Source organism: Lampris incognitus, chromosome 18, assembly GCF_029633865.1.
Source record: "Lampris incognitus isolate fLamInc1 chromosome 18, fLamInc1.hap2, whole genome shotgun sequence".
NCBI classification, from domain to species: domain Eukaryota; kingdom Metazoa; phylum Chordata; class Actinopteri; order Lampriformes; family Lampridae; genus Lampris; species Lampris incognitus.
In genome coordinates, this window is record NC_079228.1 from 4,781,358 (window position 1) to 4,921,469 (window position 140,112).

General features: G+C 48.3%; 3 protein-coding genes across 4 annotated transcripts; all 3 read left to right on the top strand.

The window, feature by feature from the left end:
- Positions 1-28,811: 28,811 nt before the first annotated feature.
- On the top strand, positions 28,812-34,877 carry polr1h (RNA polymerase I subunit H). Of its 2 annotated transcripts, none has more exons than XM_056298726.1 (5): positions 28,812-28,921; positions 29,165-29,286; positions 29,414-29,517; positions 29,608-29,717; positions 34,638-34,877. In XM_056298726.1, exons 2-5 carry the CDS (start codon positions 29,169-29,171, stop codon positions 34,660-34,662), a joined length of 357 nt encoding a protein of 118 aa, XP_056154701.1. In that variant the 5' UTR covers positions 28,812-28,921; positions 29,165-29,168; the 3' UTR covers positions 34,663-34,877. The 2 variants fall into 2 exon arrangements, with proteins under 2 accessions (XP_056154701.1, XP_056154702.1); XM_056298727.1 differs by having other exon boundaries at positions 28,849-28,904.
- Positions 34,878-53,896: 19,019 nt separating this feature from the next.
- On the top strand, positions 53,897-70,370 carry gtf2h4 (general transcription factor IIH, polypeptide 4). The gene is made up of 13 exons (XM_056298579.1): positions 53,897-54,174; positions 57,451-57,555; positions 57,789-57,920; positions 61,313-61,498; positions 61,602-61,710; positions 62,214-62,282; positions 64,267-64,350; positions 64,471-64,630; positions 64,727-64,857; positions 67,588-67,635; positions 68,726-68,804; positions 69,265-69,326; positions 70,034-70,370. Exons 1-13 carry the CDS (start codon positions 54,059-54,061, stop codon positions 70,142-70,144), a joined length of 1,392 nt encoding a protein of 463 aa, XP_056154554.1. The 5' UTR covers positions 53,897-54,058; the 3' UTR covers positions 70,145-70,370.
- Positions 70,371-76,657: 6,287 nt separating this feature from the next.
- On the top strand, positions 76,658-121,531 carry sh3bp5lb (SH3-binding domain protein 5-like, b). The gene is made up of 6 exons (XM_056298808.1): positions 76,658-76,951; positions 77,771-77,833; positions 78,045-78,173; positions 114,669-114,830; positions 120,082-120,255; positions 120,689-121,531. Exons 1-6 carry the CDS (start codon positions 76,658-76,660, stop codon positions 121,349-121,351), a joined length of 1,485 nt encoding a protein of 494 aa, XP_056154783.1. The 3' UTR covers positions 121,352-121,531.
- Positions 121,532-140,112: the final 18,581 nt, after the last annotated feature.

Below are 140,112 nucleotides of genomic sequence, written 5' to 3' on the forward strand. Positions count from 1 at the left end.
CAAATAGCCGGTTCCGGGGTCCATTGCCTGGGTCGGGCTGGGCCCTTCTCATCACTGATTCGATGGCCCAGGTGACGACACCCACCATCCGGGCCGGGGGAAGGATGGTGTCTGGGGCGTCAGGGGACCCCTCGGGAAACAGACGGGAGAGGGCGTCTGCCCTGACGTTCTTGGTGCCCGGGCGGTAGGTGAGGGTGAAGTCGAACCGGCTGAAGAAGAGAGCCCAGCGCGCCTGCCTGGGGTTGAGCCTCTTAGCCGTCCGCACGTAGGTCAGGTTCTTGTGATCGGACCATACGATGAACGGCTGCCCTGCTCCCTCCAGCCAGTGTCTCCACTCCTCTAGGGCGGCGTGGACAGCCAGCAACTCCCTGTTGCCGATGTCATAGTTCTTCTCCGCAGGACTGAAACGCCGGGAGAAGGCAGCGCACGGGTGGATCTTCTGGTCCTCCTCCGACCGCTGGAAGAGGACGGCTCCGATGCCCGTGTCCGATGCGTCCACCTCCACGATGAACTGCCTGGACGGGTCCGGGTGGGCGAGCACCGGAGCCGTTGTGAACAGCCTCTTCAGGACCGAGAAGGCGGCCTCTGCCTCCGAGGTCCAGGAGAAGGGGCGGAGGTGAGTGCAGTGAGGGGGGCGGCCACACGGCTGAATGCCGTGATGAAGCGCCTGTAGAAGTTTGCAAACCCCAGGAAGCGCTGGAGTTGCGTCCTGTTGGTGGGCCGTGCCCACTCCTCCACCGCTCGGGTCTTCCTGGGGTCGGTGCGGACGAGCCCCTTCTCCACGATGTGGCCAAGGAACTCCACGGAGGCGGAGTGAAACACGCACTTCTCGGCCTTCACGAAGAGGCTGTTCTCCAGCAGCCATTGGAGGACCAGGCGGACATGCTGGTGGTGTTCCTCCTCAGTCCTGGAGAACACGAGGATGTCATCCAGGTACACCACCGCGAACGTGTTCAGCATGTCCCGGAGCACATCGTTGACCAACGCCTGGAAGACGGCCGGGGTGTTGGTGAGGCCGAAGGGCATAACGAGGTACTCGAAATGCCCTAGGTGGGTGTTGAAGGCTGTCTTCCATTCATCCCCTTCCCGGATGCGCACCAGGTAGTACGTGCTGCGCAGGTCTAGCTTGGTGAACACCGTGGCGTGAGTGAGTGGCTCGAACGTGGAACTCATAAGGGGGAGTGGATATTTATTTTTCACCGTGATGTCATTTAACATTCGATAATCTATGCAAGGCCTCAGGCTGCCCTCCTCCTTTGCCACAAAAAAGAAGCCCACTGCCACCGGGGAAGACGAGGGCCTTATGATTCCTGAGGCCAGGGACTCTGATATAATTGCGCATAGGCTCCTTCTCCGGGACGAAGAGGTTATACAACCGACCGGTGGGAAGGGCGGCCCCGGGAAGGAGATCTATGGCACAATCATAGGGACGGTGAGGGGGGAGGGAAAGTGCACTGTCCTTACTAAATACAGGGGCTAAATGGTGATAAATGGGAGGAACACCAGTGAGATCCGTGGGAGGAGGCACGGGTCTGAGGCCGCTGGATGGGGAGTGGGCAGAGCGAAGGTAGTTGGCATGATACGCAACGCTCCAACCCAAAATCCGCCCAGTAGACCAAGAGATGTGGGGATCGTGCCGTTCCAACCACGGTCTTCCTAACACCAGGGGCGCTGTGGGGGCGTGCAAAAACAAAAAACGCATAGTTTCCACGTGATTACCCGAAAGAGTGAGGGTGAGGGAAGCAGTGCTGTGTGTGATCTTACCAAGTGAACGACATCTAGGGCTTGGGCTGTGAGGGGTGTGTCTAGGGGGACGAGTGGAATGCCGGCCTGCCGGGCCAGCGAGGTGTCCATCAAACACTCGTCCGCCCCCGAATCCAGGAGTGCACCAATAGAGAGTGAGTCATTACCCCTGTTGAGAGTGACCGGGAACAGCTGGTTGTGCTTCTTCTTGGGCTGGGGCTGAGGAAGGGTCGTCAGGCTCACTAGGGACACCCCTCGCTAGTGAGCCGGGTCTTTTGGGCGAGTCGGGAAGGCCTTGATGTAGTGGCCCGACCTCCCGCAGTAGAGACAGAGGTGGTCACGCATCCTCTGCTCCCTAACCTCCAGCGGGAGCCGTGACCGACCCAACTGCATGGACTCCTCCTCCGGCCTGGATGCAGAAGTCACCCAGAGTTGCGAGGGGGAGTGTGAGGGTGGAGAGAGCCCGCGGGACGCTGACCCAGGGAAGGCACCGGTAGAACGGACGGGGGTTGGTCTATGGGAGGGGTCAGTGTGCGGGGCGCGTTCCTGGCGCCGCTCCTGCAGCCATTCGTCCATCAGGAGGGCGAGGATGACGAGCTCGTTGAAGGAGGCAGGGCGGTCCCGAACGATGAGGTCTTTGATGGGCTCGCTCAGCCCCCTCCTGTACGCGCTCTTGAGCGCAGTGTCATCCCACCCACTGTCTGCCGCGAGTATCCTCACCTCCAAGGAATAATCTGCCATCGACCTGGCTCCCTGCTGGATGGAATGGAGGCGGCTGGCAGCGTCCTGCCCGTCAGCTGGGTGGTCGAACACCAGACGGAACTCGCGGCGGAAGGCACCATAGTCCGAGGCGAGCTGCTCGGCATGGCCAACCGCCGCTATGGCCCAGCTGAGGGCTTTGCCGGTGAGGAGGGACATAACAAGGGCTACCTTAGTCTCTCTTGTCCTATACCTGGCTGGCTGGTGTTTGAACAGGAGCTCACACTGACCAAGGAAACCCCTTCACAGCTCGAACTCCCCACCGAAGGCCTTGGGGCAGGGAAGGTTAGGCTCGAACCGGGGGTCCAGTGGGGGTTGACTCGGAGGGGGAACGTCGGGACCAGGAACGGGGAATCCGGAGGCCGAGCTGGGGGCAGGGACCGGGGCCAGAGCAGGGTGGTCGCTCATCCTGGAGACTGCTGTTGTGAGTACAGTGATCTGGGCGGAGAGGGTATCTAACGCGCTCGTCGCGGCCTGGGAGCCAGACTGAAGATCGCTGACCTCTCCGGTGACATGGGTGAAGGCAGTAGTAAGCTCTGAGTGGAGAGAGGCAAGTTGGCAGCTGTGACTTCTTACTACTGCCTCTAGGGCAGGGGTTCTCAAACTTTTTCACACCAAGGACCACTTGATCATAAAATTTCTTTCCGTGGACCACCTAACCAGCCGGCCAACACCCCCCCTCCCCCGCCCAAAAAAAAAAAACCTTTTAAAACAGTCTATATTAGGCTTACAATAGCATATTATGTTTTATATTACAAATTATGTCTGCAGAATATTACAATACAAAATATGTAATAAATAGGCTACTAGCAAATTTAGGCTAGGCTTCTACCATATACCTTGACCTTGATTTTTGTGAGATCTATTTGTAATTACTGTTTCATATTAATTTTGTTCAGAGCTATTGCCTTTGGTTGTGATGTGATGAATAAAACATGGGAATTTATTTGAAATACCACTGTCAGGGTGAACTCAATGTGAATTTATCATTAAAAGAGTGAACTATTAATGTTAATTTAACAAAAATTCGTTTTAATAGGAATCAAATCTTTGTACTGGCTCTTGTGAAGCTATGAAATTACACATTTCAAATAAGCATAACAGCTTTACAGGTAGCAGCAGTCAACAACTAATGGGAGGAATGTTGTTGCATCACTGACTCAATGTCTGGCTCCACACTAGAGAGTTTCAGTCTCATACAGGGGCTACATCGATTTTGTTCCTCTGCTTGGTTTTCAAACCAACCAGTGTGGAGAACCCAACTTCACAGTTGTAGGTGGTTGAAAACGGCATTAACACTTGCAAAGCAGACTCAGCCAGCTCAGGATGTTCAGGTTGGACGAGAACCCAGAAGTCTGTCAAGCATTTTTCCCTGAATGCCATTCTCAGTGTTCCATCTGATGCAATGTCCACAAGACTATCCACCTTCCGTGCTGATAGTTTGGAACTGACGCGCTCAATGGGAGGTTGGTCTCCAAATGGATTTCTGATCCATTCAAGGTCCACATTCAATTCGGGAAAGTATCTTCCCAATTGCGTGTGAATGCCTTGCAAATGTTCCTTGAAGGCTGCAAGTGTGTTGCTATCCAGAACCTCTTCAGCTTCGAGGACAAAATCGGCTAGAGTTGGGAAACAGTCAAACTCCTGGCGATCAAGACGCGCGCACCACAGATCCATTTTGATGCGAGTGGCTTTAACTTTGTCCTGCACTGTAAAAACCGTGACTGCTTTTCCTTGCAGTGCTAAATTCAAGTTATTAAGCGTGCTGAACACATCAGCAAGAAAGGCTAGTTTTGCGAGCCATTGAAAGTCATGCATTCTGCCATAAAGTTCATCAGTTTGATGCAAAAACAGCTTGACTTCATCGCGCAGTTCAAAGAGGCGGGTGAGAACTTTACCACGCGATAGCCAGGCAGCCAACTTCTGTGTGGACAAGAAGTCTTGTGTGCTCACTGCCCATTTCTTCACACAGAACTTTAAAAAGACGTGAGTTCAGTGCCTTTCTTTTAATTAAGTTGACCATTTTTACGGCCTCGTCCAAAACCTATTTAAGACAGGGTGGCATTTTTTTTTACTGCCAACTGCTCTGTGCGGATACAGCAGTGCGTCGATGCGGCAGAGGGAGCGACAGCGCGGTCACGCGTCACCAGCAGGCCCTTGTGTTTGGCTGTCATCGCCGTGGCACCGTCAGTGCACACGCCAGCACACCTCTTCCAATCAATGTTATTCTGCACAATGAAGTTATTTAGGGACTCAAATATCGCCTCTCCTGTGGTGTTGGTTGGGAGGGATTGACAGAAAAGAAAATCCTCGTGAACAGCACCCGCATGTATGTACCGCACAAAGCAGAGGAGAATAGCCTCGTGACCGATGTCCGTGGCCTCGTTCAGTTGGAGAGAGAAAAAAAGACTCTGACGCAGACGCGTCACCAGCTGATCTTGGACTTTTGCAGCCATGGATGTTATTCGCCGCTTGACTGTATCATTGGACAGAGGTGCTTTGTAAAGTTCCTCACTCGCTTTCTCCCCTAGCATTATGTTGGCCATAACCTTTGCAGCTGGCTTAACCAAGGTCTCGCCGATTGAGTGAGGTTTGCCAGCTTTCGCAATGAGTGGGGAGACCTTGTATGAGGCTTCGGTAGCTTTCGCGTTTTCCCCTGCGGCATAAAAACCTGCGTGGCTTCCTTTCTCGTGCGTCGCTCGAGCTCTTCACGTTTTCTCTCTAAACATTGCGCAGGTTTCCAGGTATATTCCTTGTGTTTTGACTCGAAGTGACGCTTGAGTTTGGCAGGTTTCATTGCTTCATTAGCTAATATGTCATAGCACACAACACAATGAGGTTTTGGATCCTCAGCATCTCCAGTCCAGAAAAATCCAAATTGAATGTAATCGCTACTGTATTTACGTTTCACTTTTGCAGTGGCTTTTTCAGAGTGTTGTGCTAGCTAGCTCCTGCTGCTGCAAACTGTTAGCACTATGGGACTCCATGCTAACACTGACGTGCTCAATGTGAGAAGGAAGTCTTTGTGCAACACTTGATAAGAATGACACTTACAAGGGCTGGTGTTTTTGTTGTTTTACTCCATCTGTCAAATAGACATTACAGAGGACACGTTTTCAGAGCATGGCTCACTATACGAACGGCAACACTCATCTGACGACTCTATGTCCCAGAGTGCACGGCGAGAGCCAGCACTACGTCACACAGGCTAGAAGCAATTAACCTGCAGTGCCCTCCTGTGGCGAGAACCGGCTATCACAACAACACAGCAGACAATTCTCCTCTTTACTATTAGTGAGTGGTCAATGAAGGTAAGTATATAAAATAAAAAATAGATGGGGGGCTACTAAATCCCAAGTACCCCACACTCTCCCCTCAAAAAGATAATGGCGTCCCGACATAACAAATCTACCAGTCCACATTGCATAACTTTTCATTGAAAAGATAGGTTATTACTAAGCAGGAGTCAATCTGGATACTGTACTGTAATCAGTCATAACATATAACACACATCTCCTATTAATGGTATATGTTTGCAGTAAATAATGTGCACTTGAATCCACTGCTTCGTCCGTCTTGAGGCCGGGGAGCTATAGTATCTGACTAAAAGCAAATAACTTTGTAATAGTAATATCCCTGGTGGTAACAGGTGTGTTCTAAAACCCCAATGCTACAGTAACTCTGTGTCTGGTGATCACAGGACAACTAAAATCACATAGCTATAACAATTGTAACATGTCAAAAGTTTTTTTTTTTTTTCATTTATTTATTTATACTGAGTTGTCTGATTTGCTTATCTACCAGACACACTAGGCTGCCCTAGTCTGTGATAAGTAAACACTGGTGTAGGTTTTCTATTTCTCAAAGGATATGCTTTTTCTCTGGCAGGCTGCACAGCTTCCCCTGGAGGAGGCTGCAAGGCATCTTCTGGTGGAGGCTGCAAGGCATCTTCCAGGCTCTTGTCGTCATCGGGCTCATCCTCTTCTTCAGCTCCAGATGTCTCGCCATTCTCTGACACTGTCCCATTGTCCTCTATTGTTGCAGGCTGCTCCGCAAAATCCTCTTCATCTTGACCGTCTCTTTCCTCCGGATAGAACTCCAAGGCATCTGGGCTCAGCTGACTCTGGATCCGCTCACTGGCTCTGACTGTTGGTCGTCCCACGATGCATCTCCAGTTATCCTCATCATCTGAGTCACTGTCCTGTTCCTGGTTCCACTGCATTTGTCTGTCTGTCTTCTTTCTCTCCCGTCTAGGTTTCACAGGTAAGTCCTCTTCTCTTGGTTCCACCGGCAGGAAGTCGCATGGCAGAAGAAGGTTCCTATGCATGATTCTGGTTCGTCCTTTTCCATTCTCCGGCTTCAGCTCATACACAGGGCTGTCGGCGTGCTTCCTCTGTGTTACTACATGCACCTGGTCCTCCCAGAATGGTCTTAATTTCCCCGGTCCTCCTTTCTCGTTCAGGTTGCGGATGAGAACCCTGCATCCGGGATACAGCTCTGTCCCGTGGGCCTTTTTGTCGTATAGTGTTTTGTTTCTGGCCCCCTCCTTCCGTGCTGTCTCTGATGCTAGGCGATAGGCGTCATTCATGCGGGCCTTCCACTTCTCTGCATATTCTTGAGGGGATAGTGCCTGGTCCTTTGCTCTAAGGCCAAACATCAGGTCAATGGGAAGTCTTGGATTTCTGCCGAACAACAGATAGTAAGGTGCAAATCCGGTCGCTTCATTTCGGGTGCAGTTGTATGCATGTATCACCTTTGGGAGTGACGCTTTCCAATCCGTTTTCGCAACCGCTGGCAGGTTTCTCAGCATCGCCAGAACCGTTCTGTTGAAACGCTCGACCTGACCATTTCCTTGCGGGTGATACGGTGTTGTGTGAGAACCCCTGACTCCACTGTACTCCTGCAGCTTGGCGAAGAGCTTATTGTCAAACTCCTTCCCTTGGTCATGGTGCAGCGTCGCCGGGAAACCAAATCTCAGCACAAAGTCCCCGAATACCTTCTCTGCGGCGGTCTTGGCAGCTTTGTTTCTGCATGCATAGGCTTGAACAAAACGGGTAAAGTGGTCCATAACCACCAGTATATACTCGTACCCTCCCTTACACTTCTCTAAGTGTAAGAAGTCAATGGAGACCATCTCAAATGGGTGTGTGGTCACGATGTTGGTGAGAGGGGCTCTGGTTGGTTTGTTGGGGTGCTTGGTCTTCAGGCAGCTACACACCTGTGTGATGTAATGTTCCACATCTTTCTGCATGTGAGGCCAATAGAAACGGTCCCTCAACAGGTGCAACACCCTCTCCACGCCTAGATGGCCCAGGTCTCTGTGCAGTTCTTTATATACCAGCTCATGGAACTTTTTCGGCAGGACTAGCTGAGTTCGGGTAGCTGTTTTCCGGCGCAGGATGCCATCATCATCAAGGCACAGCCGATGCTTCTCTCTCATGAGTGTCGCAACACCCCTGCTCGCACACTGTGTTTTTCCCCGAGGCCACTGATTGGAGGTTATGTACTTCAGCACCTCTCCAATGACAGCATCCTCCCTCTGGGCGTCTCTCACCGTCTGACTGGGTATCTCTGCCACAGGTGATGTATGTTCCTTCTCAAACTCGGCTAGTGCTGTGGCTATGGTTACCGGACACATCCAAGGCTCAGCTCTCTCCAGCTGTACTGACAGCGCCTGGGTCACACTGTTCATGACCTCGGGGTGTACTTCTTGTGAACAGGTCTGCATGTACTGCTCCATCGGCATGCGTGAGAGGCCATCTGCGTCCCCATTGGCTCGTCCAGGCCGGTACTTGATAGAGAACTGGAAATCGGCTAACTCTGCTACCCACCTGTGGGTGGTCGCATTCAGTTTGGCTGTCGTGAGCACATAGGTGAGGGGATTATTGTCTGTGTAGACAGTGAATGATGGAGCGTGGTAGAGGTAATCTCTAAATCTCTCACATATGGCCCATTTCATCGCGAGGAACTCCAACTTCCCTGAGTGGAGATGGTAGTTCTTCTCAGGAGTTGTCAGTGTCCTAGACCCATACGCGATGACTGCCAGCCCACCCTGTGACTGTCTTTGATACAATACTGCCCCGAGGCCCTCTCGTGACGCGTCGCAGTGAAGGATAAAGGGCTGTTCAAAGTCTGGGTAGCCCAACACTGGTGGCTGGATGAGGAATTCAATCAACTGACAGAGGACCTGTTGGTGTTCAGCTGTCCACTTAACTGGGTGAGAGGAGGGCAGATGGTCTCGGGAGCCCTTCCTCCCCTTGTCCTTTCTCTTTTGTTTGAGCTTCCCCGCTGCTGTCTTCTCTGGGGTGAGGAGGTCATAGAGAGGCCTTGCGATTCGGGAGAAGTTAGGTATGTAGGGCCGGTAATACGAGATGAATCCCAGCATCTTCCTGAGCTCTCCGATGGTCGTAGGTTCTCTCTCCTTCAGTGCCTGGACCGGGGCCACATCAGCGGGGTCCATTGTGTATCCATCCTTGGTCACAAGCCTTCCCAGGAACCTTACTTGGTTTTTGAAGAGTTCACATTTTCTTGCCGTCAGCTTGATTCCATGGCTTCTGTAGCGGTGCAGTACTCTTCTCAGGTGCTGGAGGTGTTCGTCGAATGTGGTTGAGTGGACCAGGTTGTCATCTAAATACGGCTGACAAATGTTGTCCCTCAGCCCAATCAAACATTCCTCCATGGACCTCTGGAACTCTGCTGGTGCTGAGGACAGTCCGAAGGGAATTCTCACCCATTCATATAATCCCCACGGGGTGATGAATGCAGTCAGTGGACGGCTGGACTCCTCAAGAAACCCCTGGTGATATGCCTTCCCCTGATCCAAGACAGAAAACCAGGCACTCCCCTTCAGGCTGTCGAGCATATCCTGGATGCGTGGTATTGGATGGCGGTCTGGGATGGACCTCTTGTTCAACTCACGGTAGTCACAGCAGAGGCGGAGGCTCCCATCCTTTTTCCGCACACACACGATTGGGCTTGAGTAGGGTGATTTTGACTTAGTTATCCAGCCTCTGTTCAGTAAATCCTCGAGGTATTCCTTCACTTCTTTATGAAGAGGCTTTGGGACTGATGTGTATGTCCGCTTCACCGGTGTGGTGTCACTCAGGCGGATCTTGAGCTGGAGTGATGGAATAGTCCCCACATCATGGTCATCGCGTGCGAACACACTACTCTCCTCCCGCAGTAGCTCTCTCACCTGCAGTTGTTGTTCAGGTGTCAGGTGGTTCAGAGGGACAGGCGGGTCCCATAGATCTTCCTCCTGGTGTTCCGTCTTGACATCACCTGGCCCTTTCAGCTTTGTTGTGTCTCTAATCACAGGTCTTCGTTCTGTACCTGTTGTGGAGGTCCCTGGGATGACTGGGTTCACTGTACTAGTCCCATCCACATCCAACGGCTTCACGGCGGCAGGGTAGATGGCTCTAGTTCTTTGGGTCTGCCCCAGGGGAGTCCGTGGCGGCAGTGTGATGTCATGAGCTGTGACGTTAGTCACTGGGACAGCGATGCGTGACCAGGTTCCCTTCTGTAAACATACAATGTTTTCATCCACCTTCAGGCCCTCTGGCCACTTTGGGTTCACATTAGGCTCAAAGAGGACGTTCTGGTCTGCTTGGAGGGGCCCTGCTCTAACACCACACTTAACAATCTTTGTCTGGCCCGCCGGAATAGTCATGCTTTCTCGGCCCACTTTAACCATCCCCTCACCTTCCATATCATCTTGGCTGTTTATCAGCTTCACGAGGACTTCAGCCTTCTTGTAGTCAACCGCGAACGCAATGCTTAGTGCCTTTGTGATTACACTTGATGGCTGTCCAGCTCCAGACTCTAACAGGTGTTCAATTACATTGTAACCGATGATCGGTTCTTCTGCGGTGCCCTGGTGTGTGGTTACTAGTATTGGCACAGTGAGTTCCATTGGTGGAGTCTGAGTGGTGCTATTCGGTGCTAACTGGACAGTCACTTCCACCCATCCAGAGAAAGGAATGGTTGTCTGGTTTGCTGCTTTACCAGTCAGGGTGCCAGGGCCAAGGATCTCTTCTGTGCTTCTCACCTTGGTGTGTGGGAGATGTTTTCTCCTCCATTCTTCACTGATTAGGCAGACCTGCGACCCGGTATCCCACAATGCCTGTGTGGCTACACCATCAATGTAACAGTTTATCATGTATTTCTTTCCAATTAGGTTCAGCAGCTGTGACTGGCGTTTTGAGGAGATATGACTCACTGTGGGTGCTTGCTGTTCCCGCCCTGCCTCGTCTCGCTGTCGGGCAGACACTCTGGCTTCTAGTAGCTGAATACTGTCGTCGATGAGCTTGCTGGTGACAGTACAGCTAGACGTGTCTACCTGCTCCGATTTTTCAGGCCTCTGAGCTCTACACCCTCTTGAAAGATGGCCACTCTGTCCGCATTTGAAACAGTGGTTGCACTGGTCGCCCCTTTCACTGTCTTGACAGGCTTTGCATCCGCGCTTCCTCACAGGCTGCTGCTGACGAGAAGGTCTTTGGCCAGAGGAGTGGTTCATGGCTTTTCTCATCTGTTCCATTTCTCCTTTCAGCTGTTGGATTATCTCGTAGAACGCAGACTCCTTTTGGTTCCCTGCCTGTGTCTTAAGGGCATTCACACTCGCGGATGTTGATGGCGACGACTCCTGACCCCCGACCACTGCAGCTTCCGCTCCTCGATACTGATGTGCCTCAGCTCGCACTTCCCGCACTCTGGTTTCCTTACTGTGGGAGCTCTTCTTGAATTTCCGCTGTCTCTCTGACTCGAAACTTGCGGCCTCTATCATCTTAACAATGAGAACATCATCAGTAGTTGCTTGATCATCGAGATAGCTCTTGAGCTGATATTTTACCTGGTCACTCACTAGCCCAGTTCCCACAGCTCTTAGGAACTTCTTCTGTATCAGTTCAGGGCTGTATTGTTCATCAGAGCCAGGCTCTCTCGCTGCTGCTAAGAGTCTCTCTTTACATGCTATGGCTCGGAACAGGAAGTTCTGTGGTGACTCCTGACTGTCCTGTGTGATGTTGATTAGTCGGTGATATAGGTCCACAGAGCTATCCTCTTTGAAATAGCCGTTCAGAATGGTCCTCAGCTGAGGGAGGGTGAGTTCGGTTTTGATCTCTAACAAGTCACGGAGAGTCAGCCCAGGGCTGATGGCTCGGATTACAGCCTCTATTATCTCCAACTCGCTGTGGCCTTTTCTCACCCCCATATCAATCTGATGCGTAAGATTTATATAAGACAACTTGTCTATCTGCCCCCGTTCTCCTATTTGGCCATTTATCTTAAAGTCTCTGCGTATGGTCACTTCAGGGGGTTGGATTACTGACGGAATTGGGTTTGAAGGTTGACTAGGTCTACTGGGTTCTTTAAGACTTAGTTTCTCACTGAGGCGTGATATCTCTTCCTCAAGCGCTTTTGTGGATGCAGTAAAGCTGGACTGTAAGGCCTGATATTGTTCATGTAAGCTTGCCAATTCAGCAGCATCCTTGTTAGTACTGTCTGCACCTGCACCAGTATGTGACTCCGCCCCTCTCTGCTTCATTTCACTAGAGAGGTCCACTAGTCTGGACAGAAACTGACGTGCTACCTCTTCATCCTCCTTCTCAATTGCTTCATCCACAGTTTCACTAATAAGTCTGATCAGCGCATGCCTCTTTGTCTGGTTTTCAGTGGGGACTTTAGCAATAACACACACCTCTTTTAACTGGTCCAGCCCTAACTGCAGGAGGGTCTCACTCAGCCTGTCTTGCAGTTGCTCAAGCTCCAATTCCATTGTTGGTCACGTGTTCTCACTCCGCTCCCCACTTCTTCTCCTGACAATGGTGGCAATGGCGCTGATCCCGGGTTTCGGCACCAATATTTGTAGCACACTTGATAAGAATGACACTTACAAGGGCTGGTGTTTTTGTTGTTTTACTCCATCTGTCAAATAGACATTACAGAGGACACGTTTTCAGAGCATGGCTCACTATACGAACGGCAACACTCATCTGACGACTCTATGTCCCAGAGTGCACGGCGAGAGCCAGCACTACGTCACACAGGCTAGAAGCAATTAACCTGCAGTGCCCTCCTGTAGCGAGAACCGGCTATCACAACAACACAGCAGACAATTCTCCTCTTTACTATTAGTGAGTGGTCAATGAAGGTAAGTATATAAAATAAAAAATAGATGGGGGGCTACTAAATCCCAAGTACCCCACATCTTTGCACCTTGTTGCTTACATTGTTTGTCGTTTCTCCGGATTTTCTCTTCAGCCACCGATCCATGATGTTTGTATTTTGAACGGTTCACTTCACTCTTTGTTAGATTCTACTTAATTTTCACAATAGTCAGGAGGTCTTTGATATGAAAATCCTGTTATTGGAATGGAAGCTAACCTAGGTAACACAGGCTAACTGAAGAGACATGACTCAAAACGCGGGTTTGCATTAGACAAATTGAACAAAATTCTTAGGCTTATTTAGGCTACATTTTGATTCACTTTTAATTTAGAAAACATTTAGAAAACAGCTGTACTCGTAACTTTGTAATGGAACGCAGATGGTGATTTGAGAAACACGATTTTTTCGCAATTCTCCCGCGGACCACTTGGGGGCGCTCGCGAGCCACTGGTGGTTCACGTATAGCGTGTCTATCTTTTGGAGGTACAGGCATCTCCATCACCTGTAGCTTTGTTGTCATTCGTCGACCATGGAGCAGTTCTGAAGGGGATACTCCAGTCGTAGAATGAGGCGTTGCTCTGTAATCCATCAGGTAAATTCTCAGGAATGATTTCCAGGGTTCTCTTTAGATTGTTGCGGTCTGTAGGCAGTCTTTAAGGCTTCCGTTGAATCTCTCAACTTCTCCATTGGCTCTCGGATAATAAACTGAAGATCTCAGGTGTCTGATTTCCCTCTTTTTGAGAAAGTCAGAGAACTCAAAGGAGAGGAATTGAGGTCCATTATCACTGACCAGTTCTTTTGGATTCCCTTCTCGAGAGAAAACAGTGGTTAGGAACTTGATGACAGCAGCTGTGTCAGCACGGGGAGCAAAGGCTATCAGGCCATTTACTATAGTAGTCTACCAGTGTTATGGCATATCTGCAATCAGCAGGTGCTATCTCAAATGGACCTACGATGTCCACGGAAACCTTTTCCCAGGCAGCAGCTGGTAGGGGAACGGTTTGGAGTGGAGCATCATGGGTTACAGTCGACTTATCATGCTGTCTGCAGGTTGTACAGTTCTTAATCACTGTCTCTATCTGGGAGTCCATTTTGGGCCACCAATACAGTTCTCTGAGGCGTTGTTTAGTGCGCACAATGCCTTGGTGGGTTTCATGAGTGATATTAATGAGTCTTTTCTGCACTGACTCAGGCACCAGCAACCGATGAGTACCTCTGACAATAGTCATCCATGACTGCAAGCTCATGGGGGTCAGGAAGAATGGCTGTAAGTCAGGCTCAGTTGCTTTCTTTCGTGAGGGCCAGTCCTTCCTTATCTGTGCACGGAGCTTTGTGAGCACTGGGCAAGCACAGCACTCAGACTGGAAGTCATCCACAGACACAGCACTCAGGTCAGTGAGAATGGTTGCAATGGATTCCACATTCTCTGCACATGCACTGTCTGTCTCGGGAAGTGGGAGTCTAGATAGACATTCAACAACATAGTTCAAAGATCCAGTTCTGTATTCAACATCATAGTCAAACTCCATCAGGCGAGCAGACCATCTGGCTATCCGGAGACCAGCGCGGTTATTGCCTTTGGTAGTCAGGAGTGTTTTAAGTGCTTGATGATCGGTGCGTAACAGGAATTTCCTTCCCCAGAGCCATGTACGCCATTTCTCAGCAGACCAGACGCAGGCCAGTGCTTCCTTCTCAACAATGGAATATTTTCTCTCAGCGTCCGACAGACTGCGAGATGCAAAAACAACAGTCTGTTCCTCACCAGTACTGTCCAGCTGAGTCAAGACGGCACCTAGCCCATAGTCTGAAGCGTCTGCAGAGACTATGGTAGGCTTGTTGGGGTCAAACAGCACTAGAGCAGGGCTATTCACGATCATCTTCTTGACTTGGTCAAATGCTGCTTGAGCTGCATCATTCGACTAGAATGAACTGTCCTTTCGCAGCAGAGCTCTCATAGGTTCAACAACAGTTGTGTAGTTGGTCACAAATTTGCTGTACCATGCACTCAGACCAAGAAATGAGCGCAGGGTTGCAGGATCAGTAGGGGGCGGGGCATTCAGGATAGCAGTGACATGAGAGTCATCTGGCTGCAGACCTTCTGTACTGATCTTTTGGCCAAGAAAGCTCAGAGTAATTTGACGGAACTGACATTTGTCAACATTGAGTTTCAGCCCCGCTTCATTGATTTTGTGCAGCACAGCACAGAGATTGACCTCATGTTCAGCTTCTGAGGATCCGTAGATGATTACATCATCGAGGTAACATTTCACCCCTTTGAGGCCACTGAGGATCATTGTCATCATCTTCTGAAATGTAGCAGGGGCAGAACTTAGTCCATAAGGAACTCTGCAGTATTGGTACAGGCCTTAATGCGTAATGAAAGTGGTGAGCCCTCTGCTCTCTTCATGCAGCTTCAGTTGATGGTATGCAGATTTGAGATCCAGCGTAGAGAACATGACAGATCCACGCAGCTCAGACAGTATGTCCTCAATCAGTGGTAAGGGATGGCTGTCAACGACTACTGCTTTGTTAGGTTCCCTCAAATCGATGCACATGCGTATGCCACCTGTCTTCTTCTTAGTGACTACAATTGGGGATACCCATTCAGCTGCATCAACTTTCTCAATAATCCCATTTTCTTCCAGATTCTTTAGTTCATCGGAAACGGCATCACGAACTGAAAGTGGTAAGCGTCGAAGCTTTTGTTGTACCGGTTTCACTTCTGGTCGTACCTTCACTTTGTGTATAAAGTCCTTTGCACATCCAAACGCAGCTGGACTCTCACTTTTCTGTTTGCTGGTAGTGGGCGGAGCTTCGGTTTGGTGGAGTGTCGCACAGACATTGGCTTCTCAGGTATTAACTGTCCTCCTTTGATCTGTAGCTGGAGAGCAGTCACCAGGTCCATACCTAGTATAGGTGTCCCTGTTTTCACTATGTAAAAGTCTGTGGAGGCACTCTTGTCATTTTAAGTAATGTCAGCTTTAAGACATCCTAGCACATTAAACTTCTTTCTGGAATATGTAACAAGCTGCATTCTAGGTTCACTTAGCTTACTTGAACCAAAATATTCACTGTAAACATTCTCAGGCAGTATAGAAACACCAGACCCTGTATCAACAAGTAACTCAACAGTGCATGCCTGTGCAGTAGTAGGTACAGTAATAGTAGCAGTACACATTAGCTTAGCAGCTGTTTCAGTAGTAGAACTAACAGTTAAGACAGTAATATCAGGCACAGTCACTTCATAAACAGACTTTTGGGAGGATTTGCACACTCTAGAAAAATGTCCCATCTTACCACATGTTTTACATTTGCAGTCCTTCGCAGGGCAGGATTTATTGTTGGCTAGGTGGTCAGCTGAACCACAACGATAGCATGTGTGGGTTGCATCCGTTTTCTGAACGGTCTTGTACTTAGGCTTGCGTGCCTTCTTTTGCACTTGAACGGCGGCGACATGCTTTGTGTCACCATCAGCAATGACTTTTGCATCAGCTATAGCAGCTTCAGTACGCCTAGCTACTTCCAAAGCTCTATCAAGTGTCAGGTCCTCCTCCATTAACAGTCTCTCACGTATACAAGGATTATTTGTCTTCTCTACGATCTGATCACGCAGCATTTCACTTTCCCTGTTGCCAAACTTACATTTCTTCACGAGCTCTGCCACGTAGTGATCCGTTGATTCACCCACAGCTTGAGTTCGGTGCCTAAAGCGGTACCTCTCGGCGACAACGTTCAGTTTCGGGGTGAAATACGTCTCCAAAGCCTGCACAGATCCATCGTAGGTATCAGCTGTGAGCGGCAAGGTGCTGTAGATTCTTTGTCCCTCTGTTCCTAAGCAGTGAACAAGCAAGGCTCTCTTTCTCTCGGCAGGAAAGTCACTTCCCCTGATAGCAAGCAGGTAATTGTCGAACAACTTTTTCCACGCAGCAACTGTGGTTTTCGGTTCACCTGGGCACTCCAGGAACACGGCAGGAGGTTGCAGGGAGAGCAAAGCCATCTCTTCGTCACTACTACTCTCGTCGCCACTTTGTTGTGTAGTTGGTTCAGTATCAGACATCCACACACGAAGCAGAGGAACAGGGGAGCATGTACTTTACTTAGAAGTTTTTCAACTACACGTTTTCTTCTTCTACTCCTTCTACACATGCGTAACTCACAGTACCTGGAACATATAAACCATAGTAGTGCCACCTAGCGGTCTCCAACGTAAATAGCATTAATAGAACACAATGCATCACTATGTATGTGTATGGACACAACAGCAAGATCGATAATAAAGTCTCAGCAAAATAGCACAACCTCGAGCCACGTAGCTAGCAGGAGGGGGTGAAAGAACGGCTTCTCCGTGGTTTTATAGCATCTCGCTACAGACACAGCCTATATGCAAATTGACTGGTGTCTACGTATCCACCGGCACAATTTGTAATTGGACATCATCTACAGTCAATCACAGATCTCTCTCGAGTGACCGCAGACGCCCTGTTTTGGCCACTGAATTTCTCTGTGTCAAAATTCCAACTCGGAACACAGCCTATCAATAGGAACCTTTATGTCAGTATCACTTCAACAATGTTTAATATTGTAGCGAATTTGGGGGGCAGCGCGGGAACCGTCGCCACAGCCGGGACGCGATCCTATATCTCCCGCACCGTGGGCGACAACGTTAACCAGTCGACTAAAGGGTCCGACCCGTTAGCCCAGGGCTAACGTGTCTACTTATCCATGCACGCTACACTACCCCCCTCTTTCGGGAAGCGCGTCCCCGCGTTTCAGCATATCCTCCCTCACGCCTCTGGGCGCACGCGCTTCCGATGACCTCACGGTCTCACCATCCCACTTCTGACACTGTTAAGATTCACAGATGGAAGTCACCGACTTCTCTGTACTAAACTTTAAGTATGTAATAAAACAACAGGCGCGAAGCGGACCTTCCTTGTGCTGTGATCCGACTTTATTCCAGAGAGGGAGTGCAGAATAAGACAACCCGGAAACTGTGATGCCCAATATAATGTGGCGAATTCTACTAGAGTGTTCCTGCTCCAAGTTCATTGCATATTATCCACGATGCAACTGAAGTGTCGATGTTTTGGTTATGTTGTGGGATATTGAACATGTTAAAAACGGGCATTACTGTTACAGATAGCGGGGATGTGGTGGAAGGTAATGGGGACGTTATAAGAGAAGTTGTATTAGACAACGTGCTATTTCCTACCATGAGGGTAAAGAGTAGGTAAATAGATAAGGTCGCTTCTGTGGCCAAGAAAAGGATTAAGTTGAGACCAATACGAACTTGTGTCTGTTATGACTAGCTTGGCTTGCGGTCATTAAAAACTTGCTTGTTAACGTTGAAAGGTTTGCTGAGAAGTCCATTATTTGACCACGTCACATTGGTGTCAGAAGTGGGATGGTGAGACCGTGAGGTCACCGGAAGCGCGTGTGCCCAGAGGCGTGAGGGAGGTGATATGCTGAAGCGCGGGGACGCGCTTCCCGAAGGAGGGGGATAGTGTAATGTGCATGGATAAGTAGATAGTTGGTCCTTGACTAACGGGCCGGCCCCTTTAGACGACTGGTTAACGTCGTCGCTTGCGGATTGGGAGACACGGGTTCGCGTCCCGGCTGTGGCGACGGTTCCCGGACTGCCCCCCGAATTCGCTACAATGGTGTCAGAAGTGGGACGGACTTCTCTAGACAACAAACGTTGGCCGGTGAGCGTATGAAAATCGCTGCTCCCAAAAAGGAGATCAGAGGTTTGCTCTCTCTGCCAGATGGGAGCAGCGCAGCGCAGTGCGGCCTCAGGAAGGGGGAGACCTGTACCCACCCCTGAGTGCGGTAGACGCGCTGGGTAATGTCCGAGGGGCGGAGTCCAAAGGAAATGGAAAATTTCTTCTCTTTCACAGCGAGTCCAATGGGGAGTACCCGCCGCGCCCTGCCCCGACCGTGCAAAGAAAAACAGCCGGCGATTCAAGCCATGGGGAAGCCACCAGAAGCAAGTTGGACATGATCCGTGGAGAGAGATCCACCAGCGGCGGCCATCAGGAGCAAGTTGGGCACGACTGGAGAGTATGTCACCAGGGGGAAACATCAGCAGCAAGATGGACACGATCTACAGAGAGGGAACTTCAACCCAAGTTACTCACTGCCCCATTTGCCACTACTGGAGAGTTGAACACACCTTGCTGATATGGTTCCAGTTCAAGACTCACCCACTGTACCGACCCCTGGCCAAGCCCAAACACTCCCTCTGTGAAGCTGGGGCGCTATGACGGGAGCTCCAGCTGGGAAGGATTCCTTGCTCAGTTCAACCTGGTTGCTAGGGTGATGAGATGGACAGAAAACCAACAAGTAGTCATAGCAGCAGCCCTGGAGGGAGAAGCAAGGCAGGCACTCCTTGACCTGGCGGCTGGAGAGATATCACTGGGGGCGCTAACCACTGCCCTGGGTCGGCGGTTTGGCAACACCCAATCGCTGATTAGCCTCCGGGATCAACTCCATTCAAGACAGAGACACGGCCAGGAGAAATTGGGTACCCTGGTGGCTGACATTCAACGCCTGGTGAGCCGTGCGTATCCTGATATGCCCCAATCTGCCATCCAATGCCTGGCCCTGGATTCCTTCCTACGGGCTTTACAGCCACCTCACCTCAGGCAACAGGTGCGACTGGCAAAGCCACTCACCACTGAAGAGGCGCCGCATAGGGCAGAGGAGGTGGAGGCTATTATGGCGGAAAAAGGAGCGGCCCCAACACTGCCCCATCATGTGTGGGCACTGCAGGAAAGTGAGGAGGAGCCACGCACATCCGTCCAGGCAGCACGACGAGCAGAGCCATTTCTGTGCCGGGGCTGTGGGAAACCAGGGTACCAAAGAAAGGAGTGTCAGAAAACAAACAGACGCTTCTACCAACGAGTACGGAGGCCTGTCACTCAAGTAGCCGCCTATTCTGAACCGGGAAACGACCAAGGGTTGGCCTAGAGGGGGACTGGTCGGCCCACACAACCTCCCCCCGGAGTAACAGTCTCAGAGTAGTTGGGCGGATTGGCGCTGGCTTCAGCCTCCATGTCTCCTGTCAGCTGAATGGCAATACCTGCATTGCCCTGGTCAACACCGGATCCACCATCAGCTTGGTGAGATCAGGGGTCCTAGGAGAAGAAGTACAGTGGATGCTGACAGAAGTGAAGATGGAGACAGTTACAGGTCAGCGTGCTAGAATGGAGGGGAGAAGTAAACTGACCCTTAAGATGGGAGAAATGGAGGTACAGCATGACTTTTGGCTTGCAAACATACGAGAGGGCTGTATCCTTGGACTGGATGCCTTAAGAGCAATTGGTGCGGTGGTACGGGCGGCCGGTCCACAGCTGGAGGTGGGCAACCAAGTGCAGAATGCCATTACCGTACGCAGCAATCCGAGGGGCAATAAAGGTGGACCACGAATCTTGTGCTTTGCTTCAGGGCCATGGGAAGGTACATCACCCGAAACGGCCTCTGCACTGGAAGAAATGGCCCAAAAGTGCATGGAGGGTTTGAGCCAAGAAGAGGGGGAGCAGGTACGGAGCCTGCTGATAGAGAACAGACACCTCTTCGCTTCGAGTGATCTAGAGTGTGGCCGCACCAATCTTGTACAGCACCATATTGACACTGGTAATGCAGACCCAGTCCGCCAGAGAGCTCGCTGTCTCCCGCTTATGAAATTTCAAGAGGCAGAAGCAAAGATCCAGGAGATGGCAGCTGCAGGAATCATTGAACCCTCTGATAGCCCGTGGGCGTCCCCTGCTGTGCTGGTTACCAAGAAGGATGGTTCCCTCCGATTTTGTGTGGACTATCGGCGACTAAACAACCTGACCCGGAAAGACTCATACCCACTCCCCCGCATCGACGAAGCTCTGGACTGTGTGGCAGGTTCCCAAGTGGGTACTGGCAGGTAGAGATGGCCCAAGAATCCCGGGCAAAGACTGCCTTCACCATTGGCTGAGGACTCTGGTAGTTCACAGTCATGCCATTTGGCTTATGTAATAGCCCGGCCACATTTGAACGCCTCATGGAGTGTTTCCTTGGCCCCGTCCCTCGCTCTGCCTGCATGGTGTACCTGGATGACCTCCTGGTGCATGCAGCTACGTTTAATGAGGCCCTCTCCAACCTCCGACTGGTGCTCGAATGCATCAAGGCAGCCAACCTACGACTGAATCCGAGAAAATGCAATCTATTGCAGCGGGAGACAAGGTTCCTTGGACATGTGGTGGGACCCGGAGGTGTGTCAACTGGCATCATATTACCATCGGATCGTGCACGCCTTTGCAGACAAAGCCCGTCCGCTCCTCCAGCTCACCGAGAAGGGACGACGGTTCCACTGGACTGAAGCATGTGAGAGCTCCTTTCAGATACTCCGGAATGCATTGACCCAAGCACCAGTGCTAGCCCTGCCAGACAGGCAGCGGCCATTCATACTTGACACTGACGCCAGTGATGTAGATGTGGGAGCAGTCCTGTCGCAGCCCAGTGGGGAAGGGGAAAGAGTGGTGGCCTATTACAGTAGAGCCTTGAGTAAGGAAGAAAGGAGCTACTGTGTGACTCGGAGAGAACTCCTGGCAGTAGTACAGGCCGTAAGGCATTTTAAGCCTTACCTGTATGGAAAGGACTTCCTACTGAGGACGGACCATGCATCGCTCCGCTGGCTGCTTAGCTTCAAAGAACCAGAAGCGCAGGTGGCCAGATGAATAGAAGCCTTGCAGGGATTTACCTTCACCACGGAGCACCGAAGAGGCAGCCGACACAACAATGCTGATGCTCTCTCTGGACGCCCCTGTTCTGATCAGGCCTGCCGCCATTGTAGCCGATCGTGTTACAGTGCGGACACTTGTGGTCCCAAGTGCGCCACTGGAGGAGATGTCACCAACCAAGATAGGGGAACTCCAACGTCGGGATAGGCACCTGGGACCCGTGATACGTTGGCTAGCACATAAAGAGGTCCCAAGTAGAAAGATGGCAGGTCCCCACTCCCCCACCACCAAGGTGTTGCTGGGACAGTGGAATTCACTCATGCTTCATGAGGGTTGCCTCTATTGCGTGTGGGAAGAACCAAGCAGGGGATGCAGTACCTGGCAACTAGTTGTTCCCCACGCACTACAATAAGTGTTAAGCACAGTTCCTGGCCCCCCTGGAGTGGGACACTTCGGCATTAACAAAACTCTGCGGCGGCTGCAGGAAATATTCCACCGGGGGAGGTGCCGGCGAGACATGGAGCGGTTCTGCCATAACTGCAACACCTGCAATGCAAAGAAGGGTCCAGCTGGGCAATCCCACGCCCCCTGCAGCAATACAGGGTGGGGGCGCCCATGGAAAGAATTGGAGTGGATGTGGTTGGGCCATTCCCCATGACAAAGGATGGTAATCATTACATTCTCACAGTGATGGATTATTTTACCAAGTGGCCCGAGGCCTATGCCATCCCTGACCAATCTACAGCCACGGTGGTAGACTGCCTCATTGAGGGGATGTTTACCCGGTTTGGGGTGCCAGAGGAGTTGCACAGTGATCAGGGGCGCAATTTTGAATCCCAGGTGTTTGGAGGGATGTGTCGGCACCTTGGGGTGCGGAAGACCAGGACCACTCCCCTACATCCTCAAAGTGATGGCCTGGTTGAGCGGTTCAATCGGACCTTGGTCACGCAACTAGCCATGCTCACGGCGAGGCATCAAAGGGATTGGGACCGCCATCTGCCCCTGGTACTCATGGCATACCGGTCGGCCATTCAGGAGTCTACGGGGTGCACCCCAGCTGCACTAATGTTTGGTCGGGAGCTACGGACGCCTGTGGATCTGGTCTTTGGCAAGCCGCCAAACCCACCAGTATGAGGGCTGCCGGGCCAGGACTATGTAGACGCACTACAGGACCGGATGGAGGCTACTCATCAGCTGGCTCGAGAGAATATGGCTTCTGCAGGGGAAAGGCAGAAGAGAGCCTATGATGTAGTACGTTGCCACCGCAAAGGGTACCAGTAGGGGGACAACGTATGGGTGTATAACCCACGGCGAAAGAAGGGACGGTCCCCAAAGCTGGACAGTAACTGGGAGGGGCCCTGCCTTGTCCTGAAGAGGTTCTCAGAGATTACCTATAGAGTGAAGCTCCACAGCCGCCCTCGGATAGTCATCCTTCACCAAGATCGCCTCGCACCTTACTTAAGCCGGGACGGCGACCAAGCCGGGAGTGAAAGTGCGGTGGGAGGAGGTGGGGTGCCAGACTCCTCTTCCTCTGTAGACCAGGCTACCGGGGTCCAGGGAGGGGGTAAGGACACTGCTGGATTAGAGCCAACCTCCCTGGATGTCAGCAAGGAGCTACCATTAGAGCACCTTGTTTTGGGCCAGGGAGGGGGCAGGGACACTGGGTTTACAGAGCTGCCCTCCCTGGCCACGAATAGAAACAGCGGTGACGTTGAAGGTGGGGGCTCAGACCCAGCGGATGTAGAGCCGCCCCCGTCATCCATCAGCAGCCCGCAGCAAGGAGCAGCCCAAGATGGGGCAGGTGCTCGGCGGAAGAAACCCTCATGGTGGATGGACCCATCCACATGGGATTTGGGTTAGGCCAACGGGACGTTGGTCTTTCAAGGAAGGGGGCAGTGTGGCGAATTCTACTACAGTGTTCCTGCTCCAAGTTCATTTGCATGTTACCCACGATGCAACTGAAGTGTCAATGTTTTGGTTATGTTGTGGGATATTGAACATGTTAAAAACGGGCATATCTGTTACAGATAGCGGGGATGTGGTGGAAGGTAATGGGGACGTTATGAGAGAAGTTGTATTAGACAACATGCTATTTCCCACCATGAGGGTAAAGAGTAGGCAAATAGATAAGGTTGCTTCTGTGTCCAAGAAAAGGATTAAGCTGAGACCAATACGAACTTGTGTCTGTAATGACTACCTTGGCTTGCGGTCATTAAAAGCTTGCTTGTTAACTCTGAAAGGTTTGCTGAGAAGTCCATTATTTGACCACGTCACAATATAAACACTGGCGCCCTCTCAGGGCACCCTAGGGAAGTGTCCAAAGCAGACAAACACAAAATATGTCACATCTCCTCCCCACTTATTTAGCTCGGAGTTCCCCAAAAAACCTGGATGCCTATAGTATATCTCCTAATAACACTCGAATATTCCTGCACAACAACACGGAATACTTTAAACAGATAACATAACTCAAAACATCCTACTATCACTTGCTTTAAAAAAACAGGACTTGCACATGTTACACAATCTGGGTGAGCGGTAGTAAACTGCCCAACTCACTAACTAACCTAGTGTGGTGAGTGCCCCTTTAACCCAAAATCCATTACAGATTGAGGTGGCCTGGGGGTTTTCTTTCCCGTTTGGGGTACCTCCTAACAGTCTCTGAGGGAACAGTCTCTGGGGGAGCATCAGCCTCAACCGATACTTCTGTTGACCCTGAGTTTACTGGCTCCGTTTGTGGGACTGAGTGACTTTTCGGGGGGGGGGGGATCCTACCTACCCGCTGGGGGAATTGGCACTGGATCTTTCGTGGGGGCAGTAGCTGTTTGCTCCAATGAGGCGGGTTGTGGTGGCTCTCCAGGTGTGAACATTTCCGGGTTGCAGGCCCTCATCTGATCTGTGTGGCGTTTCCAGTGTAGCCCTGACCCCATATCTACCATGTAGGACACTGGCCCCGCCTGAGACACCTGGCATCCACTTCTCCTCCCCCCGTCTATAATCATGCACCAGAACAGAGTCCCCAAGCGTGAAGTCTTTGTCTCTGGCGAATGGGGCCCTGCGACCCTCCTGGCCTGTCTGTGCCTGACCCACCACGGCCGCCACCCTTGGCTTGAAGCGGGAGCAGAGCTGACGGCAAAGGAAGAGCATGGCCGGAGACTCATTCGTTGTGGCATGGGGAGCATTTCTATAGCTGAGCAGGAACGAATCCAGTCGATGTCGCATCATGGTCTGCCCCCTGGAAGCTTTCAACGACCGCTTAAGTGTCTGCACAAGACGTTCCGCCAATCCGTTTGTGGCTGGATGAAAGGGTGCAGAGCGCATGTGTTTCACCCCATTTGCTTTGAGAAAATTCGCAAAATCACTCGAGGTGAACTGTGGACTATTGTCGCTGACCAAAACCTCAGGCAGGCCAAGACGGCTGAACAACCCCTTTAAAGCTTGAACAGTCTTTGAGCTTGTGGTGGAATCCATCAGTTCCACTTCTGGCCACTTTGAGTGAGCATCAACCACCACTAGCAACATATGCCCCTCCACCGGCCCAGCAAAATCCACATGTACCCTCTGCCACAGCATGCCTAGCCTGCGCCACGAGTGCAGCGGGGAGAGGGCGGGAGACTTCTGGTTGTGCTGGCACGAATGACACACTTTGCCAGCTGTTCAATCTGAGCGTCAATCCCCAGCCACCAGAAGTAGCTGCGAGCAACGGCTTTCATTTTAACCACTCCCGGGTGCCCCACATGCAGCTCTTTCAGCAGCTGTGGTCTCAACTTTGGGGGTACAATAACCCAGTTGCCCCACAGAAGGCACCCTAGAACCACGGTGAGCTCCTCTCTCCTTGAGCAATAGGGCATCAGTACATCGTCCCATTCCTTGACTACTGGAAACTGCCCTGACAAGACCATGTCCATCACGTGAGAGAGCATTGGATCATACCTTGTTTCTTTGCGAATATCTGTGCTGCACACAGGCAGGGAGTCCAGGTGGTGTAACAGCACAGTATCCACACAACCTGGTTTGTCCTTGTGATCCACCTGCAATGGCAGGCGTGAGAGGCCATCCGCATTTCCATGTTCAGCTGCACTCCTGTATTGGATAGTGTAGTTGTAGGCCACCAATACAAGGGCCCATTGCTGCAGACTCACAGCTGCCATTGGCGGGATGGCTTTACTGGGGCTCAATAATGTCATCAGTGGCCGGTGGCCCGTGAGAAGGGTGAAATGGCTCCCATACAGATATGCAACAAATTTGCTTACGCCGAATATGATCCCCAAGGCCTCCCGTTCAATTTGAGCATAATTTTGCCCAGCTTTGCTCAAGGTTCTGGAGGCAAATGCTATGGGCCTCTCTTGACCACCAGGCATCACATGAGAAATCACCACGCCCACTCCGTACAGCGAGGCATCACATGCCAGTACGATTGGCAGTTGGGGATCATAATGAGTTAACACTCTCTCAGAGAGGAGCTGTTCTTTTGTCGAGCAGAACGCTTTTTCATGCTCTGGGAACCACCCCCACTGTGCCTCTGCATGCAGTAGTTTGTGCAGGGGGCTGAGTGTTGTTGCCATGTTTGGGACGAATTTGCCATAATAATTTATCAGTCCTAGAAGGAGCGGAGTTGGCTTACATTCGTTGGGGCAGGGGCCTCGGCAATAGCCCTGAGTTTTTCTGGGGATTTGTGGAGGCCTGTGGCGTCGATGGTGTGTTCCAGATATTCCAGTGAGTTCCTGAAAAACTCACACTTTTTGTTCTGCACCCGGAGGCCAAAGTTATCCAAGCGACTCAGCACTGTCTCCAAATTTTTTAGATGATGAGCATCGACCCGTCCAGTCACTAAAATGTCATCCAGACAACAGTGCACATTGAGAAGCCCTTGAAGAACTTGGTCCATTACTCTTTGGAAGATCAGATGGCGCTGACGTTATTCCAAATGGCAGCCGGTTGTAGTGGAACATTCCCTTATGTGTGGTGATGGTAAGGTAACTGCGAGAGCCCTCCTGAACTGGCACCTGCAGGTAAGCATGGGAGAGATCCAGTTTGCTGAAATGCTGCCCCCCCCCCCCCCCGCTAGGGAAGCGAATAGATCTTCTATCCGGGGAATAGGATAATGTTCAATACAAATGGCGGGGTTGAGCGTTACCTTAAAATCCCCGCAGATGCGTACATCCCCCTTTTTCTTCATGATCGGCACAATGGGGGTGGCCCACTCACTGAATTGCACTGGGGAAGTAACACCTAGTTGTTGCAGGCGCTCCAGTTCTGCTTCCACTTTGGGCCTGAGTGCATATGGGACCACACGAGCCTGACAGAACTTCGGTTAATGTTCTGGCTTCAGTGTCAGTGCTACTTCACAGCCTTTCAGAGTTCCCAGTTCATCTTTGAATACATCTGCATGTCGGTGTAGCACGGCTTCCAACGTGTCTCCCCGTATGTGATGTATGGATCTGACAGTTTTTATGGCTCTCCAGTTCAGTCTCAATCTTCTCAGCCACTCCCACCCACCCACCGCATTGTGTTACCTGCCTTATTTCCCTGCTTGCTCTCTCTGCATGTGCGCGAAATGTGGCCTTTCTTACGGCAGCGGTGGCAGAGCTGATCTTTGTAGAAACAGTCACTTTCGGTATGATTTGTCCTGCCACATCGAGTGCATCTCCTCCCCGGAGTGACTGGAAGAGACATGGCATTCACTTTCAAGGAGCCGCTGAGCTGCTGGGACTCCCTTGCCACCGTCTCCACAGAGACTGCTCTCTGGTAGGTGAGGGCAGGCTCCGTTAACAGCTTCTTCTGAATGGACTCGTGTAAATAAGCCCCAAACCCACAGTGCTCCAACAGTTTTTTTAGATCAGCAATATACTGTGCTATTGCTTCCCCCTCCGCTTGGTTCCTTTTGTGAAAGCGATATCTTTCGGCGATCACAATGGGCTTCGGGGAGAAACGGGCCTGCAATACAGCCACAGTCTGATCATATGTTTTCCCTTCTGGCTTGTCTGGGGCAATTAAGCTGCACAATAGTCCGTAAGCTGTCGGCCCGATCACACTTAAAAAACTGACAGCTTCTTCTCCCCCTCAATCCCATTTGCCAGCACAAAATGCTCAAACCTCTCCACATATGTTGACCACTGCTCCGCAGCCTCGTCAAAGGCATCCATATGCCCGATGATCCCCGCCATCTCTTCTTAAAGTGATACCGGCACTGCTAACTAGCAACTAGCACTGTTAACCTAGCCACACGTTGCTAAGTTGCTAACGCGGATTCTTCGTTACCACAGCGTTGTAGGGAACGCCAGGTGGACCGTTAGATTCACAGATGGAAGTCACCGACTTCTCTGTACTGAACTTGAAGTACGTAATAAAATAACAGGAGCGAAGCGGACTTTCATTGTGCTGTGATCCGACTTTATTCCAGAGAGAGAGTGCAGAATAAGACAACCCGGAAACAGTGATGCCCAATATATAAACACTGGCGCCCTCTACCGGCACCCTAGGGAAGTGTCCAGAGCAGACAAACACAAAATACATCACAGATACCAATGTAGTGAATTTGGGGGTGCAGCCCGGGAACCGTCGCTACAGCCGGGACGCGAACCCGTATCTCCCGCACCGCGGGCGACAACATTAACCAGTCGACAAAAGGGTCTGACCCGTTAAGTGTCTACTTATCCATGAAGCCTACAGTATTGTTTGCGTAGCCTATCTGACGGGACGTGCGTGCCCCGGGCCCCCCTGGTGGGTTAATCCGGCCATGCATGTGGCCATGCATGTGGGTATATTGGGAGAAGGATGCTAAATATGGCGCTACCAGGGAAGAGGAAAAGAAGAAGACCAAAGAGGAGGTTTATGGATGTGTTGAGGGTGGCTGGTGTGACAAAGGAAGATGCAGAGGACAGGAAGAGATGGAAACGGATGATCCGCTGTGGTGCCCCCTAACGGGAGCAGCCGTAAGTAGTAGTAGTAGTACTAGTAGTAGTAGAAGAAGTAGTAGTAGTAGTAGTAGTAGTAGTTAAATTCTACCCATCAACCTTGTGTCACTTAAGAAAGTAAAGCGTGCCTTCCTGTTGATTTTAATCCCCTCCCCCTGTCCTTCTGTTCCCAGTATCCCCATCAGGTCCCAGCCCCGTCCCGTCCCGCCCCTCGGACTTTATCCTGGAACCTTTCGCTTTCCACTTCATACGTGTTACAATGTAATAAGTGTTACATGTTCAGCGTTTTCTGGAACTCCACGGTTCTCACACACATCACCGTCCCCTTTCTCCATTGTAAACCAGGTGCCATTTAATCCTGTGTGATCCAGTCTCAGCCTTGTTACGGCGATTCCCTCCCTTCTGTTCCGGTCTTTATACTTCTCTGTTATGATGACAGACTTTTGTATTTTGTAATATCCCCTTCCTTTCACCCCCCCCCCACCTTTTCTAGTCAAGCGTGAGCGTGCGTCTCTGACGTCACGGGATCGCGCTCGTGCGGAGACGAAGGACCCCTGAGCGACTGGCGCAGTGCCTGTGTGATTTCGGGGGTGGAGGAGACGCAAAGCCGGTGTGTAACAGCTACAGGTGGAGTTTACGCACTAAAACAAGGACACCGCCCTTCATCTTTGCCAATATATTGGCTTAGCGAGCAAACGCTGCATAATGTTTGTCACGTCGTTGTTGTTGTTGTTGTTGTTGTTAGAACTAGCTTGAACGCGCGGTATGTCAACACAGTTAGCCTGACGCCGTGTTGCTGAGGTGACACGTTGCTGACGAGGCGCCCCCCGTGGCTGTCTGCTAATGTGCCTCGTGTGTGTGTGTGTTCAGCGCCATGTCGTCGTTCACCGGGGATCCCAACTTCTGCCCCGAGTGCGGGAACGTACTGCCTCTGCCAGGGAGGCAAGACACCGTCACCTGCCCTCGCTGCGGCTACTGCATCCCCGTAGTAGGTGAGACAGGTCTCCCTCTCACGGCTTCTTGCCACCACCGGCAGCACCACCACCACCGGCAGCAGCAGCAGCAGCCACGTGACCAGCTGACTCTGCCTAATGCCATTTCTAATGTATTATTTGACAGAAATCGCAGCTCAGGAAATCAAGGCTACGGTCGTCTTTAACCAACTGGAGCAGTCCTCAATAGCTATGCAGGACGAAGGAGACTCAGACCTCAAGGGACCTGTGGTAGGTTTGACCGCCTCCTTCTATTGATGACCAAGCTCGGGTTGTGTGTGCTGCATATTAATGTCAGAAACTGTTGATTGATCATTTCAGATTGACAGGCGGTGCTCTCGCTGCAACAAAGAAGGGATGGTTTACCACACCAGGCAGATGAGATCTGCAGATGAGGGACAAACGGTTTTTTTCACATGTGTACACTGCAGGTAATATATATATTAACACGTGTCTTGAACCAAAAGGCGACAGGCTATGCCTAGTTTGTGTTCAACACTTAGCACACAACTTGAGCAAGTTGCCAGTTTATAAGGTACACCTAGCTAGTAGTGTCTTGATGCATCCTCAATAATCCAGGTAAGGAAATCACAGGAAGATGAATCACTTCATCTGGACATGGCGTTTATTGAGAGAGGCGTTTCATCATCATCTAAGTGACCTCTTCAGCCTCACCTGACTGCAGGTGTCCCCACCCTTATAAAGAGCACACTGACATAATGACCGAAAACAACGGTCGGTTTCATATGCAAATTACAGTGACCATTAACTAAAGTTACAGTGGCCATGTATGGCCTTCTTAGATGGTGAAATTGCAGTTGGTGATGGGGGACATTTGATTGTTGATGCTTACTGTAAACCAGCACATACTGATCAGTACTTAAGGTTTGGTTCTCATCATCCACTGGAGCACAAACTAGGAGTCATCAGGACGCTGCACCACTGAGCTGACAACGTCCCCACCGACACAGCGGCCGGGGAAGGGGAGAAATCCTACACTAAACAGGCCCTGGTTAAGTGTGGTTATCCTAACTGGGCGTTTGTCAAAGCCATGAAGACCCTGAACTGCACTAGTCGATCAGAGAGGAGAAGGACAACAGCTGTCTAAGCATAAACCAGTGGTGATTCCCTATGTGGCGGGCGTGGCGGAGCAGTTGAGATACTTAGTTTCCAAACACTGCGTCTCAGTTGCCTTCAAACCCCAAAATATGCTGCGCCAGAAATTAGTCCACCTCAAGGATCGGATCCCCTGGCACAAACAGAGCAATATAGTGCAGCTGTTAAGTGTCGGGAGGATTGCTGTGAATCATACACTGGGGAAACCAAACAAATGCTGGTGAAGAGGATGGCACAATACAGAAGAGCTAACGCGTCAGGCCAGGACTCCACAGTCTACACCATGTACAGACCAGGACTCTACAGTCTACACCATCTACAGACCAGGACTCCACAGTCTACACCATGTACAGACCAGGACTCCACAGTCTACACCATGTACAGACCAGGACTCCACAGTCTACACCATCTACAGACCAGGACTCCACAGTCTACACCATCTACAGACCAGGGGCCACTATTTCAAAGATGAGGATGTGTGCATCCTTGATAGGGAGGAAAGCTGGTTTGAACAGGGAGACAAAGAGGCCATCTGTGTTAAGAGGGAATGACCATCCTTGAACCGGGGGGGGGGGGGGGTTAAAGAGTACATCTATCGCCATCTTGCAATGCTATGATTGCAGCTATTCCCCAATCCTCTGTGAACAGTCCACATGGCCATTGTAACTTTAATTAATGGTCACAGTAATTTGCATATGAGACCAATAATTTTCAGTCGTTATGCCACTGTGTTGTTTATAAGGGTGGGTACCTGCAGTCAGTCGAGACTAAAGAGATCTCTTGGATGAGTGATGAAACATTTCTCCCAATAACCGTTGTGTCCAGATGAACCGATTCAACTTACTGTGATACCTAGTAGTGTGTTGCACCTCCTTTGGCCTTCAGCACACCATAAATTCATCTTGGCATGGATTCTACAAGATGCCGGATGTGTTGAACCACATGGAAATGATTGTGTTGTGCAGTTCCTGCAAATTGGATGGCTGCACAGTTTTGCTGCGAACAGACCCTTCCTACCTCACCCTGGGGACTTCAGGTCACTGCAGCAATGAAAACTTGCTGTTATGGATGCACCGATACCACTTTTTTTCAGACCAAGTGTACAAGTACAAGTACTTACATTTGAGTACTTGCCGATACTGAGTACTGATATGAGTACTTAATAATGCCATTACACTTCTTACAATTACTTTGAAAATGTGTTTTATTTTCATCAGACGTTGTTCATTCTCTGACTGTAACAAACTGTCGTTACTGACATGTGAACATTCAGCTATAAGCTTTTCTTAAGCATGGCGTTGCCACACATTTCACTAAAATATACTAACCACACTTAAGTGTAACAACATTGTCATACTGACATTTTAACATTCAATACTTTTCTTCAACATGGCGTTGCCACACATTTCACTAAAATACAACCACACTTTTTAGTGTAACAAATTGTCGTTACTGACATTCTAACATCCAGCTGCATGTTCCAGCTGTTCTGTCCCCCGCCCGCGGGTTGTCTCTGGACATGTCCTCTCGCTTCCCCAGCGTTTGCTGCAAAGCTGGTTGTTGCTGTTTCCCGCTGCTATTAGCAAAAACGCCTTGAACTCGATGTCGTGTTGTTTTATCGAATTGTTTGTGTTGAAAGAGCTAGTTTTTTTTTTTTAAGTCCACGGTGGTGTAGCGGTCTAAGCATCGGCTTTGTGTCGATGCAGTTGCCCACTGGGGACCGGGGTTCACGCCCCGGTCTCGTCAGATCCGACTATGGCCGGACTCGATGAAGCAGCAATAATTGGCAACGCTGTCTTGGGGAGGGGGGCGGAGTTGGCTTGTGTTCATCACGTGAATGCGTCTCTGTGTGTGTGTGTGTGTGGTGGTGGTGGTGGTGGTGGTGGTGGTGGTGGGGGGGGGGGGCGCAGTGGTTCGGCCTGGATTCGCCTTGTCACGGAAGTGGCGAGGCGTCTCCTTCGAGACTGCCGGCAGGAGAGGTGCGGCTGGCGAACGCATGCAGTACGAGGGTGGGAGTTTGAACTAGAATAGGGAGCGATTGGCCGCTAAATTTTGCTGAGCATAATTTGCAGTCGGCTTTACTTTTGTCACCGTCGTTTACTTGGAAATATCTCCACACGGCTGACATTGCTCCTCCTCCACCGCCTCCCTGCTCAACTGAGAGGTGCATGTAACGCTGCTGTAAAGTGGTATCGGGTGTTGTTGTATCAGAGCAGTTGTATGATTACGAGTACGAGTACACGCACACAGTATCGGACCGATACCCGATGCTGGTATCGGTATCGGTGCGTCCTTACTTGCTGTCATGTTCCTGGAACTATTGAGTAATGACATGTGCCTTGTGACATTGGTGCCTTGTAGTGCTTGAAGTGTCCATCTGAGTATGGACAAACTTGCCGTGAAGGGATTAACTTGGTCAGCAACAATGTTCAGATACACCATGCTGTTCAGACATTCTTCAGTGGATATTAGCTAATGCCCTAATGTGTGCTTTAAAAACATTCCCCACACCATCACACTCCCACCACCAGCCTGTACTGTTGACACCAAACAGGATGCTCCATCGAGCCATGTTGCTTGTGGCCCAATTCTGATCCTTCCATCAACATGGTGCAAAAGGAACCTGGATTTGTCAGACCAGGCAACTTTTTCCCACCTCTCAACAGTCTAGTTTTTATGCTACTGTGCCCATTGGAGACACACTTTCTTGGTCTTTGGTTACAACATTGGCACCCGACACAGTCTTCAGATGTTGTGGCCCATTTGAGACCAAGTCTGACAAGTGGTGCATTCTGAGATTACTTTCTGCTCACCAATTTTGAATTTGGATGTGATTTGTCTGGTTGTGTCCCGTCCGTTCTCTTGCATGATTCCCACCATTCTCCTTTGACCCTTCTGATCCACAAGCTGTTTTCCTCTACAAGATTGCTAATCACTGGTAGTTTAATGTCATTTCGCACCATTCTTGATAAACCCTTTATGTGTGAAAAGCCCAGGAAGCCAGCCATTTGGGAGCTGCTAGAACCAGCACATCTAGTGCCAACTACCATGCCATGTTCACAGTCACTAAGGTCACTCATTTTACCCATTCTTACAGTCAGTTAAACACTAACTGATGCTAGAAATGCTGGTCTGCCTGACTTATACCACATACCGCAGTCTGGTATGGCATGGTGGCCCAGTGGTTGTCGAAGGTGTCTGGCTGGGAGAGCTGGCGTTGGATCGGCTGGGAGACCCTGGTCTGCTGCGTCCGGTAGGCCCAGGGTTCACGGCCCTGCCAGAGCTGCGTCTGAGGAGGAAACACCGAGGGCGGTCTGGCAGGACGCGGAAGCGGGGTAGGCTAAGCTAACTGCTAGCTCATGCAGACCAGCAGTTCCGATAACATCGAGGGCGGTCTGGCAGGACGCGGAAGCGGGGTAGGCTAAGCTAACTGCTAGCTCATGCAGACCGGCAGTTCCGACAGTCATCCTGGCTGGCGTTCGTTCTCTAGACAGTGGAATTTTTCAACTGTGTTGCACTGAGTGGACTGTGTTGTTAACTGTTGTTGTTGTCTTGTTTTTGGTGGTGTTGTTTTTAGGAAATTTGGGATATGTGTTTTTGTCTTTTGTGTTGCACTGCTGCGGGCTGGGGGAAACGGAATTTCGTTTATTTTGTGTGCGCACGTACATGAAAGAAATGACAATAAATCGTTTGTGAGTCCTGATTCCTGGTTATCACTGCTGCCTCACAGCAAGAAGGTCCAGGGTTCAAACCCCAGGTCGGTCCAGGGTTCAAAGCCCAGGTCGGTCCAGGGTTCAAACCCCAGGTCGTCCCAGGTCCTTTCTGTGTGGAGTTTGCATGTTCTCCCCGTGTCTCTGTGGGTTTCCTCCGAGTGCTCCATTTCCTCCCACAAACAAAAAGACATGCATGCACAGGTTAATACTCCTGTCTGTGCCCTTGAGCAAGGCAATGGAAAGAAGAACTGGAGTTGGTCCCCAGGTGCTGCAGCTGCCCACTGCTGCTATACGGTAGGATGGCTTAAATGCGGAAAACACATTTCATTATAACCTGTAAAATGACAAAATAAACTGGCTTTCTTCTGCTTCGACGTATGACGTGTTAGAATGTGTGCCACTTGTGTGAAGGAGGGGGTGCACCTAATAAACTGGCAACCGGGTGTACTTGATATCAGTCGTTTGTGGCAAGACTGATGAACAGTATGGGATTATTCCTCATCATGTTGATGTGCATTGCAGGTATCAAGAGAAAGAGGACTCATAAGAAAACAGACGAGCAGAAAACAGTCCGTGGAGCTCAGTGTATTCATTCAGCATGACATGACATTGCCTGACATGACATTACTAAGCTATTTGACATCCTCAGTTTCTTATTCTGTTTTGTGGCTGTGATGGTGCAGGTAATTTGCTAGGTTTTATATAGATGTTTTTTACATAATGCTGTCATAACATGTAAATAAAGATGCCATAATAAAGAGATCTCATTATCTGTGGGCCTGCTTTGCTTGTGCTCTAGTATGAATGAATGAATGAATGAATGAATGAATGAATGATGAGTTATGTCGGCCATGTAATAAGCAGGATATAACATGCAGAGAAGCCACTGGCAGTAATGTGAAGTGATCAGCACATCCACACATCTAACTCAGGTATTTGTTACATGTTGGAAGAGCAGTAGGAGGAAGTGTACACTTATTTGTTCCTACCCTTCCCACCTACTCTGAAGTTAATTCAGCTACTCTACATTACAAACTCACTCCCCACTGTACTGTGTAGGCCACATCCAATGCAAGGTGTGCTGCACAACACAAACTCACTGCTGGCAACAAGAAGAGAAAAAACAAACTACTGTTGCAAGTTGCAAGTACAGTAGTACGGCTGCAAGTTCCCATAACACAACACACTTGTTCTAATGATTTAGCGCCGTGTCTCATGCCATGAGCATCCTCAGAGCTCTGAGGATGCTCATGGCATGAGACAGGCTTGTACCGTCTCACAAAGAATTTACTGCACTCACTGCCTTGTGTTCTCCTCATTTGTTGAGCACTTTCCCTACCGCTGAGTGTTTCTTTTAAAGTTATGTATATATATATATATATGCATATATACACACACATACATACATACATATAATATATGGGATATAGGTATATATAATATACCTATATATGTGTGTGTGTGCATATATATATACATATATATATATATAGATAGATAGATAGATAGATGGATAGATAGATTGATAGATAGCGATTTTTTCTGAAACCGTCAATGGTGATGATGAAGGTGCTGAACTAATGAGGAGCGGAATATCAAGATAGATGGAGGGAAACACTGGTAATACATAGCAGTACACACACGAAACACGCGTGTACTGCTATGTATTACACGTCCCCCCCCCCCACATCTACATCTGCATCTACACATATATGTGTGTGTGTGTACATTTTTTGTACCTTCCACTTATTCAGTTCACTTCTGTACAAGTAATGTAAGTGGATGTGATTCTTGATTTTGCTAAATAAAAGCGGAATGACAGAAAACATCTTCTATAATATGTATGTATATTGTGTGTATAACCAGTTATTTTCTTGCCCGGTGCGGGATTCGATACGTGGTGTACTGCACCGCAAGGCGACGTCACTAACCGCTCGGCTAAAGGATCACACCTGTTAGCTAGGGGCTAACGGGTCTTATTACTAGTTTACAGTTATGTATGTATATTGTTGTATACACCATTACAAAGTACTTTTGTACATGGCACTGTAGGCCGCCCTACACATTATTGTTCACGGTTTAATAAGCAGCACAGTTTTATACGGTAGCGTCCCTCCGTCCTCTGTCAGCCAAGGGTCCTTGGCCTGCAGACCGCGGAAGACCTCAGCGTTATTCATTTGATTCTGCCGACGGCTTGAAATAAAGAATTACGTCCCGGCGCCTCCGCGGCTGACCGGCTCCGGCACCGTGTTTATTCCCGCCGTGTTTCGCGAAGACCCGCCCTACTCTGCATCTGATTGGCTAGCACCCCTTACCTCCGTTGGTACAATTGGTTAAGGTTAGGGTTAAGCTTAAAGTTAGCCAATCAGAGGTGTAGACAGGGGCGGGTTCTCCCGGGTGCAGGTTGCACGTCATTCCTCTGTCCCACGTCTTCACTCTCCACGTCATACCTCTGTCCCACGTCTCCACTCTCCACGTCATTCCTCTGTCCCACGTCTTCACTCTCCACGTCATACCTCTGTCCCACGTCTTCACTCTCCACGTCATACCTCTCTGTCCCACGTCTCCACTCTCCACGTCATTCCTCTGTCCCACGTCTTCACTCTCCACGTCATACCTCTGTCCCACGTCTTCACTCTCCACGTCATACCTCTCTGTCCCACGTCTCCACTCTCCACGTCATTCCTCTGTCCCACGTCTTCACTCTCCACGTCATACCTCTGTCCCACGTCTCCACTCTCCACGTCATTCCTCTGTCCCACGTCTTCACTCTCCACGTCATACCTCTGTCCCACGTCTTCACTCTCCACGTCATACCTCTGTCCCACGTCTTCACTCTCCACGTCATACCTCTCTGTCCCACGTCTTCACTCTCCACGTCATACCTCTGTCCCACGTCTTCACTCTCCACGTCATACCTCTCTGTCCCACGTCTCCACTCTCCACGTCATACCTCTCTGTCCCACGTCTTCACTCTCCACGTCATACCTCTCTGTCCCACGTCTTCACTCTCCACGTCATACCTCTCTGTCCCACGTCTTCACTCTCCACGTCATACCTCTCTGTCCCACGTCTTCACTCTAACGTCATTCCTCTGTCCCACGTCTTCACTCTCCACGTCATACCTCTCTGTCCCACGTCTTCACTCTCCACGTCATTCCTCTGTCCCACGTCTTCACTCTCCACGTCATACCTCTGTCCCACGTCTTCACTCTCAACGTCATACCTCTGTCCCACGTCTTCACTCTCCACGTCATACCTTTCTGTCCCACGTCTTCACTCTCCACGTCATACCGCTGTTCCACGTCTTCACTGTCCACGTCATTCCTCTGTCCCACGTCTTCACTCTCCACGTCATTCCTCTGTCCCACGTCTTCACTCTCCACGTCATACCTCTCTGTCTCACGTCTTCACTCTCCACGTCGTTCCTCTGTCCCACGTCTTCACTCTCCACGTCATTCCTCTGTCCCACGTCTTCACTCTCCACGTCATACCTCTGTCCCACGTCTCCACTCTCCACATCATTCCTCTGTCCCACGTCTTCACTCTCCACGTCATACCTTTCTGTCCCACGTCTTCACTCTCCACGTCATACCTCTGTCCCACGTCTTCACTCTCCACGTCATACCTCTCTGTCCCACGTCTTCACTCTAACGTCATTCCTCTGTCCCACGTCTTCACTCTCCACGTCATACCTCTGTCCCACGTCTTCACTCTCCACGTCATACCTCTGTCCCACGTCTTCACTCTCCACGTCATACCTTTCTGTCCCCCGTCTTCACTCTCCACGTCATACCTCTGTCCCACGTCTTCACTCTCCACGTCATTCCTCTGTCCCACGTCCTCACTCTCCACGTCATTCCTCTGTCCCACGTCTTCACTCTCCACGTCATTCCTCTGTCCCACGTCTTCACTCTCCACGTCATACCTCTCTGTCCCACGTTTTCACTCTCCACGTCATTCTTCTCTGTCCCACGTCTTCACTCTCCACGTCATACCTCTCTGTCCCACGTCTTCACTCTCCACGTCATACCTCTGTCCCACGCCTCACTCTCCACGTCATACCTCTCTGTCCCACGTCTTCACTCTCCACGTCATACCTCTGTCCCACGTCTTCACTCTCCACGTCATTCCTTTGTCCCACGTCTTCACTCTCCATGTCATACCTCTGTCCCACGTCTTCACTCTCCACGTCATACCTCTCTGTCCCACGTCTCCACTCTCCACGTCATTCCTCTGTCCCACGTCTTCACTCTCCACGTCATACCTCTGTCCCACGTCTCCACTCTCCACGTCATTCCTCTGTCCCACGTCTTCACTCTCCACGTCATACCTCTGTCCCACGTCTTCACTCTCCACGTCATACCTCTGTCCCACGTCTTCACTCTCCACGTCATACCTCTCTGTCCCACGTCTTCACTCTCCACGTCATACCTCTGTCCCACGTCTTCACTCTCCACGTCATACCTCTCTGTCCCACGTCTTCACTCTCCACGTCATACCTCTCTGTCCCACGTCTTCACTCTCCACGTCATACCTCTCTGTCCCACGTCTTCACTCTAACGTCATTCCTCTGTCCCACGTCTTCACTCTCCACGTCATACCTCTCTGTCCCACGTCTCCACTCTCCACGTCATTCCTCTGTCCCACGTCTTCACTCTCCACGTCATACCTCTGTCCCACGTCTTCACTCTCAACGTCATACCTCTGTCCCACGTCTTCACTCTCCACGTCATACCTTTCTGTCCCACGTCTTCACTCTCCACGTCATACCGCTGTTCCACGTCTTCACTGTCCACGTCATTCCTCTGTCCCACGTCTTCACTCTCCACGTCATTCCTCTGTCCCACGTCTTCACTCTCCACGTCATACCTCTCTGTCTCACGTCTTCACTCTCCACGTCGTTCCTCTGTCCCACGTCTTCACTCTCCACGTCATACCTCTGTCCCACGTCTCCACTCTCCACATCATTCCTCTGTCCCACGTCTTCACTCTCCACGTCATACCTCTCTGTCCCACGTCTTCACTCTAACGTCATTCCTCTGTCCCACGTCTTCACTCTCCACGTCATACCTCTGTCCCACGTCTTCACTCTCCACGTCATACCTCTGTCCCACGTCTTCACTCTCCACGTCATACCTTTCTGTCCCACGTCTTCACTCTCCACGTCATACCTCTGTCCCACGTCTTCACTCTCCACGTCATTCCTCTGTCCCACGTCTTCACTCTCCACGTCATTCCTCTGTCCCACGTCTTCACTCTCCACGTCATACCTCTCTGTCTCACGTCTTCACTCTCCACGTCATTCCTCTGTCCCACGTCTTCACTCTCCACGTCATTCCTCTGTCCCACGTCTTCACTCTCCACGTCATTCCTCTGTCCCACGTCTTCACTCTCCACGTCATACCTCTCTGTCCCACGTTTTCACTCTCCACGTCATTCTTCTCTGTCCCACGTCTTCACTCTCCACGTCATACCTCTCTGTCCCACGTCTTCACTCTCCACGTCATACCTCTGTCCCACGCCTCACTCTCCACGTCATACCTCTCTGTCCCACGTCTTCACTCTCCACGTCATACCTCTGTCCCACGTCTTCACTCTCCACGTCATTCCTTTGTCCCACGTCTTCACTCTCCATGTCATACCTCTGTCCCACGTCTTCACTCTCCACGTCATTCCTCTGTCCCACGTCTTCATTCTCTACGTCATACCTCTGTCCCACGTCTTCACTCTCCACGTCATACCTCTCTGTCCCACGTCTCCACTCTCCACGTCATACCTCTCTGTCCCACGTCTTCACTCTCCACGTCATTCCTCTGTCCCACGTCTTCACTCTCCACGTCATACCTCTGTCCCACGTCTCCACTCTCCACATCATTCCTCTGTCCCACGTCTTCACTCTCCACGTCATACCTCTCTGTCCCACGTCTTCACTCTAACGTCATTCCTCTGTCCCACGTCTTCACTCTCCACGTCATACCTCTGTCCCACGTCTTCACTCTCCACGTCATACCTCTGTCCCACGTCTTCACTCTCCACGTCATACCTTTCTGTCCCACGTCTTCACTCTCCACGTCATACCTCTGTCCCACGTCTTCACTCTCCACGTCATTCCTCTGTCCCACGTCTTCACTCTCCACGTCATTCCTCTGTCCCACGTCTTCACTCTCCACGTCATACCTCTCTGTCTCACGTCTTCACTCTCCACGTCATTCCTCTGTCCCACGTCTTCACTCTCCACGTCATTCCTCTGTCCCACGTCTTCACTCTCCACGTCATTCCTCTGTCCCACGTCTTCACTCTCCACGTCATACCTCTCTGTCCCACGTTTTCACTCTCCACGTCATTCTTCTCTGTCCCACGTCTTCACTCTCCACGTCATACCTCTCTGTCCCACGTCTTCACTCTCCACGTCATACCTCTGTCCCACGCCTCACTCTCCACGTCATACCTCTCTGTCCCACGTCTTCACTCTCCACGTCATACCTCTGTCCCACGTCTTCACTCTCCACGTCATTCCTTTGTCCCACGTCTTCACTCTCCATGTCATACCTCTGTCCCACGTCTTCACTCTCCACGTCATTCCTCTGTCCCACGTCTTCATTCTCTACGTCATACCTCTGTCCCACGTCTTCACTCTCCACGTCATACCTCTCTGTCCCACGTCTCCACTCTCCACGTCATACCTCTCTGTCCCACGTCTTCACTCTCCACGTCATACCTCTCTGTCCCACGTCTTCACTCTCCACGTCATACCTCTGTCCCACGTCTTCACTCCCCACGTCATTCCTTTGTCCCACGTCTTCACTCTCCACGTCATTCCTCTGTCCCACGTCTTCACTCTCCACGTCATACCTCTGTCCCACGTCTTCACTCTCCACGTCATTCCTCTCTGTCCCACGTCTTCACTCTCCACGTCATACCTCTCTGTCCCACGTCTTCACTCTCCACGTCATACCTCTCTCCCACGTCTTCACTCTCCACGTCATACCTCTCTGTCCCACGTCTTCACTCTCCACGTCATTCCTCTGTCCCACGTCTTCACTCTCCACGTCATTCCTCTGTCCCACGTCTTCACTCTCCACGTCATACCTTTCTGTCCCACGTCTTCACTCTCCACGTCATACCTCTGTCCCACGTCTTCACTCTCCACGTCATACCTCTGTCCCACGTCTTCACTCTCCACGTCATACCTCTGTCCCACGTCTTCACTCTCCACGTCATACCTCTCTGTCCCACGTCTTCACTCTCCACGTCATTCCTCTGTCCCACGTCTTCACTCTCCACGTCATACCTCTGTCCCACGTCTTCACTCTCCACGTCATACCTCTCTGTCCCACGTCTTCACTCTCCACGTCATTCCTCTGTCCCACGTCTTCACTCTCCACGTCATTCCTCTGTCCCACGTCTTCACTCTCCACGTCATTCCTCTGTCCCAAGTCTTCACTCTCCACGTCATACCTCTCTGTCCCACGTCTTCACTCTCCACGTCATACCTCTGTCCCACGTCTTCACTCTCCACGTCATATCCTCTGTCCCACGTCTCCACTCTCCACGTCATTCCTCTGTCCCACGTCTTCACTCTCCACGTCATTCCTCTGTCCCACGTCTTCACTCTCCACGTCATACCTCTGTCCCACGTCTTCACTCTCCACGTCATACCTCTGTCCCACGTCTTCACTCTCCACGTCATACCTCTGTCCCACGTCTTCACTCTCCACGTCATACCTCTCTGTCCCACGTCTTCACTCTCCACGTCATTCCTCTGTCCCACGTCTTCACTCTCCACGTCATACCTCTGTCCCACGTCTTCACTCTCCACGTCATACCTCTCTGTCCCACGTCTTCACTCTCCACGTCATTCCTCTGTCCCACGTCTTCACTCTCCACGTCATTCCTCTCTCCCACGTCTTCACTCTCCACGTCATTCCTCTGTCCCAAGTCTTCACTCTCCACGTCATACCTCTCTGTCCCACGTCTTCACTCTCCACGTCATTCCTCTGTCCCACGTCTTCACTCTCCACGTCATACCTCTGTCCCACGTCTCCACTCTCCACGTCATTCCTCTGTCCCACGTCTTCACTCTAACGTCATTCCTCTGTCCCACGTCTTCACTCTCCACGTCATACCTCTCTGTCCCACGTCTTCACTCTCCACGTCATACCTCTGTCCCACGTCTTCACTCTCCACGTCATACCTCTGTCCCACGTCTTCACTCTCCACGTCATACCTTTCTGTCCCACGTCTTCACTCTCCACGTCATACCGCTGTCCCACGTCTTCACTCTCCACGTCATTCCTTTGTCCCACGTCTTCACTCTCCATGTCATACCTCTGTCCCACGTCTTCACTCTCCACGTCATTCCTCTGTCCCACGTCTTCACTCTCCACGTCATTCCTCTCTCCCACGTCTTCACTCTCCACGTCATTCCTCTGTCCCACGTCTTCACTCTCCACGTCATACCTCTCTGTCCCACGTCTTCACTCTCCACGTCATACCTCTGTCCCACGTCTTCACTCTCCACGTCATACCTCTCTGTCCCACGTCTTCACTCTCCACGTCATTCCTCTGTCCCACGTCTTCACTCTCCACGTCATTCCTCTGTCCCACGTCTTCACTCTCCACGTCATACCTCTCTGTCCCACGTCTTCACTCTCCACGTCACACCTTTCTGTCCCACGTCTTCACTCTCCACGTCATACCTCTGTCCCACGTCTCCACTCTCCACGTCATTCCTCTGTCCCACGTCTTCACTCTCCACGTCATACCTCTCTGTCTCACGTCTTCACTCTCCACGTCATACCTCTGTCCCACGTCTTCACTCTCCACGTCATACCTCTCTGTCTCACGTCTTCACTCTCCACGTCGTTCCTTTGTCCCACGTCTCCACTCTCCACGTCATTCCTCTGTCCCACGTCTTCACTCTCCACGTCATTCCTCTGTCCCACGTCTTCACTCTCCACGTCATACCTCTCTGTCCCACGTCTCCACTCTCCACGTCATTCCTCTGTCCCACGTCTTCACTCTCCACGTCATACCTCTCTGTCTCACGTCTTCACTCTCCACGTCATTCCTCTGTCCCACGTCTTCACTCTCCACGTCATACCTCTGTCCCACGTCTCCACTCTCCACATCATTCCTCTGTCCCACGTCTTCACTCTCCACGTCATACCTCTCTGTCCCACGTCTTCACTCTAACGTCATTCCTCTGTCCCACGTCTTCACTCTCCACGTCATACCTCTGTCCCACGTCTTCACTCTCCACGTCATACCTCTGTCCCACGTCTTCACTCTCCACGTCATACCTTTCTGTCCCACGTCTTCACTCTCCACGTCATACCTCTGTCCCACGTCTTCACTCTCCACGTCATTCCTCTGTCCCACGTCTTCACTCTCCACGTCATTCCTCTGTCCCACGTCTTCACTCTCCACGTCATACCTCTCTGTCTCACGTCTTCACTCTCCACGTCATTCCTCTGTCCCACGTCTTCACTCTCCACGTCATTCCTCTGTCCCACGTCTTCACTCTCCACGTCATTCCTCTGTCCCACGTCTTCACTCTCCACGTCATACCTCTCTGTCCCACGTTTTCACTCTCCACGTCATTCTTCTCTGTCCCACGTCTTCACTCTCCACGTCATACCTCTGTCCCACGTCTTCACTCTCCACGTCATTCTTCTCTGTCCCACGTCTTCACTCTCCACGTCATACCTCTGTCCCACGCCTCACTCTCCACGTCATACCTCTCTGTCCCACGTCTTCACTCTCCACGTCATACCTCTGTCCCACATCTTCACTCTCCACGTCATTCCTTTGTCCCACGTCTTCACTCTCCATGTCATACCTCTGTCCCACGTCTTCACTCTCCACGTCATTCCTCTGTCCCACGTCTTCATTCTCTACGTCATACCTCTGTCCCACGTCTTCACTCTCCACGTCATACCTCTCTGTCCCACGTCTTCACTCTCCACGTCATACCTCTCTGTTCCACGTCTTCACTCTCCACGTCATACCTCTCTGTCCCACGTCTTCACTCTCCACGTCATACCTCTGTCCCACGTCTTCACTCCCCACGTCATTCCTTTGTCCCACGTCTTCACTCTCCACGTCATTCCTCTGTCCCACGTCTTCACTCTCCACGTCATACCTCTGTCCCACGTCTTCACTCTCCACGTCATTCCTCTCTGTCCCACGTCTTCACTCTCCACGTCATACCTCTCTGTCCCACGTCTTCACTCTCCACGTCATACCTCTCTCCCACGTCTTCACTCTCCATGTCATACCTCTCTGTCCCACGTCTTCACTCTCCACGTCATTCCTCTGTCCCACGTCTTCACTCTCCACGTCATTCCTCTGTCCCACGTCTTCACTCTCCACGTCATACCTTTCTGTCCCACGTCTTCACTCTCCACGTCATACCTCTGTCCCACGTCTTCACTCTCCACGTCATACCTCTGTCCCACGTCTTCAGTCTCCACGTCATACCTCTGTCCCACGTCTTCACTCTCCACGTCATACCTCTCTGTCCCACGTCTTCACTCTCCACGTCATTCCTCTGTCCCACGTCTTCACTCTCCACGTCATACCTCTGTCCCACGTCTTCACTCTCCACGTCATACCTCTCTGTCCCACGTCTTCACTCTCCACGTCATTCCTCTGTCCCACGTCTTCACTCTCCACGTCATTCCTCTGTCCCACGTCTTCACTCTCCACGTCATTCCTCTGTCCCAAGTCTTCACTCTCCACGTCATACCTCTCTGTCCCACGTCTTCACTCTCCACGTCATACCTCTGTCCCACGTCTTCACTCTCCACGTCATACCTCTGTCCCACGTCTCCACTCTCCACGTCATTCCTCTGTCCCACGTCTTCACTCTCCACGTCATTCCTCTGTCCCACGTCTTCACTCTCCACGTCATACCTCTGTCCCACGTCTTCACTCTCCACGTCATACCTCTGTCCCACGTCTTCACTCTCCACGTCATACCTCTGTCCCACGTCTTCACTCTCCACGTCATACCTCTCTGTCCCACGTCTTCACTCTCCACGTCATTCCTCTGTCCCACGTCTTCACTCTCCACGTCATACCTCTGTCCCACGTCTTCACTCTCCACGTCATACCTCTCTGTCCCACGTCTTCACTCTCCACGTCATTCCTCTGTCCCACGTCTTCACTCTCCACGTCATTCCTCTGTCCCACGTCTTCACTCTCCACGTCATTCCTCTGTCCCAAGTCTTCACTCTCCACGTCATACCTCTCTGTCCCACGTCTTCACTCTCCACGTCATACCTCTGTCCCACGTCTTCACTCTCCACGTCATACCTCTGTCCCACGTCTCCACTCTCCACGTCATTCCTCTGTCCCACGTCTTCACTCTAACGTCATTCCTCTGTCCCACGTCTTCACTCTCCACGTCATACCTCTCTGTCCCACGTCTTCACTCTCCACGTCATACCTCTGTCCCACGTCTTCACTCTCCACGTCATACCTCTGTCCCACGTCTTCACTCTCCACGTCATACCTTTCTGTCCCACGTCTTCACTCTCCACGTCATACCGCTGTCCCACGTCTTCACTGTCCACGTCATTCCTTTGTCCCACGTCTTCACTCTCCATGTCATACCTCTGTCCCACGTCTTCACTCTCCACGTCATTCCTCTGTCCCACGTCTTCACTCTCCACGTCATTCCTCTCTCCCACGTCTTCACTCTCCACGTCATTCCTCTGTCCCACGTCTTCACTCTCCACGTCATACCTCTCTGTCCCACGTCTTCACTCTCCACGTCATACCTCTGTCCCACGTCTTCACTCTCCACGTCATACCTCTCTGTCCCACGTCTTCACTCTCCACGTCATTCCTCTGTCCCACGTCTTCACTCTCCACGTCATTCCTCTGTCCCACGTCTTCCCTCTCCACGTCATACCTCTCTGTCCCACGTCTTTACTCTCCACGTCACACCTTTCTGTCCCACGTCTTCACTCTCCACGTCATACCTCTGTCCCACGTCTCCACTCTCCATGTCATTCCTCTGTCCCACGTCTTCACTCTCCACGTCATACCTCTCTGTCCCACGTCTTCACTCTCCACGTCATACCTCTGTCCCACGTCTTCACTCTCCACGTCATACCTTTCTGTCCCACGTCTTCACTCTCCACATCATACCTCTGTCCCACGTCTTCACTCTCCACGTCATACCTCTCTGTCCCACGTCTTCACTCTCCACGTCATACCTCTCTGTCCCACGTCTTCACTCTCCACGTCATTCCTCTGTCCCACGTCTTCACTCTCCACGTCATACCTCTCTGTCCCACGTCTTCACTCTAACGTCATTCCTCTGTCCCACGTCTTCACTCTCCACGTCATACCTTTGTCCCACGTCTTCACTCTCCACGTCATACCTCTGTCCCACGTCTTCACTCTCCACGTCATACCTTTCTGTCCCACGTCTTCACTCTCCACGTCATACCGCTGTCCCACGTCTTCACTGTCCACGCCATTCCTTTGTCCCACGTCTTCACTCTCCATGTCATACCTCTGTCCCACGTCTTCACTCTCCACGTCATTCCTCTGTCCCACGTCTTCACTCTCCACGTCATTCCTCTGTCCCACGTCTTCACTCTCCACGTCCTACCTCTCTGTCCCACGTCTTCACTCTAACGTCATTCCTCTGTCCCACGTCTTCACTCTCCACGTCATACCTCTCTGTCACACGTCTTCACTCTAGCGTCATTCCTCTGTCCCACGTCTTCACTCTCCACGTCATACCTCTGTCCCACATCTTCACTCTCCACGTCATACCTCTCTGTCCCACGTCTTCACTCTAACGTCATTCCTCTGTCCCACGTCTTCACTCTCCACGTCATACCTCTCTGTCCCACGTCTTCACTCTAACGTCATTCCTCTGTCCCACGTCTTCACTCTCCACGTCATACCTCTGTCCCACGTCTTCACTCTCCACGTCATACCTCTGTCCCACGTCTTCACTCTCCACGTCACACCTTTCTGTCCCACGTCTTCACTCTCCACGTCATTCCTCTGTCCCACGTCTTCACTCTCCACGTCATTCCTCTGTCCCACGTCTTCACTCTCCACGTCATACCTCTGTCCCACGTCTTCACTCTCCACGTCACACCTTTCTGTCCCACGTCTTCACTCTCCACGTCATTCCTCTGTCCCACGTCTTCACTCTCCACGTCATTCCTCTGTCCCACGTCTTCACTCTCCACGTCATACCTTTCTGTCTCACGTCTTCACTCTCCACGTCATTCCTCTGTCCCACGTCTTCACTCTCCACGTCATACCTCTGTCCCACGTCTCCACTCTCCACATCATTCCTCTGTCCCACGTCTTCACTCTCCACGTCATACCTCTCTGTCCCACGTCTTCACTCTAACGTCATTCCTCTGTCCCACGTCTTCACTCTCCACGTCATACCTCTGTCCCACGTCTTCACTCTCCACGTCATACCTCTGTCCCACGTCTTCACTCTCCACGTCATACCTTTCTGTCCCACGTCTTCACTCTCCACGTCATACCTCTGTCCCACGTCTTCACTCTCCACGTCATTCCTCTGTCCCACGTCTTCACTCTCCACGTCATTCCTCTGTCCCACGTCTTCACTCTCCACGTCATACCTCTCTGTCTCACGTCTTCACTCTCCACGTCATTCCTCTGTCCCACGTCTTCACTCTCCACGTCATACCTCTCTGTCTCACGTCTTCACTCTCCACGTCATTCCTCTGTCCCACGTCTTCACTCTCCACGTCATTCCTTTGTCCCACGTCTTCACTCTCCATGTCATACCTCTGTCCCACGTCTTCACTCTCCACGTCATTCCTCTGTCCCACGTCTTCATTCTCTACGTCATACCTCTGTCCCACGTCTTCACTCTCCACGTCATACCTCTCTGTCCCACGTCTTCACTCTCCACGTCATACCTCTCTGTTCCACGTCTTCACTCTCCACGTCATACCTCTCTGTCCCACGTCTTCACTCTCCACGTCATACCTCTGTCCCACGTCTTCACTCCCCACGTCATTCCTTTGTCCCACGTCTTCACTCTCCACGTCATTCCTCTGTCCCACGTCTTCACTCTCCACGTCATACCTCTGTCCCACGTCTTCACTCTCCACGTCATTCCTCTCTGTCCCACGTCTTCACTCTCCACGTCATACCTCTCTGTCCCACGTCTTCACTCTCCACGTCATACCTCTCTCCCACGTCTTCACTCTCCATGTCCAACCTCTCTGTCCCACGTCTTCACTCTCCACGTCATTCCTCTGTCCCACGTCTTCACTCTCCACGTCATTCCTCTGTCCCACGTCTTCACTCTCCACGTCATACCTTTCTGTCCCACGTCTTCACTCTCCACGTCATACCTCTGTCCCACGTCTTCACTCTCCACGTCATACCTCTGTCCCACGTCTTCAGTCTCCACGTCATACCTCTGTCCCACGTCTTCACTCTCCACGTCATACCTCTCTGTCCCACGTCTTCACTCTCCACGTCATTCCTCTGTCCCACGTCTTCACTCTCCACGTCATACCTCTGTCCCACGTCTTCACTCTCCACGTCATACCTCTCTGTCCCACGTCTTCACTCTCCACGTCATTCCTCTGTCCCACGTCTTCACTCTCCACGTCATTCCTCTGTCCCACGTCTTCACTCTCCACGTCATTCCTCTGTCCCAAGTCTTCACTCTCCACGTCATACCTCTCTGTCCCACGTCTTCACTCTCCACGTCATACCTCTGTCCCACGTCTTCACTCTCCACGTCATACCTCTGTCCCACGTCTCCACTCTCCACGTCATTCCTCTGTCCCACGTCTTCACTCTCCACGTCATTCCTCTGTCCCACGTCTTCACTCTCCACGTCATACCTCTGTCCCACGTCTTCACTCTCCACGTCATACCTCTGTCCCACGTCTTCACTCTCCACGTCATACCTCTGTCCCACGTCTTCACTCTCCACGTCATACCTCTCTGTCCCACGTCTTCACTCTCCACGTCATTCCTCTGTCCCACGTCTTCACTCTCCACGTCATACCTCTGTCCCACGTCTTCACTCTCCACGTCATACCTCTCTGTCCCACGTCTTCACTCTCCACGTCATTCCTCTGTCCCACGTCTTCACTCTCCACGTCATTCCTCTGTCCCACGTCTTCACTCTCCACGTCATTCCTCTGTCCCACGTCTTCACTCTCCACGTCATACCTCTGTCCCACGTCTTCACTCTCCACGTCATTCCTCTGTCCCACGTCTTCACTCTCCACGTCATACCTCTGTCCCACGTCTTCACTCTAACGTCATTCCTCTGTCCCAAGTCTTCACTCTCCACGTCATACCTCTCTGTCCCACGTCTTCACTCTCCACGTCATACCTCTGTCCCACGTCTTCACTCTCCACGTCATACCTCTGTCCCACGTCTCCACTCTCCACGTCATTCCTCTGTCCCACGTCTTCACTCTAACGTCATTCCTCTGTCCCACGTCTTCACTCTCCACGTCATACCTCTCTGTCCCACGTCTTCACTCTCCACGTCATACCTCTGTCCCACGTCTTCACTCTCCACGTCATACCTCTGTCCCACGTCTTCACTCTCCACGTCATACCTTTCTGTCCCACGTCTTCACTCTCCACGTCATACCGCTGTCCCACGTCTTCACTGTCCACGTCATTCCTTTGTCCCACGTCTTCACTCTCCATGTCATACCTCTGTCCCACGTCTTCACTCTCCACGTCATTCCTCTGTCCCACGTCTTCACTCTCCACGTCATTCCTCTCTCCCACGTCTTCACTCTCCACGTCATTCCTCTGTCCCACGTCTTCACTCTCCACGTCATACCTCTCTGTCCCACGTCTTCACTCTCCACGTCATACCTCTGTCCCACGTCTTCACTCTCCACGTCATACCTCTCTGTCCCACGTCTTCACTCTCCACGTCATTCCTCTGTCCCACGTCTTCACTCTCCACGTCATTCCTCTGTCCCACGTCTTCCCTCTCCACGTCATACCTCTCTGTCCCACGTCTTTACTCTCCACGTCACACCTTTCTGTCCCACGTCTTCACTCTCCACGTCATACCTCTGTCCCACGTCTCCACTCTCCATGTCATTCCTCTGTCCCACGTCTTCACTCTCCACGTCATACCTCTCTGTCCCACGTCTTCACTCTCCACGTCATACCTCTGTCCCACGTCTTCACTCTCCACGTCATACCTTTCTGTCCCACGTCTTCACTCTCCACATCATACCTCTGTCCCACGTCTTCACTCTCCACGTCATACCTCTCTGTCCCACGTCTTCACTCTCCACGTCATACCTCTCTGTCCCACGTCTTCACTCTCCACGTCATTCCTCTGTCCCACGTCTTCACTCTCCACGTCATACCTCTCTGTCCCACGTCTTCACTCTAACGTCATTCCTCTGTCCCACGTCTTCACTCTCCACGTCATACCTTTGTCCCACGTCTTCACTCTCCACGTCATACCTCTGTCCCACGTCTTCACTCTCCACGTCATACCTTTCTGTCCCACGTCTTCACTCTCCACGTCATACCGCTGTCCCACGTCTTCACTGTCCACGCCATTCCTTTGTCCCACGTCTTCACTCTCCATGTCATACCTCTGTCCCACGTCTTCACTCTCCACGTCATTCCTCTGTCCCACGTCTTCACTCTCCACGTCATTCCTCTGTCCCACGTCTTCACTCTCCACGTCCTACCTCTCTGTCCCACGTCTTCACTCTAACGTCATTCCTCTGTCCCACGTCTTCACTCTCCACGTCATACCTCTCTGTCACACGTCTTCACTCTAGCGTCATTCCTCTGTCCCACGTCTTCACTCTCCACGTCATACCTCTGTCCCACATCTTCACTCTCCACGTCATACCTCTCTGTCCCACGTCTTCACTCTAACGTCATTCCTCTGTCCCACGTCTTCACTCTCCACGTCATACCTCTCTGTCCCACGTCTTCACTCTAACGTCATTCCTCTGTCCCACGTCTTCACTCTCCACGTCATACCTCTGTCCCACGTCTTCACTCTCCCCGTCATACCTCTGTCCCACGTCTTCACTCTCCACGTCACACCTTTCTGTCCCACGTCTTCACTCTCCACGTCATTCCTCTGTCCCACGTCTTCACTCTCCACGTCATTCCTCTGTCCCACGTCTTCACTCTCCACGTCATACCTCTGTCCCACGTCTTCACTCTCCACGTCACACCTTTCTGTCCCACGTCTTCACTCTCCACGTCATTCCTCTGTCCCACGTCTTCACTCTCCACGTCATACCTCTGTCCCACATCTTCACTCTCCACGTCATACCTCTCTGTCCCACGTCTTCACTCTAACGTCATTCCTCTGTCCCACGTCTTCACTCTCCACGTCATACCTCTCTGTCCCACGTCTTCACTCTAACGTCATTCCTCTGTCCCACGTCTTCACTCTCCACGTCATACCTCTCTGTCCCACGTCTTCACTCTAACGTCATTCCTCTGTCCCACATCTTCACTCTCCACGTCATACCTCTGTCCCACGTCTTCACTCTCCACGTCATACCTCTCTGTCCCACGTCTTCACTCTCCACGTCATTCCTCTGTCCCACGTCTTCACTCTCCACGTCATACCTCTCTGTCCCACGTCTTCACTCTCCACGTCATACCTCTGTCCCACGTCTTCACTCCCCACGTCATTCCTCTGTCCCACGTCTTCACTCTCCACGTCATTCCTCTGTCCCACGTCTTCACTCTCCACGTCATTCCTCTGTCCCACGTCTTCACTCTCCACGTCATTCCTCTCTGTCCCACGTCTTCACTCTCCACGTCATACCTCTGTCCCACGTCTTCACTCTCCACGTCATACCTCTCTGTCCCACGTCTTCACTCTCCACGTCATTCCTCTGTCCCACGTCTTCACTCTCCACGTCATACCTCTCTGTCCCACGTCTTCACTCTCCACGTCATACCTCTCTGTCCCACGTCTTCACTCTCCACGTCATACCTCTGTCCCACGTCTTCACTCTCCACGTCATACATCTCTGTCCCACGTCTTCACTCTAACGTCATTCCTCTGTCCCACGTCTTCACTCTCCACGTCATACCTCTCTGTCCCACGTCTTCACTCTCCACGTCATACCTCTGTCCCACGTCTTCACTCTCCACGTCATTCCTCTGTCCCACGTCTTCACTCTCCACGTCATACCTCTCTGTCCCACGTCTTCACTCTCCACGTCATACCTCTCTGTCCCACGTCTTCACTGTCCTCTTCATTCTCGCTATCTAATAAAGATTAAAAAAATTATCAATTCAAAACAAAGGAATTCTATTGTACACCTGACAGGCGGCACCGCGGGGTTCCGGGTTTCGGACAGGACGCCGATGCATTGCGTGTTCAGTTCGCTAAGGAGACGCGTTGATGGGGATATTGGGAACAGAGGGAGAGGGGATTAAAATCACCTTTCTTAAAAGTTGGATGGGTAGAATTTGAGAGATAGGGTAAAATGACATGATGTTACACCCCATATACGCGCTATATAAGACTGATTTATTATCATTATTATTTCTTTCACGTTTCCTGTTTTACAACCTGTGGAGCCGGGTCCAAGCTATGGACCTGAGGCACTACAGGGCAGATGTCACTTGATTGACAGTACTCGTCATAATATGTGGGCTGTTCCGATAAGGGCGATCTTCTGGACTGCATGGATGGTTATGCTGCCTGGGATACGGCTGGTGAACTTTTCCATTCCCTTCTTCGTGAGTCCTAGAGCTCTGATGACCGCTGGTGTCCTCATTCCCCACACCCTGTTGACTTCAGTCTCCAGGTCTCTGTACTTGGTCAGCTTCTCTGTGACTCTCACTGAGGCGTGTTTGTCGGATGGTGTTGCCATGTCGATGAGCATGCACCTCTTCTGCTTCCTGTCCTTGATAACGATGCCGGGATTGTTGGCTTTTATCTCTCTGTCAGTGTGGATGGGCACGTCCCAGAGGATGGTGACGTCATTGTTCCCAGTGACCGTTTTTGGCTGATGTTCGTACCACTTCTCAGTGGTCTTGATCTTGTAGCTCCTGCAGGTCTTCCAGTGCAGGTGTGCTGCTGCCTTGCTGTGCCTGTACATGTACTCTGGTCTTAGCCCGGTCCGGGCAGCCTGAGACAATGTGGTCGATGGTTTCTTCCTACATTCCACAGATTCTGCATTTGGGGTCTGTTCCGTCTTTGATGATGCGATGGTGACAGGATCTGGTTGCCAGGCTCTGGTCTTGTGCAGCGATTATCAGGCCCTCCGTCTCTGCTTTCAGCCCGGTGCTCCTCAGCCACCGGTGTGTCTTTTGTTGGTCCACGACTGCGTCTTCCATTCTTTGTGGGTACTTCCCGTGCATTGCTTTGTCCTCCCAGCTTTTTTGCAGATGCCACTGGCCATGGTGTTTTGCCTTCTGCCTCACTCGTTTGGCGCGGATGGTAGTTGCCTCATTTTCTGTTGGCGAGGTTTCTGGGCCACCAAGCTCTTTCTTGAATTGTGCAGCTTCTTTACTGATGGAGTAGATCTGATGTTTTACTATTCGGATGTCAGGTATGCATCCAGCCCGATAGTGGTAGTCTTGAAGGTCAGTTCGAGTTGGACTAGGCCTATTATTATTATTATTATTATTACTCTTGTACAGCAGGGGGCGGTATGCACCTTAAAGTTGTTTGCGAGCGCCAGTAAACAGAGCGAAGAAGAAGCAAAACACGCAGAAGCGGAAGACCAAGAGAAGAAGAAGAAGAAGCCCTCCAAGAAGAAGAAGAAGAAGGAGACGTGTTTACCACTGGCATGGTGTGCTGTCGCTGTCGCCTTTGTCTGCCGGCTACTGACTGATACGCGATCCTGCTTAGTTCGTACTTGACAGAGACCACTACCGTAATGCTAGGATTTAACCTGCTGTGCTCATCTGCTCTGCTGTAGAAAATGAAGCTGCGCGTCCAGTTACAGTGCAAGAATTTACACGAGTACCTCAAAGAGTTGAGTCCTGACATTTTGGACAAACTGTACAACCATCCAGCCACCTGTCTGGCTGTTTACAGGTGGGTGATTGTAGTTGTGATGGTTATGTGCACATGTGACTTGACCAGATTATAAAGGTCAAATTACTGTTGTGTTTCCATAATGTTCACATGACTGTTGTGTTTCCATAATGATCACATTACTGTTGTGTTTCCATAATGTTCACATGACTGTTGTGTTTCCATAATGTTCACATGACTGTTGTGTTTCCATAATGTTCACATTACTGTTGTGTTTCCATAATGTTCACATGACTGTTGTGTTTCCATAATGTTCACATGACTGTTGTGTTTCCATAATGTTCACATTACTGTTGTGTTTCCATAATGTTCACATTGCTGTTGTGTTTCCATAATGTTCACATTGCTGTTGTGTTTCCATAATGTTCACATGACTGTTGTGTTTCCATAATGTTCACATGACTGTTGTTTCCATAATGATCACATTACTGTTGTGTTTCCATAATGTTCACATGACTGTTGTGTTTCCATAATGTTCACATGACTGTTGTGTTTCCATAATGTTCACATTGCTGTTGTGTTTCCATAATGTTCACATTACTGTTGTCTTTCCATAATGATCACATTACTGTTGTCTTTCCATAATGTTCACATTGCTGTTGTGTTTCCATAATGTTCACATTACTGTTGTGTTTCCATAATGTTCACATGACTGTTGTTTCCATAATGTTCACATTGCTGTTGTGTTTCCATAGTGATCACATTGCTGTTGTGTTTCCATAATGTTCACATGACTGTTGTGTTTCCATAATGATCAGATTACTGTTGTGTTTCCATAATGTTCACATGACTGTTGTGTTTCCATAATGTTCACATGACTGTTGTGTTTCCATAATGATCACATTACTGTTGTGTTTCCATAATGTTCACATGACTGTTGTGTTTCAATAATGTTCACATGACTGTTGTGTTTCCATAATGTTCACGTGACTGTTGTGTTTCCATAATGATCATATTGCTGTTGTGTTTCCATAATGTTCACATTGCTGTTGTGTTTCCATAATGTTCACGTGACTGTTGTGTTTCCATAATGTTCACCTGACTGTTGTGTTTCCATAATGATCACATTGCTGTTGTGTTTCCATAATGTTCACATGACTGTTGTGTTTCCATAATGATCACATTGCTGTTGTGTTTCCATAATTTTCACATGACTGTTGTGTTTCCATAATGATCACATTGCTGTTGTGTTTCCATAATTTTCACATGACTGTTGTGTTTCCATAATGTTCACATTACTGTTGTCTTTCCATAATGTTCACATTACTGTTGTGTTTCCATAATGTTCACATTGCTGTTGTGTTTCCATAATGTTCACATTACTGTTGTGTTTCCATAATGTTCACATGACTGTTATGTTTCCATAATGTTGACATTGCTATTGTGTTTCCATAATGTTCACATGACGGTTGTGTTTCCATAATGTTCACATGACTGTTGTGTTTCCATAATGTTCACGTGACTGTTGTGTTTCCATAATGATCATATTGCTGTTGTGTTTCCATAATGTTCACATTGCTGTTGTGTTTCCATAATGTTCACATTACTGTTGTGTTTCCATAATGTTCACATTGCTGTTGTGTTTCCATAATGTTCACATGACTGTTGTGTTTCCATAATGTTCACATTGCTGTTGTGTTTCCATAATGTTCACATTACTGTTGTGTTTCCATAATGTTCACATTGCTGTTGTGTTTCCATAATGTTCACATGACTGTTGTGTTTCCATAATGTTCACATTACTGTTGTGTTTCCATAATGTTCACATTGCTGTTGTGTTTCCATAATGTTCACATGACTGTTGTGTTTCCATAATGATCACATTACTGTTGTCTTTCCATAATGTTCACATTGCTGTTGTGTTTCCATAATGTTCACATTACTGTTGTGTTTCCATAATGTTCACATTACTGTTGTGTTTCCATAATGTTCACATGACTGTTGTGTTTCCATAATGTTCACATTGCTATTGTGTTTCCATAATGTTCACATGACTGTTGTGTTTCCATAATGTTCACATGACTGTTGTGTTTCCATAATGTTCACATTACTGTTGTCTTTCCATAATGTTCACATTGCTGTTGTGTTTCCATAATGTTCACATTGCTGTTGTGTTTCCATAATGTTCACATGACTGTTGTGTTTCCATAATGATCACATTACTGTTGTCTTTCCATAATGTTCACATTGCTGTTGTGTTTCCATAATGTTCACATTACTGTTGTGTTTCCATAATGTTCACATGACTGTTGTGTTTCCATAATGTTCACATGACTGTTGTGTTTCCATAATGTTCACATTGCTATTGTGTTTCCATAATGTTCACATGACTGTTGTGTTTCCATAATGATCAGATTACTGTTGTGTTTCCATAATGTTCACATGACTGTTGTGTTTCCATAATGTTCACATGACTGTTGTGTTTCCATAATGATCACATTACTGTTGTGTTTCCATAATGTTCACATGACTGTTGTGTTTCAATAATGTTCACATGACTGTTGTGTTTCCATAATGTTCACGTGACTGTTGTGTTTCCATAATGATCATATTGCTGTTGTGTTTCCATAATGTTCACATTGCTGTTGTGTTTCCATAATGTTCACGTGACTGTTGTGTTTCCATAATGTTCACCTGACTGTTGTGTTTCCATAATGATCACATTGCTGTTGTGTTTCCATAATGTTCACATGACTGTTGTGTTTCCATAATGATCACATTGCTGTTGTGTTTCCATAATTTTCACATGACTGTTGTGTTTCCATAATGATCACATTGCTGTTGTGTTTCCATAATTTTCACATGACTGTTGTGTTTCCATAATGTTCACATTACTGTTGTGTTTCCATAATGTTCACATTACTGTTGTGTTTCCATAATGTTCACATGACCGTTGTGTTTCCATAATGTTCACGTGACTGTTGTGTTTCCATAATGTTCACGTGACTGTTGTGTTTCCATAATGATCATATTGCTGTTGTGTTTCCATAATGTTCACATTGCTGTTGTGTTTCCATAATGTTCACGTGACTGTTGTGTTTCCATAATGTTCACGTGACTGTTGTGTTTCCATAATGATCACATTGCTGTTGTGTTTCCATAATGTTCACGACTGTTGTGTTTCCATAATGATCACATTACTGTTGTCTTTCCATAATGTTCACATTGCTGTTGTGTTTCCATAATGTTCACATTACTGTTGTGTTTCCATAATGTTTACATTGCTGTTGTTTTTCCATAATGGTGACAATGCTGTTGTGTTTCCATGCTACACAGGGAGCTCCCGTCATTGGCGAAGAACTATGTGATGCGTATGCTGTTTTTAGAACAGCCGCTTCCGCAGGCAGCGGTGGCTCTGTGGGTCAGAAAAGACAGTCAGAAGTAAGTCCATACCAACACGTCACCATGCAGAGTACGACAACCTCTGCGGACATGATTCGGTTGTTATTGTGTGGCAAAATGGGGTCGTGATGAACCTGTCTTACAAAGTGCTTCCTACCCACAAATGAGTCGATGTTCTGAAAACACCTGCTTTTAAATAACAAAACCTAATATTCATGATCCTTACCCCCCCCCCCCAACCTACGTTTGCCTCCGGCTTTTATGAACCACAGGGATCATGACCGGTGTGTGTCGGTGTTGTCCGGGCTCAGACTATGGCACAGCCAACAGCTGCAAGGTGGTCTGCAGGGAAACACCTTAAACCCTGTGTTCAAAGACAACCTGAGGATTGCACTGCTTGGGGGGTAAGTCCATTCCCCGTTTGTGTACTGTAAAATTGTAGGGCTGTAGCAGTGGTGTTTTTATTAATGGAAGTCATATACCCCATTTAGGGCGGCACAGTGGTGCAGTGGGTAGCGCAGTCTCCTCACAGCAAGAAGGTCCTGGGTCCGAGCCCTGCGGTATTCCAATCTTGGGGCTCATTGGGGGTCGTGGAGTTTGCATGTTCTCCCCGTGTCTGCGTGGGTTTCCTCCGGGGGCTCTTGTTTCCTCCCACAGTCCAAAGACATGTAGGGCAGGTGAATCAAAGACATGTAGGTCAAGTGAATCAAAGACATGTAGGTCAGGAGAATCAAAAGACCTGTAGGTCAGGAGAATCAAAGACCTGTAGGTCAGGAGAATCAAAGCCATGTAGGTCAGGAGAATCAAAGACCTGTAGGTCAGGAGAATCAAAGACCTGTAGGTCAGGAGAATCAAAGACCTGTAGGGCAGGTGAATCAAAGACATGTAGGTCAGGAGAATCAAAGACATGTAGGTCAGGAGAATCAAAGACCTGTAGGTCAGGAGAATCAAAGACCTCTAGGTCAGGAGAATCAAAGACCTCTAGGTCAGGAGAATCAAAGACCTGTAGGTCAGGAGAATCAAAGACATGTAGGTCAGGAGAATCAAAGCCATGTAGGTCAGGAGAATCAAAGACCTGTAGATCAGGAGAATCAAAGACCTGTAGGTCAGGAGAATCAAAGACCTGTAGGGCAGGTGAATCAAAGATATGTAGGTCAGGAGAATCAAAGACATGTAGGTCAGGAGAATCAAAGACCTGTAGGTCAGGAGAATCAAAGACCTGTAGGGCAGGTGAATCAAAGACCTGTAGGTCAGGAGAATCAAAGACCTGTAGGGCAGGTGAATCAAAGACATGTAGGTCAGGAGAATCAAAGACATGTAGGTCAGGAGAATCAAAGACCTGTAGGTCAGGAGAATCAAAGACCTGTAGGGCAGGTGAATCAAAGACATGGAGGTCAGGAGAATCAAAGACCTGTAGGTCAAGGCTCCGCGGTGGTGTAGCGGTCTAAGCATCGGCTTTGTGTCGATGCAGTTGCCCACTGGGGGCCGGGGGTTCGCGCCCCGGTCTCGTCAGATCCGACTATGGCCGGACTCGATGAAGCAGCATTCATTGGCAACGCTGTCTTCGGGAGGGGGGCGGAGTTGGCTTGTGTTCATCACATGAACGCGTCTCTGTGTGTGTCGGAAAAAGCAGTGGTTCGGCCTGGATTCGCCTTGTCACGAAAGTGGGGAGGCGTCTCCTTCGAGACTGCCGGCCGGAGAGATGCAGTTGGCGAACGCATGCAGTACGAGAGTGGGTGTTTGAATTAAAATAGGGGGATCGATTGGCCACTAAACTGGGAGAAAAAGGGGAAAATCAGAAATAAATTTAGAAAAAGAAAAAAGAAAAAGAAAAAAGACATGTAGGTCAGGTGAATCAAAGACCTGTAGGTCAGGTGAATCAAAGACCTGTATGTCAGGTGAATCAAAGACCTGTAGGTCAGGTGAATCAGTCGTACTAAATTGTCCCTAGGTATGAATGTGTGTGTTTGTGTGTGTGTGTGTTCGGGCCCTGTGTGATGGTCTGGCGGCCTGTCCAGGGTGTCTCCCTGCCTGCCGCCCAGTGACTGTCGGGTGGCAGGCGGGGAGACACCCAGGGCTCCAGCATCCCCGTGACCCCGAGAGCAGGGTAAGCGGTTTGGTAACGGGTTGATATACCCCATTTACACCTGGTTGTCTTATGCATTAAAGACAAATGTAAATACGATCACCTAAACCACTTCAGGAGGTGGTCTGAGATGCATTTAAGCTAAAGGTTATAGAAGTCCAAATGCATCCAAGCAACATATGACATCCAAAACTTATTCCAGAGTATAATGTCACACAACTTAATTGTCCCCCAGTGAAGAAATGTAATCTATTGTAGCCTCATATCACAGGGCCACTGGAATGTACTTCTCAATAGGCATTGCCTTGCACAGGAGGGTATCCTCAGCATCACACGTCGTAATTAGTTGCATGTGTAATTGAATGTGGCACAATGATTCTAAAATTAGTAAGCCAGTCCAATGTCATTGAGGGTAGCTACCTGGTGAAATTCTCTGGCGTTACCGCACTTGTGTCTCTTCTTCAGGGCTCGGAGTCAGACCACAGTTGTGCCCTACCTGCCTTTGTTGACTGGTGTGATGATAACTTCCTTGACCTTGATGTGTCAAAAACTAAGGAACTTATCACTGATTTTAGGAGAAACAGTGATAAACCCAAAGCTAGCACTACACATGGCGAGGATGTTCTAATTGTTGACACTTATAAGTACTTGACAACCATGTTCGACTCCCAACTCAAGTCTAATGTGAACACAGATTCGATTTGTCGAGCGTGGACAACAAAGAATTCACTTCCTGTGGAAGCTGAACTCCTTGAATGTCTGTAACACCATCTTGTGTATTTTCTACCAGTCATTTATTGAAAGACTTTTAACTTTTTCCTCTACTTGTTGGTTTGACGGGTTGTGTGTGAAGGACAGGAGTAGCTAAACAGTATGGTTCAGGTCTGCTCCAAGATAACCGGAGTCCAGCAGAGAGACTTGTGCTCCCTCTGGGAGAAACGTGTGGCCCAGAAAGCAAAAGGAATTATTATCCAATCTGACCACATCCTGTCCAGTGAATTCACTGTAATGCCCTCAGGCCGGCGCTATAGAGCGCCCCCTAGGAAAACAAATCACTATTCTAAGTCCCTCATTCCTTCTGCTATCAGGCTGGTAAATGCTGAGAGTAGTCATTTTAAATGAATGCTTTATATTGTGTTAAACCACAACAGTTGTTTATACCTTGTGTGTTTCTCACATGGCTTGTGGGCTGTGCGTTAGTGTATGGTCTGGGTAGATTGTAAAAACGGAATTGCCCTTCTGGGATAAATAAAATGGTCTGAATCTGAATCTGAAATGGGTGCAGGGGCAGTACTAGCAAATGCTACAGCTGCAACCACGGTCGCTGCTGTTTTACAAAGTCTCGTGTGCTGCCTTCTGCAGTACACTGACTTCAGAAGATGGCATCCTCTCTTTACCTTTAAGAAAATTAAAATGCCTTACTAACTCAGTTTTGTAAGCACTTACTTTCATGTTAATATGAGAGGAAAAACCAACAGCTGACCTAGGCTGTCAGGTGGTATGAGTGAGTTTGGGTTTTGTGTGCAAAATAGCAATCGGATGTCAATCTGGCTAACCAGAGATACATCTGAGTACCACGTGCATATGCAATTTGTTAAATCTTATCAGAATACAAGGTACATGAAATGACCAGGAGTGTGCGTACTTGAATGTTTAGCCTTCTTTTCTGGTTGTTTCTATTAAATGTTGCACTGCTTTTCACTTGTGCAGGGGAAAAGCATGGGCAGATGAGGGTAACACTTTAGGACCAGATCGCCATGCGCGTGACGTAGAGAGCCTGGATCGCTATGCTATGGAACGCTGGGAGGTTATTCTGCACTTCATGGTGGGCTCCCCAAGTGCTGCTGTGAGTCAGGACCTGGCTCAGCTGCTCATCCAAGCAGGGCTCATGAGGAGGTTACGAGCTTTAACGACAGTAATACACAAGCACACATGCATGGTTCCACATGTGCTGGGATGCTGCTTGCAAAGCCTAAACATATTATCCTCTCTTTGTCAGTGAGCTGGGAGAAGCTCCTTGTATCACCTCTGCTGGTTTCCAGTTTCTGCTCCTGGACACAGCCTCTCAGCTCTGGTACTTCACCTTACAGTACCTCAAGACTGCACAGGTACCTAATAATTACTCTTAGCTGGTAAAGTTTATGTTATGAAGCATAATATACTGTGTCAATTATTTCTGCTTTGTGACTTGCGATAGTTTATTATTTCACAGTTGTGTACATATTCTTGTTTGCTTTCTGTCCCTTGCAACATGAGGAAGCACCAAAACACATTCCTTGTATGCAACATACTACCTGGCTAATGTACACATTCTGATTTCTGATCTGATGTACAAACTGTAAAACATACAGCAGTCCTCTATACTCATTTAGTTGTCTCAAAATGGTGATTATGCACCACCTGTTGTTGTTGATGATTCTAGTTTTCCTTTCTAGCCCTCAGGTTCTCATGAGATCATATAAATGTAATTGCTTTTTATTCTGTCATGCATACTTTGCTGACAAAAGTTACACTTCCACGGAGGAAATCGGCCATTAACATGAAAGTCAATCTGCAGTGTGTCCTTGGACAAATATGTTCCCACTTACGAAAATCTTTTTTCATCTTCTAGTCACGAGGTATGGACCTGGTGGAGATCTTGTCGTTCCTATTCCAGCTCAGTTTTTCTACTCTTGGCAGAGTGAGTGTATAGACATTTTACTGTTTTAACCCTCAAAACATATCATGTGCTTGCTCAAGCAACAAAAAGTGTCATAAAGCAGAATTCAGGTTCAGGTATGCTTGGTTGTTGTTTTTGAGGAGCATCCGTAGTTGATATTCATCAGGACATCATCTAGAATGTAGGGGCAGAACGTAATGAAAAGCACATGCAGTAAAAGCTCAGTTCCACTTCCAACCCCAGTTGTCTTTCTGTTTTACCAAACACAGCAGTGACTGGGTGCAGGTCTCTAATAAAGTGGAGAAAATAATTTGTTCGAGTGAATGATGTGTACATGTGGGTTCGAGCGGATGGTGCGTACATGTGGATTCGAGTGGATGACGTGTACATGTGGATTCGGATGACATCGGATCTGGTCCGCACATAACTATTCTCGGCCATTACTCTGCATCTTCTGTCTGGCTCCATCTGCTCTCCCCGTACAAATGGCAAAAAACTTACCCCTCAATTTTCACAATTTCCCAACAACTCCCCCACAAAATCACCCCGATCATTTTAGAATGATTAATTCCTTGCTAAAGGAGGCTCTGACCGATTGTCGAACCTCGGCTCCAGGAGGAACAATGTGGATTCCGTCCTGGCTGTGGATCAACTCTTTACCCTTGCGGAAGTACTGAGGGGGGAATGGGAGTTTGACCAGCCAGTCTATACATGTGTTTTGTGGACTTGGAGAAGGCTTACGACCGTGTACCCCGGAGCACTCTGTGGGGGGTACTGCGGGAGTATGGGGTACCTAGGCAGTTGCTACAAGCCATCCAGTCCTTGCATAACCAAAGTGAGAGCTGTGTCCGCATTCTCGACACAAAGTCAAACACGTTTTCAGTGGGTGTCGGACTCTGCCAAGGTTGTCCCTTGTCTCCGATTCTGTTTGTGATATTCATGGACAGGATCTCAAGGCGCAGCCAAGGTGAGGATTGTGTCCATTTTGGGATCCTCAGAATTGCATCTCTGCTCTTTGCAGATGATGTGGTTTTGTTGGCTTCATCAGAGCGTGACCTCCAGCGTGCACTGGGGTGGTTTGCAGCTGAGTGTGAAATGGCCGGGATGAGAGTCAGCACCTCCAAGTCTGAGGCCATGGTTCTCTACCAGAAAAAGGTGGATTGCTCCCTCCGGGTTGGGGATGAGTTGTTGCCTCAAGTGAAGAAGTTCAAGTATCTTGAGGTCTTGTTCACGAGTGAGGGTAGGATGGAGCGGGAGATTGACAGGTGGATTGGTGCAGCATCAGCAGTAATGTGGACGTTGTACCGGACCGTTGTGGTGAAGAGGGAGCTGAGCCGGAAGGCAAAGCTCTCAATTTACCAGTCAGTCTTCGTTCCAACCCTCACGTATGGTCATCAGGTTTGGGTAGTGACCAAAAGTTGAGATCGCGGATACAAGCGGCTGAAATGAGTTTCCTCCGTAGGGTGTCTGGGCTCAGCCTTAGAGATAGGGTGAGGAGCTCGGACATCCGGAGAGAGCTCGGAGTAGAGCCGCTGCTCCTTCGCGTCGAAAGGAGCCAGTTGAGGTGGTTCGGGCATCTGATTAGGATGCCTCCTGGGCGCCTTCCTTTGAAGGTTTACCGGGCACGTCCAACTGGGAGGAGACCCCAGGGTAGACCCAGAACTCGCTGGAGGGACTACATGTCCAGTTTGGCCTGGGAACACCTTGGGGTCCCCCAATAGGAGCTGGAGGGCGTTGCTGGGTAGAGGGACGTCTGGAGTGCCATACTTAGCTTGCTGCCACCGCGACCCGGCCCTGGAGAAGCGGCTGATGATGAATGAATGAATAATTCTTTGCAAATAGTTATTCAAATCCTCTGGTGAAAATTTCTGTATTTTTTCGTATCACAATATATGTTGCAGAGAAAAAAATATCGCAATGTGAGTTTTTTCTAATATCGTGCAGCCCTAAACTCAAGTCAGTGGAGTGGGTGTTTGAGATTGATAATTACCTCCGTGTGCCACAGGATTACTCCGTGGAGGGCATGAGTGAATCCTTACTCACCTTTTTGCAGCACTTGCGGGAGTTTGGCCTGGTCTTCCAAAGAAAGGTAAAGTGTTAAAAGAAAAATAAAGCAGAGTGAGGATGAGCAGATGATGAAACACTGACAGACAATCTCTCTTTTTCTCGACTGGTATTCCGATGTAATACTCCACTTTTTTCTCATTAGAGGAAATCTAGAAGGTACTATCCCACCAGACTGGCCATCACTCTTGCTGCAGGAGTCAACACCAATTCTAACGCCTCACCTAACACCAGTAACACAACTGTGACTGTAGACACAAGCTTCATCGTGGTAGAAACCAACTATCGTGTCTATGCCTACACAAGTATGTTGTGTGATAAATCCACATGTCATGTATTTTACAGTTCTTTCAGTGCTGAGTGCTTGTTTTCACATGGCTGCATCCGTGTCTCACTTCCAGACTCTGAACTTCAGATAGCTCTGGTAGCTCTCTTCAGTGAGATGTTGTACCGCTTCCCAAATGTAGTGGTGGCTCAGGTCACGAGAGAGTCTGTGCAGCAGGCTATAGCCAACGGCATCACTGCTCAACAGGTGCGTAGTATCATCACTGAACAGAACACCATTCTTTATGAATAAGAATGACTTCAGTAGGAAGGTATGTAGATGCAAACCGTAGAATAGATTTGAAGCCAGAATGAGTTGCACTGCAGTTAATTCTCTCTTGGGCTTCAGGTCTCTTTAAAGAGGAATTAAACATTTGTTTTTAGTCTGATTCTACCCACTCACATTTTGAAATAAGTGGAAAAGATGTAGAGAACAGTGATGGAGGTGTCCATGTATAAATGATATAAAGGGGTGTAGATAATAATAATAATAGTAAATTAAACTTAACACTCAAAGTGGCTTTACAATAAACGGGGTGAAACAAGACAACAGATAAACATAACACAGACATACAGGGGTGGATGGGAAGGGGGGCTATGAGAGGGAGAAATGGCAGCCACACATGATGCCAGCAGTACTCTCCCACTTAAACACATACAAAAGGGGAAGAAAAACAAACATCATAAATCACATAAATCACAGATGAAGTCTGAAGACGTGAGTCCTGATTAATGACTTGAATGTGGGTAGATCGCAGCAGTATCTGATGTGCTTGGGGAGGGAGTCCCAAGAGGAGGAGGCAGCAAGTCGAGTGCTTGGTCCTTAGTCTGCCTCAGCTTAGGGGTGGATGAGAGGACGGGGGGGGGGGCGGGCACGAGAAGGCAATGGAGAAGAGGTGTGTCTTGAGACGGGATTGGAAGAGTGGGACAGATTCTGAGTCTCTAATGATCTGGGGAAGTGAGTTCCAGAGCCTGGGAGTAGCCGTGGAGAAGGCTCAGCTACCAAAGCCGCGGAGGTTGGAGCTGGGGGTAGAGAGAAGGGAGGCTGGGGTGGATCTGAGGGACCAAGAGGGTTGGTAGGGGGAGAGGAGGTCGGTGAGGTATGGGGGAGCCAGTTTGTGAAGGGCTTTATAAGTAAGAACCAGGATTTTTTAATTGATCCGGTGGTAATGGGTAGCCAGTGGAGGTCTTTTAGGACTGGGGTGATGCGGTACCAGGTTTTGGTGAAAGTTAGAAGTTGGGCGGATGCGTTCTTGACCAATTGGAGTCTCTTGATAGAGCTAGCACTGATGCCATAGAGGAGTGAGTTGCAGTAATCAAGGCAGGATGAGATGAAGGCATGGATCAGTATCTCAGCAGCAGGGCGTGTGAGAGAGGGTCTTATTTTCGCAATGTTGTGAAGGTGATCGAGAAGGATTTGACCATTTGGCAGATATGTGGCTCAAGGGAGAGGATGGGATCAAGGATCACACCAAGGCTGCGTTGCGTGCCTGGGAGGAAGAGGAGACAGTAGTGCCATCGATGGTGAGTGCGAGGTTGTTTATTTGGCTGAGAGTGGACTTGGAGCCAATGAAGAGGAGTTCAGTTTTGTCACTGTTGAGTTTGAGGGGTTTTTGCTGCATCCAGACTTCAATTGCAGACAGACAGGAGTCGATGTGAGAGGGTGGATTGTGGGTGGATTTGGTGCTGAGGTACATCTGAGTGTCATCAGCCTAACAGTGCAAGTCCAGGTTGAAATGGCGGAGAATCTGACCAAGAGGGAGGATTTAGATGATGAAAAGGAGTGGGCCGAGTACAGAACCTTGGGGAACACCTTGTGTGAGTGTGGATGGAACAGAGGAAAGGTTGTGAAGTGAGATGAAGTGTGACCTGTTGGAGAGGTAGGACTGGAGCCAGCTGAGTACGGTGCCTTCAATACTGACATCTTTCAATCTGGTGAGCAGGATGTTGTGGCTCACAGTATCGAAGGCTGCACTCAGGTCGAGGAGGATGTTAAGGGCTCCAGTATCAGCAGGGGTGAGGAGGTCATTGAGTACTTTAAGGAGTGCAGTTTCAGTGCTGTGGAGTGGAGCGGGTGAAAACTGGACTGGAGGGGTTCGAGTAGGTTGTTTGAGTGTAGGTAGGTTTAGATGTAGAGAACAGTGGTGGAGATGTTTATGTATAAAGCATATAAAGGGGTGTAGATGCAGAGGACAGCGATAGTGTTGTCCATATATAAAGGGGTGTAGATGTAGAGGACAGTGATAGTGTTGTCCATGTATAAAGGATATAAAGGGGTGTAGATGCAGAGGACAGCGATAGTGTTGTCCATGTATAAAGAGGTGTAGCTGTAGAGCACAATGATAGTGTTGTCCATGTATAAAGGATTTAAAGGGGTGTAGATGTGGAGGACAGTGAAGGAGGTGTCCATGTATAAAGGATATAAAGGGGTGTAGCTGTAGAGGACAGTGAAGGAGGTGTCCATGTATAAAGGATATAAAGGAGTGTAGATGGGGAGGACGGTGATGAAGGTGTCCATGTATAAAGGATATAAAGGGGTGTAGCTGTAGAGGACAGTGATGGAGGTGTGGGTTAAACTCAAGGTGGCAGTGTTGTAGTAGAACATCTTCTCACAAGTCTACCCAGAGAGTTTAGTTGGCTAACGCCGACATGTTGCCTTTCTGTCTGGCTCATACTGTATTGGTCTAAGATGTGTACCACATGTGTCGCCTTTGTCACATGGGTCTCGCAGTCTTTAATGCCCCCATATTACGAATGCAAATGGGGGAGGGGTTGTTTGTAATGTGTGGTTTCCAAAATGTGAGTGGGCAGAGACAGGCCAAAAACGAGGGCTTACTTACTCTTTAAGCTTTTTTGTGTCAATATTTGATTTTATTTTGGAAGGTTTTTTGAAATCTGAGATCACCATGTCTTAAGTGTTTTTATTTTTATTTTTTAGATCATCCACTTCCTCAGGACCAGAGCACACCCTGTCATGCTCAAGCAGGTACATTTGAACATTGCATTGACCTGATTTTCCTCACCACTGAACTTTGTCCTACTGCAGTGTTTCCCCGACCATTGTCTTGGTGAGGTGGTCCACCCCGCTGTGGTAACCCCACAGCCTCGTGGCAATAACAGTATCATATATGGTGCAGCATCAGCAGTAATGTGGACGTTGTACCGGACCGTTGTGGTGAAGAGGGAGCTCAGCTGCAAGGCAAAGCTCTCAATTTACCAGTCAATCTTTGTTCCAACCCTCACCTATGGTCATGAGCTTTGGGTAGTGACCGAAAGGGTGAGAGCACAAATATAAGCAGCTTAAATGAGTTTCCTCTGTAGGGTGTCTGGGCTCAGCCTTAGAGATAGGCTGAGGAGCTCGGACATCCGGAGGGAGCTTGGAGTAGAGCTGCTGCTCCTTCGCGTCGAAAGGAGCCAGTTGAGGTGGTTCGGACATCTGATCAGGATGCCTCCTGGGCGCCTTCTTTTGGAGGTTTACTGGGCACGGCCAACTGAGAGGAGACCCCGGGGTAGACCCAGAACTCACTGGAGGGACTACATGTCCAATCTGGCCTGGGAACACCTTGGGATCCCCCAGGAGGAGCTGGAGGGCGTTGCTGGGGAGAGGGACGTCTGGAGTGCCCTACTTAGCTTGCTGCCACCGCGACCCGACCCCGGAGAAGTGGCTGAAGATGAGATGAGATGAGATGAGATGAGATGAGATTGTTATCATTATTAAACCTATGCCTAAATCATCAATAGTGAAATTTTGATATTCCCAAAGTCTAGTGCAGCTACCATGATATTTTGTTGATATTATGGTATTATTTCTCATTGTATTTGTATTTTATTTTAGCTTACATGTACCATTTAATACAAACAACCACCTCCCTCCCCGGTCATCTATGACAAAAGGTGGAGCACTGCATGTGGTGTGTCAAGTCATCCTCCACCTTCCCACGTAGCTATGCAGAGCCTAGGAAACACTGTGGTGTGCTTCTTATGGTAACGATGGCAAACTCAGCGTTGGCATGCCCATCATAGACTCTGTACCCATGCTAAGACTGTCTTCACCTTCTGGTCCTGTTGTGCCCCAGACTCCAGTACTGCCTCCAACCATCACAGACCAGATCAGACTGTGGGAGCTGGAGAGAGATCGATTACAGTTCACAGAGGGTGAGTGTGTGTGTGTGTGTGTGTGTGTGTGTGTGTGTGTGTGTGTGTGTGTGTGTGTGTGTGTGTGTGTGTGTGTGTGTGTGTGTGTGTGTGTGTGTGTGTACATATCAAACGTTGCTCTCAGCCAAGTCAATACAGTTGTAAAAAAGACTTAAAGAGAAAAAGTCATCTTAAAATCAGAAAGTTCAAGCTAAACTGGTTGCTACTGGGCCAGTCGGCTTCTGGAGTGCTGCTAAGCCGATGGATTTGTGCGTGGAGGTGGTGATGATGAGATGGGCCTGACTGGTGGCAGCATCCAGTCAGTGCTCTGACCTGTGATCTTAATCCCTCTGATAACTGTACACTAGAATAGAGTGTGTGAGTCCTGATCTTCTGCTGCTCTTTAACCTTGTTTTTCAGCGAATCTGTTTTTGTTCCTCCTCTCCCCATTCTCTCTTTGCTGTCAATTTCTCCATCTCAGGAGTGCTCTACAACCAGTTCCTGTCCCAGGCTGACTTTGAGGTGCTGCGAGACAGAGCACAGGTCTGACTTTTATGCCGTCTCATGGAGACAGTTAAATGACTGATAAAACATGTGTTCCTGGTCTTAGAGATGTTCCTCTGAAATCAACCCATCAGCTTTCTTCTCCACTCTACCTTTTCTACTTCCTCACTCTTTGTTCCCTTCTACAAGATTATCCTTAAACCTCCAGAAAGAGACACAGACAGGTGTCTGGGTGGCGTGGCGGTCTATTCCGTTACCTACCAACACAGGGGTCACCGGTTCAAATCCCCGTGTTACCTCCGGCTTGGTCAGGCGTCCCTTCAGACACAATTGGCCGTGTCTGCGGGTGGGAAGCCAGATGTGGGTATGTGTCCTGGTCGCTGCACTAGCGCCTCCTCTGGTCAGTTGGGCGCCTGTTTGGGTGGGAGGGAGGGGGAACTGGGGGGAATGGCATGATCCTCCCACGCGCTACGTCCCCCTGGTGAAACTCCTCACTGTCAGGTGAAAATAAGTGGCTGGTGACTCCACATGTATGGGAGGAGGCATGTGGTAGTCTGCAGCCCTCCCCAGATCAGCAGAGGGGGTGGAGCAGAGACCAGGACGGCCTGGAAGAGCGGGGTAATTGGCCAAGTACAATTGGGGAGAGAAAAAAAAAAGAGGCACAGACAGGAGTTCATAGCTGTCCCGTCTCATCCAGCTGACTGATGAGCCAGCTTATTTTACCCATCATGCCTTTTGTCTTGCAGGGCCTGGGCTGTTTGGTGTGGCAGAATGTGGCACACAGGGTGATGGTGGTGACGCCACATGGACACAGTGAAGTCAAGAGATTCTGGAAGCGACAGAAATCTCACACGTAGTTGGAGGAGAATAAAGAGAGAAGGAGCAGTGATGTCCCGTTAAAGGGCGGTTGTCTCTGAAGCTGCTGTTCAGATGTTTGTGAATTCAGGGACTTCCCTGGTGAGACTGTTCTTTGCCAGTGTTGCACGAATGTTAATCACTTAGTTTGATAATTAAAGAAATGTTTTTTATGTTTCATAATGTATTGATTCTTTATCTAAACCTAGCACAAAAGTAAGGAAATGTGTGTTTGGTAGATTATATCTTTGGTGTAACGATGCTTCTTGGCAATACATCTTCTATCAGGCAGCTGATGGGCAGCAGCACCTGGGCACCAGAAGCTCAGAACAAGAGTCAACAGCAGCAGCAAGATAAGCTGTTTGGCATTGGCAGAGAAGATTTGACAAATGTGTCATGGGTGCAGCCCACATACTCAGCTCCGCTGCTCATCCCACTAATGCAGGTTCCTTACACATGTGGCGCCATTTAAAAGGCAGATAAACAGGCTTTCCAACGGTGGAAGATTTACTGCCAAGAAGCGTTGTTACAACAACGACATACTCTACCAAACACACATTTCCTTACTTTTTGTGCTAAGTATATATTGGATTAAATGCATACATGAAAACTGAACACATCTTTTTATACCCATCGCTGATCTATTGTCACTGTCTTTTTAAAGTAATTGTGTACTGACTTACATAAGAACAGATTTGGAGAAACACTTTGCCCAGAATAGTAGTTAGTTAGACAGCAGTTAACTAACAACCCTAAACTCTTAACACATGGTAATGGCATAGTCGATCTTAAATACTAATGCTTAATTACTACGAAAGACAGCTTAGGGAAAGAAGACGAGACGTGGCTGATGAACACCTGGCTGTGGGGTGAACCATCAGTGTCCTGGTTTCATATACAGTGCATCCGGAAAGTATTCACACCCCTTCACTTTCCCCACATTGTGTCATGTTACAGCCTTATTCCAAAATGGATTAAATTCTTTTTTTTCTCATCAATCTACACACAATACCCCATAATGACAACGCGAAAAAGGTTTCGTTGAAATGTTTGAAAATTTATTAAAAATAAAAAACTGAAATATTGCATGTACATAAGTATTCACACCCTTTGCTATGACACTCAAAATTGAGCTCAGGTTCATCCTGTTTCCACTGATCATCCTTGAGATGTTTCTACATCTTGATTGGAGTCCACCTGTAGTAAATTCAATTGATTGGACATGATTTGGAAAGACACACACCTGTCTATATAAGGTCCCACTGTTGACTGGGGAAGGGTACAAAAAAATGTCTACAGCTTTGAAGGTCCCGAAGAGCACAGTGGTCTCCATCATTCGTAAATGGAGGAAGTTTGGATCCACCAGGACTCTTCCTAGAGCTGGCCGCCCAGCCAAACTGAGCAACCGGGGGAGAAGGGCCTTGGTCAGGGAGGTGACCAAGAACCCGATGGTCACTCTGACAGAGCTCCAGTGTTCCTCTGTAGAGATGGGAGAACCTTCCAGAAGGACAACCATCTCTGCAGCACTCCACCAATCAGGCCTTTATGGTAGAGTGGCCAGACGGAAGCCTCTGCTCAGTAAAAGGCACATGACAGCCCACTTGGAGTTTGCCAGAAAGCACCTAAAGGACTCTCAGACCATGAGAAACAAGATTCTCTGGTCTGATGAAACCAAGATTGAACTCTCTGGCCTGAATGCCAAACGTCACGTCTGGAGGAAACCAGGCACCTCTCATCACCTTGCTAATACCATCCCTACAGTGAAGCATGGTGGTGGCAGCATCATGCCGTGGGGATGCTCTTCAGCGGCAGGAACTGGGAGACTAGTCAGGATCAAGAGAAAGATGAATGGAGCAAAGTACAGAGAGATCCTTGATGAAAACCTGCTCCAGAGCGCTCAGGACCTCAGACTGGGGCGAAGGTTTACCTTTCAACACGACAACGACCCTAAGCACACAGCCAAGACAACGAAGGAGTGGCTTCGGGACAAGTCTGTGAATGTCCTTGAGTGGCCCAGCCAGAGCCCAGACTTGAACCCCATTGAACATCTCTGGAAAGACCTGAAAATAGCTGTGCAGCGATGCTCCCCATCTAACCTTACAGAGCTGGAGAGGATCTGCAGAGAAGAATGGGAGAAATACCCCAAATATAGGTGTGCCAAGCTTGTAGCTTCATACCCAAGAAGACTTGAGGCTGTAATCACTGCCAAGGGTGCCTCAACCAAGTAATGAGTAAAGGGTGTGAATACTTATGTACATGCAATATTTCAGTTTTTTACTTTTAATAAATTTGCAAAAATTTCTGCAAAACCTTTTTCGCTTTGTCATTATGGGGTATTGTGTGTAGATTGATGAGAAAAAAAGGAATTTAATCCATTTTGGAATAAGGCTGTAACATAACACAATGTGGGGAAAGTGAAGGGGTGTGAATACTTTCCGGATGCACTGTATATTTCATCTACACTGGTGCTTGAAAGTTTGTGAACCCTTGAGAATTTTCTATATTTCTGAATAAACATTGACCTAAAGCATCATCAGATTTTCACACAATCCTAAAAGTAGATAAAGAGAACCCAATTAAAGAAATGAGACAAAAATATTATACTTGGTCATTTATTAAATGGGGAAAATGATCCAATATTACATATCTGTGAGTGGTAAAAGTACAAACCCCAATTCCAATGAAGTTGGGACGTTGTGTAAAACGTAAATAAAAACGGAACACAATGCTTTGCAAATCCTTTTCCACCTGTATTCAGTTGAATACACTACCAAGACAAGATGTTTAATGTTCAAACTGATAAACTTTATTGTTTTCTTGCAAATATTCACTCATTTTGAATTTGATGCCTGCAACACGTTCCAAAGAAGCTGGGACGTGGGCATGTTCACCACTGTGTTACACCACCTTTCCTTTTAACAACACCCAATAAGCGTTTGGGAACTGAGGACACCACTTGTTGAAGCTTTGTAGGTGGAATTCTTTCCCATCCTTGCTTGATGTACGGCTTCAGTTGCTTAGCAGTCCGGGGTCTCCGTTGTCGTATTTTGCGCTTCATAATGCGCCACACATGTTCAATGGGAGACAGGTCTGGACTGCAGGCAGGCCAGTCCAGTACCCGCACTCTTTTACTACAAAGCCCCGCTGGTGTAACACGTGCAGAATGTGGCTTGGCATTGTCTTGCTGAAATAAGCAGGGACCTCCCTGAAAAAGACGTCGCTTGGATGGCAGCACATGTTGCTCCAAAACCTGTATGTACCTTTCAGCATTAATGGGGCCTTCCCAGATGTGCAAGTTACCCATGATGCCATGGGCACTAACACCCCCCCATACCATCACAGATGCTGGCTTTTGGACTTTGCTCTGAGAACAATCTGGATGGTCCTTTTCCTCTTTAGCCCGGAGGACACGACGTCCATGATTTCCAAAAACAATGTGAAATGTGGACTCGTCAGACCACAGCACACTTGTCCACTTTGCGTCAGTCCATCTCAGATGAGCTCGGGCCCAGAGCAGCCGGTGGTGTTTCTGGGTGGTGTTGATATCTGGCTTTGGCTTTACATGGGAGAGTTTTAACTTGCACTTGTAGATGTAGCGACCAACTGTGTTAACTGACGATGGTTTTCCCAAGTGTTCCTGAGCCCACGTGGTAATATCCTTTACATAATGATGTCGGTTTTTAATGCAGTGCCGCCTGAGGGGTCGAAGGTCACGGGCATTCAATGTTGATTTTGGGCCTTGCTGCTTACGTGCAGAGATTTCTCGGGATTCTCTGCATCTTGTGATGATATTATGGACTGGAGATGATGAAATCCCTAAATTCCTTTCATTTGTATGTTGAGAAACGTTGTTCTTAAGCTGTTGGACTATTTGCTCACACAGTTGTTCACAAAGTGGTGACCCTCGCCCCATCCTTGCTGGTGAACGACTGAGCCTTTCGGGGATGCTCCTTTTATGCCCAATCATGACACTCACCTGTTTCCGAATTAACCTGTTCACCTGTGGAATGTTCCCAACAGGTGTTTTTTGAGCATTCCTCAACTTTCCCAGTCTTTTGTTGCCCCTGTCCCAGTTTCTTTGGAACGTGTTGCAGGGATCACATTCAAAATGAGTGAATATTTACAAAAAACAATAAAGTTTATCAGTTTGAACATTAAATACCTTGTCCTTGTAGTGTATTCAATTGAATACAGGTCGAAAAGGATTTGCAAATCATTGTGTTCTGTTTTTATTCACGTTTTACACAACGTCCCAACTTCATTGGAATTGGGGTTTGTATGTGAACCTTTGCTATCAGTATCTGGTGTGACCCATCCCCCACCCCTGTGCAGCAATAACTGCAACTAAGCGTTTCTGGTAACTGTTGATCAGTGCTGCACATCGGCTTGGAGGAATTTCAGCCCATTCCTCCATACAGAACAGCTTCAACTCTGGGATGTTGGTGGGTTTCCTCACATGAACTGCTCGCTTCAGGTCCTTCCACAACATTTCGACTGGATTAAGGTCAGGACTTTGACTTTGCCATTCCAAGACATTAACTTTATTCTTCTTTAACCATTCTTTGGTCGAAGGACTTGTGTGCTTAGGGTCGTTGTCTTGCTGCATGACCCACGTTCTCTTGAGATTCAGCTTACAGACAGATGTCCTGACATTTTCCGTAAGAATTCGCTGGTATAATTCAGAATTCATGGTTCCATCAATGATGGCAAGCCGTCCTGGCCCAGATGCAGCAAAACAGGCCCAAACCATGATGCCACCACCACCATGTTTCACAGATGGGATAAGGTTCTTATGCTGGAACGCAGTGTTTTGCTTTCTCCAAACATAACGCTTCTCATTTAAGCCAAAAAGTTGTAATTTGGTCTCATCTGTCCACAAAACGTTTTTCCAACAGCCTTCTGGCTTGTCCACGTGATCTTTAGCAAACTGCAGACGGGCAGCAATGTTCTTTTTGGAGAGCAGTGGCTTTCTCCTTGCAACCCTGCCATGCACACCATTGTTGTTCAGTGTTCTCCTGGTGGTGGACTCATGAACATTAACAGTAGCCAATGTGAGAGAGGCCTTTAGTTGCTTAGAAGTTACCCTGGGTTCCTTTATGACCTGGCCAGCCATTACATGCCTTGCTCTTGGAGTGATCTTTGATGGTCGACCACTCCTGGGGAGGGTAACAATGGTCTTGAATTTCCTCCATTTGTACACAATCTGTCCAACTGTGGATTGGTGGAGTCCAAACTCTTTAGAGATGGTTTTGTAACCTTTTCCAGCCCGATGAGACTCAACAATGCTTTTTCTGAGGTCCTCAGACATCTCCTTTGTTCTTGCCATAACACACTTCCACAAACGTGCTGTGAAGATCAGACTTTGATAGAGCCCTGTTCTTTAAATAAAACAGGGCACCCACTCACACCTGATTGTCATCCCATTGATTGAAAAAACGTGACTCTAATTTCACCTTCAAATTAGCTGCTGATCCTAGAGCTTCACACACTTCTGCCACTCACAGATATGTAATATTGGATCATTTTCCTCAATAAATAAATGACCAAGTATAATATGTTTGTCTCATTTGTTTAATTGGGTTCTCTTTGTCTATTTTTAGGACTTGTGTGAAAATCTGATGATGTTTTAGGTCATATTTATACAGAAATACAGAAAATTCTCAAGGGTTCACAAACTTCCAAGCACCACAGTATATAGTGTACAACATCTTCTTCACTACATATCATTGACACGGTCTTACATATTGTTTTTGCTTTCACTGTATGATGGGTTTTCTCTTGTGGAGTTTTTCACATTTGGGTCCAGGGTTCAAGGACAGAGGATGCAGTGTATGGTTGTGTATTGCACTGATTTCAAAGCCCTTCAGGACTACCTTGTTATTTTGGGCTGTACAAATAAACTTGACTGTAAAGTGAATTCGAACTGGAAAAGCACTTGGGCATAGGGTATGCTACTTTGCTAGTAGAACCGTGTTAATTATCTTAAAATGGTGTTAAAAAAACACCGTACAACTTATTTATAATTTTCCTTCCTTGAAATGGACATGCAGCTAATAAGCATGCGTGTATTGTTCCCGAGACACCACGGGCGTGTGGGGTCCACATCGTGTAAGGGATACCAGATGTGTGGCACCGCACCACGGGCACGTGGGGTCCACGTCGTGTCGGGGATGCGGGATGTGTGGTTACACACCACGGGCATGTGGGGTCCACGTCGTGTCGGGGATGCGGGATGTGTGGCACCGCACCACGGGCACGTGGGGTCCACGTCGTGTCGGGGATGCGGGATGTGTACCACGGGCACGTGGGGTCCACATCGTTTCGGGGATGCGGGATGTGTGGCTCCACACCACCGGCATGTGGGGTCCACATCGTGTCGGGGATGCGGGATGTACGGCACCACAGTGTCTCCGCTCGGCGGTATGAACGGACATTTGCTCCAGAAGACGTTCGAACGTGTCGCTCTCCTCTGCTGAGGCGTCCAGTCCTCCGGAGCTCCGGACGGGAGGTCGCGAATGGACCCGGGCAGCTCGCGTGAAAGCTCGTCCGGTTTTGGACGACCCGATTCGGCCGATGTGCGTGAGGAGACCCCGGGAGGGGAGGCGGAAGACGGGGGAGGCAACACCGGCAGCATCCCGAGAGGAAGAGGAGGGCAGAGTCGAGGTGATGCCGGTGGCGACGAAAGCCCTGCGGACCACATGAACACAGAACATGAGCATGGAGGAGAGACAAAGCCAGGCCAGGAGAGGGCTGACCCTGTCAGAGACGGGGACGGCAAGTACGAAGAGGAGTTGGACCCCCGAATTCAGGCATGCAAACACAACAAACACGTCATTGTTACTACACAGGACTCGGGAGAGAGAATGTCCGACTCACGACGCGACGTCATGTAGCGGCCTGTCAGACAACCCGCTTCGCTCGGCTGCTGCATGTGGCGTCACGCTGGAGACCAAACCAGTTCCCAATGTGGCCTTCTGTGTGGTGCACGTTAGAGCAGGCTCCTCCATGTCAGAGAGACAAGAGGAAACACGGAGCTGCAGGAGCTTTTCTCTTGTTGCACTGCCACTCCAGATTCAACTCTTACACCACTGAAAGCTTATATATATATGTAAATATATATATATATATATACATATATATATATATATATATACACATACATATACACACACACACACACACACACACATATATATATATGTCTATATATATATGTGTGTGTGTGTGTGTGTGGATTTATATATATAGATATCTATATATATATATATATATATATGTGTGTCTATATATATATGTGTGTGTGTCTATATATATGTATGTATATATATATATACATATATCTGTCTATATATATGTGTGTGTGTGTCTATATATATATATCTGTCTATATATATATATATATATATCTGTCTATATATATATATATATATATATATATATATCTGTCTATATATATGTAAATATATAGCGGGGTTTTTTCCCCAGGAAACCGTCAACGGTGTTGATAAGAGTGCTCAACTACTGAGGAGCGGAATATCTACATATCTATATATAGCTATCTATATATATCTATATATCTATATCTTTACATATGTGTGTGTGTGTGTTTATAAACCTTCTTTTCCCAGGAAGAACTGGAGCATCTCAACCAGGCCAGTGATGAGATCAACAAGCTGGAACTGCAGCTTGATGTGAGTGAGCTGTTGGTCTCCGGCTGAGATGTCTGCATCAGGCAGCACCAGTCACACACTGTCTTGTTCAGGCATAGCCTCGTTATCACCAGCCCTGTCTTACGTACCACAGTACCATTACTGCTAAGGAGCGAACACTATTTCACACGTGTTTTGCTGAAGTTGTAATGTAATCTGAGATAGTTTTGTTGGGATGTGTTGTTCCCCACAGGATGCCAGGTCGAGCTATAGGAAGATTCTCACAGAATCTGCGAGGAAGCTCAACGCTCAGGGCTCCCAGCTCGGCGCATGCATCGACAAAGCAAGGCCCTACTATGAAGCCCGCAGACTTGCCAAAGAGGTGTGTGTATTTGTGTGTATATGCGTGCACATGTGTATGCATGAGTGTGTATAATGTCTGTACATACTGCTGATTATGACCAGTATCATATAGTAGTGTACAGACCTGCATGAAATGATACACAGATGTGCTGAACATTGGTTCTTTCAGATCATGATGTTTTATGAAGAGCAGCGTTAGGTCGAATACTTCAGCGTTAAGATATTAGAACAAAGACGTCTCAGATGTCGGACGTTCTTCAAAAGCCCCATTGGACTGATCAGGAAGACAATGAGAAATTCAGGTGTAGAAAAGCCATTTTCACAGGTAGTGCTGACATTATTTTAATTGGTATCAGATTACAAAAAAACAGTGTCAAGCCAATTTTATTTGTATTGCTCAAAGTCAAAAGGTAGTCTCAAAGGGCTTTACAATCAGTGCAATATACAACAATATACAACAATATACAACAATATACGACGTACGACATCCTCTATCCTTGGACCCTAGACTCGAATGAGGAAAAACTCCACAAGAAAATCCTTATCAGGACAAAAAATATATGGGAGAAAGCTCAGGAGGAGCAACAGAGGAGGGATCCCTGTTCCAGGACAGACAGACATGGACCAAGGTCTCAGATGCACAAAATACACAAAAGCAACACAATTATAATGTAACATCATAGATTGCACATAGCAAGATAATGTAGAATCTACTGCTACTGCTACTTTCAGCTGCTCCCGTTAGGGGGCGCCACTGCGGATCATCCGTCTCCATCTCTTCCTGTCTTCTGCATCTTCCTCTGTCACACCAGCCACCTGCATGTCCTCCCTCACCACCTCCATAAACCTCCTCTTTGGCCTTCCTCTTTTCCTCTTTCCTGGCAGCTCCATATTCAGCATCCTTCTCCCAATATACCCAGCATCTCTCCTCCACACATGTCCAAACCATCTCCATCTTGCCTCTCTTGCCTTGTCTCCAAACCGTCCAACCTGAGCTGTCCCTCTGATATACTCGTTCCTAATCCTGTCCTTCTTCATCACTCCCAATGAAAATCTTATCATCTTCACCTCTGACACCTCCAGCTCCAACTCCTGTCTTTTCATCAGTACCACTGTCTCCAAACCATACAACATAGCTGGTCTCACAACCATCTTGTAAACCTTCCCTGTAACTCTTGCTGGTACCCTTCTGTCACAAATCACTCCTGACACTCTTCTCCACCCACTCCACCCTGCCTGCACTCTCTTTTTCACCTCTCTTCTGCACTCCCCGTTACTTTGGACAGTTGGCCCCAAGTATTTAAACTCATCCACCTTCATCACCTCCACTCCTTGCATCCTCACCATTCCACTGTCCTCCCTCTCATTCACGCATAGGTATTCCGTCTTGCTCCTACTGACTTTCATTCCTCTTCTCTCGAGTGCATACCTCCACCTCTCCAGGCTCTCCTCAACTTGCTCCCTACTCTCACAATGTCATCCGCAAACATCATAGTCCACGGAGACTCCTGCCTGATCTTGTCCGTCAACCTGTCCATCACCATTGCAAACAAGAAAGGGCTCAGAGCCGATCCTTGATGTAATCCCACCTCCACCTTGAACCCATCTGTCATTCCAACCACACACCTCACCATTGTCACACTGCCCTCATACATATCCTGCACCACTCCTACATACTTCTCTGCAACTCCAGGCTTCCTCATACAATACCACACCTCCTCTCTCGGCACCCTGTCGTATGCTTTCTCTAAATCTACAAAGACACAGTGTACCTCCTTCTGGCCTTCTCTATACCTCTCCATCAACATTCTCAAAGCAAACATCACATCTGTGGTGCTCTTTCATGGCATGAAACCATACTGCTGCTCGCTGATCATCACCTCTCCTCTTAACCTAGCTTCTATTACTCTTTCCCATATCTTCATGCTGTGGCTGATCAACTTTATATCTCTGTAGTTGCTGCAGTTCTGCACATCACCCTTGTTCGTGAAAATCGGTACCAGTAAGCTTCTTCTCCACTCCTCAGGCATCCTCTCACTTTCTAAGATTGTGTTAAACAATCTGGTTAAAAACCCCACTGCCATCTCTCCTAAACATCTCCATGCCTCCACAGGTATGTCATCAGGACCAACTGCCTTTCCACTCTTCATCCTCTTCATAGCTTCCCTCACTTCCTCCTTGCTAATCCACTGCACTTCCTGATTCACTATCCCTACATCATCCACCCTTCTCTCTCTCTCATTTTCTTCATTCATCAGCCCCTCAAAGTACTCCTTCCACCTTCTCAGCACACTCTCCTTGTTTGTCAGCCCATTTCCATCTACATCCTTGATCGCTCTCACCTGGTACACATCCGTCCCAGCTCGGTCCCTCTGTCAAGCCAATTGGTACAAGTCCTTTTCTCCTTCCTTAGTGTCTAACCTCTCATACAACTCATTTGTATACTTTTCTGTACCTCCTCGTGCCACCACCAAGTCTGCCTGTCTTCCTTCCTCTGTCCTGATGACACACCAAGTACCTCCCTCACTATTTCTGCAGTGGTTGCCCAGCCATTCAGCAACTCTTCACTACCACCCAGTGCCTGTCTTACCTCCTGTCTGAACTCCACACAACAGTCTTCTTTCTTCAACTTCCACCATTTGATCTTCGGCTGTGTCTTCACTCGCTTCCTCTTCTTGGTCTCCAAAGTCATCCTACAGACCACCATCCGATGCTGCCTGGCTACGCTCTCCCCTGTCACCACCTTGCAGTCTCCAATCCCTTTTAGATGGCGCCTTCTACATAAGATATAGTCCACCTGTGTGCACTTTCCTCCACTCTTGTACGTCACCCTGTGTTCCTCCCTCTTCTTGAAATATGTATTCACCACAGCCATTTCCATCCTTTTCGCAAAATCCACCACCACCTGTCCTTCAACATTTCTCTCCTTGACACCATACCTACCCATCACCTCCTCATCACCCCTGTTCCCTTCACCAGCATGTCCATTGAAGTCCGCTCCAATCACCACTCTCTCCTCCTTGGGTACCCTCTTCATCACGTCATCCAGCTCACTTCAGAATTCTTCTTTCTCCTCCATCTCACACCCAACTTGTGGGGCATATGTGCTGATAACATTCATCACCACACCTTCGATTTCCAGCTTCATCCTCATCACTCTGTCTGACTCTCTCTCCACCTCCAGCACGCTCTTGACATACTCTTCCTTCAGAATTACCCCTACCCCATTACTCCTCCCATTCACACCATGGTAGAAGAGTTTGAACCCACCTCCGATACTCCTGGCCTTACTCCCCTTCCACCTGGTCTCTTGCACACACAGTATGCCTACCTTTCTTCTCTCCATCATATCAGCCAGCTCTCTCCCTTTACCAGTCATAGTGCCAACATTCAAGTTCTGACTCTTACCTGCACACTCCTACCCTTCCTCCTCTCCTGCTGCCTCTGGACATGCCTTCCCCCTCTCCTTCTCCTTCATCCAACAGTAGCATAATTTCCACCGTCACCCGGCTGGCCAACAATACCAGTAGCGGTCGATGGTAACCCGGGCCTCGACCAATCCGGTATGGAAATGTATTTGTGATCGCATATTCGATTTGGCAAAGATTTTACACCGGATGCCCTTCCTGATGCAACCCTCCCCATTTATCCGGGCTTGGGACCGGCACTAAGAATGCACTGGCTTGTGCATCCACAGTGGCTGGGTTAGCAAGGTAATGTAGATTACATACAGTTGTGGCGTCCGGGTAGCGTGGCGGTTGATTCCGTTGCCTACCAACATGGGGATCGCGGGATGAAATCCCCATGTTACCTCCGGCTTGGTCGGGAGTCCCTACAGACACAATTGGCCGTGTCTGCAGGTGGGAAGCCGGATGTGGGTATGTGTCCTAGTTGCTGCACAAGCGTCTCCTCTGGTCGGTCGGGGCACCTACCTGTTTGGGGGGGGGGGGGGCTGACTGGAATAGCGTGATCCTCCCATACGCTACGTCCCCCTGGTGAAACTCCTCACTTTCAGGTGAAAAGAAGCGGCTGGTGACTCCACATGTAAGGGAGGAGACATGTGGTAGTCTGCAGCCCTCCCCGGATCAGCAGAGGGGGTGGAGCAGTGACCGGGACAGCTCGGAAGAGTGGGGTAATTGGCCAAGTAAAATTGGGGGAAAAAAGGGAGAGAAAAAAAAGAATATATACAGTTAATTCATAAAATTTAGCAAATTCAAATGTGCTGGGTAATGAAATTGTAAAGAGAGTGCAAGGTGAATTTAGTGAATCTCTGACCATCCAAGACAACGTCAGAAACCCCACGGATGCAGTCAAGAGACAGCAGGACCTGGTGCCACAAAACCAGCTCTGCTCAGTGGAGCCCTGTAGAGAGAGTAGACTTCACATGTACTCAAGAGCCAATGCAGACTTTGAGACGGCATTCACACGGAGACAGAAAGAAGATGAAAGAAGCGATGAGAGTGTTACAGAAGTTGTCATAGCTAAAACACATAAAAGCAGTTTTAAATGAGAACAGCGGAAATGATAGTATAAATCTCCAGGAGGGTTGGACTGTTTCCAGGGGAAAACGGGACGCATGACAAACAGGCTACAAAGTCATCAGGCATTCAAAAGAGAGATAGAAGTGATCCATGGTCATCAGACAGTCCATAAATGAAGAACATTTGTCCTGGAAATGACTTGATGCATGCTCAATAATCCAGCTCGGAAAATCAAAGAACGCTGAATCAGTTCATCAGGACATCAGGACGTTTATTGAAATAGAAATTTTCCATCATCGTCTAAGTGACCTCTTCAGTCTAACTTGACTGCAGGTGTCCCCACCCTTATAAACAATACAGTGGCATAACGACCCAAAACGATCGGTTTCATATGCAAATTGCTGTAAGCATTAACTAGTTACAATGGCCATGTGTACACAGAGGATTTGGTTACAATCACAGCATTGTAAGATGGTGACAGATGTACCCCCCCCCCCGGTTCAGGGATGGTTGTTCCCTCTTCACATAGATGTCCTCTTTGACTCCCGTTCAAACCAGCGTTCTTCCCTGTCAAGAATGTGCACATCCTCATCCTTGAAAGAGTGGCCACTGGGCTGCAGATGGTGTAGCCTGTGGCGTCGTGGCCTGACGCATTAGCTCTTCTGTGTGGTGCATTCCTCTTCATCAGCATCTGTTTGGTTTCCCTGATGTACAAGTCACGACAATCCTCCTGGCACTTAATAGCGTATTCTATATTGATTTTTGCCAGGGGACCCAATCCTTGGGGTGGACCACTTTCTGGCGCAGCATGTTCTGGGGTTTGAAAACAACTGAGACACGATATTTGGAAAATACATATCTCAACTGTTCCAACACCCCCATCACATACGGAATCACCACTGGTTTATGCTTAGGCAGCTGCTGTCCTCCTCTGTTCGATCAGCTGGTGCACTGTTTAGGCGTCTTGCTGGCATTGAGAAACACCCAGTTAGGATAACCACACTTCACCAGGGCCTGTTTAATGTGGGATTTCTCCCCATTGTCATCCCCGTTGTCAGCTTGGTGGTACATCTCATCATGAGAGTCCAACCCTTAAGGTTTGACTGTCATGATGCAGCCCAAACTAGGAGTCATCAGGATGCTGTACCACTGAGCTGACAACGTCCCCACCGACACAGCAGCTGGGGAAGGGGAGAAATCCCACATTAAACAGGCCCTGGTGAACAGGTTGGAAGGGCTCGGGAGGACATCATATACTGACTGGACGAAAACATTGAATCGGTGTGATTCCACCTTCCAGAGTTCTGCCGAGGTAATCGATAGATAGTTTTATTAGCCAGACAACCAAGGTTGGTGGAATTTGTTTTTGGTACACTTTAAACTCTGCAGCACAACACATACATGGACAACAACAGACACTCCATATATTATCACAAACAATACAGTTACACAATAACTGAAATAAACATATCAGGCATAACAGTTAGGTGAATGGTGGTATGTATGTGTAACCTGCACGACAGGGGAATGGGCCTATGCTTGCGCAGGGACAGTTTACAGCCTAATGTCTAAGTTCAGTGGAGATTAGTGTAGGTTTTTTTCTAGACCAGATTCTAGTACTCACCCCAAAGACAACACACACACACTCGTAGGTATAGTTTACAATAAAAACAATTTATTTCAACAGTTCAAAGTAAAGTTATTTCAATATCAATACTAAATGAGATGTGTTATATTATATATATATATTTTACTCTATTATACTTTTTAAAAGTTCTTCCTAATATTCTATTTATTGTCTATATCTATCTATATTCTATTTTATACCCTTCTAATATATTACTTATGCAGCCATATTCTACACTAACAAATTAAACAAAATAATCCAAAATAAAGTATGAGTGCACTCAAAGAAAATAATAAAGAAAAGAAAAGGGGGAATGATTCAGTCTTCCAATCTGTGCAAGGTGCAATGTCCAGATCCTACCACAATCACAGGGGCAAGTTAATGTAGAGGCGATGATGATGCATCCAAATCCAGGGCGATGATGGGGGCAATCCAAAGGGGGTATCCAAGGGTTCCAAAAGGTGTAGCAAGGGGGGTTGTTCGGGGTACTAAAAAAACCAGTCTGCACAAAATTGTACAGATTCCTTATTAATTGCAATCTCTATCAAACAATTACAAACAAAATAAAAATACCAAAATCTAGAGTCAATTCTCAGAATTAAATCATTTCCTACATATAACTAATATGCGGCTGAATGACAACAGCCTATTGCTGTAAGAACAGTTAAAAACAATGTCAAACAATGTCATCGCAGCCAGGCTGCATGACGGTCAGACGGCACTATCAACGTGAATTCACGCCTAGCTGGTTGCTATGGTTTCCATGGATGCCATGTAGCCCGAGTTGGCTCGGTGGCTAGTGGCAACCGGAGCTTACAGTTTTTTTTAACAACAAGCATATTATTATATTAAAATGTCTAACATTCCTACATCAAATAAACCCTATGGACCGGGTGTCCTGACTGGTTTTAAAGCTCTGAATCATATGGGAACTGCTAAGGATCATAGATATACGTTTTAGCTGGGTTAGCTTAGCTTAGCAACCAATCGAAAATTGTCAGTCTGTAGTGGTTATGGGGCTACATAATTCCCCTTATTGAGCTAGTAGGAACGTTGGTTTACAGCTGCTGTTTCCTCGGTTCGGGTTTACAGTGACACACTTCCGCTGCGCGGGTTTTTGTTGTTGTTGTAATGGTGGACGGAATAAATGGTGCACGTTATGTAGCCGAAAGAGAAAGTTGTCACGACTCCTGCTTGAGCTCCTCTACACTGGTGACCCCGAAGTTTGTCTCTTGGTAGTTATCAGAGACAATCTTTCAGACGAACATGGTTGACGAAATCAACGCGGTTTCTCTCAAATTGCCAGAGTTCTGGGAGTCATCGGCAACGACGTGGTTCGCCCAGGCGGAAGCGCAGTTTGCTATCCGCAAGATAACAGATGATGCTACTAAATACTACTACGTGGCATCGGCGCTCGGGTGTTCGACTGCAACTAGAGTGGTGAGTCTCCGTACAAATCCTCCGGCGGCAGACAAATACAAGGGGCTCAAAGACCACCTCTTGAAGATTTTTGAACTTTCCGACGCCGAGAGGGCCCACCGTCTCTTTTCTCTGCAAGGCTTGGGTGACAGCAAGCCATCCGAGCTCATGGACAAAATGCTGAATCTGCTGGGACCGGCGCACACACCTGATTTCCTCTTTGTCCGACTGTTTCTGCGACAACTGCCTGCTCAGGTGCGGGCCGCTTTGGCTAACACCAGCATTACCGATTACCGCAAGCTAGCTGAAGAAGCTGACAAGTTCTTCCTGGCCAGCCAACAGCAGCACTGCGCGTCCGCGCTCACCCCTGCCCCCGGTCGGCGACAGGAGTCCTGCTTGAGCTCCTCTACAAGTCTTTAGATTTCAAGATTTTAAACTCTTAGCTCACCAGGATTCCAGCAGCGTACAAAACACAAGAGACAAGAGTCTTCCTTCTTCCTTCAGCAGGAGATCATCTGTCTTTGGATAAAATCAAGATATCCTACGTAAATGGCTATGATTACATGGAACACAGAAAGCTGTTTACTTTTAGCTTTGGATAGCGGCTCACCAAGGAAGCTTCGTGGGAGGGATCTTTATGTCGTAGTTCAAATGTCCTGTAGTTCAAATATCCGTAGTTCAAATATCAATAATTCAAGTATCCATAGTCAAAGTTGTCCGTATTTCAAAATATCCGTATTTCTCTTCTCTTCCAGTCTTTCTCTCGTCAGATTCATTCTCTCTTCTCTATTGTTGACGGTTGTTTTTATGGTTTAAACTCTGTAGCTCGTGTGCCTCCTAGAGGCTACTAGTGGAACTTACACATGTCACAGGGTACATGTAATCATGTGGGTTACATATGCCAATGGTGTGTGAGGAGGTGATTGTAGGGACGAATTCACAGTCCTTATGGCTAGGGGAAAAAACTGTTTGCGAAGCGTTTAGTCTTAGTGGACAGTCACCTGTAGCGCCTCCCTGAGGGAAGGAGCTGGAAGAGGTGATGAGCAGGATGTGAGGGGTCAGAGATGATCTTCTTAGCTCGCTTTACAGTCCAGTTAGTATGTAGAGATTCAACGGAGGGGAGTGGGTTGCCTATGATTTTTGATGCCTTGTTGACAATCCGCTGCAGTTTTTTCCGTGTTTGACTGTCTGTGCCGCCGTACCATACCGTAATACTGTAATACTGTAATACTATAATACTGTAACAGAAGATGTTATGATGGACTCGATAATCGCTGAGTAAAACAGAACGAGCAGTTGATGTTTGATCCGGTATTTTTTAAGCTACCTAAGAAAATAAAGTCGTCGTTGGGTTTTTGCAGTGATGTGTTCAGTGTTAATTTTCCACTTCAGGTTATTGCTGATGTAAGTTCCAAGGAATTTAAAAGAGTCAGTGGTGGTGATGGGGTCTCCCTTCATTTGTATGGGTATTTTAGGATTCGGCATGCATCGGAAGTAAATAATGAGTTCTCGGGTTTCGGCTGTATTAAGCAGAAGGTCATTGTTTGCGCACCAAGTGACAGCTTGGTCTACTTCAGTGCGGTACTGGGTTTCATCATTGTTGGAGATGAGGCCTACAATGGTTGAGTCGTCTGCGTATTTTATAATTTTCACAGAGCTATCCGTGGACGTAAAGTGGGTGATATAAAGTGGGTGGTGTAAAGTGAGAAGAGCCAGGGGGAGAGAACACAGCCCCGAGGAGCACCTGTAAGAGGGTGTGAGGTTAGGTTATTAATCTTCGCCCTCTGTGGCCTGTTCCACAGGAAGCTTTGAATCCAGTGGCATATGGCTGGGTCAATGTTCATATCCAAGAGTATGGTAAAGAGTTTGAGTGGGTTGATGGAGTTGAAGGCGGAACTAAAGTCTATGAACAGGATGCGTGCATAGGTGTTTGGTGATTCCAGATGGTGCAGGGCATAGTGCAGGACATGGTGCAGGGCCATGCTAACTGCATCCTCAACAGACTGGTTGGCTTGATAGGCAAATTGATATGGGTCCATCGTTGGGGAGGTGCAAGATTTCAGGTATGACAAAATGATGCGCTTAAATGTTTTCATGACGACAGACATTAGGGCAACTGGTCTGAAGTCATTGAGCCAGGTGATCTTTGAGGACTCTGGCACAGGAATGATGGTAGAGAGTTTGAAGCACTGCGGGACTATACACTACCGTTCAAAAGTTTGGGATCACCCAAACAATTTTGTGTTTTCCATGAAAAGTCACACTTATTCACCACCATATGTTGTGAAATGAATAGAAAATAGAGTCAAGACATTGACAAGGTTAGAAATAATGATTTGTATTTGAAATAAGATTTTTTTTACACCAAACTTTGCTTTCGTCAAAGAATCCTCCATTTGCAGCAATTACAGCATTGCAGACCTTTGGCATTCTAGCTGTTAATTTGTTGAGGTAATCTGGAGAAATTGCACCCCACGCTTCCAGAAGCAGCTCCCACAAGTTGGATTGGTTGGATGGGCACTTCTTTGAGCAGATTGAGTTTCTGGAGCATCACATTTGTGGGGTCAATTAAACGCTCAAAATGGCCAGAAAAAGAGAACTTTCATCTGAAACTCGACAGTCTATTCTTGTTCTTAGAAATGAAGGCTATTCCATGCGAGAAATTGCTAAGAAATTGAAGATTTCCTACACCGGTGTGTACTACTCCCTTCAGAGGACAGCACAAACAGGCTCTAACCAGAGTAGAAAAAGAAGTGGGAGGCCGCGTTGCACAACTGAGCAAGAAGATAAGTACATTAGAGTCTCTAGTTTGAGAAACAGACGCCTCACAGGTCCCCAACTGGCATCTTCATTAAATAGTACCTGTTAGAGCCTGTTTGTGCTGTCCTCTGAAGGGAGTAGTACACACCGGTGTAGGAAATCTTCAATTTCTTAGCAATTTCTCGCATGGAATAGCCTTCATTTCTAAGAACAAGAATAGACTGTCGAGTTTCAGATGAAAGTTCTCTTTTTCTGGCCATTTTGAGCGTTTAATTGACCCCACAAATGTGATGCTCCAGAAACTCAATCTGCTCAAAGAAGTGCCCATCCAACCAATCCAACTTGTGGGAGCTGCTTCTGGAAGCGTGGGGTGCAATTTCTCCAGATTACCTCAACAAATTAACAGCTAGAATGCCAAAGGTCTGCAATGCTGTAATTGCTGCAAATGGAGGATTCTTTGACGAAAGCAAAGTTTGATGTAAAAAAAATCTTATTTCAAATACAAATCATTATTTCTAACCTTGTCAATGTCTTGACTCTATTTTCTATTCATTTCACAACATATGGTGGTGAATAAGTGTGACTTTTCATGGAAAACACGAAATTGTTTGGGTGATCCCAAACTTTTGAACGGTAGTGTACATTGACTTAGAGAGGTGTTAAATATGGTGGAAAATATTGGGGCCAATTGTCCTGCACAGTGGCTCAACAAAGCAGGACTGATGCCATCTGGCCCTGCTGCTTCCCTAATGTTCAGCTTTTGGAATGTTTCTCTCACCTCATCCTCCTGGATGCAGAAGGGTGGCATTGGAGTAGGAGTAGGGGGGATGGCTGGTGGAATAGGTTTTTCAAACCTTGCATAAAAATTATTTAATTTTTTTGGGAGGTTATCGTCAGTATTTGGAGGGGAGCAGGGGCGTTTTTTTGTCATCACTAATTTCCTTAAGTTTTTTTTCCATATTGCTCTGGAGTTACTGGAAGAGAATTGTTGTTCGAGTTTTGTTGCATAGCTGAACTTTGCTTTTCTTATTGCAGCACGCAAATTGTACTTGGCTGCTCTGTACTGATCCCTGTTTCCGTTTTTGCATGTCCAGCTCTTTTCTTTGTGTAGGAGGTGCAATTCTTTGGAGAACCAGGGTTTTTTAATGTCACGGTTTTGGTAGGGATGCACATTTCCTCACAGAAGTTGATGTATGACGTCACTGTCAGTGAGTTCATCGACGGAGTCGCAAGTTGCACTAATATATTCCAATTAGTGCATTCAAAACACCATCGAAGCGTTTCAATGGCATGCATGGACCAGGTCCTGACAGATTTGGATGTTTTCTTGTTGGATTTAAGCGTTTGTCTGTATTTTGGGGTGATGAATAACACAGCGTGGTCGAACTTCCCCAGTGGAGCCCTCGGGAACGCACGGTAAGCATTTGAAATTGAGATGTGGCAGTGATCCAATGGTTTGTAATCTCTGCTATGATAAGTGACTTGTTGCTCATAGTTCGGGAGTTCGAGGGACAGGTTCGTATGGTTGAAATCACCTAACACGGTGACAGACGTGTCAGGGTTGAGGTTTTCAACCTGGGAAATGTGTTGCAAGAGTTGGCTGATGGCTGTGTTAGCATTAGCTTGTGGTGGAATGTAAAAAGCAACTGATACAGTTGAAGTGAATTCTCTGGGAAGGTAATGTGGTCTGCATGTAAAACTGATGAATTCAAGATCATAAGAGCAGCAGTGACGAAGGATTGTTGTGTTGTTACACCAGCGCTGATTGACCATGAGACAAATACCTCCACCTTTTGACTTGTAAGATAGTTTGACTGACCAGTCAGCTCTGAAGAGAGTGAAGCCAGGAGAGGTTACCGCTGGATCAGGGACCGGCTGGTCCAGGCATGTCTCGGTGAAGCAGAAGGCTGAGCAGTCTCTGTAGTCTCTGTCGGTTTGTGTTAATGAGAAAAGTTCATCCATTTTATTTTGGAGGGATCGAACGTTGGATAGGATCAGTGCCGGTAGTGGGGGCCGATAGGGCCGTCTCCTGAACCTGGAGAGCATCCCTTTTCTCCGTCTACCTGTGCTAGGTGTATTTCCCCAGGGTGGCGATCCAGTGTTGTTTACAACCAGTATATCCTCTGGAATGTTGGCAGATAGTCCCAAATTGCCAAATGTGGTCCTCCTGATGTACAGCAACTCCTCACGGTTGTATTTCCATAGACACGATGCTTTTCTGACATAAAACATAGACAAAGTGCAAGACACAACAGCAGAGCAGGAACAGGGGCAAGCCTCGCGGCGGCCATCTTGATGACGTAATACGCACGTTTGGCCCAGACCAGAGCCCTAGAAAGAGAGTTGCGTCAATGAGGGTCAGAACGCGAGAGGGTCACGTGGTTCATGTAGCCGCCGAATAGTTCCAAACGAAGCTTGGCGGGTCATTTAAATGAACTGCTTAGCTGCGATTTCTGGTAACTACTCACCAATATTTTCATATTTTTACATTCATATATAGATATAGATATAGATTTAGATATATTCCAACGTGACACATATTCTATGCGCACTGTTTGGAACTATCCGGGGCTCCCATGATCCGCCATTGCTGTTGGCCCATCGATGTCTACGGAGTTGACGTAACTCTCTCTTTCTAGGGCTCTGGTCCAGGCCCCCTGCTTGCACCTACCCACCATTCTGCTGTAGCAAGCTTCCTCCACCTCTATGCGTACCTCCTCCTGGATCAGCTTCCGCCTCTCCTTTCCTCGGGCTTTACCGTAGCAAGGTCTTGAGTTACTCCCGAGCCCAGACCGACAAGTTGCCACAGTGCCCATCAGGATGCTGTGCTGCAAACCTTGCCTCAACTGACTCAGCTGCCTCCTGCGCGTGCCACTTCCTTCCTGTTTTGCTGGTTGTTGATCTGAGGAGGGACATGACACTAGTGACCCCTGCCTTCATCCAGGGGGTCAGTGTGGACACTGGAATACTATAAGTACCTGGGGGTGTATATAGACAATAAACTGGACTGGGCTAAGAACACTGATGCCCCCTACAAGAAGGGACAGAGCCGTCTCTACTTTTCCTTCAACATCTGCCAGACAATGCTCAGGATATCCAAAGGAATTGAATCGAGTGCAACTGGACTTGGTATATATCCGTGAAGACGTTTCGCCTCTCATCCAAGAGGCTTCATCAGTTCGTGCCTTTCTGACTAGACCAAGCTAGTCTGACTGGCTGGTGATGAAACTCAGATATTTATCCTCTAGGAGTCGTTATCAGAGCTAATGATGTCCATGGCTCTTTGTGTTCCGATGTTTAGCAACGCCCGTCGATATCAGAGGTATTGATATGCGTGGCTCTTTTGTGTTCCGATGTTTAGCCACGCCCGTCGTTATCAGAGCTATTGATATGCATGGCTTTTTGTGATCCGATGTTAAGCAACGACGGTCGTTGAGGGTGTTAGTTTCGACTTCGTTATTGCTCTATTCAGTGGTCATGAGTCGTTGGAGCCGTAAGTGACCGACTGTTGTTCTTGGAGGCTAAGCTTCCTGAGTTTTCTGGGTAGAGATGAAAGGACGGCATTGTAAGTGGGAGATAGGTGGTGTCGCAGACCTCCTCCTCTGTTGAGGTATGGTTTTTCCAGTTTCGCATAGATGGCTTCCTTCACCCCTCTTTCAAACCATCTATCTTCCCTGTCCAAAATGTGTACGTTGCTGTCCTTTCATCTCTACCCAGGAGACTCAAAAAGCTTAGCCTCCAAGAACAACAGTCGGTCACTCATGACCACTGAATGGAGCACTAACGAAGTCGAAACTAACACCCCCAATGACCGTCGCTGCTTAACATCGGATCACAAAGAGCCACGCATATCTATGGCTCTGATAACGACGGGCGTTGCTACACATCGGGACACAAAGAGCCATGGACATCAATAGCTCCGATAACGACTCCAAAGAGGATAAATATCTGAGTCTCATCACCAGCCAGTCAGACTAGCTTGGTCTAGTCAGAAAGGCATGAACTGAGGAAGCCTCTTGGATGAGAGGCGAAACGTCTTCACGGATCTATACCAAGTCCAGTTGCACTTGGTTCAATTCCTTTGGATAACCATGACCTGGATGAATGAGAACATTCACAGAAATGCTCAGGATGTGGTATGAGTCTGTGGTGGCCAGTGCTCTCCTGTTTGCTGCTGTGTGTTGGGGCAGCAGGTTGATGGTAGTGGATACAAACAGGCTCAATAAACAGATCCGCAAGGCCAGTGACGTTGTGGGGGGTGGAACTGGATTCTCTGGCGGCGGTTTCTGAGAGGAGGACGCTGTTGAAATTACATGCCATCATGCACAATGTCTCCCACCCACTCCATGACATGCTGGTCGGGCACAGGAGTACTTTTAGTAATAGACTCTGTGATATCTTGGTTGATGAACCGAGCACGCATTTATCAATGTTTACTTTCTTTTAATGAACGTCTTGCAGCATGGAACATCATTACATGTGCATCACTGTCTGGCTAGTCTGAACTGGTGTAACACTCTGCAGTTATACTGTATCATCTAACTAATGGTAAGGTAGGAGCGCCCTCTAGCGGCCTGGTGGTATAACATGTATATCTAGTTCAAGATACCACATCCCCCCCTTTTAAGCTGAAGCTAGTAATGCAATTCTATTCGGCTAACTAAACATACTGTTCTCTCTAACACAGTTGTTTCAACATCACATTGCAATATCACAATGAACTGGAACTCTTTTTTCTTCTAACTAGGAAGGTGCGTCCTTCCAGTGAGATCAGAGCGCATTGTTGCTCTATTCCTGGAACAGATCTCACTACTTTCTAACAAAGTCTTTGAGGTGTGAGGGTGAATGTCTCTCTCTTCCTGAACGCCTCACCTCAGTCACCACAGGTAAGTCCGGTCTCTTCTGCACTTCAGAAGCAGGCGGCGGCTCCGGTAACTCACTTGTAGGTGGTTCTTCACTCACATCCAATGCTGTAGGTAGAAGTAGGTAGAACCTCCCTCAGTGCTCACCACTGGCACCGGGTCTCGTCCAGTCACCTCACTAGGCGTGGTGTGTGTCAGTTTGGTTCGAACTTGATCCATATGCCTCTTCATGGTTTGACCACTTCCAACAGTGACAGTATAGGACACTGGATCTGATGAGCTCTCGACGACGGCGGGGATCCATTTGGGACCGTAGGAGTGGTTCCGAATGAATACTTCATCTCCAGGTGCAAAACTCCTCAGTTTGGAGTGTCCGCCGTGGGCTTGTTTCTGTTTCATTTGCTTTTGCCGCACTTTTGTTTTCACGTCTGGTGTGAGCAGGTCGAGAGTGGATCTGAGTCGGCGTGACATCATCAGCTCTGCAGGTGACAAGCCTGTAGTCCCATGAGGTGTGATGCGATAACTGAACAGGAATCTTGACAGTCGGGTCTGCAGTGTATCTCCTTTCATCTTCTTCATCCCCCCCTTGAAAGTTTGCACTGCCCTCTCTGCTAGCCCGTTCGAGGGAGGGTGGAACGGTGCTGACTTCACATGATGTATTCCATTCAGTTTCATGAAAGACTCAAACTCTGCGCTCGTGAAACAGGTTCCATTATCTGAAACTAGCATTTTTGGTAGTCCAAAGACACTGAAGCTCTGACGCAGTTTCTCGATTGTCGCTTGTGATGTGGCTGATTTCACGGGGTAAATGTCCATCCACTTTGAATGTGCGTCCACGATCAGTAGGAACATTTCTCCCATGAAAGGTCCTGCGTAGTCCACATGAATCCTGGACCAAGGCTCCTCCGGCCACTCCCAGGGGTGTAACGGTGCGGCGGGTGGTGCCTTCTGATGTGTTTGACATTCCTCACATGATTGAACCTCCTTCTCCACATCCTGATCCATACTAGGCCACCACACATACGATCTGGCGAGCCCCTTCATTCTCGTCATCCCTGCGTGTGTCTGGTGTAGTATCTTCAGTACGGTGTCTCTGCCTTTGGTCGGTATGATTACTCTAGCTCCCCAGAGCACACAACCATCTCTCACACTCAACTCCCTTCTCCTCTGATGATCCATCCTTTCAGGACGTACTCATGAACTCGCGATAGTGTGACATCCTTAGCTCTCCAGCGCTTGATCTGGTTAGTGTCCAGGAGTGTGTCATCCAGTAGATCCATCATCAAGACTTGTTCCGTGGTGTCACCCTCCTGTCCTGTCTCCGGCACTGGCAGTCTGCTGAACGCGTCCGCATTGGCGTGTTGTTTCCCTGGCTCGTAGAGCATTTTGTATTCATACGCACTCAGGTACACAGCCCATCTTTGTACTCTCGGTGAACCCATTTGTGGAATAGGTTTCTTCTCGTTGAACAGGTAGATTAGCGGTTTGTGATCTGTATAGATGGTGAAAACTCTTCCATACGAGTACTTACGGAACTTCTGGATGCCGAAGATGACAGCTAAGCCTTCTTTGTCGAGTTGCGAGTATCCTTTTTCCGCTGGGGAAAGTGCGAGACATGAACCCCACGGGTCGCTCACTTCCATCCTCCATCCGCTGGGATAGCACAGCGCCCACGCCGTAAGGCGAGGCATCACAGGACAGGATCACGTCTCGGTCTGCACTGTAATGCACCAGCACTGCTGCTGAGTTGAGCCAGTCCTTTGATTTTTCAAAAGCTTCCTCTTGCAGCTTTTTCCACGTCCAGCGCACATCTTGTCTCAAAAGTTCGTGGAGAGGGGCGAGCAGGGTTGCCAGGTTTGGAAGGAATTTGTTGCAGTAATTTAGTAAACCTAAATAAGACTTGAGTTCTGTGAAGTTTGTGGAGGTCGGCGCTTCCAGGATGGCTTTTACTTTTTTCTTGACCGGGTGGAGCCCCTGCGTGTCCACTCTGTGCCCCAGATACTCAATCTCCTCTTGCATGAAGGTGCATTTGCTTCTCCTCAAACGCAACCCAGCCTCTCTCAACCTAGTCAGCACAGCGTCCAGATCTCTCAGGTGATCAGCTTCATCGACGTCACTGACTAAGATGTCATCTAGATGTACTGCTACGAGAGGGATCCCACGTAACCAACTCTCCATTGTCCTTTGGAACATGGCTGGTGCGGACGCCACCCCAAAAGGAAGTCTATTGTACGTGAACAACCCTCGGTGAGTATTCACTGTGAAGTATTTCTTGGATTCCTCGTCCATGAGTATTTGTTGATATGTGTAACCAGGTTAAAATTAATGTTTTTATTTTATTTTGTTTGAGTATGAAATATCACCAAATCCTGTCTGTGTGCTGTTATTTGTGTTTACTACATTTTATTTTATGTCATTATTTACTTTTATGTATGTTTTCCAACGACCGTCATATACGTGTACTGTCGCTTTAGGAGAGAGGTCTTGTGGGTACACGGAAGAGGGAACGCGGGAGAGGCCATTTTTGTTTTGTGGGAGGAGTCTCAAGCAGCAATCGAGCCGAGCCACACGTGTTTCCTACCGTGGAACAGTTTTGCTGGTTGAGGAGAACGTAACCTTGAGTATCCCTGTAAGAAGATACTGCAAGCTGTGGGATAAAATACTTGTTTATCCTTTCTTACATCGGAGTCCCGTGGATGGTTTCTACTTCTAACGCACACGAGTGGAGTCCGGGCAGTGGTTGAACTTCGACCCCCACGTCCGTAAGAAACACCGCTCCCGCTGGAGGACTGGACGGTTGTCGAAGGGTTTGAAACCAAAATAAATGGCAAGGTGGGCCAAATAGAGTCCTGTGTGTCCCCCCTCCTTCTTTGTTCATGATGATGATGACGATGATGAGAGACTGAGGGCCCCCCACAACACCTGGGGCCCCACCCAACTAGAACACAACGCAGAGCTAATGATGAGAGTGACGGGCGTGCAGCAGGCTGACCAGCATAGAACAGCATAGGACTGCCCCCGTTACATTGGTGCCGTGACCCTCCTGGATCCTGAGAGCGACATCAGTTGCTCGCCGCGGGAGGCTGCTGTCGTCATCAAGCCCCAGACGTCCTCAGGTATTTCTATAGACTGTACACTCATGTTACAGTGGACTGGAGTTGAGCTGTGTGGACACTGGACAGTCATAGCTGTGGCTACCATGGACTGGGCTTGTGAACAGGACATTTGTATATACTGAAGGAAGAAAAACACACGAAAAAAAAGGGAAAAAAGTTAATGTTGATGTGATTGAAGGACTCGTGTGAATAGTCTATTGATCTAAACTACTGGATATGTGCATATGTGATTAATCTATTGGTGAATTTGTTGATTGTGTGTGATTGTTTCAATCTCTTAGTGATTTCTAGATTCAATTATTTAAATGAATTGAGCTTTTCACTTTTTTATTTTATTTTTTTATTTTATCTGAGTGTTAGAGGTAGGAACATGGCAGAGGGTGGTTCGTACGTAGGTGGGGGTAACATTGCTGATCAGGATCTTTTGGATCGCCAGTGTGCTATGGAGAGGGGGTACCAGTTAGATGTGGGTGGGGGTTTACGGCTAGGTGTAGGTAGGAGTTTCGGGCAGCTCTTAGAGGGCGGGGAACCAGACACCAGAGCACCAGGACCTAGAGACCCGACCACATTTGGCACTCCTCAGTTCACCTCCACACGCTACGTAGAACGGGCCAGGCCAGGTATCAGCGAAGGGGCTGTGCTGGGTAACAGCGAGCAGCCAGTGGGTGAGTTAGCCATGCTCATTACTCAGTTAGCAGAGAAGATAGGAGAGTCAATCACTGCTAAGCTGCAGGAAACACAAATGCTTATAAACACACACACAGACAGTGCTAGGTCTGCTGAACAGTGTTCGGAGACAGTGCCTAGTGTTAGAGTAGTAATGCAGACAGACGCTAGGGAGCCTCCTATTTTCAGGGGCGACAGCTCTGATAAGTTTACAGTTCATGAGTGGGAGAGCCTTATGACTTTGTATTTGAGGAAGCGAGCCATTCCAGTTAGTGAGCAGTCACATGAGATTCTAGCTAAGCTTATGGGGAAAGCAGGGGACGTGGTGAGGATAAAGCTGCGCAACACATCTGTCGACCACATAGCGAACCCCCACATTATTTTTGATGTACTGAAGCAACACTTTAGTGACTTCACATACTCGAGCATGCCCCTGGTGGACTTTTACAGTACGCTGCCCAAGCCAGGTGAGGACGCTATGGAGTATTGGATTAGGCTTAATAAGACAGTGGAGGTGGCTGACGAATGCTTGAAGTGGCAGGGCCGTAGTATTGAAGAGCCAAGCCATGAGGTAAGCATGATGTTTATCAAACACTGTCCAGATCAGTCTCTTGCCAATGTTTTTAAGTTCAAGTCCGCAGGGAAATGGTCTGCTAGCGAGATCTAAGAGAGGCTTGATGAGCACATGCTGGAGAGGAAGTACCGTGTTGCTGCAGGTGGACAACGTGAAGCAGGCGCGGTAGAGCGTAGGTTCCATTCACAGGTTCATGTCCCTGTAGTCGACGTGGCTCCCGACTTGAACACGACCGTGCCGGTGGTGCTATCTCCCGTCCCGGCTCATGCGTCATCTCCTACACCATTTTGTGCAAGGTCTCCTACACCGTCTCCCGCACCTGTCTCTGGCGGTGATGACTATATGAGGAGTTTGGTGAGCTTGCTAGACCGTTTGGTCACAATGCAGACTCAGGTTCCAGTTAGCGCTGCGGTCCAGACACCGACGCGGACTCAACCGCCAGCTAGCGCCGCAGGGCGGGTGCCAGACGCACCGCAGCGGTTGTGCAGGGTTTGTAAGTCTCCGGATCACTCCACATTTTCCCACTGCAGCCGGGAGAACCGATGTATAAACTGTTTGTCTCCTGGTCATTGGAAGAGGGACTGTCCTCACCCTCAGCCGCCCAACCAGCTCCGTTCTCAGCCTGGTGGAAGAGCTGGTCGTCAGTCTCGTCCGTTAAACTACTAAACCCACACCTAGAGAGGGATGGTGTGGGTAATGTAGATGTATCCCTCACTGATGTCTCCGACCTGGCTCACTTGTATGAAGACAAGTGTGCCAAAGCACCTCAGGGTTCGCGTATGGTCATTCAGGCGACACAGAGGATTCAGGCTTTCAGTGACTTGTTCTATGCTCCTGTTCTTATCAACCAGAGTGTGCAGCTTAATGGCATGTTGGATACTGGCTCTATGTCATGCAGTATCAGTGAAAATGCAGTAGAGAAGCTCTGCTCTGGGGGTGTTTTACCTGAGAAGCAGCAGCCTGAAGAGAACATTGTCTTGATTGGCTGCGGTGGTCTGGAGACTAGGCCTGATGGTTTTTATGACCTCAACATGCAGCTTTATGGTGTTTCCTTTGTCATACCCACTCTGGTCGTGCCCGGTCAGCATGATGATCTGATAGTCGGCACAAACGTCATTAAACATGTGGCCCATGTACTCAAGAGTGGTACTGAGTACTGGGACATCGCGTCCAGACAGGAACATCCGTCTAGTCCTGACGTTGAACAGTTCTTGTCCATGTTCACGAATGTAGAGCGCTGGAGGGGTGGTGCAGTTCCTGAGAAGATAGGTACTGTTAAGCTCACCCAGGCCGTGACACTCTTACCGAGGCACGAGCACTTAGTCTGGGGCAGACTTCCTGCTAAGGTGCCTATGTCAGCTGGAAGCACTGTTGTTGTGGAGCCGACAGACTCCAAGGCCATGCCACGCAGTGTCCTCGTAGGTCGACTTGTCACACCGCTCTGGGGTGATAGGTGGGTACCCATGACTGTTGTCAATCCATCTGACAAAGCCATCACACTGAAAAGGAACTGCAAGTTGGCTGATGTGTTTCCATGCTTGGCGATTGAGGACTTTAATGTTTTCCAGGGACTGCAATCAGTTGCAGGGAGGCATGAGTCCAACGCCACAGATAGTGCCTGTCCCCCTGTCCAGCCGGCTAGGAGTTTGTCAGAGCTCGGACTCAGTGACATTGACCTCAGCTCCTGTCAGGTTAGTGAGGCATGCAAGTCCCAGCTCACTCAGCTGCTCACCGAGTACCATGACATCTTCTCCAGGGACTCTCTGGACTGTGGCGAGGTCACAGGATACACACATCGCATCCATCTGGTGGATGAGCGCCCCTTTCGCTTGCCCTACAGGAGGGTTCCCCCAGCCCACTATCAGAAGTTGAGACAGGTTCTCACTGATATGGAGGAGAAAGGGATTATCCGGAAGTCCTCGAGCGCATACGCTTCACCGCTGGTTATGGTATGGAAGAAGGATGGCGGGCTTCGGATCTGCACTGATTTCAGATGGCTGAATGCTCGGACCTTGAAAGACGCTCATCCCTTGCCACACCAGTCGGACTGTCTTGCCGCGCTGGGTGGTAACTGCCTCTTTAGTACGATGGACCTCACCTCTGGCTTCTTCAACATCCCAATGCATGAAGATGACAAGAAGTACACTGCTTTCACGACTCCCCTTGGGTTGCATGAATACAATCGCATGCCACAGGGCCTTTGTAATAGCCCTGCAGCCTTCATGAGAATGATGATTGGGATCTTTGGGGATCTGAACTTCACGAAGCTTTTGTGCTATCTTGATGATCTTCTTGTCTTCGCGCCGTCAGAGGTTGAGGCTCTGTCGAGGCTCCGCACTGTGTTTCAGAGGTTGAGGGAGAACAACTTGAAACTGGCTCCGAAGAAGTGTCATCTGCTGCAGAAGCGGGTGCGGTTTTTGGGCCACGTGGTTGATGGCGGAGGTGTGTCTGTCGATCCCTCCAAAGTAGAGGTCATCTCCAACATGACAGTGCAGGATCTCATGGAAGGTGATGGGTGCACGCCTTCTGTTCGTAGGATCAAATCTTTCCTTGGTATGGTATTTTACTACCAGCATTTCCTCCCGAACTGCTCCTCCGTGGCTAAGCCCCTGTTCGCCCTTACAGCTGGACAAAAGAGGAGGGGGAGGTCGGCTAAGGATAAGAAGCCCCATGGCAGCTTCCGTAAGCTTACCTCCGCAGACTGGACGGTGGAATGTGGGGAAGCATTTGATCTGTTGAAGACGATGTTACTGGAGTGTGTGGTGCTTGCCCATCCAGACTTTGAGGTGCCTTTCATTTTGTCGGTCGATGCGTCTTTGGACGGACTCGGCGCGGTGCTGTCTCAAGTGCCCCGAGGAGAGTCCAAGGCCAGACCTGTTGGTTTTGCAAGCAAGTCCCTCAGTGCCTCACAGCGGAAGTATCCAGCTCATAGACTGGAGTTCATGGCGCTGAAGTGGAGTGTTTGTGAAAAGTTCAGCCACTGGCTGAAGGGTCAAAGCTTCACCGTTTGGACAGATAATAATCCGCTGACTTATCTCCTAACGAAGCCGAAGCTTGACGCGTGTGAGATCCGCTGGGTGTCTAAGTTGGCGTCTTACACCTTCGATCTCAAACACCTGCCAGGGAAGAAAAACGTGGTGGCGGATGCATTGAGTCGCGACCCTTTTTCCAAGCCCGTCAGTCAGAGGCTACTTAGGGAGCCCTACCCGGCCCTTGTTCAGGAAGCCGACGGGGTTGAGGGGGACTCTGTGCAGGATGTTTTCAGACTCAGTTGCCAGTCCCAAACACTGAGTAGTGCGCGATCTGGGTTTGCTTGTGATGCAGCTGAGGTCAGGGCTTTTTGTCAAGCCAAATGTGACTGGCCTGATGCATCAGTATTCACAGCACTCAGTTTGGTCCAGCACGTTCAGCATCTGTCGGGTGGTCAGGATACACTGCCAATGTTATCCACCGAGGAGCTCAGGTTGAGTCAGGAGCAGGACCCCTGCATCTCCAAGGTGTTGCCCTTTGTCGCTGTTCGGAAGCGGCCATCGAGGCGTGAGAGGCATGGTGCTGACCAGAAGGTCCTCAGGCTGTTGAAACAGTGGGAGAAGTTGGAAGTCAATGATGGTGTCTTGTACAGGGTGACAAAGGACCCAGTGTCCAAGCAGAGGAGGTCTCAGTATGTTTTACCTCTGAGTCTGAAAGACAAGGCACTGTCTGGCATCCACGATCACGCTGGTCATCAGGGCCAGGACCGTACTCTCTCTCTTGCAAGGCAGCGTTTTTATTGGCCTGACATGGAGAGGGATATCAGAGCATATGTCAGATGCTGTCGGAGATGTGTGTTTGGGAAGACCCCAGAGCCAGCTGCTTGCGCGCCCCTGGAGAGCATTAAAACTTCCGCACCGATGCAGCTTGTGTGTATGGATTTCTGGTCCGCTGAGGACAGTAAGCAGCGGTCGGTCGATGTCCTAGTGGTTACTGACCACTTCACTAAGCTTGCTCACGCGTTCCCCTGCACCAATCAGACAGCGAAGCAGGTCGCCAAGAAACTCTGGGATCATGTATTCTGTGTTTACGGGTTTCCGGAGAGAATACATTCTGACCAGGGCACAAACTTTGAGAGCAACCTGATTGCAGAGCTTCTCAAGTTGGCGGGTGTAGCGAAGTCCCACACGACGGCCTACCATCCTATGGGTAATGGCGGGACAGAGCGTTTTAATCGCACGATGGGGAATATGCTCCGTTCCCTTCCGCTTCAACAGAAGCAACAGTGGCCTCAGCAGATCCATTCTCTCACGCTCGCGTACAATGCCACTGTTCACGAGACCACGGGTTATGCACCTTTCTTCCTGATGTATGGGCGTGTCCCAAGACTGCCGGTGGATGTTATGTTCAGGCAGGTTTTGCATGATCCTCACGTTGTTGACTATGACTCTTATGCTCAGTCTCTGCTTTCCTGTCTAAGGAGTGCAATGGAGATCGCTCAGAAGCACTCCACGGCTGAGCAGCAGCATCAGGCGCGACAGTACAACAGACACGCCAAGGGCACTGTCCTGTCTGTCGGGGATCGTGTCTTGGTTGCGAACCAGAGTGAGCGAGGGAAGAGAAAGTTGGCTGACAAATGGGAGAACGGAGTGTACACGGTTGTCGGTGTCAACCCCAATATCCACGTCTACAAGATTCAGGATGCAGAGGGGCACACCAGAGTGGTGCACAGGAACCGTTTGTTGGAGGTCAACTTCTTGCCCCTACCTGAGTTAGATCAGGGTGAGGAGTCCAGTACAACCAGTCAGTTGCTTGACTGCGCAGAGTCCGATGAGGAGGACAGTGCAGATGGCCTGACGGTCTCAGGGGATGCAGTGGGGCTAGCAGTCTCATAACTTGGAGACTCGCCTAGATCTGAGTGGGCAGAAGCGGAAGAGTTCATTCCGTCTAGTCTGGTAGTCAGTCCTGTGGGGGCCACTGCTCAGACTCCACCCAACACACACGCACCACACAACACACATGCACCACACATAGAGGCATCACACTCACTCGATGTTGGTGTTATATCTCACACTGATTCGCACACAGAAGCACCACACTCACTCGATACAGATGTTGCAGCTCGCACTGTCTCACGCACACAAGTAGAGAGCGATGGTCGGGTTAGGACACGCACAGGGAGGGTGGTGAGGTCAGTGAACAGGTTAATAGAATCTATGGCTCAGATGCCATTTCTACGGAGTGTGAGGGTTTGAACTTTGATGGAGGTTGGAGTCATTCAAACTAGTTTAATGTGAGTTATTAGGTGTCTATCAGACAGGGTTGTTTTGGGCCAAGTGCATGGTGTGGCGTATCAGGCGTCACATTGATCTAAGGGAATTCTGAGACTTGATCAACCTCATTATTTTCTGAACCTCGTAACCGAGGTAGCTCCTAAGTTGACTGGAGGACTAGGTCCTTCTTTTCACTTGTGCCAGTAGTCAGTGATGGGCTTTTCCTTTCCTCTTTCTCTTTTTATCCTGCTGTCAGGATGTTGGTGAATTTCAGGAGGGGTGAATGTAACCAGGTTAAAATTAATGTTTTTATTTTATTTTGTTTGAGTATGAAATATCACCAAATCCTGTCTGTGTGCTGTTATTTGTGTTTACTACATTTTATTTTATGTCATTATTTACTTTTATGTATGTTTTCCAACGACCGTCATATACGTGTACTGTCGCTTTAGGAGAGAGGTCTTGTGGGTACACGGAAGAGGGAACGCGGGAGAGGCCATTTTTGTTTTGTGGGAGGAGTCTCAAGCAGCAATCGAGCCGAGCCACACGTGTTTCCTACCGTGGGACAGTTTTGCTGGTTGAGGAGAACGTAACCTTGAGTATCCCTGTAAGAAGATACTGCAAGCTGTGGGATAAAATACTTGTTTATCCTTTCTTACATCGGAGTCCCGTGGACGGTTTCTACTTCTAACGCACACGAGTGGAGTCCGGGCAGTGGTTGAACTTCGACCCCCACGTCCGTAAGAAACACCGCTCCCGCTGGAGGACTGGACGGTTGTCGAAGGGTTTGAAACCAAAATAAATGGCAAGGTGGGCCAAATAGAGTCCTGTGTGTCCCCGCTCCTTCCTTGATCATGATGATGATGATGATGATGATGAGAGACTGAGGGCCCCCCACAACACCTGGGGCCCCACCCAACTAGAACACAACGCAGAGCTAATGATGAGAGTGACGGGCATGCAGCAGACTGACCAGCACAGAACAGCATAGGACTGCCCCCGTTACATATGCATGACTCATATCTAATTTAGAGAACTGTTTACCCCCGGATAGTGCTGTGAAGAGATCTTCCACTCTAGGAATTGGATACTGTTCGAGTGAGGAGACAGTGTTTACGGTAAGCTTGTAGTCTCCACACAGTCTGACGGTTCCCCCGGGTTTGATAATAGGGACCACTGGCGCTGCCCAGTCTGAGCATTTTACTGGAGTGATTATGCCGTCTTTCATCAGTCTGTCTATTTCTTCATCCACCTTTGCTCGCATAGCATAGGGGACAGACCGCGGGCGGAAGAATCGTGGGACAGCATCAGCTTTCACATGGATGGTGGCTTTAGCACCTTTCAAAGTACCAAGTTCGTCTTTGAAAACCTCTTCGTGATTACCTAACACTTGCTGCACTGTTGTCTTCTTTTCTGTCTGTGGGGCGTTCTCTGTCGCTTTCATGTGTTTCAGCTCTCTTGCTTTGTGGCTGCTCTTTATTTCTTCCCACTTGAGCGGTATCTCCTCCAACCAGCCTCCACCTAGCAGGTTGGGACCCTTTCCTTTCACTACTATGAGCGGTAGCTTCTGTCTTTGCTGCTGGTACACTACCTTCATCTGTGCTGCCCCTATCACCTTGACTGGGTCGCCTGTATAAGTCTCTAACTTGATTTTGACGGGCTCAAGAGATAGACCACTCTTCTCTTCACATATCATCTGGAAGGTGTGTTTCATTTACTACCGTGAGACTGAAGCTTGTATCTATCTCAAAGCTAACCTCTCTACCATTCACTTTCATATTCACCAAGTAAGGGTCTACTTTTCTCAAGTGCAACTCGCTCATCTTTCCTAACCTGAAAGTCATACTGTATGAGGTCTCTGTGTATGTGTCTTCTTCTAAGCTATCACTACACTGACTCTGGTTCTCCTGTACTTTATGAGAACGGTGGTGTGAGCTCTGCTTCTTTTCTTTCTTATCAATAGGCCCTTTGCTACTCTGATTACGACAGGCTTTGGCAAGATGCCCTACTTTACCACAAGCATGACATTTCTCCTGCGTAAACTTACATTCAGCTGCTGTATGTCTGGTTCCCTTACATCTATAACACTCTTTATTATTAGTCTCTTTGGAAGTCTGAGCCTCCGGTGTGCCTTTCTGTACATACCTGCACTTCTCCGTCCCCTTTGGGTGTTGCAAATCTTGAGCATTCTTGTTTGCTGCCTCTGCTGCCACGGCAATGGACAGGGCTTTTTCAAAGGTTAGACGCGCTTCTGACAGGAGACGTCTCTGGATCCGGTCATCGTTGATTCCGCAGACGATCCGATCTCTCAGCCGTTGCTGTAAGGTGTCACCGTAGTTGCAATCGTGTGCGAGCTGGCGCAGCTCTGCTACATAGTCCATCACTGCTTCCGCAGACTTGCGGTTGCGCGAGTCAAACTTGTACCTCTGCACTATTTCGCTTGGCTTTGGATCAAAGTGATTCTTCATCAGCATTACAAGTTGCTGGTAGGTCTTGTCTTTCGGCTTCCCTGGTTTCAGGAGACTACGCATCAGACTGTATGTCGATGCCCCCACGACACTTATGAGGATAGCTCTCTCTGTCTATCTCCATCGTCAATCGCATTCGCCGCAAAAAACGGATCTAGTATTTCACAGTACTCTTCCCACGTCTGATTTTGCGCATCAAACGCCGCCAGCGTGCCAATCGTCGCGGTAGCCATGCTTTCTCATTAGCTAGCTACTTTCCCCCTCTTCTAGCTGCTGTTTTTATGCCCAGCGGTCCGGCTGGGATGTGTTTGTTGAGTTTCTTGATAGCGTAATATGCCCAGCGGGATTACCTCCAGTAAGGCTGTACGTTACACCATGTCGCCACACGATGTCGCTGTTGTGAAAGTGAAAAGTGTCAAATAACTTGATGGTGGCGATGATAACCACTTTTGCCACTAAAACATTGTAGCATGGCAATATGACTGCTGTCTTTGGGTAATTATGAGGAGGTGACATCTCACCGAAAGCTTAGGTCTGAAATGCACGGTCCGCTACTGGTATTGTATGTCTGAAAACTCTGGCAGCTGGTAGTATGAGACCAAACATATCAAAAAGACACTTAGAGACATTACACCCCAGTCACGTCAATAAGCCACTCGAGTTCTTTCAGGAAGATGTGGTGCATATCGTCAGCAGGAACACTGCTTTGTAAAAGCCTCATTAGTGAACAACAAAGCACCGATGGCATCACACAAAGTCACACACAGAATTGCCCAGTGTAAGAAACCACACACAACAGCAGAGGAGCTCATACTTCCCATGGCTTTAGATATGGTGTCAACTATGTTTCATGAGACCAGCACCGCAAAATAAAGCTGTCCCTCTGTCCAATGACACAGTTGCAAGACGTATATGTGACATTTCAAATGACCTTGAAGAACAACTCATTGAAAAACTGAAAGACAAACATTTGGCCTTACAAGTGGACGAGGCTACTGACAGCAATAAAGACTGCTTGTTTATGGCTTATGCTCGCTTTGTCACGTCAGAGTCACTGTGTGAGGATTGGCTGTTTTGGAGGTATGTCCCAAGTAGAGCAACAGCTAATGAGCTCTTCACGCTTCTGGACTGGTACCTGATACAACATGGGCTGAAATGGGAGAACTGTGAGGGCGTTGCACGGATGGTGCACAGACCATGGCAGGGAAAACAAAGGGATTGCACTAATCAAGAGGGTCTCGTGGCCAAATGCGCAATGGATGCACTGTGTCATACACAGAGAAGCGCTAGCATCAAGACAGATTAGCCCTGCGCCAGTAGTGGTTGTGGTTGCTATAGCTACCAAGCCTCCCTTCCGGTCTGCCTGCGGGGCAGTCTGGGTTGTTCTTCCTGTTTCAACTAAATGGCCGCTGCCGCACGTTACCATCTGCGTTGTGTGATTCATTGATATCGTCTGTCATTACTGGCGTGGTGGCAGCGCTTACCAGACTTACGTCCCGAGTACTGATATTTACCGAATTAATCGCGGTAGCCCTTCCAGGGGAATCACAAGGTAGTTACGTCTACCATCAGACGCAGCTGGGCTAGCTCAGACACAGTTGTGCTAGCTAAGTGGGCAGCATGGCGACACAGAGCACCGAAGTAGTGGTGTTTAACAAAGACTGAGACGGTGAACTCTTTTGAGAACTGGCGTCAGAACCTGCTTTATATACTGTCGCTCGACGCCGGGTTTGCCCCCTTCCTGCTCGATGGCGTGGAGTGGGAGAAGAAGTCTAAAACGTCCCCTGTCCGGGGATTCACAGATGACGGTGAAGATATTCCCTCGCCCCTACGTCGCAATAAAGAACAGAAGGTAGCCATGTTAGAGCTAATGTTGGGACAGATAGCCAATTATTGTCCTGTAATCTCTCGTCACGGCATAGTCAGGCACTCCACATCTATTGACGGCATATGGCAAGCTATTCGTCTACATTACGGCTTTCAGTGCACCGGGTGTCACGTATCAGGAACCGGGGCTGTGTCTGAACTCCCCAAGTCAAAGCAATCCATCCCTGTCCGGACAAGGAGGTCATGTCCCCTTTGTAAATGTGCCGGCAGGCCTGATAATCACTTCCTCAGCAAATGTTCCTTTCTGCCCCTCCAAGATAAAATGTACATGGCAAAGTCGCGCCAGGTTTTGGGAGAGCAGGTCGAGACTGATGATGAGGTAGAGGAGTGCGTTAGTGGGGAGCCAGCGCCATCTAGTAGTGTGAAACGTGTCAAACAGTCCCCTTACCTCGATGCCTTCCATGGACACTGCCCTGTGCATCTCACCGTTGATAGTGGGGCAACAGGCAACATGATGAGGGCCTCATGCGCGACCAGGCTGGGCGTCACCGTCACAGGAAGTACGCAGTCCGCATTCCAAGCAGCTGGCTCGTACCTTTTGAAAGTATTGGGAGAGACACGGACACACTTCCAGAGAGATGGCCATGACCTCTATTTTGAGGGCCTCGTCGTTGAGAATCCCGACTCTGACATCCTGGCTGGAATTCCCTTTATGGAAAAGAACGACGTCTCCGTCAGACCAGCCAAACACTACATCTGCTTGGGCAAGGATATATACCGCTACGACACCCTCCAAACACCAATGGACAGGCATGCCATACGGCGCGCACGTGCTCCGCGCTCCGGATAAATCTACTGTGTGGCCAGGGGAGTACATCGCGCTCGAGCTGCCTCCTGAGCTGTGCAATGTGGACAGTGAGCTGGCTGTTGAACCACACGTCGATGTCTCATGTGACCAGTCTGACACACAGCAGTGGCCTGCCCCAACTTTGCTACGGGGTGTGTCTGGGAAGATCCGTGTCCCAAATCTCACTGGCGAGCTGCGGCTGGTCCAGAAAAGCCACCACCTATGCCGTGTCCGCACTACATATGTCCCGTCACTCAGTGACGCCACCATGCCAGCTGATCCCCCCCAAACTGGCCCCGATGACCATGTCAGCCTTGTCCTCTGACCTTGTTGCTCTGGACCCAGATAACATCATGCCCGCTGACATCAGAGATGAGTTCCGCGCCCTGCATAGAGAGTTTGATGTAGTGTTTGATCCCCACTTTGAAGGATATAACGACGCTGTGGGTCCATTCCAGGCCAGGGTGAACATGGGACCTGTCCTACCTCTGCCCTTCACCAACATGTCGACCTGGCTTGCCATACAGGCAGGATGCTCTGACCTCAGACGGACCCGCGCTCACCTCCGTCAGGGTACGCGTCCATCCAAGAAGCTGACTAACATTCGTGATGTGAAACATTACCTGAACATCACCACAGTGGCTAAGGATGGCCTCCTAGTTGTTCACCGCCACACACCCCTCGCAGCCTCAACGGACTGCATCGTTGTGCCTCCATCTGTCCTCGATTGCCTACTGACCTCTCTCTATATCAAGCTCGATCACCCCACCGGCACCCAGTTGAAGACAGGTGTGCAACGCTACTTCTACGCGTTGGATATGGACTCTGCTGTGCAACATGTCTCCAGCGGCTGCCACCAGCCTCCTGCCATTCGACCTGGTGAACTGGTGTACCGGTATGGTGACCGGAATAAGTCAAAGGCCCGTGACAGGTACCTCGTCACGAGCGTGGATGGTTCATGGTGCAATATCCAGACGTTCACGGAGTCTCAACTCTGTCGCACCTCCTACAGGGTCAGGCTGGGGGCCTGCTACAAAGTGGAAGGTCCCTCTACAGCCTCTGAACCCCTCGCGGACGATTTCGCGTCTGATGAGGACTTGGACAACTCTGCCCCGCACTGCCCTGGCATACCGCCAGCCATTGCCGAGCCCCCACCTGCACCTTGCCTGCCTTGTGATAACGATATGAGGCTGTAGGATGAGACTGTTCCTCCCGTCGAGGTCGAGCCTGGGGGGGGGGGGGGAAGCTCCCCTGGCGAGTGTGTGCCTGCTCTTGCACCTGATGCTGCACCTCGACGCTCGGAGCGTCTCCGGTGCTTGCCGCGGCATTTACAGGACTTTGTACTTTAGGCCAGTTGTTTGTGTGTACTGGTGATAATGTTTTGTCTTACCTTACAGGTTTAGTTATACAGCCTGAGCTGTGATGTTGCCCGGTGTTCTGTGGTGTTATTGTTGTACTGTGTGAAGGGGGGGTCTTTCTTTTGAAAAAAAAAAGGGGTGACGCCAGTAGTGGTTGTGGTTGCTATAGTTACCAAGCCTCCCTTCCGGTCTGCCTGCGGGGCAGTCTGGGTTGTTCTTCCTGTTTCAATTAAATTGCCGCTGCCGCGCGTTTCCATCTGCGTTGTGTGATTCATTGATATCGTCTCTCATTACTGGCGCTGACCTAAACCAGGTTTTGACCCATGTTGTTAGCGTGGTCAGTCATCAGAACAAGACCCCTGAGAGCGCGGCCGTTGGGAGCTGAACATTCAGCTGTGTTGTTGCACAGCGAGGCTAGGTGGCTCTCACGAGGTAAAGTGTTGTCACGGGTCTTTGAGCTCAGAGAGGAAGTTCGGGTGTTTCTGGAGGGGAAGAACGTATGCATGAAGTTGCAAGCAAGTTTAGTGATGAACACTTTCTGATGAATCTGGCGTTATCCCGGCGATAAATTTGGAAAGCTGAATGAATTAAATCTTGAGCTTCAAGGCAGAGACAAGCAGTTTCCTCAGCTTGGCAGACAAGATCAGTGCATTCACCCGAAAGCTTGAGATGTGGGGCAGGCGACTTGATCAAGTAAATACTGATTTCCTTGAGAATCTGAGTGAATTTGTTGAAACCAGTGATTCTGGAGCCACCACAGTGATTTCATGTCATAGAAGCAGATCTCTTCCCTGAGAGGATTCTTTCAAAAATACTCCCCAAACAACAGTGCTCAGTATGACTGGGTGACAGAGCTATTCAATGCAGCAGCACCTGCTGATTTCAGCTCTGCTGAAGAGGACCCGTCCAGCGAGATAACATCTGACTCCACCCTGAGGCTGAGCTTTACAGCTCAGACACTGAGTCACTTCTGGCGTGGTGTGGAGAGGAAGTATCCAGTCATAGGACAGAGGGCTGTGGGCATTCTGCGTCCCTTCGCTACATCCTGTCTCTGTGAGATGGGCTTTTCTGCTGCTGCCTCACTTAAAACAAAGTGCAGAGCTAAGCTCAACATGGAGCACGACTTGAGAGTGGCAGTATCAAGCCCGCGACCCCTTTTGAAAAGATGTGCAGTGCAAAACAGGCTCATTGCAGCACTAATGCAGTGATAAGACCTGAGCTCTCACGAACTGACTTACTCATCGTTTTCCCCAAATACCTGCATGTTCTTTTTTTGTTGCACAGATTGAACTTTATTGTTGTTGTTCTAGCAAAGGTTTTTTTTAAGATTGTATTTCAGTTTCCCTGTTTTTGAAAAAGCACACAGACTGATGGAGCAATCCAGTGACACATGTCACAAAATGAGGTTTAATAAAGTTGAAGTGGAACTTGCGTTTGTTATTTGCACAACAGAAATTACTGAAAGAAAAATGAAAGGAATGTTCATGATCTTGATGTTATTTGAATAAAGTTAAATTTGGCCCATTTTGTCACCATTTTGTCCGGGCAGGGGGCATGAAAAATTTTTTCTTCCTCCAAAGGGGGGCATGACAGAAAAAGTTTGAGAACCACTGCCTTAGAGGATCACCAGCGTTATTCAAATGAATATTGAAATCTCCAAGAATGACAGTCTGATCAGAATGAGTAACAAGACCTGAGATAAATTCTCCAAATTCGTGCCTTGCAAGATGAAAGACTTCAAGTTTGGATATATGCCATTTCCGCTCGTTTCCTACATGGCAGACAGGGTGCCGAGAGAGGAGGTGTGGTATTGTATGAGGAAGTCTGGAGTTGCAGAGAAGTATGTAGGAGTGGTGCAGGATATGTATGAGGGCGGTGTGACAGTGGTGAGGTGTGTGGTTGGAATGACAGATGGGTTCAAGGTGGAGGTGGGATTACATCAAGGATCGGCTCTGAGCCCTTTCTTGTTTGCAAAGGTGATGGACATGTTGATGGACAAGATCAGGCAGGGGTCTCCATGGACGTTGATGTTCGCGGATGACATCGTGATCTGTAGCAAGAGTAGGGTGCAGGTTGAGGAGAGCCTGGAGAGGTGGAGGTATGCACTGGAGAGAAGAGGAATGGAAGTCAGTAGGAGCAAGACGGAATACCTATGCATGAATGAGAGGGAGGACAGTGGAATGGCGAGGATGCAAGGAGTGGAGGTGACGAAGGCATACGAATTTAAATACTTGGGGTCAACTGTCCAAAGTAACGGGCAGTGCAGGAGAGAGTTGAAGAAGAGAGTGCAGGCAGGGTGGAGTGGGTGGAGTTGGACGGCTTGGAGACAAAGCAAGAGAGACAAGCTTGAGATGGTTTGGACATGTGTGGAGGAGAGATGCTGGGTAGGAGAAGGATGCCGAATATGGAGCTGTCAGGGAAGAGGAGAGGAGGAAGGCCAAAGAGGAGGCTTATGGATGTGGTGAAGGAAGACATGCATGTGGCTGGTGTGACAGAGGAAGATAAAGAAGACAGGAAGCGATGGAAACGGATGATCTGCTGTGGCGCCCCCTAATGGGAGCAGCCGAAAGTAGTAGTAGTAGTAGTCCTACATGCCAGTTTAAGAGCGTGTGTCTAGTCAGTGAACCAGGGATCTTGAATTTCTTTCTTTTTTAAAAAAAATTTGCCCCTTTTCCCCTCCAGTTGTATCTGGCCAATTACCCCACTCTTGCGAGCCGTACCGGTCACTGCTCCACACCCTCTGCCAATCCGGGGACGGCTCGAGAGCTGCAGACTACCACACGCCTCCTCTAATACATGTGGAGTTAGTTGCCAGCCGCTTATTTTCACCTGACAGGGAGGAGTTTCACCAGGGGGGACATAGCACTATTGAGGATCACGCGATTCCCCCCCAGTTCCCCCTCTCCCCTGAACAGGCGCCCCGACCGACCAGAGGAGGCGCTAGTGCAGCGACCAGGACAGATACCCACATCCGGCTTCCCACTCGCAGACATGGCCAATTGTGTCTGTAGGGACGCCCAACCAAGCCTGAGGTGACATGGGGATTCGAACCGGCGATTCCCGTGTTGGTAGGCAATGGAATAAACCGCCATGCCACCCGGATGCTCTTTGATGTCTAATGTTGGTGGTTAGAGGTGCCACGGACTCAGGAAGATTAGGAAGAGTTGCATTTAGGTCAGTAGTAAAGCTACTGACGGATCCCAAAACACTGAAAGGGACCAGGGCCTCTGGCATTCAGTCACCAAGTGCCGCTTGTTGCTAACAAGTCCACAGAATTTTGTCCAACAGCTATCTTCCTCTGGTGTTAGGGGATCCATTGTTCATCAACATTTGGAAAACAAGAGCTCTGCCTCGTCAGACCAGCTGTGTGGCCAACCCATTCATGCAGCTAACATTTACTTGCACTGGCTACAATCAGAGTTTACATGGTGATGATGATGATGATGCGTGATGATGATGATGAATGGTTTGGCTCTGATGACTACGTAGAACATTTAACCTTCGAAGAATGGGGTGCAAGTGCCAGTCATGTTTGATTACCATTTTGATGAATAAGTCTCCAACTGTAATTGTCATAATGAAAAGTGTGATGGTTAAGAGCAGGCGTATAATTGAAAGCAATTAAGCAAATAATGGCTTTTTAATGAGAACTGGTTAGTACTGTCATCTGCATGATTATCATAACTCAGATCAGAAGAGGATGGCAGAGTCCAGTAAGTGTAAACTTAGCAGTCTTCATGTCACTGCCTGGGCAAGAATGCCACCACCGTCTTTGCTGTGGTTTGTCATGTTGCCCGCAAACCAGGTGTTATGGGGCGTCCGGGTGGCGTAGCGGCCAATTCCATTGCTTACCTACACGGAAATCGCCGGTTCGAATCCCCGCGTTACCTCCGGCTTGGTCGGGCATCCCTACAGACACAGTTGGCCGTGTGTGCGGGTGGGAAGCCGGATGTGGGTATGTGTCCAGGTCGCTGCACTAGCGCCTCCTCCGGTTGGTCGGGGAGGAAAAGGGAGGAAAGGTAACCCCCCCCCCACCCCCCCCGGTAGATATAAGAGTGTAAGATCTACTGAGCGAGGCTTTTGTGTCAAGGCTCCACATCAAAACAACGGTCACAGTGCTTGAACCGAAGCAGCCATCAATCTCCTACCAGCAACCTTAGACTTTGCGTCTCCTTCCCCGGCGGGTGGAGCCCCTCCTGGTGCTGTCACCTACAGACTGTTCACCCATGTCCCCCCTCGTTGGTGTGAGAGACTTTGTTGTTAACTGTCCTGCAGCACACTCACCTGGACGGGTCTTGTGCCGTGCTGGGACCGATGAATGGGATGCAGTCTTCTTTTCATGCCTGTACGTCTGCTTTTTCTTTCATGGAGGCAGCCATCAACCCTTGGTGTTTATTTTACCCACGCAGTCAATGCAGAAGATCCCTTCTAGGGACGGGGCTCTACAATGACATCCTTGAACCGTGACCCAGCTCAGCCGCTGTGATGATCGGTTTTGTGGCGTGACGTGATGTGGCGTGACTAGGCGTGACGTGACGCGATGTGGCGTGACGTGGCGTGACGTGATGTGATGTGGTATGACGTGGCGTGGCGTGATGTGGCGTGGCGTGATGTGGCGTGACGTGGCGTGACGTGATGTGGCGTGGTGTGACGTGATGTGGCGTGACGACGTGGTGTGACGTGACGTGGCGTGGCGTGGCGTGGCGTGATGTGGCGTGACTAGGCGTGACGTGACGCGATGTGGCGTGACGTGGCGTGACGTGATGTGATGTGGTATGACGTGGCGTGGCGTGATGTGGCGTGGCGTGATGTGGCGTGACGTGGCGTGACGTGATGTGGCGTGGTGTGACGTGATGTGGCGTGACGTGGCGTGACGTGATGTGGCGTGATGTGGCGTGGTGTGACGTGGTATGACGTGGCGTGATGTGGCGTGGTGTGACGTGATGTGGCGTGACGTGGCGTGACGTGATGTGGCGTGACGTGGCGTGACGTGATGTGGCGTGACGTGGCGTGACGTGATGTGGCGTGACGTGGCGTGACGTGATGTGGTATGACGTGGCATGACGTGATGTGGCGTGGCGTGATGTGGCGTGGCATGACGTGATGTGGCGTGGCGTGATGTGATGTGCCGTGACGTGACATGACATGACGTGGCGTGGCGTGACGTGGCGTGACATGCTGTGATGTGATGTGAGGTGACATGCTGTGATGTGATGTGATGTGATGTGATGTGAACTCTGCCGCTGTTGGTTGTTGTCACTCCTAGGCCCAGCAGGAGACCCAGAAGGCGGCTCTGAGGTATGAGAGGGCTGTTTCCATGCACACGGCTGCCAGAGAGATGGTGTATGTTGCGGAACAGGGCCTCCTGGCAGACAGAAACACCCTGGACCCCACCTGGCAGGAGATGCTCAACCACGCAACAGCCAAGGTAGATACTGGAGCACTTGTGTGTCCATCCAAAGACCGGAAAGAAAGGTCAAGTTAGGTATGATCTTCATGGTGTGACCAAAGAGAGTTCATTTTCCACATCAAACTGCAACGTTGATATAAAATGGGTCGCTGCAGGTACCAAATCTCCAAGTGTGAAGTAGAGATGCAAGTTTCAGGTGCCCGGGCGAGCTGTTTGGTATGTTGCACGAGAGCTCTTAGACCACCAGGGGGGGTAGTGTTTGCTGTCAATAATCATCAGTGATTAATGGGCACTTACTTTGAGATCAAGGTTGAATGTACTCATTCACACACTCATTTACCCTCCAAAGCACTCGTTATAGAGCCTGGTAATGCTGCTGCCCACAATGCACAGCGTAATTACTCCAGAGTTATGATGTAATATCTTTTGTACCAGTACAATGTGTACCAATACATACATGTAGGTACTGGGGAACAAGATGGGACGTTATGGAATAAGGGTGAAACAATTCAGGATCTCACAAAGAACTTATACTGTAGTTATTTACTACTGGGTACCTATTCCGTTATTACAGGCCATGAGAGAATTTATACTGTAGTTATTATCTAACCACTGGGTACCTATGGTATTATTACCGGGTACAGTATGACCATAAAAAAATCTGGATGTTTTAGAGAAGCTGGAACGATGACTTATGCATTACTTAATAAATCTGACGTGATTTCATTTCCAAACAAACTCATCACCAATAAACAAGCAAACTGCATTTTTCCTTTATAATTTTAAAATAACTACGGGGTACATCTTTGCATTTACGTGGCAATGGAGGTCTACGGGTCAGTGTGTTGTCATGGAAACTGTCGGCCTCTGAAGCGAACTTCATTACTAGACGATCGTTTATGGTGTCGTAGCTCCGCCTGCCACCGGCGGACAGAATTCTCCTACGCTAGATGTCACTCACGTGTGTTTCAGTGTAACCACGTGTTGACCACTCTGTGCATAATTGTAGTCCACTGACTTCCGGTTTCTACTGCAGCAGTCATACCAGTTTCCTGTTTGTTGGCGCGTGCTATTGACAATGGCATATTTTTTGCTATTAGTTACATCCACAATTATGAGGGTGAGCGTCCTCATTGTGGATGTAACGAATTGCAAAAAATATGCCATTGTCAATAGCACTGTCAATAGCACTACAGTTAAATCCACAGAGGAAGCGTTTTCAAAGAGGATATAAATCCACAGAGGAAGCGTTTTTAAAGAGCATCTAAATCCACAGAGGAAGAGTTTTTAAAGAGCATCTAAAACCACAGAGGAAGCGTTTTTAAAGAGCATCTAAATCCACAGAGGAAGAGTTTTTAAAGAGCATCTAAAACCACAGAGGAATCGTTTTTAATGAGCATCTAAATTCACAGAGGAAGCGTTTTTAAAGAGCATCTAAATCCACAGAGGAAGAGTTTTTAAAGAGCATCTAAATCCACAGAGGAAGCGTTTTTAAAGAGCATCTAAATCCACAGAGGAAGAGTTTTAAAGAGCATCTAAATCCACAGAGGAAGAGTTTTTAAAGAGCATCTAAATCCACAGAGGAAGCGTTTTTAAGAGCATCTAAAACCAGAGGAAGCGTTTTTAAAGAGCATCTAAATCCACATAGGAAGAGTTTTTCAAGAGCATCTAAAACCACAGAGGAAGAGTTTTTCAAGAGCATCTAAATCCAGAGGAAGCGTTTTTAAAGAGCATCTAAAACCACAGAAGAAGAGTTTTTCAAGAGCATCTAAATCCACAGAGGAACAGTTTTTAAAGAGCATCTAAATCCACAGAGGAAGCGTTTTTAAAGAGCATCTAAATCCACAGAGGAAGAGTTTTTAAAGAGCATCTAAAACCACAGAGGAATCGTTTTTAATGAGCATCTAAATTCACAGAGGAAGCGTTTTTAAAGAGCATCTAAATCCACAGAGGAAGAGTTTTTAAAGAGCATCTAAATCCACAGAGGAAGCGTTTTTAAAGAGCATCTAAATCCACAGAGGAAGAGTTTTAAAGAGCATCTAAATCCACAGAGGAAGAGTTTTTAAAGAGCATCTAAATCCACAGAGGAAGCGTTTTTAAGAGCATCTAAAACCAGAGGAAGCGTTTTTAAAGAGCATCTAAATCCACAGAGGAAGTTTTTCAAGAGCATCTAAAACCACAGAGGAAGAGTTTTTCAAGAGCATCTAAATCCAGAGGAAGCGTTTTTAAAGAGCATCTAAAACCACAGAAGAAGAGTTTTTCAAGAGCATCTAAATCCACAGAGGAAGAGTTTTTAAAGAGCATCTAAATCCACAGAGGAAGTGTTTTTAAGAGCATCTAAAACCAGAGGAAGCGTTTTTAAAGAGCATCTAAATCCACAGAGGAAGCGTTTTTAAAGAGCATCTAAATCCACAGAGGAAGTTTTTAAAGAGCATCTAAAACCACAGAGGAAGAGTTTTTAAAGAGCATCTAAATTCACAGAGGAAGCGTTTTTAAAGATCATCTAAATCCACAGAGGAAGAGTTTTTAAAGAGCATCTAAATCCACAGAGGAAGCGTTCTTAAAGAGCATCTAAATCCACAGAGGAAGAGTTTTTAAAGAGCATCTAAATCCACAGAGGAAGAGTTTTTAAAGAGCATCTAAAACCACAGAGGAAGCGTTGTTAAAGAGTATCTAAATCCACAGAGGAAGAGTTTTTAAAGAACATACAAACTCCAGTAGAAACAGCACCAGAAACGACAGCATGTTCTTTAGGTGAGGCAGCAAGTTTAAATTTAAAGTTGAACTCTTCATATTTCAGTAAAGGACCTTCCTTGTTGAAGAGCTGACCCACCAACATTATTCTGTTGTCATACCAGTTCTGCAAAAACAAAGATTTGTTTTTATAAAGTATATATTTGTTGTTACAAAAGAAAAATTTGTGGTGAAAAATGGTGTTTGTAGATAAACTCACGAGAGAAGTATCTGTTTATGGGATGCCGAAAGTTTCACAGGGATTTTATCAACATTATAATTATAAAGAAGAATAAAATGAAGACCAGCAAGTTTTGAAAATATGTAATGAGGAAAGATGTTCCAAATAGAGGCAGGATTCTTTAAATAGGACTTGATCCAGTTTATTTTGAATGTGTGGTTTAGGATTGCAAAAGCTAAGAAATTTAAGCCTCCCTTTGAGTTTATAAACTTAAACTCAGAGCAGAAAAGCGCACGACGTCATTTGTGTTTTTTTCCCATTGTCCAATCAAATGAACCGAGAGGCGGACCTTCTGTGGTGGAGACGACAAGTGGACACAACTTGGAAGAAAAGTGGTGGTGGCTGTTGCTGGATATCTGGGCTATATGACTATACCAACTGTGGTTACCATAGACGGGTTTCCTGTTTACAAACATTACTGGGTGCGTGCGCAGCCAGGGGGCAAAACCGCTTTGTTACCTCTCAAAAGAGGATGAACATTTTCCACCCATCTTTTTGGCGGTTTGTGCAGCTGTATCTGAGCTCTATCTTGGGTACAATCTCTGCGCTGTAGCTGCTTTCCGCCCCCTAGGTGCGCACACATCTCTGTGATGACATTGCACGGAAACCAACCTATTACCTGAACAAAAAACAAAGAAGTAGAGCTGCACGACATGTCGTATCAGTGTCGTCATCGCAATGTGCGCATGCGTAATAGTCACATCACAAGATGTACGATATGAAGTAAGGCAAATTAACTCAAACATTTCATGATACAACATTTTGCTGCTTGATACATACGGAAAACTTGCACAATTCTAATTTTCCATGACTAATCTTCAATACAAGTCTTTCTGATATAACATAATGTAGCAAATTCAGGGGACAGCAGGGACGTGAACCCGGGTTGGTTCTAAATCGGACGTTGTACCGGACCGTTGTGGTGAAGAGGGAGCTGAGCCGGAAGGAGAAGCTCTCAATTTACCAGTTAGTCTTCGTTCCAACCCTCACCTATGGTCATGAGCTTTGGGTAGTGGCCGAAAGGGTGAGATGGTGGATACAAGCGGCTGAAATGAGTGTCCTCCGTAGGGTGTCTGGGCTCAGCCTTAGAGATAGGGTGAGGAGCTCAGACATCCGGAGGGAGCTCGGAGTAGAGCCGCTGCTCCTTCACGTCGAAAGGAGCCAGTTGAGGTGGATCGGGCATCTGATCAGGATGCCTCCTGGGCGCCTTCCTTTGAAGGTTTACCGGGCAAGTCCAACTGGGAGGAGACCCCGGGAGAGACCCAGAACTCGCTGGAGGGACTACATGTCAAATCTGGCCTGGGAACACCTTGGGATCCCCCAGGAGGAGCTGGAGGGTGTTGCTGGGGAGAGGGACGTCTGGAGTGCCCTACTTAGCTTGCTGCCACCGCGACCCGACCCCGGAGAAGCGGCTGATGATGAGATGAGATGTTTCGGGTGGCATGCCAGGCGGGATGGGAGATTTTGTGTGGGTCTGGGGGGGGGGGGCTTGTAATTGTGTTTTGAAAATTGAAGATAAACCTTGTTTAACAAAAACAAACCTTAATGGACTGCTGTGTGTGCAACAGGCGAACACGGGCAGCCTAACATTAACCTTGTAGACCACCAGATACAAAACAGGAGAGTATGAAGACTGACATCAAAATAATAGACAAGTACGTGAGTAGCAGGTAAGTATATGATGGCATTGTTATCTTATAGGCTATAAATTAAACTATTATGTTCATACAAACTTTAAAAATGTCCATAAAACGCACCACTATCAATTATTCAGCATGTAAAGAACATTTAACACTTACAGCCACTTCTTTCCGAGAGCGACACACAATGAATTCATTTGGATTAGACATGAGGAACTTTGAAGATGCAACCATGCTTTTTCACAGTGCACAGTTCTTCCTACTTCCTGTTTTCCCCTGTCACACTAAAAGCTCCACAATCATTCATGCATATACTATACAAAACCTATTTCAGCAGTCAGCTTAGCGTCTCTCACATATAAAACATGTTCGGGGCGGAACAGTGACACCACTCACCAAACCGACAGTTAGTGTTCTCGTGCTGCCAGAGGCATAGTACTTTGAGTTGCCTGTGTGAAGGAGTTGTTCCTGAATCAAACCTTAAAGTTTCACAGATTTATGGGGATGGATAAAAGTGCATGCAGAGTTCAGCTGTGGCTGTGTGCCAGACTGGTGGTTAGCAGCAGTGGATGTCATGAGTGGATGTGCCTTCTGCATGGTGCTCGTATTCGGGCATGCTGCATGGATTCAGGTTTTTATTTGCTGTGCTTGCCAGGTGAATGAGGCAGAGGAGGAGCGCCTACGGAGTGAGTGTGAGCACCAACGTGTCACCCAGCTGTGCCAGAACGCCGAGGCACGTGTCCAGATCCTCCAGAAATCTCTCAAGAAGGTCATCCTCAAATCAAAACCTTACTTTGAGCTTAAGGCACAGTTCAACCATATTCTGGAGGTATGTACCAGAAATATTTTATCGTGTTTACAAGCTCTTAGATCAACATTGTGTCATTTTTTAAGTAATTTAGTGATCAAGACCTGATTGTGTCTTTGTGCACTGGAGCTGACGCTCACTACGAGGCATGATGACAAATGAAAATGGGGTTTTAGATGTTTTTTCTTCAACAATGGACCACACGTATTTTGCTGAAACCTCTTAGATCAAAGCCATTGATTTGGCCCGCACTCAGTTTCATCATGCCATAAAGCGAGCACCATTTCCTGTGTGCAAATAAATGATCATTCCAGATCCTATTAATTTACTAAAAAATATGCAGTGTTGCCTCAATGCATTTTAATGTTTGCTTTTTCACATGATCTAGCATATTTTAGAAATACTTTGCCAAATTACAACCATTCTCTAACAACTCATTATTATGTCTATGCAGGAACACAAGACCAAGGTGGTGCAACTGGAAGAGCGAGTGGCCAAAGTCAAAACTCGCTATTCTGTTGCCCTGCGTAACCTGGAGCAGATCAGTGAGCAGATCCATGCCCAGAGAGGTCACATCCGTGCAAGCAGGGGACGACCTTCTGCCTGTGGGGGACGCAGCTCCCCGGTGGGCGCTGAGGCCGAGGTCAGAGCCGCGGTTGGAGCTCATATCAGTAGCTGCGGAGGTATAGCGGCTGCAGGGTTAGAAAGCGACTGGGCAGATGGAGATAAGACCAGACAGTGGGTAAAGAGGCACTGGGAGTCTGGCTGGGGTCAGAAGGAGAGGCTGGAAGCTGAGCAGTCGGGATCAGACTCCATGTCGGTCATCAGCCTGCAAACCATTGCCTCCGACTTGGAGAAGTGTGACTCTGTGGAACATCTTGGCAAGCTCAGCGATATGGGGAGCCTGGTGGGGGAGGACTGGGACAGGGAGAGGGAGTGGGTTTTCTTAGCTGAAAACAGCGGTGGTTGCAGGACCACGAAGTCGACGATGAGGGTAGCAGCAAGGGAAGTGGTCAGCATCCTGTTACCTGACAGAGTAATTGAGGAGAGGGGAGCCAGGGAGAGAGAGAGACAGGACAGCTTTGTCAAGCAGCACCATAGAAGCGTTAGCTTATGAGAGTCAGCTGGAGAGTACAAGTCATGATACGACTGAGGATGAAGGAATACTTCAGAAAGAATGATGAGGAATCAGAGAGGAACTTCTAGGTGAGCCAGAAAGAGCTATGGGTGAGGCGTCGCAGAGCCGCTCTCCAGAATTTCAAATGTCGCATGTGGATGTTGAGTGACAGACTTATGGTGACGCTGCAGTTAGGGGTGGAAGGGAGGGGTGGAAGGGAGGGAACTGGACGGGGTAAACTGAGCCCAAACTAATAAATCACAATACGAGAGCAAAGACAAAAGAATGGAAGAGGGAGACTATGGAATCTGGACTTGTGGTTTCCAAGTACTGATCCTGTCCGTTGCGTGACCCAGTTTGGCATATGTGTGCCAGGAAATGACAAGAGTAGCAGAATCCAGTAATCAATATAAAGCAGAAACAAGGAAGACTGCGCAGAGTATTGACCTCTAAACATTTGTCCTGCGTATATTAATCATCAGTGGAAATCAAGGCGATGCTTGTTTTTTCATGCTTCTGACACGGTTTTGAAAAGTTTATTTTTCTGTGTTAACTTGCCACTGATTATTTTGTCTTTTCCCTTTGGGAAGAACAAACACGTTTTGCTTCAGGGTTATAGACCCTTTTCACAAAAATAAGCGACGTTCTTCTACTTCGTCATCCAGGGGTAAAGACCCGTTCTCTCCCTTGCCCACAACGTAAGGAGAACTACTTTCTGATGTCTTCGATTCTGTCTGCGGTCCCCTATTTCCTGTTTTCACAAAGTGTGTAACACACAACCGGTGTTGTTCTTGACATATCTGTGTTTCTGTTGTCAGATGACTGCTTGTCTATGAAACACTGATTTGACCAAATGCTGGCTGCTAATGACGGCTGATGATAGTTCCAGACTGTCAGCATTTTCTGCCCCTCGATCAACTCACCTTGTTTTAAGTCGTGCAGTTGTCGGGTGTTTTGTTTTGTGCTGCGGTAGTGCAGTATAGATAGTCTAGATAGTATACCCCAAACAGGTGCCCCGACCGACCAGAGGAGGCGCTAGTGCAGCAAGCAGGACACATGCCCACAACCGGCTTCCCACCCGCAGACACGGCCAATTGTGTCTGTAGGGACGCCTGACCAAGCCGGAGGTAACACGGGGATTCGAACCAGCGATCCCCGTGTTGGTAGGCAACAGAATAGACCGCCACGCTACCCAGATGCCCTGTTTCTGTTTTTCTTATTTCGTATCTTATTAGTTTTTAGTTTTTCTTTACTAGCGTGCAGTGGTGGATCTAGAGATTTTTTCCTGGGGTGGCAAGACTGTGTCCCAGAGGTGGCAGCTGCCACCCCTTGCCACCCTGTAGATCCACGCCTGTGAGGGGGAGGGGGATTCTAAATCGGCGACTTCTGTTTGAGATGAGTTTGGTGCGGGTCTCATTGACCTTCACCATGCATGTACATAAAATATACGTTAAAGACATATTATCTGATTTATAAATGGGGTGGCAACAGGGGTGGCAAGACTGTGTCCCAGAGGTGGCAGCTGCTACCCCTGTTGCCACCCTGTAGATCCGCCCCTGCTAGCGTGTGAGTGTCTGTTATGGGACCCAATTTCCCCTCGGGAATGAATAAAATATTCTGGTTCTGATTCTGATGATTGTCTTACAAATTAGACATATCAACGACAGCACCTGTATTGTGTTTGCTGAAACCCAAAATAAGCGATCAAAGACAGAATCGAAGGTGACTAAAAGTTGGCTTTTTAAGAACTTATCTTCACCCTACTCTGAAGTGGAAGTACGTCAGCCATGCTTGTGAAAAAGGTCTATTACTCACCAGTAGGGTGACCACATCCCAACAAGCCAAACATGGGACAGAGTGTGTTTATGTGGGACAATGTGGGACACGTTGCCAATGCTGAGAGGTAGTCAAAAATGTTGATAAATCAAAAAATAAGCATTTGTATTCTGCCCCTTGGCTCGTAAAGCATCTCTATGCTTTGCCCTCTGGGTGGTTCAGTAGCACACAGTAGACTACGCAGGTTACAGGTTAGGCCTTCAGCATGTGAAGGACTTTAGTATATTTTTTAATGCAACTTTCCCAACTCCCACACTAAGTAAATGCAGTAAGCACAAAAGGAAGCTAAAGTCTCACAGTTCTTATGGTCTTATGCGATAGTCCGCGTGCTCTCACGTATTCCCCTTCTCTACCCAAATAACTGTTAAAAGTACACTGCTTCTTCTCATCAACACTGACTCTGACTAACCTGTGTACAATGAAACAGAACAGACAGGTTGCTGACATGGGATTCAAGTCACGGCTTCTGTTCTTTCCAGTATACTACTGGTGCTTTAGAAAGGTATATGGCAGGGGTGGGCAGTCTTATCCAGAAAGGGCTGGTGTGGGTGAAGGTGTTTGTTCCAACCAAGCAGTTACACACCTGTGTCTCCTAATCAAGACAAAAGCTTTTCAAGGCCACAGCTTAACAGAAAATTCTTTGCACATTACTTCAGGGACGCAAACCAAACAAATGATATATAAAGACTCTTCAAAAAATGGAACCAGTCTTCTAAGTCCACGCTAGCTCTCTATCCTTGTATTAAATGAAGTCTTACTGCATTCTGCTTATCACAAAACCAAAATAGATGGCAGCAGAATAATTTCAATATTTTTTCTGAGCTCATATTTTAAAACGAGGCGTGGATGTGGCAGCACGGTGGCTTAGTGGTTAGGGCTGTTCCTCACAGCAAGAAGGTCCTGGGTTCGAACCCCAGGCCATCCTAGGTCCTTTCTGTGTGGAGTTTGCATGTTCTCCCCGTGTCTGCGTGGGTTTCCTCCCACCATCAAAAAGACATGCATGTTAGGGTTAATACCCCTGTCTGTGCCCCTGAGCAAGTCAAGTCAATGGAAAGAAGGACTGGAGTTGGTCCCCAGGTGCTACAGCTGCTCCTATACAATAGGCTGGGTTAAATGCAGAGGATGAATTTCGTTGTAACCTGTACAATGACAAAAATAAAACGGCTTTCTTTCTTCTTTCTTCCATAATGCGGCGTCCCCAAAGGATCAGTCCTGGGGCCTATTTTGTTCTCCATGTACATGCTAGTTTCAGCAAGATCTGTCGTGTGTACTCTGATAAATCCTCCTTCCAATTGGATGAGCTTCATAGACCAGTGCAGCTGCTCCTACACAATAGGATGGGTTACATGTAGAGAACACGTTCATTGTAACTGAACTGTACAATGACAAAATTAAGTGGCTTTCAAAAGTGCCTTTGGGTTTTAAATCAGATTCTGTCAGCCAAACTGAACATATTCGGAGGGATTCATCGTTTTGAAACGGCTTGAATCTACTGTCGTTGAATGCACCTAGAAGATATAATTTGGTCTCAGATAGTCCACACTTGGATTGGAGGGAGTAACTAAAACAAATAATTTTTCTCCAAATAACAAACTACTAGAAGGTTTTTTTCACTAAGGGGCCTATTTCACAATCTCTACAGACTGGACGTGTGAAATTTAATTTAGAGAGTGAAGAAACAGAATAATTAAAAAGCATCATCAAACATGCTTTCGTTTATAAACCTGGGCCATTTAAACTGATTTGGAACTTAATAGGTTCACCCAACCTTTGCTTTTGTTGTTTGTTTTTACATTTGTTGTTGCGTTCATTGTCCGGTTGCTTAAGTCTGGACAATATACCCGTGTTAATCACCTCCAGCTGTCCTGTGGTACATACCTCATCTGTTCAGAGGACAAGATGGATGTAAATCGTCAGGAGTCAGAGGTGTGTGGTACTACTGAGCCTGTGATATTTAACTTATTGGACATGCAGATGTCATTTTATGGAACTAAATTATTTAAGAGTATTAAAATATTATTTAACAAGTGATGGTGTGTGTTGGGGGGTTTGTGACATGAGAGCATATCTGTGTGATCACATCACATGCACAACACATTCAGCAGGGTTTTTAACACTGGACAACAGTTCATATTGGCTTTTTCACACGAGTCCCTGCCCTGCATGGATGCCCCATGTAATGCCCTTATTTTATGCCAACACTTCATTACCTTTTTGTTTATTCTGGGTTTACAGTTGACCTAATATCAAATGTCTGAGATAGGTCACAAAATATTTTTGTGAGCAATATATTGTCGTTTGCTGTTCCTTAGAAGTTGCAGGTTCAGTGGGAGGAGTGGTGTCAGCTGGATGCAGAGAGAGCAACACCTGAACATGGAGGAATATGAAAAATGTTGCATGCAGTAGTGGCATTTACAGACCTGACATGGAGAAATCACAGACAGTCATCTTTCTGTATCTGTGCTTCAGTTACCAGCCATTGTGCAGAGACCATGCTGCACTTCCAGCTGCTGGCAAAGGGAAGACGAAAAACCATGAAGAGCAGCGGAGTGAGAGGGGATGGAAAGATGTGATAATTACTCGTGAAAAGATAGAAAAGATAGAGAGGGGTGAAGTCAAAGTGAGCAAGTTGTCCTCAGTGTATGATGTTAGGGCCAGCAGTGGGTGATGGGGACATATGATGGGGGTGTGAGCAGTCACGGAAGGGACTTGTGGGAGAAAGGCAGGCGGGGGAGGGTGACGACAACTCTAGCAAGATGAAGTGCATTTATGTCAAGCTTGGGTCCTGAGCCATTTCCTTCCTCAGTAAGGAATAAAACAAATATTTCTACATATGATAATGATGCCCATCCATGTAATGATCACAGCATGTAAACAGCAGAGGCAACTTAATTGGGGGTGACATATCACTGAGGAGCACAGAAACAGACAGGCAGAACCAGCTGCCAGCAAGCAGACAGTACTGCATGCTCCTTGGCTCCTTGGAGGAGATCATTCTCATACCAGTTTGCGATCCAGTTTGCGCGAGAGCATTGTAGTGGAACGTCGGGCCTCTGGGGGGCGCTAGACTTTAGGAAAGACAAGTTCATACGTTAATGTAACTGGAGAAGAAGAGAATAAAAGGTAAGCGTGATACTACAGAGTCGCCGGTGTCGTCGTGATATTAAAACCAAGGTTCAATACAGAACAATATACATGGTGTCAGAAGTTTGGCGAGACGAATCCGTAAGTAGAAGACAGAAACTACGTATAAAGTCGGGAAAAAGACCGGATTCGCCTACAGTAGCCAGTGCACCCAACACGCTGCTAAGCTAAGCGAGCCTGCTAGCTCGTTGACTCGCCTTCGATAGGGAGGGAGGAGAAATAACGAGACAATGGACCAGATACGTTCGATACCACCCCCGGGAAGCTTCAGTTGTGACGAGCCAAGCAGCTGGACTCAACGGCCACGACGCTCCGAGCGGTGTCGCGAGGCTCCAGCACTAGCAGGAAAGAGAGGAATACCACGCCAGTTCAGGACTAGCAGGAAAGAGAGGAATACCACGCCATTCAGGACTAGCAGGAAAGAGAGGAATATCACGCCAGTTCAGGACTAGCAGGAAAGAGAGGAATACCACGCCATTCAGGACTAGCAGGAAAGAGAGGAATATCACGCCAGTTCAGGACTAGCAGGAAAGAGAGGAATACCACGCCAGTTCAGGACTAGCAGGACAGAGAGGAATACCACGCCAGTTCAGGACTAGCAGGAAAGAGAGGAATACCCCGCCAGTTAAGGACTAGCAGGAAAGAGAGGAATACCACGCCAGTTCAGGACTAGCAGGACAGAGAGGAATACCACGCCAGTTCAGGACTAGCAGGAAAGAGAGGAATACCACGCCAGTTCAGGACTAGCAGGAAAGAGAGGAATACCACGCCAGTTCAGGACTAGAAGGGCAGAGAGGAATACCACGCCAGTTCAGGACTAGCAGGAAAGAGAGGAATACCACGCCAGTTCGCTGCTGTAGATCATGGGCGAGAAAAGTGACGACATTTTGAACACACTGACTTAGTCTGACGAACAGAAGTATGAAGATGTGTGTAAAGCCTTGGATGAGCATTTCATTGGAAAACACAATGTAATATACGAGAGGGCCAGATTTAATAGCAGATACCAACAGCCAGGCGAATCAGCAGAAAACCTTACCACTGACGTTTACAAGCTCGCGGAGCATTGTCAGTATAATCACAGTTAGATCCAAATCTCACTTTCGCCAAAACAGTAACACAAGTCAGACAAAATGAAGAAGTCAAGAAACGGCAACCACTGATTAGACGAGAAAAATCTGAAACAAAAGAAGTAAATGTGGATGCTAGAGCTGCAAGAAAACCAGGGAAATTTAAGATGGCGGCGACAGCACAGAAAAATCACATTGCACAGAGAACCGAAAGTTGTAAAAGATGTGGGAGAAGCCCTCAGCAGGCATGGAAGCAGTGTTCAGCTAGAGTGGTGGAGTGTAGAAAATGCAAAAAGAAAGGCCATTATGCAGCATGTCTGTGAATGTTCTCATTCATCCAGGTCATGGTTATCCAAAGGAGTTGAATCAAGTGCAACTATATGCCAACTATACCAACTATATACCAAGTCCAGTTGCACTTGATTCAACTCCTTTGGATATTATGCAGCAGTGTGTAGGACAGTACAGAGAGTGGAGGTAATTGAAGAAAGAGGTGAAACAGCAGAATGTGCATTCATGGGAACAATTCAAACTCAGAAACAAGACAGTATCTGGAAACAGGATATACAGATGAATGGAGAATTGATTAACTTTAAGTTAGATACAGGAGCGGCAGTCACAGCCATACCAGAGTCCATGTACTCAAACGCCAGAGACGGTAATCGCCACAATGCGCAGCTAATGATAAGCGGTCCCAACAACCAACCACTCACTGTACTGAGCACGTTCAAAGCAAGTCTGAAAAAGGCCAAAAAGAAAACAGAGCAGGAAGTATATGTAGTGAAGGATTTAGTGATGCTACTGTTAGGTCTCCCTGCTAACCAGACTTTGCCACTATTGCAACAGGTTGCAGCAGTCCATGCTATGGGAAACAAATTCAAAACCATGTTCCCAGAGGTGTTATCAGGCTTAGGGAAGCTGCAAGGTAGCTATAACATAGAGTTAGCAAAGGGGGCAACACCATATGCACTGTCAGCTCCTCGACGTGTAGCGCTACCCCTTTTGGACAAAGTGAAGTCAGAACTCCATAGGATGGAAAACATAGGAGTCATCCGACAATTCAAGAGCCCACCGAGTGGTGTGCAGGAATGGTGGTCGTGCCAAAGCCCAATGGAAACATTAGGATATATGTAGACCTAACAAGACTCAATGAAAGTGTGCGTCGAGAGAGAGACATACTCCCAGCTGTGGATGACACACTTGCAAAGCTAGATGGAGCAGTAGTGTTCTCCAAACTGGAGGCTACATAAGGATTTTGGCAAACACCCTTACATAAAGACTCTGAGCCCTTGACGACGTTCATTACACCTTTTGACAGGTATTGTTTTGAGCAGGTACCATTTACTCAGTGCCTGAGCACTTTCAGCTGAGAATCTCACAGATTATTACAGGCACACCAGGAACACTGTGCCATGCAGATGACATCTTGGTGTTTGGCAAAGACCAGACGGAGCACGATGAAAGGTTGTGTAAAGTCCTCTGAAAGTTTGAGAGTGCAGGTCTGACTCTAAATGAAAAATGTGAGTTTGGGGTGAATGAAGTGAAGTTTCTGGGACATAAAATAAGTGCTCAAGGGATTGAGGCCAACCCAGTCAAAATGAAAGCCATTATCAACATGCCAGGACCTCACAGTGTTGAAGGAGTGAGACGCTTTATGGGGATGGTGAACTGCATCGACAAGTTTTCCCCTAACCTGCCCAGTCTCACAAAGCCTTTGAGAGACCTCTTGAAAAATGACAGCACGTGGAGATGGAACATGCAGCAAAAGGGCCTTTGAGGAAGTAAAAAAGGAGCTCAGCTCGCCAACTGTCTTAGCGCAGTATAGTTCGAAAAGAGAAACTCTTGTGTCCGCAGATACATCGTCATATGGCCTGGGAGGAATGATAATGCAGCGATAGCCAGATGGAAAATACAGACCAGTGGTGTACATATCCAGAAGTCTGACGCCTCTGATCTCCTTGTTAGGCTCCTGACCACTTGATGACTTACCTCCAAGAATACTCAGATTCAGGTTTAGGATGATGAGGTTCACGTACCGAGTCATTCATGTTCCAGGGAAACAGCTAGTGGCAGCTGATGCGTTGTCACGAGCTCCACTTGGACCAGACAGCATGAAGGAGTGTGACACACTAGAAAGGGATTGTAAAGTCTACATTGATTATGTCATGGAGCACATCCCAGCAGCAAAAACTAAAATAGAGCAGAACAGAGAAATGCAGAACAGAGATGCAACGATGAGACAACTCAGAGTGTACACAGACAAGGGTTGGCCAGTGCACAGGAAAGCAGTCCCTGAGAATCTCCTGCCATACTGGTCATACAGAGCAGACATGCACATAGCAGATGGTATCCTACTAAAGGGGGAACGAATCCTTATTCCATCACCCATGCGCAGAGAGATGCTTGAAATAATCCACCATGGACACCAGGGCATGACGAAGTGCATTGCCAGGGCACAACAGTCCATGTGGTGGCCTGGGTTGACAAGAGAGATCAGAGAGCTGGTGGAAAGGTGTGACAGGTGCTGCCAGTATTCCAGTTATCGAACAGAGCCTCTGGTGACAACACCATTACCTGCAAGACCGTGGCAGAGAGTGGCTGCAGACATCTTTCAGTGGGGAAAAGGCCACTACTTAGTTGTAATTGATTACTTCTCAAGATATATTGAAGTAGCCAACCTGCCGACGCTCACAACTGCTACCACGGTGGAGAGGTTGAAAGTAATCTTTGCCAGATTTGGCATTCCTGAGGTACTAGTGACGGACAATGGGCCACAGTTCGTTTCTTATGAGTTTACGGCATTCACTCAAGAATATGACTTTGCACATATCACTAGTAGCCCCAGATATCCACAGAGCAATGGTGAGGCGGAGAGAGTGGTGAGAACAGTAAAACAGGTACTGAGCAAGAATCAAAATCACCAGAAAGCTCTCTTAGCTTACAGAACAATCCCGTTAGCTCATGGAGTCTCACCAGCAGAACTGCTGATGGGGAGAAGATTCAGGTCTACAGTTCCAGTCCCTCCTCGAACACTCAGACCAAAATGGCCAGACCTCCAAGCTTTTAAAAGGAAAGACATGAGGATGAAAGAGAACCAAAAGAAAGCTTATGGAGTTTCTGATACTTGAACGGGGCCAGAGAGTCTGGATCAGAACAACAAAGACCACTGGAACAGTACAAGCACCGGCTTCAACTCCAAGATCATACAAAGTAGAGACGTAGCTGGGAACACTGAGAAGAAACTGAGCTCAACTTACTGCTCTTCCAGAACCACACCAGTGCGACCAGAGCCAGCCGGACTCTAATGTGACTTTGACCAGATCAGGGAAAGTCTCCCGTACACCTGAAAGACTGGACTGGTAAAATGGGTCATGTTCAGTATTAGGAAGACCTGCTTTGAAAAAGAACAGGATAAATCCCTGCAGCAGAGTCAGAAGGGTCAGGTAGTCCACCCTGCCCTTCAGATTAGAAAAAAATACTGTTCATGTTTAAAGAAAATGCATAATATTGAAAATGTATTTTATTCTATAACAAGCTGAAAAGATTTAAATGAAAAGTTAAAGAAATGTGATAATTGACTGAAAGGCGGGGTGTAGTGGAACGTCAGGCCTCTAAGTGGCGCTAGACTTTAGGAAGACAATAAGTTCATACGGAAATGTAACTAGAGAAGAGAATTAAACGTCAGCGTGATACAACAGAGTCGCCCATGTCGTCGTGATATTAAAACCAAGGTTCAATACAGAACATTATACAAGCGTGTGCGCACACACGCGCGCACAACAGGTTTTTCGAGAATATCCCGTTTCTCAATGAGATGAGCTATCTAAATAAAGGTAAAAAAAGAAAAGAAAAGGGAATTCATCCATAATCTGGCCGGAGGGTGTGCTCCAATTATTAGTCCATGGGCCAGACGATATTTCGGTACACTCAAGGTGGCAAAACTTACTTATAATTTTTGAAAGGATCCATGTCTGTAGATGATATTTTGGTATGATAACCATTCCTGAGTGGCAGCTGTATCACAGTTATCAGCTCATGAAGTTAACCACCCGCTAAACTAAATTGCATTTTAGACGCTGGTGCATATCCTGGTTTAGCCTCATGGTCAGGACATTTTTCAATGTTCTATAATATTGTCTTTGGTATCATTTTAAAGGGGACCTTCTTAGCTTTCATTCAAGCCCTGTTGTGGATATTTCTCACAAATATAGAGGTCACTTGAGCTCTTCAACCCGTCAATAACACACATCTTTCTGCAATGTTCGCCTAAACTATATACTTTCTTTTAGCCATGTGGCATCTAGGAATATCAGGGACACAAAACACAAAAACTGGAATACTCACAGGACTGTAAAGATTCAGGAAATGTATAATATACCAATACTATTTCATTGTGTGAGGTGACTGTGAACCTTAAATTAGAACTAGACCAAAGCCAGTTAGGTCACAAACTGGTCTCTATACATTTGTTTAAATACACAATCAAAATACATGATAAAAAGGAATACCATAGTGAGGTAATGAACTATTTTAATATTTTAAACAACATTGACATTTACATATACTTAGTCAATGATACATGTAACCCCATATCATTAGTGGGTTTATGTAATGGTAATGGGTAGGGTAATGGGTATATGTGAATATGGTTACATTATTGTTATCAAGCTCTGGGTAACCAAGTCCAGAATCAACATCCTGTGCATCAATAGACTACTACCACAGTAATACCATCAGAATCATCACACTGTCATTCATCAAACTGCTCGTTTCTCTCATCATCTGACTCCCCAAGTTCAAAGTCCAGTTCTGGACCATCCTGCTGTTTTTGGTTACTGCAGGTCTGTAACCTGCACATGTCTGTGCATGGAAGTCAATTTGACAGGCACATGCAGCTTGGCATTTTGCATGAATGCACACACTTGCATGTTAGCATTTCCAAGACCACATCTGGTGCAGGTGGGGAGCGCATCCAGTAAATGGCCAGCTTGCCTTCATCGTCTGTCCATCCATACTCAGTAGGGCTTGGCACCACAGGGTTAGCCTGCAGACAGCACTTCCATATTGCTGCCTGATAGTTGGCTCGTTGAACATGCATAAAGAGACAGTCTCTACATGGTGGCAGCTGGCTGGACTCAACCTCTCCCCTTTTGGTGCAGAAGAGCTGGTAACGCAGTTTGTTCACCTCAGCAGTGCTGCTATTAGCAACATACATCTGACAGGTGAACTGCTCAATTTTCTGGAACAGCTCATCACTCACATTCCATGTCTGTCCCAGTTGACTAAAAGTCTCTTGGCAGGAAGTGTGCTTTCTCACTATCTTCAGGGCATTCAGCTTCCCTCGACCAGCGAATGCACTGACAGTGTCGCAGCCTGTGAAGGCATGTAAGCCAATTAGGCTGTCACAGATGCGGTCTCCAAGTGAACTTGCCAGTTTGGTGATGTCGACAAACCGTGTGTGGTTCTGAGTCCCACACTTCTGGTAGATGGGACAGGTGATGTCCTTCTGGAAGCCAAGACAAAGCACCATGACATCAGTGTCCTCAGCTGTGATGATAACTGACTTTGAGCCCGCATTTGCTGCATGCAATGCATGCAGGAGCAGACGGGTGTCAGCTTCTTCATGTGTGGAGTGCAGTTCTGCTGCTTCCTCACACCCATCCTCTGTCAACTTGTAGCAGGTTTCCTCCCAGGTCATGTACAACACCTTGCCATGCAGCATAGCTCTGTATCGTGGGAGTTTCCACTCTTCCACCAGAAACTTGATGAGACTGGTCTTGTTGGAGGAACTGCACAGAAATTTTCTCCACTGCTGGACGTGGTGTCCCCCTGCAAGATTCTTGTACTGGAGAGTGATGTCTCCACCCCGGTTCAGTCGTTCAGCATCTTTGATCGAAGTCTGGTGATAGACATCAAAAACAACATCAATCCTCCCACTCTGTGCTCCCTCATGGAGGACCTGGGTCAAGGCTGACTCTGCCACCTGTGCAAAGGTTTTGTTGTTGCCATTCATTTTTTGGACCAGGCTCATCCCATCAATGATGGAAGTAGATGGGATTGGGATGTCTTCTGCAGGAGATACATTCTTTTCAAGCTCTCTGGCAAGTGCAGCCTTGTTTGTTTTTCGTAAGGACCCATCAGCATTTGCCAGTGCCCATGGTAGTGGGCCCAATGGGTAGGCAAGGACATCCTTCAGATTCACCTTCCTGCTTTCAGCCACCAGGATCATGTGATTGAAAAGGTTTCTATCTGCCTTCAGAACCACATCCTGTGCTTTCTTTCCATGAGCTTGTTTTGTGCTGACATTGGAGAATGTTTTCAGACTTTGCTTGGTCATCTTGTCGTGGAATTTCACAGGTGGTGGGTCTGCATCTAACCTTGTTTGCTGGAATGCTTGGTAGGCCTCTTCTCCTTTCTCAAGAGCTCTCAAGAGATCTATGGTCACATTAGGTGGAGCCATGTTGCCAGTGGAGAGGCTAACCAAATCAAATCTCATCAGGGGACATAGGATTGAGCCAGTTATTCTCCATAAGGTCCATGAGAGACTGGACATCTGCTTCATCTCTCTTGATCCTTGGACTCTGTAGATCTGGATGAGACCATTTGCACCTGCCTTGACCTGTCAGGTCTCTCAGCTGTCTGAGGTACATGCTTCTATACTCAGCTGTGAGATAATATTTGGTCACAGCTCCTGGCTTCAAGCTGAATCCCTTTGTCCCTCCAGCTGTTTGGGTGTCTTTGTTCACCGTTTCTTCTATAGCTTGGTCAACAGGGATTCGGCCAAAGGGATTGGTGGAGCCCAGTTGGACTGAGAAGCCTCCTTCCATGAATTCTGTGTACACATCTGGGTGTGTGATGGGCAGCTCAGACATCTGGGCGTAGTAGTAGGGGAGGTAGCGTGCATAATTCATCCTGTCATAAGCAAAGCACCATGGGATCATTGCTCGAATGCTAGCCAAGTGTAGCATCCAGTCTCCCTCTCTGGATGCTCGGATGAGCCCCAACAACATTTCAACCATGTCCAAATAGGACATCCAGAAGTTCGAGAGGCTGCCGTTTCCACCTCTAAGGAACTCACGGTAGACTTCAAATAGATCCATAATGCGTGTACAAGAGCTGTTCTCGAGGACCTCCTTCAAAGCATGTTGTGAGACTTCTTTCCCAAGGCTGTCAATGGTCTTCAGTGTCTCATTCAGGTGAACCATGTCATTCCTGTGAGTTTCTTCCAACCAGGACAGGAAACCATTCAAGGTCAGTCGCATGAGAGCCTCATACAGGAGCTTGTGTAGTCGCACTGCCCTGTTGTACTTGCGGCCATCCATAACACCAGCAATTGAGCCTTCTGCAATCATGCCAGACTCAATGCAGAGGTCTTTGAGTCCATCATCTTGGAAACGCTTTCCTATTATTGCCAGCAGTGTGCAGATGGTGTGGAATACCCCAAGCCTAACGATGATATCATGGAACTTGTCATGGTGTTTCCATGTGATCTCGACAGCCTTGGCATACAGGGCTTGGTCAAAGACACAGACAATCTTCCTCAGGCCTAAGCACTGCATGATGCTCAGTGACTGGTTAAGCACCTCGTTGACAGTAGACATTTGTGTCGCTGGAGCATTGATGGTAGGCAGATAGCCTATATTGTCGGGGATGACCGTCATCTCTCCTCGAGTCAGGATGTTGAAGCCTGTCCAGCTGCTGACTGACTGTTCTTCTTGTTGTGACATGCGTGCTAGGACCCAAAGAAGGTTTTTCTCTCTGGTACGCTTAGTATTGGCTGCAGTATCGGCATCTGACTTTTTGCTTTGTGGTGGCCCTACCCGTTGTCCAGCATTGTAAGTTGGTAACATTGGTGGGGGTCCATCAATGCTTCTCTTCTTTGTTTTGGGAACAGTGGGCATGGGTTGGACAGGAAGTGGGTTGACTGGCTTTGCTTGCACAGCAATCCCATTGACTCTGTGAGATGTTCCCTCACCACTGACAGTTTCTTCAAGACGGTCGATATTGTCCCAAGCTAAAGTTGTGAATATGCCAGGATGGATGTTAGCTGGAAGGGCAATGCCACTCCCCGATGATGAGAGTTTCTGGAGACACAGGGCAGTGTTGTTCTCTTCCATCTGTGAATAGGACACACTGTGACCAAGTCGGTTGAGGATGTTTATCAACTCTACATTTCCTGTCAACGATTTGACACTGAATGGCAGAACAATGTGCTTGGAAGGCTTGGTATTTCCATATGTCACTGCATATACTATGTCATGGCCAAACGACTGCAGAAGGCACTGCACTCTCTGGGATGCATGATCAGGATCATTTGAGCCTGTGAGTAGAGAGTACAGGAAGATAATGAGCGACTCTGGAATGGTAGGACATTCTGCTTCTGGTTTGACTTCAGGCGGCCAGGTTTGAGGAACATCTTGACTTTTAATGTCTGCTCTCAATTTGATGGCTGCTTTGGCTATAACATCTTGTGCACTGACACTTTTCAGGGTCTGCAGCTCCCTTTTGAGAGACTGATTTTCTTTGGCAAGTTCCCTCACGGACAAGTTATCGGGATAGAGGAGGAATTTTCCTTTCTCATCAGGGAATATCTGCAAGGCTCCAGCAAACTCACTCTCCAGGTTTCGCCTTATGTGCTTCTTGGTTGATTCCTTGAATCGGGCAATGCCTTGGGAGTTCATTGAAGCTACCAGTCTAGAAGAGAGATCAGTCATTGTCATCACTTGAGGATTGCCAAAAAGCTCCATCCTGATGAAGAGGAACAGCTCATTGTATGCCTTATTCACAGCAGCTTCATACTGGGCTGCAGCATCATCATCTTCATTGCTGGCAACCTCTCCTTTGGAAACCTCTTCTTTGTTGTAAAGTCTATAGCATGACCTGTGGTAGTGCCCTTCAGCTGCTACAAGGTCTCTACTCACAATGGCAAGGATTCTGCTGTCCCTTTTCTTTGTGGCTGCACTCCTGATCTTTGCATCAGCTCGCAGTTCTCGACACTGCACCAGTACTTCTCTCGTATTCTGTCTCTTGGAATATTTGCTGTTTTTCTGACAAAATGTGCACTCTGCATCATAAGTCCTAGATGTACTTGGAGCATGTCGAGCTACTCTCTTAGATTGTTTCTCTTCAGCAGAGACACAACTTTTCTTTTCTTTTGCAAGGAGGCCATCAAGAATTTGCTTCATAGTGAAGATACTGTGACACTTTCTGTGGTAGTAGATTGCTGGAATCTGTCCCTCAGGAATGTCTTTTGCCAGTTTCAAAACTGGTGCATGATTTCGTATCTGAGCTGCCCTGAGCAGAGTTCTCCATGAGTCGACACTTTGTAGTGAAACCAGCTTATCTGTATCATCAGAACAGTGGATAATGCACTCCACCCGTGGGCGCTTTGGTATTGGGTAAAAACTTGCTTGTTCACCAGTGGCCATATTCAGTCAGTTTTCACCTGCCACATACAAACAAATACATGTAACTTAGGTGTATGAACACTACTAAAACAAAGTTTACTTTGCTTCACCAGCGTCATATTACCATTATTTATCTTACATAGCCACAAATAGATACATTACCTAGTTGCTATGCAACAGCTGTATTTTGTCCACATGAGGCCGCTAAAATCAACACAAGATGAAAGTTCCTCGTAGCCACTTTAACTAATCATATTAACATATACATTAAAAGAACATGCTAACATTATGGGAAATTAGCTTACAATCTTCTCCAGAGTGAGACAAGAAGATAGATGTTTAGTAGAAAGCTATCTGGCTGCACGTTAGCCTAGCTTAGCACAATGAATGGAAGTACACAGTACTGGTTATCCTTGGTTGTTGGCCAACTAAGAACTGTCCCAGAGTTTAAGCTAGGCTAATCAGTACCAGGGGTGTTGAAATGCTATATTTGTAAAAATCTGGGCAAATACACAATCGTGAGAGGCACAGAAACAGGTTTCCTGAAAGAAAAATGAAATAGCTGCTCATTTGGAAAGGTTATCATGTATTATTTTACTTCTGTTAGTGTACCAAATAAAATGGCACCAGTGAAGTTGTGTCACCTTGGGTGATATCGATATCTGGTCTGACCCATGGACTAACTGGCTTTGGTCTAGTTAGTTTCTTAGTAATAATGCCCTTCTAATTTAAGGTTCACAGTCACCTCACACAATGAAATAGTATGGGTATATTATACATTTCCTGAATCTTTACAGTCCTGTGAGTATTCCAGTTTTTGTGTTTTGTGTCCCTGATATTCCTAGATGCCACAGGGCTAAAAGAAAGTATATAGTTTAGGCGAACATTGCAGAAAGATGTGTGTTATTGACGGGTTGAAGAGCTCAAGTGACCTCTATATTTGTGAGAAATATCCACAACAGGGCTTGAATGAAAGCTAAGAAGGTCCCCTTTAAAATGATACCAAAGACAATATTATAGAACATTGAAAAATGTCCTGACCATGAGGCTAAACCAGGATATGCACCAGCGTCTAAAATGAAATTTACTTTAGGGGGTGGTTAACTTCATGAGCTGATAACTGTGATACAGCTGCCACTCAGGAATGGTTATCATACCAAAATATCATCTACAGACATGGATCCTTTCAAAAATTATAAGTAAGTTTTGCCACCTTGAGTGTACCGAAATAGGAAATTTTGGGCTCTGGCCCATGGACTATATCGGGGCATCACACTGCTCAGCCTCCCTGGGAAAGTCTACTCTAGGGTGCTGGAAAGGAGGCTCCGACTGATCGTCGAACCTCGGATCCAGGAGGAACAATGTGGATTCCGTCCTGGCCGTGGAACAACGGACCAACTCTTTACCCTTGCGGAAGTGCTGAGGGGGGCATGGGAGTTTGACCAGCCAGTCTATACATGTGTTTTGTGGACTTGGAGAAGGCTTATGACCGTGTACCCCGGGACACTCTGTGGGGGTACTGCGGGAGTGTGGGGTACCGGGGCAGTTGCTACAAGCCATCCGGTCCTTGTATAACCAAAGTGAGAGCTGTGTCCGCATTCTTGGCACAAAGTCAAAACACGTTTTTGGTGGGTGTTGGACTCTGCCAAGGTTGTCCCTTGTCTCCGATTCTTTTTGTGATATTCGTGGATCTCAAGGTGCAGCCAAGGTGAGGAGTGTTTCCGTTTTGGGAACCTCAGAATTGCATCTCTGCTCTTCGCTGATGATGTGGTTTTGTTGGCTTCATCAGAACGCGACCTCCAGCACGAACTGGGGCGGTTTGCAGCTGAGTGTGAAATGGCCAGGATGAGCGTCAGCACCTCCAAGTCTGAGGCCATGGTTCTCTACCGGAAAATGGTGGCTTGCTCCCTCCGGGTTGGGGATGAGTCGTTGCCTCAAGTGAAGGAGTTCAAGTATCTCGGGGTCTTGTTCACGAGTGAGGGTAGGATGGAGCGGGAGATTGACAGGTGGATTGGTGCAGCATCAGCAGTAATGCGGACGTTGTACCGGACCGTTGTGGTGAAGAGGGAGCTGAGCCGGAAGGCAAAGCTCTCAATTTACCATTCAGTCTTCGTTCCAATCCTCACCTATGGTCATGAGCTCTGGGTAGTGACCGAAAGGGAGAGATCGCGGATACAAGCGGCTGAAATGAGTTTCCACCGTAGGGTGTCTGGGCTCAGCCTTAGAGATAGGGTGAGGAGCTCGGACATCCGGAGGGAGCTCGGAGTAGAGCCGCTGCTCCTTCGCGTCGAAAGGAGCCAGTTGAGGTGGTTCGGACATCTGATCAGGATGCCTCCGGGGCGCCTTCCTTTGAAGGTTTTCCGGGCACATCCAACTGGGAGGAGACCCCGGGGTAGACCCAGAACTCGCTGGAGGGACTACATGTCCAATCTGGCTTGGGAACGCAGTGGGGTCCCCCAGGAGGAGCTGGAGGGCGTTGCTGATGAAAGGGACGTCTGGAGTGCCCTACTTAGCTTGCTGCCACCGCGACCCGACCCCGGAGAAGCGGCTGATGATGAGATGAGATCCATAATCTGTTAGTGTTGAAGTGATGCTGCTACATGTAGAACTGGCAGTGTGGCAGACACGCGTACACATCCCATCCTCCCACACATGCTAAAACAGTAGGCGCAGCAAAGATCAAGGATGTGATGCTGTGAGATGTCTAGAGACTTGATCTCACATGAGTCTGCTTGCCTACCCTGGGCATTTGCATTACAGAGATCAGCTTGGGCAGGTTGGAACTGGATACCAGTGTGTCTCAACGACAGTAACCTGAAGCCACACACATGGTGCTGGAGAGCATTCTGCAGTGTTGGCACATTGCAGAAATTTGAGAATATTTGTGGCAGGATGGTGGTGAGGCGATGGAACAGTGAAATAACAGCGTATCTGGTTAAAGTCTCTGTTTGGGACGATACAAAATGTTCAGTTTGTCAAGCTGTCTCCCGACAGCACCCGGAATAAACTACATTGCCACATTAATGTAAGATGCCAAATATCAGGTCTGCAGCAAGTATCTCTCACCTCCGATATTAGCATATGTGACAGATTTTACATCGTCAGGCAAGTTGGTAGGATTTGACCCTGATACAATGGCGAGAGATCACGAATACAAAAGAGAGAGAATGAAAGCACCGAGATTTTTCTCATGAGTCAGCATCAAATGTTGTCCCGTGTGACTCACTGCGCCGTTCTGTCTCTGGTCTCCAGCAGTGTGGTCTTCATAGCGCCGCTAACAGCCAACAGTGCTGAAATAACGTGT

Coding starts and splice junctions, on each gene's coding strand:
- sh3bp5lb (XM_056298808.1), top strand. CDS start 76,658: ATGGACCCGGGCAGCTCGCGTGAAAGCTCGTCCGGTTTTGGACGACCC. Junction 78,174..114,668: donor CCCGCAGACTTGCCAAAGAG/GTGTGTGTATTT, acceptor TGTCACTCCTAG/GCCCAGCAGGAGACCCAGAA. Junction 114,831..120,081: donor TCAACCACGCAACAGCCAAG/GTAGATACTGGA, acceptor TGTGCTTGCCAG/GTGAATGAGGCAGAGGAGGA.
- polr1h (XM_056298726.1), top strand. CDS start 29,169: ATGTCGTCGTTCACCGGGGATCCCAACTTCTGCCCCGAGTGCGGGAAC. Junction 29,287..29,413: donor CTACTGCATCCCCGTAGTAG/GTGAGACAGGTC, acceptor ATTATTTGACAG/AAATCGCAGCTCAGGAAATC. Junction 29,718..34,637: donor TTCACATGTGTACACTGCAG/GTAATATATATA, acceptor TGTGCATTGCAG/GTATCAAGAGAAAGAGGACT.
- gtf2h4 (XM_056298579.1), top strand. CDS start 54,059: ATGAAGCTGCGCGTCCAGTTACAGTGCAAGAATTTACACGAGTACCTC. Junction 64,351..64,470: donor GCCTGGTCTTCCAAAGAAAG/GTAAAGTGTTAA, acceptor TTTTCTCATTAG/AGGAAATCTAGAAGGTACTA. Junction 68,805..69,264: donor TCGATTACAGTTCACAGAGG/GTGAGTGTGTGT, acceptor TCTCCATCTCAG/GAGTGCTCTACAACCAGTTC.